Genomic DNA, 144,179 nt, shown 5'->3' on the forward strand with positions numbered 1-144,179 from the left:
TTTTCGTTGCACCCAATTTACCTGCAACCGGTTAATCCGGTCAACATTTGTGTGTTACATTTTTTTGGACACGTGTCACTACATGAATGGTCAAATAAAAATAATTTAAAAAAAACAAAATTTAAAAAAAAAAAAAACAAAATTAAAAAAAAAAAAACAAAATTTAAAAAAAAACAAAATTTAAAAAAAAAAAAAAAAACCCAGCCACCCTTAACGGCAGCCACCCCTTAACGGCAGCCACCATTAATGGCAGTGGGGGAGGATATAGGAAGGGAGGCCGGATTTGGGTCGGAAACGAAGGGGAAGGGGGCGAAAACGGCGGGGAGGGGGAAACGACAAAAACGAAGGGGAAGGGGAAGGGGAAGGGGATTCGGGTCGGAAAACGGCGGGGAGAGGGGAGTGACGGAGGAAATAGGGGTGGGGGAGGGGTTTTCGGGGGTGGGGAAAGGGAAAGGGGGAGTTTTGAGGGAAGGGGGAGGGTTGTGCGGCGGTTTCCGGGAGTGAGGGAGGGGTTTTCGGGGGTGGGGGAATGGTTTTCGGGGGTGGGGGAAGGGAAAGGGTGGGTTTCGAGGTAGGGGGAAGGCTGGGCGGCGGTTTCCGGCAACAGAGGAGGGGTTTTTCGAGGGTGGGGGTGATTTTCCGGCGTGGTGGGGGTGGGGGTGTGGTGGCAGCCGCTGGGCTTGGGTGGTTTGTGGGTTTTTTTTATATTTTTTTGTTTTTTGTTTTTTTTAATTAAAAAAAAATAATTAAGCCAATCATACTCTGACACGTGTCTAGGTAACTTGCTACATCAGGTTAGATGACCTGTTGGGTGCAACGAAAATTAATACCCCCCCAAAGTTCGGTGCAATAGATAATAAACGAAAGTTGGGATTATTTTCGGCGGACGAGGCAAGGTTCAGATTAATGGGAGCAATTTTTCCTATAAAAAATATGAAAGATATGCATATAGAATATATTTCGTATATAGTTGCCAAATTGAAAGTTAAATATCATAGGATATATAAAATAATATTAATGAAGATTTTGTACAAAAAAAAAATGGAAAGAAAAAAGTGGCGGGAAATTTTTTAATCAGAACATGACAAGTGCACTAGACGAAAAATGCAATTGGCCACCGGTTGAAAACCCCCCATTGCCACCGGTTTTGAACCGGTGGTCATTTGGGGGGTGGCAATAAATCAACAAATGGCCACCGGTTCAAAACCGGTGGCAATAGTGGTCATGGCCACCGGTTAACCGGTGGTAATACTAATTATGGCCACCGGTTAACCGGTGGCAATAAAAAAATGGCGCCTTTTTTTAGCTGCTGAAGGTAGACTATTGCCACCGGTTCGAACCGGTAAACCGGTGGCAATAAAAGGATCTTTTTTTTTTTTTTTTTTTTTTGGCCTGCAATTATTCCTGCAACTGATCCTGCTATAATATTCTGGCATATTATTCCTTAAAATTCTGCCATAATATAATTATTAATAATAATCATAACAAGAATTAAAAATATATATTTAGACTACTTTTATAATTAAAATCTAAATGCAATACAACAAATTAAATAAAGTGTGATATATAAATAAATACAAACAATACTAATAACTAGTCAATATTGTAGTTTAAAAGTTAATAATAAACAAAGTATAAATTCAAAATGATGCCACATTTACAAATTGAAGGTGATGAAAGATGCCAACATGTCTCGAACTTCATTAAGCTCCTTGCTAGTTAACGGATCCCCCTTTTTCACCTTGCAAAACTTGGAATATATATTAAATTATGTTAGAATAAATTAAAAACATTTGCATTTTCATCCAAAATAGCCAAAATAAGGCCTATTTGACTTCTACTTGCCCATTTTCTACATTTTTAAACAAATGACCAAGTTCTTTCTCATAACATGTCAATTATACATGGTTATAGGTGGCTAAGCCTTGAAATCAAAGGAAAAGGGCATTTTACTAAGTTTAAGGTCTCAATTTCATCCAAAATAGCCAAAGTAAGGCCTATTTGACTTCTACTTGCCCATTTTCTACATTTTTCAACAAATGACCAAGTTCTTTCTCATAACATGTCAATTATACATGGTTATAGGTGGCTAAGCCTTGAAATCAAAGGAAAAGGGCATTTTACTAAGTTTAAGGTCGCATTTTCATTCAAAATAGCCAAAATAAGGCCTATTTGACTTCTACTTGCCCATTTTCTACATTTTTAAACAAATGATTAAGTTCTTTCTCATAACATGTCAATTATACATAGTTATAGGTGGCTAGGCCTTGAAATCACAGAAAAAGGGCATTTGACTAAGTTTAAGGTCTCATTTTCATCCAAAATAGCCAAAATAAGGCCTATTTGACTTCTACTTGCCCATTTTCTACATTTTTAAACAAATGACCAAGTCATTTCTCATAACATGACAATTATACATATTTATAGGTGGCTAAGCATTGAAATCACAGAAAAAGGGCATTTGACTAAGTTTAAGGTCTCATTTTCATCCAAAATAGCCAAAATAAGGCCTATTTGACTTCTACTTGCCCATTTTCTACATTTTTAAACAAATGACCAAGTCATTTCTCATAACATGACAATTATACATAGTTATAGGTGGCTAAGCATTGAAATCAAAAGAAAAGGGCATTTTACTAAGTTTAAGGTCTCAATTTCATCCAAAATAGCCAAAATAAGGCCTATTTGACTTCTACTTGCCCATTTTCTACATTTTTAAACAAATGACCAAGTTCTTTCTCATAACATTTCAATTATACATGGTTATAGGTGTCTAAGCCTTGAAATCAAAGGGAAAGGGCATTTTACTAAGTTTAAGGTCTCATTTTCATCCAAAATAGCCAAAATAAGGCCTATTTGACTTCTACTTGCCCATTTTCTACATTTTTAAACAAATGACCAAGTTCTTTCTCATAACATGTCAATTATACTTAGTTATAAGTGGCTAAGCCTTGAAATCAAAGAAAAAGGGCATTTTACTAAGTTTAAGGTCTCATTTTCATCCAAAATAGCCAAAATAAGGCCTATTTGACTTCTACTTGCCCATTTTCTACATTTTTAAACAAATGACCAAGTCATTTCTCATAACATGATAATTATACATAGTTATAGGTGGCTAAGCATTGAAATCAAAAGAAAAGGGCATTTTACTAAGTTTAAGGTCTCAATTTCATCCAAAATAGCCAAAATAAGGCCTATTTGACTTCTACTTGCCCATTTTCTACATTTTTAAACAAATGACCAAGTTCTTTCTCATAACATTTCAATTATACATGGTTATAGGTGGCTAAGCCTTGAAATCAAAGGGAAAGGGCATTTTACTAAGTTTAAGGTCTCATTTTCATCCAAAATAGCCAAAATAAGGCCTATTTGACTTCTACTTGCCCATTTTCTACATTTTTAAACAAATGACCAAGTTCTTTCTCATAACATGTCAATTATACTTAGTTATAAGTGGCTAAGCCTTGAAATCAAAGAAAAAGGGCATTTTACTAAGTTTAAGGTCGTACCTCATCAAGATGTATGGAGTTTGAACAATGAGTCGCTATCTCAAGCATGAATCTCATCACGTATAATCCACAATCAACTCCATTATCTTGTTGTGGGCACTAGCATAGGAACAAATCAAATGAATCAAACGTCACATAAAACCCACAATTGTTTTAGCACTGTTTATTAAGATAATCACAATATGATGTGGCATTACCATAGGTGATTTCCATGTAGGACCCCGTGGAGCACGACCATGTATCTTCTTCATAATACTACAGGAAAGTAAAATCAAATTTGATTAGTTTGACTACTAAATGAGTTAGGTTAAGATACTCAACACTAGGTAGCTATATTTACTTTTGTAGTACAGACATCACGAGGTACTTCTTTGTTGATCGAGCTGAATCAAGGTGAAAGATTGTGTTATTAGCAGGACAAATCACCATGAGGAACCAATGATACCTACATAAATTCACAATACACAAACACATCAATAATTAGGGTACAACAAATAATTCAAATGTAGAAAGAATTGAATTACACATGGTTAAACGTACTCCTCATAACATGGGGCGAATATGAACTTGTCTCCCGCACGCATTGATTCCCGAATATCATGAACAAACTTTTATCAAATAGATAAATAGAAAGAAATATATATAGCTCCATAAAGTTTATAGTTCATACCAATATAGCAAGTATAATGGATGTAATGTCTCGAATTTCCCACTTGAATAGCTAATAAACTTGTGCTTCACTTCATAATATGAATCTACAAAAATAAAAAATAAAACAAAAAATAAAAGTTAGTAATTTTGTCAATAACTATAAAACCACCTAAAATTACACATTAAAACATACAACCAAATTCAACTAATTAATTAACAAGGTTACTAATAATCTCTACTTTATTCAAAATTTCCTAATTAAACCTAACAATCAATTCAAAATTTCCTAATAAAACCTAACAATCAATTTAACTAAGAAAATCTCCAACATCCAAACAAATAGACACCAAGCGTGGTCTAAGATGTGTATTTTCGGAAATTAGAGTTCATTTTAACATTTCTAATTCTCAATTATCGTGTGGAGGTCATACAGTTGTCAGTTATGCTAATATTTTAGTACAGAAATCACAGATTAGTTGAAATCTGCCATGTTCCTTCGCATCAACAAAACTACAAAACTACTAAGTGCAATTCTCTTTAAAGTACTTCAAAAAGAGATATAGTGAGAGGTCCAATTCTCTCCCAACTATTGTGTCTTCTTCTCCACTTTCAAATTTTTAATTGTTCTTGTTTGTTCATCTTAATCACTCTAAAAACAATAATACAAAACTAAGATATCAGATAACAACTACAGCCACAAATGCTTGAACACATAATTTCTCTGCCAATCACCAAAATATCAAGTAATTGCAGTTTTTTTTTTCAATTAACCTAATTCATGAACAAATAATCAATTTGTTGCATTCTAAAGATACACACAATTAATCAATTTCTTGCATTCTAAAGATGCATTCTCTCAACTTTTAACCCTAACAACAACAACAAAAACATCAGAAATTCAGAAATAATTACCGTCAAGTAATTGCAATTTTGAACGGTGGCTGTGGGATGGTGGTGCCGTGGCTGTGGGATGGTGGTGCGGTGGCTGTGGCGTCAGTGCGGACAGGTGGTGGACGGACCACGCACCTGGTCAGTGGTGGAGGGAGTTCCCCCGACAATTCGAAGCTAGCCTGTGGTGCGCGCTGCTTTGCTCACAGGTGGAGGAGGTTCGGAGGGAGTGCGGAGCTGGTGGAAGGTGGTGCGGCGTCGCTGGTGGAGTGTGTGGTGGTAGGGTTTGGATGGTGGTGCGGCGTCACTGGTGGCTCGTACTACTGGAGTTTTGCTTTGAAGAATAAAATAGTGAAGTATATGGGGGGAAAGAGAAGAAGAAGCTAATTAAAGGGCCGCGCGTACAACAATTGCCACCGATTCAAAACCGGTGGCCTTAAGCATTATTGCCACGGGTTCGGTTTGAACCGGTGGCAATAATAAATACCTTATTCCCGGCCATTTTTTAAACCACCGGTTTTCAAAAACCGGTGGCCTTTAAGCGGTGGCCATTTCAATTTTTCTACTAGTGGTGTCATGTCAGATTCGCTTTTAGTATTATGTAATTGATGGATGGAAAATTATAGTTTGAAATATTGTTTATGAACCACACTTTTATTTATGGCATGATAGAGAGCATGTTTAATTAAACTAAATGTTTAATTTGGTTTGGAATATTAAAAGAGAATTTTATTATGGTTCATATAATTTTTATTGATGCTTTAAGTTTGGGAAAGAAGCTATGTAAGTGTCTATGTACACGAGGAATAAAGTACAAGTTGGTGCCTTAGTGCACTTAAGGTGTTTTTAACACAGAGGGATAAGATTTGTGGCGCTTAATGCATTTAAGGTGTCATTGACACCGAGATAGATTAAAAAAGGGTTCAACATTAAATATTATGTGGTCACTAATTATTCAAGAATTAAATTAAAGTGCTTAATTGTTTGAATAATCATGATGTTTGATGTTGTTATGTTTTGAGAGTCATCACCAAGTTAATAATTTTTAAAGAACGTAAAGTGAAAGAGTGATGTATTCATTTTATATAGTATTTTACCTCCGTCCCTTGGTCATAATTAGTAGTGTTTTTGGCTCTTTAGAGCCACTTTTATTACTAATTGGTGTTTTCTAGTGTTTTCGTAGATTTGGTTGACTTTTGCAGGGATTTATGCTTTTGGAGTATTTTCCCGAGATATTTAGGAGCAATCACGAGCACTGGAGAAGCACGACCAGATTTTATAGCCCAGGGCCGGTTGGAGCCATCGAACCGGTGATTAAAGGCTCGGTAGAGGTGATACCGGGGCGTTTGGACCGAGTATTCAAGACCCAAAGAGGAAACCCAGATTGGCCCGAAGAATTGGAGCCCAATCGAAGTCCAAATATTGGCCCAAATGATCCGCCCGGCCAAAAAGGCTGGCGCCCGGAGGCGCGCCCGGCCGGGCGGGAGGAGCGCCCGGTGACGCGCCCGGCCGGGCGCGAGATAGCTATTAAAGATAAAAAGGCGCGCCCGATCGGGTAGCTCTTCCGGTGCAGGTGGCAGTGGAGGTGCGGGCTTCGGCTCGATGGACGAGGATGATGAGGACTAGCTATGCTGGGCTAGTTTCCGAGCCAATGAGGACATTGTCTGATTCTGGCTTGGGGGAGATTTTGGTTTGGTATTTTTCTTTTTCTCTTTTCTTTTATTTTTGGTGTGTTTTCTTAGGTTAGATTTTTCGCTTTCTAAGTTAGCTTTATTGCTTTATTTATATATAAAAATCCAAAAATACGTTCCAATGAATTATAAATTATGTTTCCCTGTGCCCCTTACTTTACAAAGTTGTTTTGATCCTTGGTAATTGATGATAGGCATTGTGGATTAGTTGATCATGATATGATGTTTGATTGCCTTGAAACCTTTACATGCGTCAATTTTGTCCAACTACTTGTGAATATAGTGCTTGACTAGTTGATTTGGTTAGGAAATGTGTGATAGTTCCATTTTTCCTGGTATGTCAATGAATTTGAGTATTGGTTTGCAACTACTAGTAATGTTTATATGATTCATTATTATGCACATTGTGGAGGACGAAGGCATTTGTTCTTTTAGGTAGCCTCCAGACATTGTAGATACATTTGTTCCCTTCTTGCTACCCATGTTGTTGCCTTGACTTTTTGTTGTTTATTAGCCATATTACAAGCCTATTTTGCCCCATTGGTTACTAGTCCCAAGCTTGGCTTGGGGGAGCTATTAGCGAGTGAGGTGAGGGAGTTTGTAGTGTGCTTATTATTTGCACAATTTGGGTGGGGTTTGAGAAGTTGTTTTGTTGTTGTTCATGTTTATCTTTGATGAGTTTAAGAGTTATATTTTCTTGAAAAAAATAAAGCATGATGTTATGAAAAAATAGAAGTTCAAAGAAATAAAAAAATGTGAAAAAATAAGTGAACTTCGAAAGAAAATAAAAATGTTCAAATGTTCTAGTTGGAGGTTGATCAAAGAAAAATAATTCTGAGCCTCAATGAAAAATATTCAAGTTTGGAAAATAAAGTTTGTTTATTCACTCTATTACTCCATTATTATATCTTATGAGTGAAATTGTAAGAGTAGGGTTTATTTATTATGATTGGAGTATATTTGGTTGATGTTAGAGTTGGTTATGTAGGAGATGTTGATCATTATTTATTCTTGATCATGGGTTTTATTAGGATATGGCTCCTTTAAGCATAGCTTTTCTCTCACGTATTTCCAATTTTATCCTACCCTTTACCCTAGCCTTACATTACAAGCTTTAAAGACCTTCCGACCTTTGTGCATAGAATTGTATGAATGTGAAAGTGTTGCTTATCAATGCAAGTTATGATTTGGCATATTTCGAGTCGACTAGTAGGATTGAGCGTTCATTGTTTTTATACACACGAGAGTGTGAGTTGGGAGGGCATTGTTCACATTAAAGGGGTGGTTGGAGAGCGATCGAGTACATCTTTTACTCGCCACATAAATGAGAGTCGAGTGTGTGAGCACTAGTCTTGAATTCTATATGCTCTTGTGGTTTGCTCTGTTTGACAATTGTTAGGAAAGAAAGGTAATTGGATGGATTTGATTGGTTGACTTTGAAGCATGTTTATTTGATTTACCCTGGATCGCTTGTGCTTGATTTTTACTTATTGGGGTGAAGCATATTTATTGATTCATTGATGAGATCTTTGCTTAGGGACAAGCAAAGGTTTGGCTTGGGGGAGTTTGATGTATTCATTTTATATAGTATTTTACCCCCGTCCCTTGGTCATAATTAGTAGTGTTTTTGGCTCTTTAGAGCCACTTTTATTACTAATTGGTGTTTTCTAGTGTTTTCGTAGATTTGGTTGACTTTTGCAGGGATTTATGCTTTTGGAGTATTTTCCCGAGATATTTAGGAGCAATCACGAGCACTGGAGAAGCACGACCAGATTTTATAGCCCAGGGCCGGTTGGAGCCATCGAACCGGTGATTAAGGGCTCGGTAGAGATGATACCGGGGCGTTTGGACCGAGTATTCAAGACCCAAAGAGGAAACCCAGATTGGCCCGAAGAATTGGAGCCCAATCGAAGTCCAAATATTGGCCCAAATGATCCGCCCGGCCAAAAAGGCTGGCGCCCGGAGGCGCGCCCGGCCGGGCGGGAGGAGCGCCCGGTGACGCGCCCGGCCGGGCGCGAGATAGCTATTAAAGATAAAAAGGCGCGCCCGATCGGGCGGTGCCTCGCCCGATCGGGCGCGTGTTTATTTAGGAGACAATTAGAGTCGTATTAATTTGTTTTAGTTTAGGATTTTTGTACGGAGTATAAATACTCCTTCGGAATACGATTTTAGGACGACTTCTTCTTCTCTTAATCCTTTCTCTTAGACTTTCTCTTTCTACTTAGTTTTCTCTCTCTAACCCTTTGTTATTATTTTCTTTAGTTAATTTCAGATTTATTTTGGTAACGATTTCTCTTCCCTTAATCTTAGTTATTTATTTTATTCCTTTGATCATGATTTATTTTATTGCTTTGTTTAGTTTATATCTAATTATGTGTGAGTAGTTTAATTTCTAGGGTTCATGGGGATCTAATAAATAATATGAAGGGGTAAATTTATTGTTGTTATTTATCAATGCTAGATTAATTTCCTATTGATTGATTTAATGCTCTGTGACTAGATTAGGCCTATCTTTTATGCATGAGTTTGACAATATTGATTCAAGAATCGAGAGATGAGAATTAATGTTTAGGTCTAGTTTCAATAGGCAAGTTAATTTATAAATGGTTAAGTCAAGATTCGAGAGATGAGGTTTAATACCGATAAATTAATTGTGTGATTGTAATAAGTAGCGAGAGCCCTTTACAATCTGATTAATTGATGCATTGATGATTGACTATTATTGATTGTTGGTATTGCATGATGATTTCTTATTGGATTGTTTTAATGTTTTACAATTGCGGCTTGTAAAAGTATAGCAATATTAAATTGATGAATCGAGCAGATGTTAATTTGATATTAAAGGCTATTTTCGATAAGAACTTAGATCTAGTAAATTGCGAGAGCCTGTTAGATCTATGTTGGTTAATAAATTGCGAGAGCCTGTTAATCATGTTATTTATGCAATGTCAATGATTGATTACCCTATTTTACCCCGGAATATTATTTATTGGTGAACCTATGCCCTAGATCCTTTTATATATTATTTTCTCCCTTTTTCTTACTCTTTTTAGTTTAGTTTCATATTCAACTTTTAATATTGGTTACTTAAATAATTTAGATTATAATATTTAATTAGGAGTAAAAAGACTTGTTTTCCCTGTGGAGATCGACCCTACTATCCTATCTACTTTAGTTAGTGAATTAGGTAATTATTTTTGATTAGGGGATACGACTTTACCCTGTCAAAGAGATTACGCACCAAAACTCTTGGAACGTATATACTTTGAGTATGAACATATAGGAGGAGTTATGAGGTTTTATATTTGACCATAACTTCTACTGGAGTACAGGACGTTGTACATTCCTTTTATTATTAGTATGCGCATGAATTCCACCACTTATAAGTGGTTATTGATGCTGGCACGGTTAGCTCCCGTGTCAGTAACCTCAATTTATTGGGGGAGGTTAGTGGGGAAACTCGTTCGATGCATAGTCAACATTAAATAAATTATGTAGTGGTCTAGTGAGAAGTTTTATTGAATGTTGTATGCTTGAAAAATAGGTGCAATAAGGTAAGTTGTGTGTTAATAGGAAATTATATGTTAGTGTGTTAATTACGCTTATGTACTCAGCTTTGTAGATTGTGTGTTTTGTGTGTTTGTTGGCCTTGTCTTTATCTTGGCCCTATGATGACCCATTTTTAATGGAGAGTAGTGGAAACAAGTAGAGAGAAGTTTTTCAAGTGATGAAGCATATTCATGAATGGACATGAGTGAAGAGCAAATCATGCTAGTTTTTATAAGTATATGATGTGGTTATCACTTTAATTATTTATGATATCATTATTATGCATGACTAACGCAAAAGGTTTTGAATTTGATTTGGTTTTAATAAGGGCCTATAATGTTCCAACTTGTAGCTAGGTTGATTTTATTTTACTTCGTTTGATTTTACTTTCGTTGATTGACTTTCCAAGCTGACTTTTGTTTTGAATGGTTTTGAAATAAGTCTTTCGCTGTGTGTCTTTTATAGTTGCCTTAGCCGTTTTCACGGTGGCGGTAATGTCTTATATATTCTTATTTAAAGTTTTAAATAGGGCAAAACAGGTATTTTAAAAGGAAGGAATTTCTAGGGTGTTACACCAACCCCACCGAATTCAGCCCATTCCCCGTTCCCTCCACCGGAATCGACATCCCTCCCCTTTCTCCTACCCTTTTTGGCCATCCCTAACCCTAAACCACCACCCTAAAACTACCATAAGTGAAACCCTAAAACTCGTTTAGGGTGGTTTCGGGCCGGTGGTTTAGGGTTAGGGGTATCAGTGTTTGGGTGGGGGAAGGCGAGGGGGGTCGTTTCCGGTGGGGGTAACGGGGAGGGGGGCTGATTTTGGTGGGGGGTTGGCTTCGTGGGTGGGGGAAAGGGGGTTGGCTTCATGGGTAGGGATAAGGGAGGGGGTGGGGATAAGGGAGGGGGTGGTGTCGCCGGCACCGGCCACCGACAGGGTCGAGGGGAAGAGGTGGCAGTTGAGGGGAGGGGGTGGCTGGGTTTTTTTTTTAAATATAAACTTAACGGATTTCGTTAAGTGGTAGTAATTTCTAACAAACTCTGATTTAAATGGTAGCAAATTATTATTATTATTATTATTATTATTTTAAATGGTAGGAAATGTGAATCGAGGTGTTTTTACTGTAGAAAATGTCAAAATTTCCTAAAAAAAACAAAGGAAAAAAGTTTTGGACAGAAAAAACGACATCAAAAACTGACATGTGTCATTATTGGTGTCTGTTTTAGTATTATGTTACTCCTCCGTGTTTTAATAAGTGTCATTAAATGGGCTTAAAGTATTGGGTCGAAATTCGGTTTGAAATTCGGTTTTCGGTTTTTTTAAACCCCAAACCGAATCCAATCCGTAATCCATATTTTTTAATTTTTCCAATCCGATCCAATCCGAATTCTTAAAAAATCCAAACCGAATTACTAATTCGGTTTGGTTTTTGATTCGGTTCGGTTTTAATCTGAATTACTTTCATCCCTACAATTCGGGGTAAAATCGAGTCGAGTCACTTCGGGTTTTGGGTCACTTCTGGTTGGGTCAAGTTCGGTCATTGAGTCACATTTGGGTCAATCCATTTTGAATTGCGTCGGGTTAGTTTGGATTCGGGTTAACTTTCGGGTCGTAGGGTCGGGTCATTCAGGTTGGGTCAAGATTTTAATGTGTAAGAATAATGCATGAACGGTACCGCTTGACTTTTGTCGTCAATATTCCTTGTACGCTTTTAATTTCTGTTTCCTCCGTGGAACTGTTTTACTTCGACGCTGCACTCCCCTCTCTCTCCATTGATTCGTCACTGGAATTTTCCATTTCATTGAAGCAGCTTCTGAGCTTCCCTCTCCCATTGAAACAGCTTCTGATTGGTAAGATTGCTTTCTTAATCATCTGATATCAATTTCAGAATCTAGGGTTTAAATCCACACTATCATTATCATTGATTAAATTAGCAGTGTATAGTCATTTTAGTGTTCTTCTAAGTTGGATTGTAGAACTGTTTGTCATAAATACTGAAGTTATTATCATAAATTAAACCACCGAATTCGTCGCTAGAATTTTGTTATGTGCTCTTATTATCAAGCAGGAATAAATTTATGTGAATTTGCGAATTTAATTTGATAATCAATTCTAAATTTGGCTGCTAAGTGTTGTTTATCTTTTATATTTTTTTTTATTATTATTTTTTTTAAGGAAAAATTGTTGTAATTTATTTGAAACGGATGAAGTATAAAGTTTTATTCTATAACAATAGTTATATGTTTCAAATGTACTACCTCAATTATATTTTATAGTAGAAAGGAAAAATGTCTAATTGTTGCAAATAATATGTAATGGAGGTAGTACATAGAATCTTCCAACTATAAACACAAATTAATATAAAAAGCTTTTTGATCATTACAGATTTGCTAAGAGAAAAAATTGTTGATGGCATTTGCATCAGCAGCAGCAGTAGGACCATTAGCTGCAGGAAATGGCCTAAAAATGGCGAATTCCACTACAACGCAAGCGTATCTTGAGAGCAAGCCTGTTCAAGAAGCAAAGGCCTTACTCACTGAACTCTGCCGTCAATTCTATCACCTTGGTTGGGTTGGTGGCACCGGTGGCAGCATCACACTCAAAGTTCATGATGATTCCATCCCTAAACCCCAACAAATCATCATTATGTCTCCTTCTGGTATATTCTCTTTCTTGCTTTGTCCGTTAAATTGATCAACCTGTGTAGTTTTGTGATGTGGGTACTCTTTGATTTTGATTTTTTTGTTGTGCAAGTGCTTGATTAATCAAGATTGTCCGGTTTATGGTTTTTTTTTGTTTGTTTGTTTGTTTGGTGGTGTATGTGTTTATTTGATTGGTTTTGGTGGTTTTTTTTTTTTTTTTTTTTTATATTTTTTTTTTTTATAATGTTTTTGATGTGGTTACCCATTACTTTAATGTTTAGTGTTGTGCAAGTGTTTGATTGTTAGATTGTATGGTTTATAGTCAGAAAAATATATTGTTTTCGTAGTCTAGAGTGTTTTATTGATCAAGTAGTGTGTGGCTCGGGCGATGCTCCGAGTGCTAGTTTGTACTTGTTGGTTTCGAGTTTAAGTCGACATTTTTTAGTTTCCAAACTCAATCATTACATAATGGAAACAAATAGTATAATAAAACACCAATTAACTTATCTATTTTAACTATTTTAACTATAATCTTGTTGGATAAAAAAAACACAATTAATAAATGGCTAAAATGGTAAGACTTGTAACTTAAGACTTGTTGGTCTTGAGTTCAAGTCTTGTTATAAGCATTCTTTAGATGCAAACCCAATACATGTTGTGAAGGTGACATGTCATGTTTATAGTGACATGTGACTTATATTGCTGACATGTCGAACTTAAAAAGGTGACGCGTGGAACACATTCTGTTTTAGGAACACTTTTTAATATATAAGTATAGATTTGTGTGGTTTTATGACGTGGGTATTCTTCTCTTTTTTAGGGTGTTTTTAGTTTTTTATTTTTATTTTTATTTTTTACTATGCATTTGATTGTAGTTTAATTGGAAAAGCTTCAAGCTTTGATTTCGCTGGAAATCGATTTTTGTTTCAACTGGTCAGTTGTGCTTGTTTTGCCTACTTATAAGTTATAACATCTTGATTGCCTTTCTATTTTATTATTGTTGAGAAGTCTTATTGAGCTTTTATGTTGCTTCCTATGTTTTTGTTTGTGAGTAGGAGTCCAGAAGGAAAGGATGCTTTCAGAGGATATGTATGTCCTTTCCTCAGACGGGTCCACTGTATCTGCACCAAGTCCAAAACCTTACCCTAACAAGCCACCTAAATGTTCTGATTGTGGTCCTCTTTTCATGAAGGTAATCTCTTCCTTGATTCATTGAGCTGGCAACTGGGTTTTATGGCCATCTGCAATCAAGGAGAGGAGTTGCAAGGCTCAGTTTTTCTAGTTTCTATGGGGTTTCCTGCTTGTCTAGTTTTGTGCAAAAGCCTGTTTGATTGCTTCCTCTATTTTTATTGTGTAGCTGCTTATGTACACTGCGTAAAATACAAAATACAATTGCTCTTTTGGAGCTTGTGATATTTGGGACTAGAGATCTTACATTAGTTATTCCGAAGGATGGCTATCTTTTCTTTTTTTGTTGTTATTCCAACAGCTCGGCTAGATAGTAATCAGGCTGATTCAACCAATTATGTCTGATGTTTTGAATTTTTACTTTTGAGTGGTCTGATATTCTGATCGGTTCAGTTAACACTTTATGGATGCCTAAAAGTTTCTATTGTCTAAGTTTTCAGTGGTACTGTTCTTTGTGTGTTGTTTCTGAAATATGACCGTCTCTTGTACTGTGATATTCTGTGTGAAAATGTTGCTTGGGATTTCCAGGATCATCAACTTAAAGTTTATGATATTAAGTCTCAATCTTTTGTGCAGGCATACCAGATGCGTAGTGCTGGAGCTGTCATACATAGCCATGGGATGGAAAGTTGTCTCGTAACAATGATGAATCCAACATCAAATGAGTTCCGAGTGAGTTATTTACTTATTGATCAATTGAAATTGCTGCCTACACTTTTATGTTTATTTATTGAATCTTTTTCTCTTGCTATCCTTCTCTTCAGTATTGTATGTGCTAAGTAAAGACTTCAACAATGGAAGTTTGATGGGCAATTATATTATTAATTTGTGTAGTTTGATAACTTAGTTCATCCAACTTTGCTAGTATTAATTTTGCCTTTGACTATGACTATGTAAATCAACCACACAAATACTTTTTCATAGAAATCAAAATTTCACAATCACCAAATATGCTATCAACATACCTAAATTATATAAAAATACATTGTTATATACTTCGTATATCATAAGATAAGTATTATGTTAGGTTTTTGATAAGTACAGTATAAGTATGTCCTTCAAACAATGTACATTACTTTATCCTAAATGATTGTTTATAGAATCAAATATAGACAACAATTTAGTAGTTTAATTAAGAAATCGGTATATTTAGCCATAAACAACTATTGATTAGCATGCTTGATTTAAAATAATCCTATAAGGTCGCATACAAGCTTGGATCGAGCCAACTGCAAGCAAATGAGCAAGGCCACATTGACACATCACTACAAGCTGCCCAAAGGTCGTATGTTACTATGATGCTTAGGGTGGCGGCCAAATGGATGAAAAATGAAAGAATACCTGGTCTAGGTTTTCCATTCTTAGTGGAGTTAGTTTATGAAAAAATCAAGGGAACTGGTTTTATCACGGTATTACCACATGAAGTAGATTGTAATAATACCACGTTGATATTCTTCTCATCGCACGATTGGATCTTGTGTGCTAGTCAACCATTAGAGGAACTAAGGAAAGGCACACTACAAAGGAATATTACTAGTTATATTAGGTTCATGATTACTGTGTGTTTAAATCCATATTATGCATAATATATTCACATCAAACTTAACAATGGTATCAAGAGTTATCTTACACATATTAATTTTTGGTAATTTTTAATATATGTTTCGAATTTATAAAATTGTCACTATATTAATTGGCATGATTTTATATGGTTTTAATCTTGAAGGATATTTGTAAGAAACAACCCTTGTATATGGAGCTTTTTGCAAGATATAATCTGTTTTTAACAGGTTTTTATTTTTTTATTTTTTTATTTTTATTTATTTTTTTAAAAGATGAATCCTTACTCTATTTTGTGGCGTTAGATCATGTCTTTTCCAGTGTTGACCCGCGGTTTCCCGCCACTGCCTTTTCTTCTAATTTCACTCATCTTCTTCTATTTGCACTCTTTTTTACCTCCTAAACAAACATTTTTTCATCTTCTTTATTTACTTCTACATCATGAAACCACCAAACTAAATACCTCCTTTTTTATCCTCTTCATTTTTCTAAAAATACAGCCATTTACAATCCCTCTTCAGCATTCTTCTCTTTCCATTCTAACCATCTTTTGCCCTATTTCAACCCTTTTAACCATAAAATATTCAAACAAACCCAAAAATTGTTCTGTAAAGGTTAACATTACAGTTTTAATGTATATATATTTTGCATAATTGATATGTATATTAATATACATGTGTAGTGTGCTTCCCCTAGCTGATTTGATCTGGTTACAAGACGTCTAGAACTTCACACGGAACTCTAATTAGCATACACGATTTAACTGCGTGATGAGATTGACAAAGCAAGAACTTTTCTCTTCCTCCTTATCTTCTGCCATACATATGTTACATTTTTGGGAAATGAATATGAACACAATATTTAGGTTCTAATTCATGTGGTAATTTAGTGTAGGGTGGAATCAATCCCCTTGATTCTTTCCTAAACTAACTTCATTTGAATGAAAGGAAAACCTAGACCAAGTTTCCTCCATTTGGCCGGTCACCCTAAGCATCATACGACCTCTAGGCCAGCTTGTGGACTTGTGATGATGTGCTAATGTGGCCTTGCTCCAATCTTGGCCCTCTTGCGTATAGTTGGTTCGATCCATGCTTTTGTGCAACCCTATATGATTAGTTTACATTAAGTTGCAAGCCCAATTACACTAAGCATGTTGATTGATAGCATTTTTCGGCATATCGATTACTCTGTATCCAATCCGATAATTTATCTTTTAGAATAATGCACATTGTTTAAAGGACGTACTTCCAACATATATATGTTGTGAATTTGGTCTAGTGGAGCAATCGTTTCCTCCGTTTGAGCTTCATATCTCCGCTTTCCCACTATGAGATAGCAAGGTGTTGTTAGCTCATTTTACAATACATACCAATTTATATTATATATTTTCTATGTTTGTGGGTAATGATTATATCTAGATAGCTGTAGCTGCTAATCTTCCTAGATTATTGTAATAAGCTGATTTAAGGAGGGGCACTTTGGGTATTCTAGAATCTTTCACCGGGTTTATGAGAGGAGGCACAAGCACAAGACCACAAGACAAGCACAGTAGCAGCAGCAATTGTAGCAGCAAGAATGCAAAAGCTTTAATGATCCACTAAGAAGTGTGGCATCTGATTTTTGTGTGGGAAAGCCATCTTGGCAGTACCTGACAAAGTCTTTAATTGTTAGGGTACTTTAGTGTTAGGGAGAGCTTGGTATATAAGAGGTAGCAATGCAATAGTAATATTCAGGTTGTTATTGGTGAAAGTAGTAAGTAGTGTAGTAGTGTAGACGTGTAGTAGTAGTGTAGTGAAGTAGTCCTCAAGGAAGTAGCTTTAGCCATCTTTCCATTGTAGCTGTTATTTGCAATTTTCAATCAAAATATCGAAGTTTTCCTCTATTTCTTATCTTACTGTTACCTTCAAACAATCCGAATTACTCAGTCTATAACAATTATATAAACATTTTATATTCCCTTCTGTTTGTACTCTTAGCTGTTAAAAATCATAGGGGAAAGAATGTTGTTGTAGCTCTTTAGTCTTTATCCCTGCCTTGTTGCATACCTAAAGTTCTGTTATGAAATCTGATCCAGGCTACTTGAATATTTTGTATGGTATCATAATTGTATAGGAGTGATTTATTCGGAAAATGTTCAGTAGAACATCTTATTATGATTGAATTTGTGGTAGTTCACTCAAGCTGTTTAAAGGGATGATTTGCTACAAAGACCCATGATCAGGGCAATATTTCCTACTGTCTTTATCATTAGACATTAGTACTTGCTTTCATTTCTGTGTGTTGAGCCTATTTTTATATTTGTTTTTATGCTTCTTTTAAGGTCTTTCTTGGTTTTTGATAGATCACTCACATGGAAATGATCAAAGGTATTCAAGGGCATGGCTATTATGACGAGCTTGTAGTTCCAATCATAGAAAATTCAGCTCATGAACGTGATCTCACAGACGCTCTTGCAGCAGCTGTAAGTCTATATTTTATGCTCCATTTAACCCATTTTATCTATTAGTCTTTGGACAGTGGCTTACAATAGCATTGCAATCCACAAATATTATAGCTAGCAAATAAAGTGGGACAAAGGGATTAACTTGTGTCTTTATCCTTATATCTACTTTACAGCTTCTAATGGTGATTAAGGGAGTGATCTGTAGTAATATTTTTCTGTAGCAAAATTGCAATTTCTCTTATGCTTTGAGCCTCTGTCAGTATAGGTTTCCACACGCCTTCTAATCCATTTAATTTTCTACAGATTGAAGCATATCCCAAAACTACTGCTGTCCTTGTTCGGAATCATGGCATATATGTGTGGGGAGACTCCTGGATAAGTGCAAAGACCCAGGTTAGTTTTATAGCCAACTTGCTAATTGATCGATTAGTCATTGTGTTCTAGCACTGTCTCATTTGTTCCAATATGAAATTGGTGTGGATTAACTTTTTTCTACCATGTAAAGATAACGGAAACCCCCCTTTGTAGCGGACTTCTTTGAATTGTATTCATCTGCTGCTATGATTGCGTCATTTTCCCATTTGAAGTTAAATGATATGGGATCTTGCTCATGCTGTGATGAATTCTTGAATTTTACCTTCAAATTTGCGCATACATGATGTACATTACAAAGCTTGTTGAATGGAAATAGTTTGTTTTCGTATTGCTATGTCAGCCTTTGTGCATATTATCATTTAGACTTTTAGGGAGGTGTGCTATTCAACTAGCTTGGTAGTAGCGGTAGTACTTAACAAACATAAAAATCTTCCTATGTGCTTGCAAGGCTTACTGTTCTAGATGCAAATGAATTGACTCAGCTATTCTCTAAATCTTTTGATCAACCAAAATATCCATGTTTGAAGTTAGGGTACCTGGATGTGATGTTTTCGACACTTAGAAATTAGTCGCAGGCTAAAGGAATCATCCCATATGTTTACCCAGTCTAATTGTTAGAATTATACCCATGATGGATCCTTAACTGTTTCTGAACATAGGTTAGGATTAACGTTTTTTTCATCTACTGCAGACATTTTTAAAGTTGTGTATTCTCTCTTCTTTCTCCATCTCTATTCGTGCCCTTCTCTCTTTTCTTTTCTTTTCTTTTCTTTCTGTTTGTTGATCTCCTTTTCTAGCACCACTCTTCTATTCTCCTTGTGTATCAGTATATCAACTTGAGTGGGGCACTTAAAAGTTTAGTAATTGAGACTTATTCTTTTTATTGGGGTAAAGGTAAGAAAGATATACCAAAGGATCCTTCATGTAAAAAATAAGATAGTTCATAGGATAACTGTGTCAAATTCCAAGGCAAGTTTGGTGTTTGAAACTCTTGGCTCCTCCTTTATCCTAAGAAGAAAAGCTTTGGTAGGGGCGCTGTGTGGTTATAGGTCAAAAGAACTCTCTGGCCAAGTTTCTTAAGCTTGCTTTCTCTTTGAGGAGAAATCAATGGCCAGAATTTAGGCAGCTTTTGTTAGAATGGTAAAGGGTGAGGTTGTGGCAGATCCTGGTGCTCCTTTGTTTTAATATTCAAGTAGATCATGTATGGGTCACCACCACCAAAAGTCAATATGTGTTTGAGATCTAGTTAATAGCCTCCTCTGATTTTTGTTGATTAGCAGCAGCAGCAGCAGCAGCGTAGATTTTAGGGAGTTCTATGCAAACATGTAAATCCATGCATTTGGAGGTGAATGAGTTTTGTGATGCCCTATATATAATGTTAAGTAATGCTCATGGTGTCATGTCTACAGTCTACAGCACTGATGAACTGATGATTGAGGAATTGGAATACACATCATACAATGATGCTTTGTGAGCTATAGGACAAGGATGGGATGTCTATGTCTATGTTCTTACCCTTGATTGTCTTGGGGAATGGCTATTCCAGTACTGTAATGGTTGATGAACCTTTTTTCTTATCAATGTGATCTGAATTTGTAGAAATAAGTTTGCATTGGGCTAGTAGAACTAGTAGTAGTATCCCTAGTCTTTGGTCTGATGTTAAGGTTACAAAGGAGTGGCATGATTTGAATATCGGTCATATGGCTATATTGGAACTTCAATTGTCTGTTTTGACCTATTATCTTCCATATTTGTTTTACATCTGCCATTAAGTAAAAGTTCTTAACAACTTGGGGCCTTGGGGGATAGTGTGGTTTTGGCCGTTGAGCTAGCTTATAGTTGCAAGGATCATGGAGTTAAATTTCAGTAAGCTGATCTTCTTGTGCTTGGTAATCAGACCCTCTTAAGGACGATTGCTTCTTCTACTGGATCTGGTAAATCATATACGGTTGATGATTCTTTCTCTGCAGAAGAAACACACACACCAAGGTTAGCTGGTGTTTTGTTGATAGTAGTATCTAGGCAGGTCAAGTAATGAGCTCTTGTTCTGGGCATAAGATTTTTGGTTTATGAGAATCATCTCTGATGAAGAAGGCATGTTATTGGTCACTTAGGTCCTTTATATATTAGATATATCATTGTTGATTCTGCAGGTAGTGCAAATTAATTTTAAATGCTGTTGTCCAGCATCCAGTGGTCAATTTGGCTGGCAGGAGGAAAGAGTAGTTGCCTCCTAACTTTAATAGTCCTAAGTGACTCCCACTAGGATGCTATTAATGGAAAGGGTAATATCCAATATCAAAAGCTTATGCTTGGAACTATTATTATGTTAAGTATAAAGAAGGGAACTAAACTTCGGGGAAAATTGCAGATTGGGGACTGAACTTTCATTAGTATTAGGGAACTTAAACCAGTGTTTAGGCATAACCGGTTATCAAGTTCAAAAAAAAAAAAAAAAAAAAAATTCTGATGTCATTTCATAGTACATATTTCAGAGATTTTGTTTCTGAAATTACAGCTTCAATTCCATTGTTAAGTTTCATTGTTTGCCAATTTATCACAATAATCTGTTTCTCACTCATCTAGTAGTCACTTGACCTACATTATCCCATAACAATTTACTCCAAAAGAACTAAAAAAACCATCAAATTTCCCTTTTTCTCTCTCTGTTAATTATGGAAGACAATATATCAATAAGAAGACAAGGATGAGTGGGTGCCGCTGCTTAAGTATACAGTGAGGACGCGGATAGCATCATTTTCAGTGCTTGAAGGGGTGGAAGTATGTTGAAAGGGAGAGATCTGCTTAAGGTTAGGAATGCAATTTGGGAGAAATAACCAAGTTACAAGATCGATTAACATTTTTTTTTTCAATTTGAAATTTTGAATTTTTGGGGAAGAGAGAACATAATCGGTGATTTTGAAGACATTATTATTGACTTTGAAGAGTAGAAAGATTTTTATTTTGGGAATCTTTTACACTTTTCCCTGGTACTTTTTCATTTTGGGTATTGAGGATGGTGATTATGAAATGTGGTGGAAAATCATCTCTCACTTAATGTGATTTTAAATAGTACTCTGATATAATGGGTTTATTGGGCATTTTGCTAGGAACTGTGGTCGGAAGTTTTCTTCTTTTTGGTCCTCCAATGGCAGACGGGTGGGTAGAAGTTTGTCAGAAGGTTGAAGAAATTTCTGTACAAAAATGGAATTTTCCCTTAAAGTCCTAAACTTGAATTAACTGGTTGTAGCAAGTTTCAATCGGAAAAGTAACCTCCGACCAACTTCCAATCCCCTATATGCTACTAGTGAAAGTCCAGTCCCTTGTTTGCAACTTTCTCCTTAGTCCCTCCTGTATACTTAACTCAAATATTATTTAGAGGAGGGAGCTGGAAAATTTATCTTTTACATTGATCTTGAGGATTGTGGTCTTGGGGAAGGTTTAGTAGGATTTAATTTATGTTTTTCTTTCAGGTTTTTTGTGCTGGTGACTTATTGTCCTCTGGTTGTAATCCTTCTCTTTGTATTCTAATAATTATTTCTTGCCAATGATGTAATTTTCTTGCAGTGATGACCATATTATTGCAGAGATTTACATATGTAGCCATGCAGAACAACCTTTGTTTTGAAAATTTATAAACTGCAAATCACCCTTGCATCAGTATATTTGGATTGTTTGTGATCTGAATATCTGATATATGTTAGCTGAGTGACTCTAGTCATTCAGCATGAAGTTAATGTCTGATCCAGTTCTGAGGTTTTCCAAACTTGCGGATGTTTGAAGCTGGACAGTTACTAGTCTAAGCTTTATCTTCATGTACTTTTGTCATGCTAAATATTTCATATCCCAATATAATCTAATCTAGTTGACCATGAGCACTAATAGATTCCACTTGCAGAGGTCAGATGTCTATTGCTGCGCTAAAAATGATCCATATTTTGGGTGTAGAATTTGAATTTCCATTGGTTGCAACTTACAACAATTAAAATAGACAAGAAATTTTGAAAATGTTTTTTCTTGCTAATGTTGAAGGCCATGTAATATTAATAACTATGTGCACATGACTTTGTTATTTTAAATAATAATAATAATAAACAAATCATTCTTTTGCACTTGGGAGGATAATTAATTCTTCATTACTTTCTATTTTGTACAGATGTTATTGATCCTTATCTGTTTCCTAAATTTTTTTAAATTGTGATTTTTTTAGGCTGAATGTTACCACTATCTATTTGATGCTGCGATCAAACTCAATCAAATGGGTCTGGACTGGTCTACTCCCACCCATGGTCCTATTAAGAGGATTCAAGCAGATTTCAGAAGTGGTGAAAGAGCTGTATCTGCTAAGGCTGGGACTTCTGGATTGAACCCTGGGGAGCCAAAACCAGTAAGTTACTTCATCTTTTCCATTCTTGAGAAAAATTGGTTCCATGGTCCATTGATTTATTATTTTTTGGATCTGATTGCATCAAGTTCTGTCTTGACTTGATTTTTATGATGGATATGCAATTGCTATTGCTCTCTAAGAGTCTGAGGTATAATATGTTCTAGGACTGCAGGTTACCAAATTCTTCTATACCCATGAATATCACATATTAGATTCCCTGGGATCATTCAAGATTTTCTGATGTACTGTCCTTAGGGTTACAATCTTGTAGTCTCCAAGTGATGAACCCCTTAACAATAGACTTAGATATGGCTAATAAGAAACAGGAAAGGCCAAAGTCTACCTTGAAATAGGTTTCCAACTTTCCACTGTTTGCATGTTACGGTTTTCAAACAGGTATATTAGAAGTTGAAATTTTCGATGTTTAGGGTGGTGATTACATGGGACCTTTTCCTTCTTCACGAGAGAATCGATATATACTTGTCGCCGTTGATTATGTATCCAAGTGGGTGAAGCCATTGCCACACCTACCAATAATGCCAAGGTGGTCTATAGGCTTTTCAAGAAAACCATCTTTCCTAGATTTGGAGTACCTAGAGTGATAGTTAGTGATGGAGGATCTCACTTTCACGAGCGGAAGTTGGACATCCTTCTCAAGAAGTGTGGTGTATACCATAGGACAAGTTTAGCCTACTATCCCCAAACTATTGGCCAAGTTGAAGTTTCGAACTGTGAGATCAAGGCCATTCTAAAGAAGGTGGTAGCAAAATCTAGGAAAGATGGGAGTGATAAGTTGGATGACACCGTTTTGGGCGTATAGAACCGCATTTAAGACCCCAATTGGTACTACTCCCTTTAGACCTGAAAGCATGTCACCTCCCGGTAGAATTAAAGTACAAGACATATTGGGTTATTAAAGAGCTTAATTTGGATGCTAAGTTAGCGGGAAAAAAGAGGCTCATACAACTTAATCAGTTAGATGAGTTTAGGTTTATGGCCTATGATAGTGCACGCATCTACAAGGAGAAGATCAAGAGATGGCATGACAAGATGATCCTTCCAAGAGAGTTCAAAGAGGGTGATAAGGTCTTGTTATTCAGACTAAAACTTTTCCCAACGTCAAGGTGGTCGGGTCCTTTTACAGTAAAAAAGGCTAATAAGTTCGGTTATGTGGAATTATACGATGATCATAGTTGGGTATTCAAGGTAAATGGTCAAAGACTCAAGCTATACCACGAGGGGGCTACGATTGGTGCTGTTGAATTACTTCACCTAATCGATTTTGTCCCATCTTGATAAACATATGGTAAGAAGGTCGTGCGGGACCTAGATAAACTAGCGAGAGGCAACCTGTATTTCTCGCTTTTTAGTTTAGTTTTATTCCTTTCTTTTTCTTGTGAGAGGAGAGTCGAGGGAATTTAATAAGTATCAGAGTTTTTATACAGAATTGGAGAAAAAAAGTTAGCTAAATTTGGAGTAAAGAAGAAAAAAATCGGACCCCTCTTTGCTGTAGCGCGCCTGACCGAGCGCGAGAAGGTCAAATTTTCAAGAGTTTTCACTTGACGAGCAAAGGCGCGCTCGATCGGGCGCGAGAGTTGACGAGTACGGACCACTTTGTTCGCTTGGGCGAAGCTTTGCCCGACTAGGCGCGAGAGTTGAAAATTTTTAAAGGGTTCGTTCGCTCGATCGGGAGAGCGGCAAATAATATTCACTTACCCCCAATCGGGCGAGCTCCCACCCGATCGGGCGCTATACCACCATCCCACCTTTACTCTTTTCTTCCTTCTTTCCTCCTTATTTCACTTTCCTCCATTCTTTCTCTCTCTAAAAACTCAAAATCCTCTACCTTCTCTCTAAGATCTTCCCTCCATTTCTCACCCAAATCTAATTTTTTTTTTTACAAATTCCTTCTCCTCTCTTCACCCTCTGCACTTCTATACCTATTTTTTTTTCACTTTTGAACAAATTTTTTTTCAAACCCATTCTCAACAATGGCATTAAAAAGGTTAAGAAATCAAGGAGGGCGTGGTTCCTGCTCAAGCCAAGCATATGACCCAAAATTATAACTCGATGAGTGGCCGAAAATCCGAATGTCAACACAAACCCAACGGAAATGGCTCATCAAGCTCTATGTGATTGTGCGCAAGGTAATTCCTTCTCGGTGGCTCCGCCGAGCCTCTCTTGAATCACTAAGATTATATGATCATGTTAAAAGGTTCATGAATGATATAGGAATGAGAAAATTTGTTGATATGCATTATCCTACTTATCGTGAACTAACATGTGAATTTTTGTTTTCTTTGAATGTTGTAAATAATAAAAATGGTCTTAATTTGCAATTTAGGTTGAATAATAGAAATATTAGTTTAACTTATATTGAATTTTGCAAATTGTTTGGATTGGAATCGGAACTCCCCATCGCTTGCATGAAAATTACAAAATGGAAGATATTTATCGTGTTTTAACTGGTTTACCGGCCCCAAACATCTAACATGCTAGTGCTCGACCTATTCACCATCTCGTCCCTAAAATCTGGCAAAGATTTGCGGGCGCTTGTTGTTTAGGTAGGTATAAACCACATAACGCTCAAACTAATGAACTAGCTGTAATAGGTTACTATGTGTTTGGGTTTGGTAAATTGAACATAGGTAGGTCAACCAAAAGGTCATAGGTGTACAACATGGGGTGGTGGTGGTGTTGCTCGCCCCTGGGCATGGGTAACTAAAAGTTCATAGGTGTACAACTCTTGCTCTGGGGATAAGCAAGCAGTCAACTCGGGGCTAGGAAGGGCAAAAACTCGTAATGGGTCATTTCCTACCTTAACACACCAATGAGGGATTTGTTGACAATCTAGTTCTATCCAATCCAAACACTCTTGCAAGTACCTAGTGGTCATGAAAATATCCCCCTATAGTTAGTGAAACCATCAGCCCTAGTCTCACTAAACCCAGCTTTTTTAACTGCTATCCTAGTAATAAGGCCTCCTAATCGAATAGGGGTCCTAGTGGTGGTACTAGCGGCGGCATGTCGACTCAAATGGTGTATAATATACCTACCTATGTTCAATTTACCAAACCCAAACACATAGTGACCTATTATAGCTAGTTCATTAGTTTGAGCGTTATGTGGTTCATACCTACTGTAGGCGTCGCTCGAAGTGCGTCTACGTTAAATCATGTGGTGAATATGCTTGACACTCATAGGAAGTGGGAATTGACACATACGATTAGGGACAAATAAAGTAGGGAGCCGCCAACAAGTTTTTAAGGAACTTGTAAACCGTTCACGGATTATAAAAAGGCAACCACGATAAGGGACAACGATAGGCAACAACGATTGACCCGTGAAGGTTACACCCCATTCATAATCCATGAGATTACTAACTCCATATGGTTCGGAACCACGAAAGGAGGATCGGGGATGATGGTACGAAGTGAGTCATGGAGTCACATTCGCCCGTATTGACCTCTACTCGATTCTTATATTGAAAAGCATTCCTGTGATCTCAAAGGCATACAAACAATAATTCAATTCGCTCCAAACTATTATTTAACTAAATTGGTTTAATATTAATGCACACATAATTCTAAAAATTTAGTGATCACTTCAATTAATAATAAGATTAAAAGGATCCTAAACCGGTTGTCCAAATTATCTTATTAGGCGTGATTTTCAATTACATATTCCCTTTAAACATGCAATATGGTGATCAATAAAATAAAATCAACATTAATATTTAAAACCAATTTTATCACAATTCCAACAACATAAAAATCGTTAGAAAAATAATAATAATAAAAAGAGCATGATCCTTACTTTGAATCTGTTTGCTTGCAACTACAAAATAATAAACGAGTTAGTAACTTCAAGGAAATAATAAAACAATAACTAAATTAAATTAAATAAAATAAGGTTGATTTTGGCGCCAAACCCTCAAACGATTCTACCTTTCACGCCTTGGCTTAAGGACAGAACCTCGAGTGAAATATGGACTCCTTTGAGTGCTTGAAGAAGGAATTTTGAAGCGAAAAGGGTAGGCTAGTGTTTAGGTTAATAGCATAGAAGAGAGAAAATAAAAATAATAAAATTCTGCTTGCCCCGTACATCAGAATTGAGGGGGTATTTATAGGGAAAATGTGCTGAGGGAGCACACGGAACCTTAAAATGATAAAAACCCTAAAAAAGCATCCCGTGACACGGTCAGACTGTACCGTCAGACGATACACTTTCCCGTGACACGGTACAGTTTTGGAGTGACGCGGGAAATTTTCAGAAAACGGAATGAAAAACGCGTTAAGGGTTTACGCGGAAAGGACACGGAACGTCCCGTGTCACGGCAGACTGTACCGTCTCCCGTGTCACGGGAAGTCCCACCGTCAGACGGGAAGAGTTCCCGTGACACGGTGGCTGTTTGCCGTGACGCGGGAACTTCCGGTCCATTTTTTCGTCTAAATTCATTTTTAACCCTAATTTCTTTCGGCTTTTTAAGTGCCAAAAATAAATAAATAAATAAAAAAGGCTTGGGCTTAAAATTAATTAATAAGTTTGGGCTGAAATTAAAACTATGCTTTTACCAAACATCAAGACTAATCCATGGACCTTTCAAAAGTATGAATTTAATAAAATACGATTTTTCAAGCACTCTCGGGATTAAATACTAAACCCGACCAATAGTGGCGGTGAAAGGTTATTTATCATCGGGTTTGGTTTTGGGGAGACATTTTTAGGTGTCTATAGAAGCCCCCACTTTGACTGAGTTTGTAGAAACGTCAGTTTCGAAAACGATAGTCAAAGTAGGCGATAGGGACGGAGAATGATTTAAGACGTTCTGCGATCCTAAATCACTCTGCATACGCCGATACCTGCAGAAAAATGTTAATTCCACAGATAAAAGAGTAAAGGAATAGAATACGTATCTGGCACCAGTGACAAACGAATTTGGCAGCTTCCTAAGCTTGAAGGAATCCGCCGAGTGACATTTGTTGAAACGCTTTCCATGCTTGAGGAAAGCCGACTGAAGAGTTTGGTAGTTTTCTAAGCCTGAAGAAAGCTACCGGATAATACTTTCCATACCTGAGGAAAGTCGATGAACGAATTTGGTGTCATTCTATGCTTGAAGAATTCCACCGATAATGCCTTCCATGCTTGAGGAAAGCCGACAAAAGAATTTTGTGGTTTTCTATACTTGAAGAAAAATCCACTGATGATGCTTTCCAAGGAAAGCCGACTTGGCGGTTTTCTATACTTGAAGAAAAATCCACCGATAACGCTTTCAGGAAAGCCGACTTGGCGGTTTTCTATACTTGAAGAAAAATCCACCGATAACGCTTTCCAAGCATGAGGAAAGCCGACGATTGCTGAAATTGGTAAGTGTATGGTGGTTCGATTATCCCCGAACGTGGGCCGCAGATGATTCACAATTTTGAGCCGATTATCCGACCATATTAAATGCTTAAAATGCCGAAAAATAGACTTTGACGCTTGCCAGGGGTAAAATGGTAATTTTAGTTCCCCTTAAATATCAGTTAAAATTTTCCGCGTAATTCTAGAGAAAAATAACCGCTCAATAATCTCGAAAAATCAGTCAAACTAGTCAAAAAAGGCCAAGAATATTCCCTGACCAAGTGCAGAATCGCCGCGCCACGTCAAGAACTTCCCGTCAGACGGGACAAGATCCCGTGTCACGGGACTCCCCTTTTCTTTTTTTTTATTTTTGCTGCTTTTTGAATCAGTCGCGCGTGAATGATTGCAACGGTTACTTTTCTTTTTTGTCTTTTTTTTTGTCTTTAAATTCGCATTTCTGCTTTCACCACTTCTCATCTCATTGCTCATCTCCTCTCTATTTCTCCATTTTCACTTCTTGCTTAAAAATTGTCGCGCCACGTTCAAGGTTAACCGCCGGCCGTCGAAGCTCACCGTGACACGGTAACGGCGACCGTGACACGGTTGCTCTGCAGATCTGATTTTTTCTTTTTTTTTTATTTTTTATTTTTGCTGCGGTTTGTTGCTGCTGTTCTTCGCTGCTGTTGTTTGCTGCTGCTGTTTCTGTCTCCGCCGGAGCTGCCGTCTAAGTCGTCGGAGCTCCGTCAGCTTTGAAGCTCGCCGTGACACGGGACTGCCTCGCCGTGTCACGGATTTAGCTGACCGTGTCACGGCGGTCCTGCTGGTGGCCGAAAGTTTTTTCGAACTTTGGAGTTCGAATTTTTTCACCAATTTGCTGTAATTTCTTGCTTTTTTCCTCATTTTCGACCCTCTACAAACATCCATGTAAGTTTCCTTTAATTATTGCTTTGAATTTGCTTCACATAAATAATTTCATGACAAACCCTAAAAAATCAATTTGGGGGTTTTTTATTTTGAAGTTTTATGTTGAAATTCTTGTCATGATTTTACTTGTATAAATATACATGTGTGTTTGTGAGAGATTTGAGACAAAAATTGCATGATTTGATGGAGAATTGAGCAAATCACCATTTTTGGGTGCTACTTTGTGAAATAATGTTCATGTTTTGCTCTTGAAATGGTGAAAAATGGTGGTGAATGATGTGTTGATTCATATTTTGCATATGTACCATATTGTCATGGAGAACATAGTATCATGTGGCTAGGAGAACTGTAGTATTAGTTTGTCATGGAGAAACTAAATACCATAATTTTGCTAATTTTTAGCCTGGAGGTAAAAATTTAGCATATAATTCAAAAATTAAATAACTTAGGAAATGATGCTAAGTATATTTATTTTTATTTTTATAAATACGCAACTTAAAATGTTTAGGAAATGATGCTAAACATTTAGATTTTTATAATAGCATGCCTAGACGACGAGATTGCGACCTTTCTACCCGCGGCCGGCGTCGGGCTTTTCGGGAGGACACTCCCACTGTCCCTGAGGGCATGGACGACGACGTCTTAGAGTCCGAGCCTCGGACTTCCATGAGTAGGGGTAGGTGGGTTCCACCTCCGTGGACCCCAGACCAGTTGGTTTTCTGCCGTGAAAACCACGTCTCTCACCGCGCACTCTCCGGCATAGTCGATGGCACACTTCGCCAGCATGGTTCCGGAGCCGGCGATTTGATCCCTCGACTTCACCAGGTCATTACGAGGGATCCTGCTACGAGTGCCTTATGGGAGTCGGCTGGCTTGGTAGATTTCTACGCGGCGGTTGTAGGGTTTTGCAGCCCCCGGGGTTGCGGCGCGACGGTCGTTCGTGCATTGTTGGAGTATTTTTGGGATACTACCAACACCTTTCACTTTGCTTGGGGGGAGATGACAGTGACCCCCCTAGACTTCAGCATGATCAGCGGGCTACGTTTCACCGACCGGGCTGTAGGCCAGATGTCCGATCTATCTTGGGGATCGGCTGAGGTAGCTGATTTGTTGGGTCCGATTGTTCAGCACATCAGGACCCGACCAGTGTCTCGAGGTGGTCCTAGGAGTGGACGATCGGAGCTGGCTTCAGTTCTAGCTCACGGCTTCGAGATGGAGGATACGACAGCTGAGCAGCGGGTGCGGATCTTCATCCTGATCTTGATCTCTATGACCCTCTCTCCCGACAGGAGTTCACGCGTGCTCCTTTGCTACCTCCCTTCTTTGGCAGTCTTGGGTACGCGGATCTTCTTTTGTCTCTTCGTCATGGCTGCCGGCAGCTGAATGACGAGTCCCCTATCACCGTTTATGGCCTGTGGAGAGTCGTAGAGGTGATGATCTTTTCCCTTTTTGCTTCATTTTAGCTTGTTCGACTCGTGTGCTAAATATTACTTTTGTTGCAGCTATGGTTCTACGAGTACTTCCCAGGCTTGGCTCCTCGCCGGCGTCGGGGATCGGTCCATGACTTCCCTGTCGGGTCCAGCTGGCGTGACCGAGGAGAGTCGCGGGTGGAGTCTGTTCCGGCACTTCGTGGGCTACTACGCCGAGACACCTCTTCCGTTGGCGTAAGGATTAGTTTTGTTGCGTTCTTTCCTTCTGATGTTGTTTCACGCCTAACTCCCTAACTTTTTATGGTTTCCAGGTTCCCATCGATGTCCAGTACCGTCCTTGGGCCGGGATGACTGATCTACCCGAGGCCCTGCGTCTTTCAGTGTACCGTACCATTTTGGTTGGTACCGGGCGCTTCGTCTGGTATTTGGGGGAGCGAGTCGTCCGTCAGCATAGCGGCGATCGCTTTGTGGTGCCTTCATCCCCGCCAGAGTCGATGCTGGACTCTCGCTTGATCAGAGAGTTGATCAACAGGGGAGAGCGCTACACTCTTCCATGGCAGGAGCTCGTTCACATGGAGAGCGACTATGCGCGGAATTTGCTTCCCTCTCTGGCTCCTCCACCCCGTCTTCCCGAGGTATGATTTCTTTTGAGAATCTTCTTTGCTAATCTCTGTTTTAAATAGTCGAATAACTTGATTATTCGATCATATTTTCAGACGACCATCCACCCTATGGGGAGGATTCAGATTCCTCCTCAGTCTGTCCGCTACCCCGGGCCGATCGGTATCACGGAGGACCATATTGATGACGCGCCGGAGGGTTATAGATACATTAATGGTTAATTAAGCACTATGAGTGCCAAGCATATTCATCCTCTGCTCTTCTCTAGGCACTTCACCATTCATCCTAGTAAGCCTCCACCAAGGCACCACCCAACGAATGGAAAATTTCCTCTTTGCAAAGAAATTTTTCCAATCTTCATACGACATGTTCGCAGAGTAATTCTTTTTCCTACGGACTAAGTCGTTAGGGCCATATTTTTCAATATCGTTGGGGGCTTCAAATAATTCCAAACGCTCCATCAACCAAATCTGCAAAAAAGAAAAGAAAAAAAAAGAAAATTAATCAAAATCGAAAAAAAAAAAAAAAAGTATGCAGATTCCCGTGACACGGCAGTTTTAACCGTGTCACGGCAGACACCCACTGTGACACGGTGACTGTTTTGTGTCACGGGGGCTATTCGGAGTGTGTTTTTACCTGCAGTAGTACCAGAGAGCCCTTCCTGATGGCTTTCCGGTCAGCTTTTGCCTCGCCAAGACCACGAAATGTTTCTCCAAGGCACGTCGGCATAGGAGATCTTCCGGATTCAACATGCTCAAGCACAGACGCTAGACAAGCATGTCTTACCCTACCGTTTGCAAATAGTAGCTTGCTTAACATGCAAAAAAATATATGCCCTTCTACGATATACATGATAAGACTCAGAGATAGGGCGATTAAAATATAAATTAGCAAGTTTTTCTAAGTCTACTTCATTACTACAAACAATTCTATTTAAATCTGGATCTGTTAGATTCAGATGGCGTTCAAAATCTTGGTAATAATATTCACGTAGGGTAGGCATGGCAATAAGATTTCTAGCAGGAAATCCAAAGATTGCACCAAATTCCTCCGGCAGAGGACAAATTTCATCATAATCAAATTTGAAACAGTGTGTTTCTGGACTCCAATAATCTAATGCTACCCTAAGAAAATCATGTTCAATAGCTACGTGAAATAATTCCAACTCTCTTTTTTCAGCATTGGTCAAAGAATAAGACCAGTCGCGCAATGTATTATCAACATTCTGAGACATGATTATTGAAATATGAAATTCTAAATTATTTTGTATTTCGTAATTATGCATACCGTGAATAATCTGGTCTTATTTTATATCAAAAGCGCTCGAAACTGCCAGAATTTATCTTTTCATACGCGTAAAACAAACCGCTGGCTAATACGCGTCCCGTGACACGGGAAATTCCATCGTGTCACGGGAACTTTTGCCGTGACACGGCAAGTCATGCCGTGACACGGTGTACAGTGCCGTGTCACGGCACTTTCCGCGCTTTCTTTTTTCATCTTTTCCCGTATCTATCCGGATTTTTTATAATTTTTTATCTTCACCGTTTATTTTTTAGTTTTTTATGAGAGTTTTATTTCTATTAAAATTCTCCCCTTTTTTTATTTTTATCTTTATTTTATTTATATTAAGATTTTATTTCTTTGTTTTGTTTTTTATTTTTATTTTTATTTTGGGGAAGGTAATTTAATTTATTCTATTTCTTTATCATTTTATTTTTGGGGAAGGTAATTTTTATTTTTTTCTTTATCATTTTATTTTTTTTTTATTTCTTTTCTTTTGGGGAAAGTAATTTTACTTTGCTTGCCTTTTTATTTCTTTTTCTTTTGGGGAAGGTCGGTACCCTCCATTACTCCACTTATGTTTTTTCGTCGCGTCGTTAATAAATACACAATCACACACAAGGAGTTTCAAGCACACACTAACACACAATAATAAATACATAAGCCGTAAATAATGTACAAAGAGTCGTAATACATAAATATGTCAAGTGTCATCATAGTATGTACAAACAAAAACCCTCGGTCAAAAGTCCCTAGAGCCAGAATCAATCTCATCTCCACCCTGTGCATGTGGTCCACCCTGTGCATATGGGAACGGCGAACCGAAGAGTCCCTCGACCATCCGAGTACGGGGAGTAGCGTCCCTACTAGTCCCCGTAGGCCCAGCAGTAGCCCAGCTCAAGGCAGGACCCGTCCAGCCAGAAACGGAGTAGACTGGCCCAAAGATGCTGGAATCGTCGGTGAAGGCATCGTCCCATATATCGGAACCGAGAACAAGCCCGACAGCGGTGGAGGAATCCCGGATAATGGAGCTGAAAATGAACCAGGATCCAAAGGAGACCCAAACTCGGGAACTGGAGGCTGTGAAAATGACTGACGCTGCCCCTGACTTTTGCCGGAAAACGCTGAGAAGACTGACCCTGCTGCCACTGAGCCTCCTGAAATGGCTGAGTAGTCTGAGGCTCTCGCTGAGAACGCCGGGAGATCGTCTAGTCCGAGCCTCTGGGCCTCGAGCGCGAACGAGACCTCTGTCGCTCCTGAAAGATACAAAATCAAAAGGTGTCAACAATGCAAAATAAAACAAATGGTAGAAATGAAAAAAAAAAAAGTGATACCTCAAGAACGTCGCTAGAGCTCCGACAACTCGCACCACGCCGAAGCTTGATGATGCAATACTTCAGCGCGTCCACCAGCTTCATGATTCCCATCATCTCCGGGCGGTTAGGCTGAGGATAAAACAAAGAAAAATCAGTAATAAGCAGCATTAAAAGGGTGGATAATGCGTCGAAGAAAACTCACCGCCTCAAAGACCTCGGGCAGAGACTCCTGCGCCTGTCTATAACCCTCCGGCGCGTCATCAATATGGTCCTCCGTGATACCGATCGGCCCGGGGTAGCGGACAGACTGAGGAGGAATCTGAATCCTCCCCATAGGGTGGATGGTCGTCTGAAAATATGATCGAATAATCAAGTTATTCGACTATTTAAAACAGAGATTAGCAAAGAAGATTCTCAAAAGAAATCATACCTCGGGAAGACGGGGTGGAGGAGCCAGAGAGGGAAGCAAATTCCGCGCATAGTCGCTCTCCATGTGAACGAGCTCCTGCCATGGAAGAGTGTAGCGCTCTCCCCTGTTGATCAACTCTCTGATCAAGCGAGAGTCCAGCATCGACTCTGGCGGGGATGAAGGCACCACAAAGCGATCGCCGCTATGCTGACGGACGACTCGCTCCCCCAAATACCAGACGAAGCGCCCGGTACCAACCAAAATGGTACGGTACACTGAAAGACGCAGGGCCTCGGGTAGATCAGTCATCCCGGCCCAAGGACGGTACTGGACATCGATGGGAACCTGGAAACCATAAAAAGTTAGGGAGTTAGGCGTGAAACAACATCAGAAGGAAAGAACGCAACAAAACTAATCCTTACGCCAACGGAAGAGGTGTCTCGGCGTAGTAGCCCACGAAGTGCCGGAACAGACTCCACCCGCGACTCTCCTCGGTCACGCCAGCTGGACCCGACAGGGAAGTCATGGACCGATCCCCGACGCCGGCGAGGAGCCAAGCCTGGGAAGTACTCGTAGAACCATAGCTGCAACAAAAGTAATATTTAGCACACGAGTCGAACAAGCTAAAATGAAGCAAAAAGGGAAAAGATCATCACCTCTACGACTCTCCACAGGCCATAAACGGTGATAGGGGACTCGTCATTCAGCTGCCGGCAGCCATGACGAAGAGACAAAAGAAGATCCGCGTACCCAAGACTGCCAAAGAAGGGAGGTAGCAAAGGAGCACGCGTGAACTCCTGTCGGGAGAGAGGGTCATAGAGATCAAGATCAGGATGAAGATCCGCACCCGCTGCTCAGCTGTCGTATCCTCCATCTCGAAGCCGTGAGCTAGAACTGAAGCCAGCTCCGATCGTCCACTCCTAGGACCACCTCGAGACACTGGTCGGGTCCTGATGTGCTGAACAATCGGACCCAACAAATCAGCTACCTCAGCCGATCCCCAAGATAGATCGGACATCTGGCCTACAGCCCGGTCGGTGAAACGTAGCCCGCTGATCATGCTGAAGTCTAGGGGGGTCACTGTCATCTCCCCCCAAGCAAAGTGAAAGGTGTTGGTAGTATCCCAAAAATACTCCAACAATGCACGAACGACCGTCGCGCCGCAACCCCGGGGGCTGCAAAACCCTACAACCGCCGCGTAGAAATCTACCAAGCCAGCCGACTCCCATAAGGCACTCGTAGCAGGATCCCTCGTAATGACCTGGTGAAGTCGAGGGATCAAATCGCCGGCTCCGGAACCATGCTGGCGAAGTGTGCCATCGACTATGCCGGAGAGTGCGCGGTGAGAGACGTGGTTTTCACGGCAGAAAACCAACTGGTCTGGGGTCCACGGAGGTGGAACCCACCTACCCCTACTCATGGAAGTCCGAGGCTCGGACTCTAAGACGTCGTCGTCCATGCCCTCAGGGACAGTGGGAGTGTCCTCCCGAAAAGCCCGACGCCGGCCGCGGGTAGAAAGGTCGCAATCTCGTCGTCTAGGCATGCTATTATAAAAATCTAAATGTTTAGCATCATTTCCTAAACATTTTAAGTTGCGTATTTATAAAAATAAAAATAAATATACTTAGCATCATTTCCTAAGTTATTTAATTTTTGAATTATATGCTAAATTTTTACCTCCAGGCTAAAAATTAGCAAAATTATGGTATTTAGTTTCTCCATGACAAACTAATACTACAGTTCTCCTAGCCACATGATACTATGTTCTCCATGACAATATGGTACATATGCAAAATATGAATCAACACATCATTCACCACCATTTTTCACCATTTCAAGAGCAAAACATGAACATTATTTCACAAAGTAGCACCCAAAAATGGTGATTTGCTCAATTCTCCATCAAATCATGCAATTTTTGTCTCAAATCTCTCACAAACACACATGTATATTTATACAAGTAAAATCATGACAAGAATTTCAACATAAAACTTCAAAATAAAAAACCCCCAAATTGATTTTTTAGGGTTTGTCATGAAATTATTTATGTGAAGCAAATTCAAAGCAATAATTAAAGGAAACTTACATGGATGTTTGTAGAGGGTCGAAAATGAGGAAAAAAGCAAGAAATTACAGCAAATTGGTGAAAAAATTCGAACTCCAAAGTTCGAAAAAACTTTCGGCCACCAGCAGGACCGCCGTGACACGGTCAGCTAAATCCGTGACACGGCGAGGCAGTCCCGTGTCACGGCGAGCTTCAAAGCTGACGGAGCTCCGACGACTTAGACGGCAGCTCCGGCGGAGACAGAAACAGCAGCAGCAAACAACAGCAGCGAAGAACAGCAGCAACAAACCGCAGCAAAAATAAAAAATAAAAAAAAAAGAAAAAATCAGATCTGCAGAGCAACCGTGTCACGGTCGCCGTTACCGTGTCACGGTGAGCTTCGACGGCCGGCGGTTAACCTTGAACGTGGCGCGACAATTTTTAAGCAAGAAGTGAAAATGGAGAAATAGAGAGGAGATGAGCAATGAGATGAGAAGTGGTGAAAGCAGAAATGCGAATTTAAAGACAAAAAAAAAGACAAAAAAGAAAAGTAACCGTTGCAATCATTCACGCGCGACTGATTCAAAAAGCAGCAAAAATAAAAAAAAAGAAAAGGGGAGTCCCGTGACACGGGATCTTGTCCCGTCTGACGGGAAGTTCTTGACGTGGCGCGGCGATTCTGCACTTGGTCAGGGAATATTCTTGGCCTTTTTTGACTAGTTTGACTGATTTTTCGAGATTATTGAGCGGTTATTTTTCTCTAGAATTACGCGGAAAATTTTAACTGATATTTAAGGGGAACTAAAATTACCATTTTACCCCTGGCAAGCGTCAAAGTCTATTTTTCGGCATTTTAAGCATTTAATATGGTCGGATAATCGGCTCAAAATTGTGAATCATCTGCGGCCCACGTTCGGGGATAATCGAACCACCATACACTTACCAATTTCAGCAATCGTCGGCTTTCCTCATGCTTGGAAAGCGTTATCGGTGGATTTTTCTTCAAGTATAGAAAACCGCCAAGTCGGCTTTCCTGAAAGCGTTATCGGTGGATTTTTCTTCAAGTATAGAAAACCGCCAAGTCGGCTTTCCTTGGAAAGCATCATCAGTGGATTTTTCTTCAAGTATAGAAAACCACAAAATTCTTTTGTCGGCTTTCCTCAAGCATGGAAGGCATTATCGGTGGAATTCTTCAAGCATAGAATGACACCAAATTCGTTCATCGACTTTCCTCAGGTATGGAAAGTATTATCCGGTAGCTTTCTTCAGGCTTAGAAAACTACCAAACTCTTCAGTCGGCTTTCCTCAAGCATGGAAAGCGTTTCAACAAATGTCACTCGGCGGATTCCTTCAAGCTTAGGAAGCTGCCAAATTCGTTTGTCACTGGTGCCAGATACGTATTCTATTCCTTTACTCTTTTATCTGTGGAATTAACATTTTTCTGCAGGTATCGGCGTATGCAGAGTGATTTAGGATCGCAGAACGTCTTAAATCATTCTCCGTCCCTATCGCCTACTTTGACTATCGTTTTCGAAACTGACGTTTCTACAAACTCAGTCAAAGTGGGGGCTTCTATAGACACCTAAAAATGTCTCCCCAAAACCAAACCCGATGATAAATAACCTTTCACCGCCACTATTGGTCGGGTTTAGTATTTAATCCCGAGAGTGCTTGAAAAATCGTATTTTATTAAATTCATACTTTTGAAAGGTCCATGGATTAGTCTTGATGTTTGGTAAAAGCATAGTTTTAATTTCAGCCCAAACTTATTAATTAATTTTAAGCCCAAGCCTTTTTTATTTATTTATTTATTTTTGGCACTTAAAAAGCCGAAAGAAATTAGGGTTAAAAATGAATTTAGACGAAAAAATGGACCGGAAGTTCCCGCGTCACGGCAAACAGCCACCGTGTCACGGGAACTCTTCCCGTCTGACGGTGGGACTTCCCGTGACACGGGAGACGGTACAGTCTGCCGTGACACGGGACGTTCCGTGTCCTTTCCGCGTAAACCCTTAACGCGTTTTTCATTCCGTTTTCTGAAAATTTCCCGCGTCACTCCAAAACTGTACCGTGTCACGGGAAAGTGTATCGTCTGACGGTACAGTCTGACCGTGTCACGGGATGCTTTTTTAGGGTTTTTATCATTTTAAGGTTCCGTGTGCTCCCTCAGCACATTTTCCCTATAAATACCCCCTCAATTCTGATGTTCGGGGCAAGCAGAATTTTTGACAGGGGGTGACGTGGCACGAGACATTTCTCTCGTCAGACGGGATAAATTCCCGTGTCACGGAAGTCCCTCTTTCCTTTTTTCTTCGTTCAGGCCCACCGTGTCACGGTGAACAGTACCGTGACACGGTTGGGTATCCCGTGTCGCGGCAATTCCCCTTTTTTTTTTTTTTTTTTTTTTTTTTTTCTTCGTGATGTAATGCTTAACCAACTCGCATATTTGACCAAAGAGGGAGGATTTTTTTTTAAGTGGCCGGGCCCCCTTGAGGGGTTGCCTACGTATCCTAAAAAGGAATCAGGCCAGACGTAGCTCTATTGGGTCATGAACCCATGCGACTAGGCGTAGAATTTTTTGAGTTGATCCAAGTTGGTTAAATTATGGAAGCCGTTACCGTCCATGTCTACCAATTGTGTCGCTTCGCCAGACAGGATGGCTTTAACAATGTACGGGCCTGACCAGTTCGGTCTGAATTTGCCTCTTGGATCTAACGCATTTTAACGAAGTGCCTTAAGCACTAGGTCACCCTCTTTGATATTTCTGGTGTTGACTTTTTTATTGAAATGTCGTGCCATACGCTGTTGGTAGGTTTGGACATGATGCAAAGCTGCCAAGCGTTTTTTATCAAGCAAGACCAGTTCGTCGTATCTCGCTCTAATCCAGTCGACTTCATCTAGTTGGCTTTCCAATGCGATTCGAAGAGAAGGTATATCGAGCTCGATTGGTTGTACAGCTTCAACGCCATTGACCAAAGAGAAAGGGGTAGCCCCTGTCGATGTACGAACAGAGGTTCGATAACCCCAAAGGGCGAAATGTAGCTTACTTGGCCGGTCCTTATAATTTCTGTCATCTTTTCGATGATAGTTTTCACGTTTTTGTTGGCCGATTCGACTGCTCCGTTTGTTTGTGGTCTGTAAGGTGATGATCGGTGATGTTTGATATGATATTTCTGTAATAATTCCGCGCATTCGGCTTGGAAATGTGTTCCATTATCACTGATCATCTCATGTGGTACCCCATAGCGGCATATGATATTTTTCTCAATGAATTGAGCTACGTGTTTTGCCGTCAGCTTGGCATATGAGGCAGCTTCGACCCATTTGGTGAAGTAGTCGATTGCTACGAGGATGAATTCATGCCCCCCTTGTCCTGGTGGTGTTATTTTTCCAATGATGTCAATGCCCCAAGTGGAGAAAGGCCATGGAGAAGTATACGTGTAGAGAAGCGAAGGTGGAACATGCTGTAAGTTTGCGTAGATTTGACACTTCATACATTTCTTGACGTACTCGTGACAATCTCTCTCCATAGTAGTCCAATAGTAACCTTGACGTTGAATCTTTTGGACTAACATCTTTGCATTCATGTGAGTTCCACATATACCAGCATGAAGGTTTTCCATGGTTTTATGTGCTTCTTTCTTGGCTGTACATAAGAGATTCCTTCCTGTTGCAGTTCTCTTGTGGAGTTCTCCCCTGATGAGCACATACTGTGAGGCCAGGAGCCTCAAAGCACGGCGTGCCCTTTTATCAGTATTAGGAGGATATTCTGCTCTTGTCACATAATTAAGGATGTCTGTATACCATGGCTCTTCATCTTCTTCCTGTGGTTCTTGTTCATCGTCAAGTGCGTGAACGTAAGCTGGTTCATATCTTCTCTCTATGGTCAGTGGCATTCTGATTGTGTCGGCTGGAATTCGCACCATGGATGCTAATTTAGCTAGTGCGTCGGCGAACTGGTTTTCTTCTCTTGGCAAATACGTATATTCCACTTCATCTAGTTGCTCCGTGAGAGTTTCTAGATGAGCTTGATACGTAGCGAGACTTTCACTTCTCACTTTCCATCTCTTGGAGATTTGGTTAATGATTAGTGAAGAATCACCATAGATTCTGAGTTTCTTAATTCCCAAGGCGACAGCTGTTTCTAACCCCAAAATGCATGCTTCATATTCTGCGGCATTGTTGGTCACATCAAAGTCGAGCTTCATGGAAATTGGGATGTGTTCTTCATTGGGTGATACGAGTAAGACTCCTACACCACATCCTTTTTGGTTTGACGCTCCATCGAAATAGAGCGTCCAACTATCGTCTTCGGTCATGAGTAAATCTTCGTCAGGGAAATCGTACTCATCTTCTTCTTTTTCAGCTTCTTCTAGCGGAAAGTCTGCTAAGAAGTCAGAAACTGCAGAACCTTTGATGGCTTTTTGTGGCACAAATCTCAAGTCAAACTGAGCCAGATTGACTATCCACCTTGATAATCTGCCGTTGAGTGTTGCTTTCTCGAACAAGTATTTGAGAGGATCCATTTTGGACACGACATGCACTGTATGAGTGAGCATGTAATGTCTTAGTTTTTGTGCGGCCCATACAAGTGCGAGACACAACTTCTCGAGTGGCGTGTATCGCGTCTCATATCCTTGGAGTTTCTTGCTCAAGTAATAGATTGCATTCTCCTTGCTTTCGATCTCTTGTGCTAGCATTGCCCCCATCGTTTCTCTTGTGACCGTAAGGTAGAGTCGAAGAGGAAAGTGAGGTATTGCTGGCGCTAGTACGGGTGGATTTGCCAAATACTCTTTGATTTTGTCGAAAGCCTTTTGGCAATCATCATCCCATGTGTCTGGGACATTCTTCTTAAGCTTCTTGAATATAGGTTCACATATCGCTGTGAGCTTTGATATGAACCTACTTATATACTGCAATCTTCCAATGAAGCCTCGAATCTCCTTCTCATTTTTGGGTGGTGGCATGGCCATGATTGCTTTTACTTTTGAAGGATCTATTTCAATCCCTCGAGAACTGATCATATATCCAAGTAATTTGCCTGACGTGACTCCGAATGCACATTTTGCTGGATTTAATCTCATGTTGTACTTACGGAGTCTTTCAAAAAACTTGCGAAGTGCGACGATATGGCGTGGGCGATATTTAGACTTGACAATCATATCATCGACATAGACCTCCACCTCTTTGTGCATCATGTCATGTAACAATGCTGTAGCTGCTCTTTGGTAGGTGGCACCCGCGTTTTTCAACCCGAATGGCATTACCGTATAGCAATATGTGCCCCATTGTGTGATGAATGTGGTTTTCTCCATGTCTTCTTCGGCCATCAATACCTGATTATGTCCGGCGTAACCATCCATGAATGACAGGAGTGCATGGTTTGCTGTATTATCAACCAGAATGTCAATGTGAGGTAGAGGGAACCCATCTTTTAGGCTTGCTTTATTGAGATCCCTGTAATCAACACACATTCTGATCCTTCCATCCTTCTTTGGAACTGGAACCACATTTGCTATCCATTTGGATACTCTGATGAAACCTGCGGCCAATTGCTTCCTGATTTCTTCCTTGATTTTGAGAGCCACATCTGGTTTCATTCGGCGCAACTTTTGTTTGGCAGGCTTCATACCTGGAATGAGTGGTATCGTATGCTGAGCTATATCCCTGTCAATTCCTGGCATATCTTGGTATGACCAAGCAAATACATCAACAAATTCACTAAGCAAGTTAATTAGCTCTTTGCGTTCATCTTGACTTAGTGTTAATCCAATTTTTACTTCTTTAATAGTCGTATCATTGGAAATGTTAACTGTTTCTGTATCTTCAATAACTGCTGTTTTATTTTCGTGTTCTTCCATTGCTTTTATTATTTCTTTGTCATTTTTATCATTAGCAAAACAATATTGATCAGGGCTAGGGGAATGGCACACATCGTAAGCAAAGGTACTCATTTCATTGAATTCATTGGCTAATACATCAAGAGAGGCAAGGTCGGCTGCGACCTCACCAGAATTATTAGGACTAGAAAGAGAGGACTCAACAAGAGACTCAGGGCTGAACTCTATAGCAGAAAGAGGGTCGGCCTCAGACTCTAAGGACTCGTCTACAGACTTAGACTCAGACTCGGACTCGGACCCAGACGATTCAGACTCATCAAACATAGGACCCTCGCCAGCGGTTATTTCCAACTTCTCTCCACTCGGCGTAGTGATCCTCAATGTCTTGCGCCATCCCCTTGAAATGTTGTCAGCTTGGACGATTAACTCGGAGGGGTCAAAATCCTTGTTCGCTATGACAGCTTGAACGAGCTCGGAGTTATTGTTGCAGACCGGCTTGGATTCATTTTTCTCCATTCCAAAAAGAAGGTTGATTCCCAGATCAGAGTTTAGGCTAGCTGACTTCTGCTCTCCACTGATGAAGTCACAATCGAGGAACACCTCGAATCCCGGTTCACGGATCCCATTATGGACAAATGGTTTAGGGAATTCATAGCATGGGAAGTCTTCCCCTTCTTTGATGTACTGGCCGTTGAGGGTGAACGGATATGGATCCATGGCCATTTCCGTCTTCGTGATTCGAGCGTTGTTGCGAGCCTTCATTTTCAATGCAGCTTGTTTCAGATCTTCCTTTGTTGGCTCGAATCCTAAGCCGAAAGTATCCTTCTTGAGCGCACCAGGATGGCCCCAAGATTTAGCCATTTTCTTCTTGAGCCCAAGGGTCATTCTAGGGAAGTGACCTTGCTTCTTCAGAATGGCGTTGATACTGGTATTTGAGTAGGGATCGAAGTCGAGATGGCACTTTTCCTCTTCTTCGATCACAAGAACATCATCTAGTGAAAACCCCCAAAGATCTTCATCTTCTTCGTCATGTTCAACATGGACGATAGGAGTATCAATAACTTGAATGCGCATGGGAGAAGCATCGATAGTAATTGGAACCCCTCCAACTATGGCTTTCACTTTCTGGTGGAGCGATGACGGAATCGCCTTTAGCTGATGAAGCCAAGGGCGTCCTAATAACAGATTGAAAGAGGCCTTAATGTCCACCACCTGAAACTTGGTGCGACGTTCAATGGCCCCAGTAGTTATATTCAATATGATAGTACCCACGGCTTGACGGCAAGTATTATCGTAAGCTCGAATCCCTTGAGTGGAGGGAGTCAATTTTTCATTCTTTATACCCAACTTCTTTGCAGTACAGAGTGGGCACACATTGATTGCAGAGCCATTATCAACCAGGCTCATAGGAACATTCATCTGCCTACACACCACTGTGAGGTGTAAGGCCTTATTATGTTGGTCCCCTTCCGGAGGTAGATCCTTATCAGAAAAGGAAATCAGATTGCTAGTAATCGGCAGCTCAGTAGTAAGAAAGTTGACCAATCCTTGAGGAGTCATGTCATCATCAACTCCTATTTTCACCAAAGCATTCATCACAGCCTTTCGATGCTCGTGGGAAGTGGCCAAAAGCTTCCATACATTCATTTCCACCTTGGTCTTTTGCAGTTGTTTGACCACATCGCTATTCACAGGGTCGATGGGATCAACTATCGGATGTGATTGTGGTGGAGGTGGAGGTGGGTTAGGTTGTTGCAACCGTCCACTTCTGGTGAGAACCTTGACCTCAAGGTCCCCCCAAACATCTTCACTGGTGCCGAGAGATGAAGAGGCTATGTCTTTGAGATAGACGTCTTCATCATCACTATCTCAGATCCCATTCACTTCTTCAGTGCTTGAGATAAATACAACTTCCGGCAGAGGTTCATTCACAGGTGACGGATCAAAGGAGACTTCATCTCCCATGATAGCCAAAGCATCAGAAAGAGGACCTGTTTGAATGTTAGGCTTCTTGCCCTCTGGAGGGACAGGAAGTTGGTTAGCATCAATCAGGTCTTGGATTGCATCTTTCAGCCTCCAACACTTCTCAGTGTTATGACCCTTGCCTTGATGATACTTGCAATAAGCATTGGGGTCATAGCTAGCGGTCCTATTCTCAGGTCGAGGTTCTGGAAATGGTTCGATTGGCATAATCAGTCCTTGACCATGAAGACGGTCATAAGCAGCATCATAAGTCATTCCCAAAGGCGTATAAACCCTCCTTTGCCTTTGGAATCTTTGAGGAGGAGCATTAAGGGCCAGCACATCATTGATGTTGATATTGTTGGTAGCATTATTGGGCTTAGAAGACGAAGAAGAAGGAGTGTCGTTCTTCTTGTTTTTCCAAGTACTATTGTTATTGTTGCTACCAACAGACTTCATCAGTTCATCTTCGATATTGATTCCAATATCATATACAGCTTCAAAGGTACTTAAAGGCAGAAACTTCAAGTGTTGCTTGTATTTATGAGTCAGATTGGCAATGAACAAGCGAACCATTTCTTTCTCCTTGGGAGGATCCACCAGGAGCGTAGCTGTTTCTCTCCACCTGCTTAAGTAAGTGGTGAAGCCTTCATTCTCTTTCTGTTTGAGAATGGAGAGTTCACGTTCAGAAGTCTTGGCCTGGATGTTACACTTGTACCGATTCATAAAGCTTTCAGCAACATCCTCCCAGGTCGCGACATGCTTGGATTCCAGAGAAAAGAGGAAACACCGTAGGGAAGAGTGTCACATCTACTCCCTTAAGAGCCATAGTTGCAGAAAAAGCCTTCAAATGGAAAAGCGGATTATCAGTAGGCTTGAACTTGGGAATATCAGCAGTGGAAAACTTCTCAGGAAGCTTCTCTCTTATGGACGAGGAGGTGACAGGCTGTTCCACATAAGTGAACTCTTCGGAAATTTTCCTCATCTGTTCCTTGATCTTGTCCATCGCGGCAGTAGTGACACTGTTTTGATTGTCTTGCTCTACAGTGCTGACTCTAGTGGTGAGTGTCTGCATCATGTCAGACAATCTTTCGATTGTCCTGTTGAGGTTCTCAATGTCTTCATTAGTGGCCATTGGTTGAAAGTAGACTGGAGACGGATCTTGTGGAGATGATTGAGGTGGTTTCCTTGTACGCCTCTTTAGTATAAGAGGTTATTGAGGTATGGACTCGAACCGTAACAATCTACCCTTGCTTCTTGCCCAAGCGCTGCGACACCGAAACAAACACACCTTTAATGACCAAACTTAACCTTAACCTATCCGGAAAAATATTTTATTAAAAATCTATAATTTTGAAAAAAATTATTAAAAATCTATAATTTTAAAAAAAACATGGGAGGATACCATCCGACTTACTCCGAAAAAAAAAACGACACAAAAGACAAGGTTTCCCTAAAATACGGTCAAAAAGTGGTGCATGACTAAAAAAAGTGTGTGGACATAATATGTGAGTGATTAGGTGAGGTTATAGACGCGTGTTTTGACCGTATAGCTAGACACGACTCAAAACTGGACACAGCATTCGCACAAAAATCGAGAAAAAAAGACTGACAGGACACTTTCCTGGGCACCGTGTCACGGTGCAGTTTACCGTCAGACGGTAGATTTTCCCGTGTCACGACACTGTTCACCGTGACACGGCAGAACATGCCGTGACACTGTGCGCAGTTCCAGGTCAATTTTGTGATTTTTTCAGATTTTAATCGATTTTAAGTCCGTACTAATTACTATGTGAGAATAAAAACCCTTGGTCATGGTTTAAACAAAAAGAGCAAACTCATGAGGGTTAGCACCAAACAACCACATAGCATTTAGGCACGATGAAGTAAAAAAAAGTTCGTAACCTAGGGTCAAGATCTATGTTCAACTATTGGTCAAGCTTTGGGTGTCAAAAGGGTACCATGGTTAAGAGTTTGGACGCGTTAGCAAGGCAGCCTCCCTTGAGGGTGTATGCCAACGGGCGGCTCCGCGAGTTCGTGATGAAATCGAACTCGACTCCATGGTTTGGGTGGATTTAATAACTCGGATGAACCCTTATTGTCATGAGCGTTTTTGGGTCGATAGAGCTTAAATCCCCCGGGGCTAAGACGCATGTAGAACACATACGTTTTTTCAGAAAAATCGAAGGAAGTCGACTGTGAGAAAAGAAAATAAGCCACCGGACTGATTTTAGGTCTGCCGTGACACGGCAGAAATTCCCGTGTCACGGTACAGTGCACCGTCAGACGTTACACTGTACCTTGACACGGCAGTCAGAAAATCTGACTGGTGCCCTATTTGCTTTTGCGCGCAACCAAGTTATCCAATTTTTCCTTCGGGACAGACCTGAATGCGATGTTAAAACGTCTATGCAGATGCAAAAATACCAAATTAATCACAGGAATATTTTTTCAAGAATCTTTCAAGTCTCATCCACTCATCTTAATTAAATACCGATCACTCAAATCGATAAATAATTAAGAATCCTCCCCAGTGGAGTCGCCAAATTGTAGGCGTCGCTCGAAGTGCGCCTACGTTAAAGCATGTGGTGAATATGCTTGACACTCATAGGAAGTGGGAATTGACACATACGATTAGGGACAAATAAAGTAGGGAGCCGCCAACAAGTTGTTAAAGAACTTGTAAACCGTTCACGGATCATAAAAAGGCAACCACGATAAGGAACAACGATTGACCCGTGAAGGTTACACCCCATTCATAATCCATGAGATTACTAACTCCATATGGTTCTGAACCACGAAAGGAGGATCGGGGATGATGGTACGAAGTGAGTCATGGAGTCACATTCGCCCGTATTGGCCTCTACTCGATTCTTATATTGAAAAGCATTCCTGTGATCTCAAAGGCATACAAACAATAATTCAATTCGCTCCAAACTATTATTTAACTAAATTGGTTTAATATTAATGCACACATAATTCTAAAAATTTAGTGATCACTTCAATTAATAATAAGATTAAAAGGATCCTAAACCGGTTGTCCAAATTATCTTATTAGGCGTGATTTTCAATTACATATTCCCTTTAAACATGCAATATGGTGATCAATAAAATAAAATCAACATTAATAATTAAAACCAATTTAATCACAATTCCAACAACATAAAAATCGTTAGAAAAATAATAATAATAATAACAAGAGCATGATCCTTTCTTTTAATCTGTTTGCTTGCAACTACAAAATAATAAACGAGTTAGTAACTTCAAGGAAATAATAAAACAATAACTAAATTAAATTAAATAAAATAAGGTTGATTTTGGGGCCAAACCCTCAAACGATTCTACCTTTCACGCCTTGGCTTAAGGACAGAAGCTCGAGTGAAATATGGACTCCTTTGAGTGCTTGAAGAAGGAATTTTGAAGTGAAAAGGGTAGACTAGTGTTTAGGTTAATAGCATAGAAGAGAGAAAATAAAAATAATAAAATTCTGCTTGCCCCGTACATCAGAAATGAGGGGGTATTTATAGGGAAAATGTGCTGAGGGAGCACACGGAACCCTAAAATGATAAAAACCCTAAAAAAGCATCCCGTGACACGGTCAGACTGTACCGTGACACAGTCAGACTGTACCGTCAGACGGTACACTTTCCCGTGACACGGTACAGTTTTGGAGTGACGCGGGAAATTTTCAGAAAACGGAATGAAAAATGCGTTAAGGGTTTACGCGGAAAGGACACGGAACGTCCCGTGTCACGGCAGACCTCCCGTGTCACGGGAAGTCCCACCGTTAGACGGGAAGAGTTCTCGTGACACGGTGGCTATCTGCCGTGACGCGGGAACTTCCAGTCCATTTTTCCGTCTAAATTCATTTTTAACCCTAATTTCTTTCGGCTTTTTAAGTGCCGATTGATAATTTCGGGCTTTTTTCTGACTTTTATTATTCGGGCTAAAATAAGAAAATAATTAAATAAAAATAAATAAAGAGTTTGGGCCAAAAATAAATAAATAAATAAAAAAGGCTTGGACTTAAAATTAATTAATAAGTTTGGGCTGAAATTAAAACTATGCTTTTACCAAACATCAAGACTAATCCATGGACCTTTCAAAAGTATGAATTTAATAAAATACGATTTTTCAAGCACTCTCGGGATTAAATACTAAACCCGACCAATAGTGGCGGTGAAAGGTTATTTATCATCGGGTTTGGTTTTGGGGAGACATTTTTAGGTGTCTACAACTACCTAAAAATAAGCGCCCGCAAATCTTTGCCAGATTTTAGGGATGGGATGGTGAATAGGTCGGGCACTAGCATGTTGGATGTTTGGGGCGGTAAACTAGTTTAAACACGATAAATATCTTTCATTTTGTCATTTTCATGCCAAGCGGTGGGGAATTCCGATTCCAATTCAAACAATTTTGCAAAATTCAATATAAGTTAAACTAATATTTCTATTATTCAACCTAAATTGAAAATTAGGACCATTTTTATTATTTACAACATTCAAAGATGACAAAAATTCACATTTTAGTTCACGATAATTAGGATAATGCATATCAACAAATTTTCTCATTCCTATATCATTCATGAACCTTTTAACATGATCATATAATCCTATTGATTTGAGAGAGGCTAGGTGTAGCCACCGAGAAGGAATTACCTCGCGCTCATTGAGCTTGATGAGCCGTTCCCGTTGGGTTTGTGATGTAATTCGGATTTTCGGCCACTCATCGAGTTGTAATTCTGGGTCATATGCTTGACTTGAGGTTGAACCGCGCCCTCCTTGAGTTCTTGACCTTTTTGATGCCATTGTTGAGAATGGGTTTGAAAAACAATTTGTTCAAAAGTGAACAAAGTTGGTATAGAAGTGTAGAGGGTGAAGAGATGAGAAGGAATATATAAAATTTTTGAGATTTGGGTGAGAAATGGAAGGAAAGATCTTAGACGGAAGGTAGAGGATTTTGAGTTTCTAGAGGTGGGACGGTAATATAGCGTCCGATCGGGCGATCTTAGTGAATATTATTTGCCGCTCTCGCGCCCGATCGGGCGAACGAAACCTTTAAAATTTTTCTGAAAGTAGTCTGTACTCGTCAACTCTCGCGCCCGATGAACGAGCGTGCCTTCGCTCGATCAGCCGAAAACACTTGAAAATTTAACCTTCTTCTCGCTCAACTCGCCGGGCGAATAATCTCTTTTCTTTGCTTCCTCTCGCGCCCGGTTGGGTGGAGCTTCGCCCGGTGGGGCGCGCTACAGCAAAGAGGGGTCTGATTTTTTTCTTTTTTACTCTAAATTTGGCTAACTCTTTCTCCAAACCTGACAAAAACTCATTAAATTCCCTCCACTCTCCTCTCACAAGAAAAAGAAAGGAATAAACCTAACTAAAAAGCAAGAAGATATAGGTTGCCTTCTGCAAAGCGCTAGTTTATCTATAGGTCCCCCACGACCTTCTTACCATATATTTATCGAGATGGGACAGAATCGATTAGGTGAATTAATTAAACTGCACCAATCGTAGTCCCCTCGTGGTATAGCTTGAGTCTTTGACCATTTACCTTGAATACCCTACTATGATCATCGTATAATTCCACAAAACCGAACTTATTTGCCCTTTTTACTGTAAAAGGACCCAACCACCTTGACGTCAACTTTCGTGGGAAAAGTTTAAGTCTAGATTTGAATAACAAAACCTTATCACCCTATTTGAGCTCTCTTGGAAGGATCATCTTGTCATGTCATCTCTTGGTCTTCACCTTGTAGACGCGTGCACTATTATAGACCATCAACCTAAACTCATCTAACTGATTAAGTTGTAGGAGCCTCTTTTCTCCCGCTAGCTTAGCATCCAAATTAAGTTATTTAATAGCCTAATATGCCTTGTACTTTAATTCTACTGGGAGGTGACATGCTTTCCCATACACAAGTCTAAAGGTAGTAGTACCAATTGGGGTCTTAAATGCGGTTCTATACGCCCAAATCGTGTCATCCAACTTATCACTCCTATCTTTCCTAGATTTTGCTACCACCTTCTCTAGAATGGCCTTGATGTGACGGTTCGAAACTTGTCCTATGGTATACACTATACTTCTTGAGAAGGGTGTTCAACTTAATTATCGCTCTATGTACTCCAAATCTAGGAAAGATGGTTTTCTTGAAAAGCCTATGGACCACCTTGGCATCATTAGTAGGTGTGGCAATGGCTTTAACCCACTTGGATACATAATCAACGGCGACAAGTATATATCGATTCTCTCGTGAAGAAGGAAAAGGTCCCATGTAATCAACACCCCAAACATCGAAAATTTCAACTTCCAATATACCTGTTTGGGGCATCTCATGCCGCCGCGAGATGTTGCCAGTCCAAGCCTGCATTCTTGAACATGGTAGGCCAGTAAAATCCTGACTCATTGATCTTAGCCACCATTTTGGTGGAACCATGATGTCCTTCATAAGGTGAGTTGTGGCATCTAGTAAGAACACAGTGAACTTTCCTTTCGGGAACACACCTACGAAATAATCCATGTGCACGCTCACGAAACAAAAAAGGATCATCTTAAAAATAATGTTTAACATCAGAAAGGAATTTCTTTTTAAGTTGGTAGGATAAGTGTCACGGTCCGAGAGTTTTGACACCGGATCGTGCGGCGCGCGCTTGTCTATTAGCGACAAGGACGCAAGCCTAAAGTGAGGGAGGTTCGTAAGCACTCAGCAACACGGACCAAGGTATCTTAAGAAAGCACTCGTCAACAACGGGTGCTAGGTCGGGGCTTGTGACGGCCGATACTTCGAAGCGGGCACAAGCGGAACCGACTAGATGAGGGCGTCTTTTGAGGGTCTCTTGGTTTGGAGGGGATGCTTTAAAACAAGGTAAGCACAATATCTATAAAGGCTTAAACAACACACAAGTCTTAAAGCAATAGCAAAGGGGTAGAGAGCGTAGATTGAATAACCATGCGCTCCCTAAAGAGCTTTATATTGCATTAGTAGAGAATTACAAGTGAACATTGAAATGACAGTAACACAATAATTCTCCCTAGAGCCTAGAAAATAAAAAGAAGGACTAAAGAGACATTACAAAGGGGAAATTACAAGGAAAATAAAGAAGAATACATAATAAAGAGGTTGGATTCTAACATCCTCCCCCACTTAAGCCGTCGACGACCTCGTCGACTCACAAACAAACTTACACACAAAAGAAAAAGAAATAGCAGCTTCATCCTTCGATTGTTGGGGAGGTTCTCGTCCTGGTTCTGATGTTGGCGCGGGAGCTGTTGTTGCGGCTATCGTCTTCTGCATCTGGATCATATGGTTTGAGGCGACTAACGTGGAAGACTGGGTGTATCCTCATCCACGTTGGCGGTTCAACTTTGTACGCACTCTTCCCAATCCGTTTGGTGATGCGGATGGGGCCTTCATATTTTCTGAGCAGTCGACGATCTCTTCCTCGAAGAAACTTGAGTTGCTCTGGCAGGACTTTCACCATCACCATGTCCCCCACACTAAATTCCAACGGCCTTCTGTTCTGGTCTGCCCACTTTTTCATTCTCTTCGATGCTCGCTCTAGGTAAGCACGGGCAACTTCCATGTTTTGCTGCCATTCTTGCTTGAACTCTCATGCTTCACGACTTCTCCCCTCTTCGGAGGTTGCTATTGTGTGAGGCACCAGTTCAAAAGGGCTTCTGTTGGATGTTGTGCTCTTCTGGGCGTTAAAACACAGTTGAGCAACATCGAGGAGTTTCACCCAATCCTTCTGATTGGCGCTGACAAAATGTCTCAAGTATTCCTCTAAGAGACCGTTGAATCTCTCAGTTTGCCCATCAGATTGAGGGTGGTGGCTCGAAGACATATTCAAGTCGGACCCCATTAACTTAAACAATTCCGTCCAGAATATGCTCGTGAATCTCGTGTCTCGGTCGCTGACGATGCTTTGCGGCAAACCCCCAATACTTCACAATGTGTTTGAAGAATAATGACGCCGTCTCCTCAGCACCGCAGGCCTTCTGCAAGGGAACAAAGGTGGCATATTTTGAGAATCTGTCGATCACCACCATCACAGCTCTACTTTGGGGAGACCACTGATAAAGTCCATCGAGATGCTTTCCCACGGACGTGACGGAACAGGGAGGGGATCTAGGAGGCCTCCAGGTTTCTGACGATCTACCTTGTCTTGTTGACAAACCAAGCAAGTTCGGGTGTAGTGCATAACGTCTTCCTTCATCCCGGGCCAATAATACCCCATGGAGAGTAAGCTTAACGTCCTTTGCCAACCTGGATGTCCCGCCCACAGAGTATCGTGGCATTCTTTCAACAACATCTTCCTTAACCCTCCTGCTTTAGGGATGAAAAGTTTTGTACCTTTGGTGAAGATGAGACCATCTTCCATCCAAAAACGTCTGGTCTTCCCTTCTTCAATCATCTTCGTTAAGGTAGTTGTCATCGGGTCATCTGGTAGATAAGCTCGAACTTGATCCCTAACTGTCGTGGCAATGCTGCTTGAAGTCATGGGGGCAAGCTTGTATGTTGCGGCAAGATCCGCACGCCTACTCAGGGCGTCGGCGACTCTGTTGCTTGCTCCCGGCCTGTAAGTGAACTCCACATTAAAATCGGCAAGGGCCTCCTGCCAACGAGCCTGCTTTCCCGTTAATTTTGGTTGGGTGAGGAAGTAGCTAGCCGCCGTGTTATCGGTGCGGACAATGAATTTCGAGCCTAACAAGTAGTGTCTCCACCCCTTCAAGCAGTGAACAATCGCTAAGAGCTCTTTTTCTTGTGCTGCATATCTCCTTTCTGCATCACTCAACTTCCGGCTCTCGTAAGCGATTGGGTGTCCTTCTTGGAGTAAGACCCCGCCCAAAGCATAATCAGATGCATCTGTCTCAACCTCAAACGGCTTGTTGATGTTGGGGAGCGCTAGGACCGGCTCCTTCATTACTGCTTCTCTGACCAATCCCACTTGTTGTCTTTCTTTAGCAACTCCGTCAAAGGGCTCGCTATCTCAGAGTATCCTTGAATGAAGCGTTGGTAGTAATTAGCTAACCCCAAGAACGACCTTAGCTCCGAGACGTTCCTTGGTGCTTGCCAATCACTAATGGCTTGGATTTTCTTCGGATCCATCCTTATGCGGCCACCTCCTACGAAATGACCCAGAAAGCTTACTTCCTTTTTCGCAAAGGCACATTTCTCTCGCTTCACGAACAGGTGATGTTGTCTCAATTTCTCAAACACTTTCTTCAAGTGTTCTAAGTGATCTTCAAGGGTGTTGCTGAAGATTACGATGTCGTCCAAGTAGACCACCACAAACTTGTTCAGATATTCGTGGAAAACTTGATTCATCAACGTACAGAATGTTGCAGGAGCATTTGTTAACCCGAATGACATGACCAACCACTCGAACGCCCCGTACCTGGTGACACAGGCCGTCTTTGGTTCATCTCCTTGTGCAATTCAAACCTGATGGTATCCAGACCTTAGGTCGAGCTTGGTGAAGTACACTGCATCTCCTAGCTGGTCGAACAAATCAGCCACCAAAGGAATTGGATAGTGGTTCCTCACCGTAAGCTTGTTTAAGGCCTGTAGTCGATGCACAATCTCAAACTCCCATCCTGCTTCTTCTGGAAAAGGACCGGCGCACCATAGGGAGCTCTAGAAGGACGGATAAATCCGGCTTCCAACAACCCATCTAATTGTTTTCGTAACTCTGCGAGCTCCGGAGGGGCCATCCGATAGGGACTTCTCGCGGGTGGTCTGGCATCGGGCACCAGCTCAATGCTGTGATCTATGGCCCTTCGAGGGGGAAGAGATTTCGGGAGCTCCTTGGGGAGGATGTTAGAATATTCCCCCAGTAACTCACTAATGACCTCGGGAATGTCCCCCTCCTCCTCTTCCTCCTTCATTGAGAGAGTAGCAAGGAACGTAGGCTCATTCCTCCTAATCCCCTTCTTGAGTTGCATTGCCGAGAGGAGGGGGCCTTTCAATTCTTTCCCTTCTTCTGCTTGGGTGTGTGTCCGCAAGAGGCATGGTTGGCGGCTAGTCACAAGTAAGGACCCTAGGTGGGGCATCGGGACAGCCTTACTGGAGTGTAGGAAGTCCATCCCGAGAACCAGCTCAAAATCATCCATTGTGGCCACAGTGAAATCCAGAGTCCCATTCCACTCCCCAATCTTCGTGTGCACGTTCCTTGCCACCCCACAAGTTGGCTGAGCTTCAGAGTTAACGGTCTTCATTCGACCTCCACTATGCACGACCTTCAGGCCTAATCTGCTTGCCTTCCGCTTGGTGACAAAGTTGTGGGTAGCTCCCGTATCAACCATTGCCCGGGCTTTCTTCCCATTTATCACGACATCAACGTACATCAAGCTGGTGGCTCGGCTCTTGTTCCCGGATGTCTCTTTTTCCATTGCACACATATAATACACTGCCCCTAACTTAGAGGGTTCTTCTTCGCTGACAACGTCCTCCTCTTTGTCATCTCCCTTAGTGGGTTCTGAGGACATCGAGGACAACTTCTTCTGGAGGTTGTCTATTTCCGCCTTGTGCTGGCACTCGAACCATTTATGCGGTCCGCGACAGAGTATGCAAGTGAGGGGTTTGTTCCATGATGATGATGAGCCGGCGGGCCCACCTCTGTTTGTGGATGCCGCGACTCCGCCCTTCCGTGAGTCCTCTCCCCCACTCCTATATCTGTTCCCAACACTGTTCGAGCTGGTTAGAGAGTTACCACTAGTGCTCTTCGGAGTACTTGAAGTTGACCCCATGTTCCCCTTCTTTTGGTTAGGCACCCTCTCTGATGAATAATCCATCAACCTTTCAGCTGCAGCTATAGCACCTGACAAGGTATCAATTTTCTGGCGCCATATCTCTCTTTGGGCCCAATCTTTTAGACCTCGCACAAAGTTGAATAGATGGTCTTTCTCCGACATGTCATGGATCTCCAACATGCAAGCCGAATATTCTTTTACATATTCACGAATGGAGGTTTTGTGTTGCAGAGTCGCAAGCTTGGTGCGAGCAATGAACTCAGTGTTTTCCGGGTAGAATTGAGCCATCAATTCTTTCTTTAGATCTTCCCACGTGTCTACCGACGTCCTCTTAGCTTGGATGTCGGCGTACTTTGTGCGCCACCAGAGTTTGGCGTCGTCCACTAAATACATCGTGGCAGTATCTACTTTTAGTCCGTCCTCCAACTGACAGATACGGAAGTACTGCCCCATGTCAAAGATGAAGTTATCCACTTCCTTCGAATCTCTCGTGCCATTGAAGGTTCGAGGTTTGGGAGGTTTTATTCTAGCACCTCCGGTTCCCCCGAGCCCTCTTTGAGCATGCATCAAGGTTGCACATTTATCTTGTGCCTCGTCAGCTACGCCTTGCACAAAGTTAAGCTGCTCCGTCAACCCATTGATTGCCGAAGTAAGCCTCTCTATTTGCTCGGCTTGTTTTATCACAATATCTTCGAGCTTGGGCAACCTTTCTCCCAATACAGCCCACTCTTCCGACTTGCCTTCAAGCCATGCAAGTCGTTCTTCCCATGAGTATTCTGGCGTCTCGTTGAGCGACATTTTCGAGCAACTTGGCTCTGATACCAACTGTCACGGTCCGAGAGTTTTGACACCGGATCGTGCGGCGCGCGCTTGTCTATTAGCGACAAGGACGCAAGCCTAAAGTGAGGGAGGTTCGTAAGCACTCAGCAACACGGACCAAGGTATCTTAAGAAAGCACTCGTCAACAACGGGTGCTAGGTCGGGGCTTGTGACGGCCGATACTTCGAAGCGGGCACAAGCGGAACCGACTAGATGAGGGCGTCTTTTGAGGGTCTCTTGGTTTGGAGGGGATGCTTTAAAACAAGGTAAGCACAATATCTATAAAGGCTTAAACAACACACAAGTCTTAAAGCAATAGCAAAGGGGTAGAGAGCGTAGATTGAATAACCATGCGCTCCCTAAAGAGCTTTATATTGCATTAGTAGAGAATTACAAGTGAACATTGAAATGACAGTAACACAATAATTCTCCCTAGAGCCTAGAAAATAAAAAGAAGGACTAAAGAGACATTACAAAGGGGAAATTACAAGGAAAATAAAGAAGAATACATAATAAAGAGGTTGGATTCTAACAATAAGTCAGGAGGTAGAGTACTGCCTACTAAATAATTTGCAAAATCGGCATACCAAGGATGTTGCTGTACGACAGCATATAAGTGGTCATCAAGGAAAGAATCATGTATATGAAGAGAATTCTTACCCTCATCATACCTGATTCGTGGCAAGTGGTCTGCCACACCTTTCTTATCTTTAATCTCCACATCAAAGAGCAAGAGAACCCAACGGAGGAGCCTAGACTTTGATTTTTCCTTGGCTATCAAATATTTCAAAGCTGCATGGTCAATAAAAACAATAACTTTAGAACCAACTAGATATGATCTAAATTTTTCTAAAGCAAAAATCACAGCAAGAAACTCCTTCTCCGTGGTGGCATAGTCAACTTGGGCTTCATCCAAAGTTTTGCTTGCATAGTAGATAGCATGCAAAACCTTGTTATTTCTCTATCCTATCACGACTCCTAATGCAAAGTCACTGGAATCACACATGATCTTGAAAGACACTCATCAGTAAAAATAAATGGGGCATCCTTGAGTAAAAGCTGAGTTAGTGGTTTAGCAATTTTAGAAAAATCTTTGATAAAGCGACGATAAAACCCTGCATGACCTAAGAAACTTCTAACCCCCTTAACAATAACTGGAGGAGGTAATTGCTCAATCACAGAAACTTTAGCTTTATCTACCTGTATACCCTACCCTTATCAGATACAATATGACCAAGAACTACTCCCTTAGTCACCATAAAGTGACACTTCCCAATTTAAAACCAAATTGCATTCTTCGTATTTTTTCAAAATTTTAGTGAGATTAATAAGATATGCATCAAATGAAGAACCATACACACTAAAATCATCCATAAAGACTTCCATAATAGACTACTCATCATGCAACGCTGAAAGGTGGCAGGGGCGTTACACAAACCAAATGGCATTCTACGATTAGCAAAAGTACCATAAGGGCATGTAAATGTAGTCTTTTCTTTATCTTTGGGGTGAATTGGAATTTGGAAAAATTCCGAATACCCATCCAAATAGTAAAAGAACTTATGATTAGCCAGAGGCCTTAGTTTCCGAAACTTTATGAACCAAACATTGACTATAAGAAACAAGTGTTGGGGGAGGGATGGAGTAATAGTGGTCATGTGTTGGTTTTCCAAGTTGAGGCCATACTCATGTGTTTTGAGAGATGTAAGGAATCATTGGTGTGGCAATTCCCTGATTTGTCAACTGTTAACGACAGCAACAATGGGGTGAACATGGCGTTAAAAGGGTATTGGAGGTGGTTTGTTGGTGATGTTGATGGTGATGGGATTCGACGGTGGAAGTAAAGGATGGAATCTTGCTGTGGCCATGTTTAGAAATTAGTAGTTGGGGTCGTCGGGTCGGTGTTTGAAATTGGTCACCTAGGCACAAGGCATTAGGGGTCATGTAGCTTTTGTGGCCTAGGCGATGCGATTTTGATGAGGCGCATTGGTTTTCCACAAATTTTTTTATTGTTTATTATATGCGCTTAGCTGGGAACTCTGACAATGCCTTGGTGCGCCTTGACCTTTTTTATACATTGGTTCAGGTTGGCGGTGGAAGTAATGTAGCAGTATTGTCTCTATTTGTTTATCATGAACTGTCCTTTGCGCTGTAGATATGGTGGCCAGTGACTGCAAATTAACTTGGTCACCCACCTTAACTCCCTGCACCCAGGGTCTATATTTTGTTCTATACTTTTTTGTTTTTTGACAACTTGCTTGTTCATAAGATATCCAGTGTCCACACTGAGGTAACAACTGACATGATCTTAGCATGTATAAATTTTGTATTACTTGTCTGATTGTCACTAAAAAGGCTTCGATCAAGGTTGGTAAAAGGGGTGGGAGGGTGTATTATATGTGCACAATATTGCTCATAAATGAGTAGGCACTTAAAATGCAAGTGTTAGTTTTGATATATCATCAAAAATCCTTTGTTGGAAGTTTATCAAAAACATGTGTTATTGCCCCTCAAAAAAAAAACGTGTTATTGATGTGTAAAAATGAGGAACAGAGGGAGTGCTTAAAGTCGTAGGTTTGTTTGTCAAATTACAAACTACTTTTATCTTAATTTCCTTGTTTAATATCATTGTGCAGCGCTGCATTGTTCTCGACATTGAAGGAACCACAACCCCAATATCTTTTGTTACCGACGTTCTTTTCCCGTATGCTCGTGATAATGTTGGAAGACATTTGAGCTCTACATATGATTCTCCAGAAACTCAAGATGATATTAAGCTACTGCGTAGTCAAGTAAGATCATGTTTTCTTTTTTGATCTTTGATGATACTGTTTCATTAGCTACATTAAAGGCCTCTTCCGATCTCCCGGCTCTTGGTAGTGAGGATCCATGTCTTGGCTTAGGGTTTGGTATGTATATCCCTGCATGTTTTACTTTTAGATATGCTTCTTCAGATTAATTTTTTGTCTGTTTTCTTATGCCTTCAGTGTAAACCAATCTACTAATGTTATAAAGAACAGATATGATTACGGTAGCTTATTTTTTTTCCCCAGAACCTGAATTTCAGTGATTCAGTGTGTCATATATGTCTGAGGAGTCTCGGGTAAGTTTTGGGTGTCCAAGAAAGTCCACAAACACCATGGCTCGCTAAATTACAATTATATCTGCTTCATAAATTAGGGTCTTACTAGTATATCAAATATGTCTTGGCACCTGGGGCTGTAATGATCTTGTGAACATCTGTACTCTGCAGCGTTGTTTAATTGGTCAGATGCTGCTTGCTAGCTCACAAAATTGTTTCTGAAATGAGCATTATTTTTGTAGGTTGAAGAAGATCTTAAAGCTGGCGTTGTTGGTGCTGTTCCAATCCCTTCTGATGATGAGGGTAAAGAGGAGGTTATTGCTGCTTTGGTTGCCAACGTTGGGGGTATGATCAAAGCTGACAGGAAAATTACTGCATTAAAGCAGCTGCAGGTAATTAGAAAATCACAAAGATGTATAAAGAACCTATCTTGACTAGGCTATTGTCTGAATCCTGAAAACTAATTTTCTCACAGGGTCACATATGGAGAACTGGATTCCAGAATAATGAACTTGAGGGTGTAGTCTTTGAGGATGTACCAGAAGCTCTTGAAAGGTGGCACTCTTCAGGCATAAAGGTTAGTTTTTACTATTTGTTCTTTTCAATTTCTCGCTTTATCTATTCTATGTCAATTTATTGTATAATTTGTTACAATGTGGATTGGTTATATACTTGTATGGTTTTTTCTACTTAGTTAAATGAAGTTCCTTGATGAGTATGCTAGGTCATCTTTCACTTTTTTGTTCTTTTAAGGAGAGTGAGTGGGGGTGGGGGGTTGGGGTCGAACCTTCTGTAAAAGGCTTGACAAGCTGGTGGCTGGAAATATATGTATCATACAATTGTTGGGTTGATACACTTGTTTGGTCTTGTATGTACATTGAATTCTAGCAATTCTAATGAACAATTAAATGCTTTTTTGGAAAATTGTTAGCTTTTTTTTCTCTTTCTTCTCTGCACTGATGATTTAATCTTTGGCAGTAATGTAGAATAGGGTAAGTAGAAAAGGAAAGGGAGTTGTAAGAGAGTAGGATAAGGGGAAAAATAAAAGAATAAATTAGGTGAAGGAAGAAATTAAACTCATGTGACTGAAGTCACTGAACTCATACATAATCTTTATATATGATGAGACTTGAAACTTTGTACCCTTGTACTACAAGGCCTCCAATAGATTGATTTGGTCCCGTGGGACTCCCGTCCTATTGAATAAGGAAAGAAAATAAAGGAAAAGTTTTACTCTACTATAAAATTGTATAAAATTTTAGGAAAATAGGATGAAGATGTCTTTATATCCTAGATAACCAAATGAGTACTCCCATGAAACTACTATGGCAATACTGAACAAGAGAACCTATATCAAGGAAAGGGGTAGAATTGTGCTATGTGAGAAGAGAGAGGTTCAGCAGTACACCACATCAATACATTATTCCATACTTCTATGAGGATTTTATTTCCTTGTTTATTGACTTTCTGACCCTAATATCAAGAGTTGAGTCATTGAGGCTTAGGGGCATCTTATTAAGAATAAAAAGGTTTGCAAGTGCTTCTTCAAACCAAAAATTTTCTTTGAATATTTAAAAAATAAGCAATACTAATGTTGTACTTCCTCCGATTTTATTTAATTGCAACGTTTCTATTTTCACACTTGCCAATGGACAACTTCAGCCATTAAAATCTGTAATTACCAATAAGTAAAAATTATAAAATTTTGATACTTAGAATGTATACATCAAAATTAGGGGCTGTTTTGATTGGGCAGAAATCATTTTCCAGGTAAATTGGTTTTCCCATTTTTCTTCCGCTTGGTTTATAAAAGGGTGAAAGTTTGTTTTTAATTAAAAATGAAAATTTATCCCCTAAGGCTAGAAAATATTTTCTGGTCTTAAAGAGGGAGTGCCACATTATCCTCCTAATCCATCCTCACCATCTCGACCTCCCTCCTCTTCCTCTATAATTTCTTTTCTTTTTTCTCTCTATTTTCTTCATTAGGAATCTAACAAAGGAAGATGAAGCTTGAAATTTAATTTCCATAAAATATAAAATCCAGTTGAATTTTCTTTTTCATTTGAATCAAACACGGCTTAATAAGGAAAGGCGAATGAGAAGGGCTTAGAAATAGTCTCCAGTGGATCCCTGAGTGTTAACCTATTAGACAATCTCAAGATTTTAAGTTAAGGGCTAAAGGCTAGGAGCCAAAGATGCTTTTCTTGGATATGCTAAGTAAGTCTGCATAGTATGAAGTCTGCATAGTATATCTGTGTAAATCCATATGTTTGCTGTCAAGGAGAGGGGAAAGAGCTTGTAAAATCAAACAGTCTTGGTGGTTCTACCACTCTGCACTACTTAAAACCTTGTGAATATTCGTTGGAACTTTTATGTTTGTAATTTTTTTCTTTCAGTTAATTGTGGGCTTTGGCTATATACTACGAAAACTTCAAATTTGTTAAATAACTACCAATGACAAGCAATAGCCATCCACAAGTAAAATTATAGTAGGGAACTTGCTGGTGGTATTTTATTGGTTGACTAAATGTTTGTGTTCTCATTGTTCTTTAGGTTTATATCTATTCCAGTGGCAGCAGGCTCGCGCAAAGGCTTATATTTGGAAACACCAAATATGGAGATCTTAGGAAATATCTATGTGGATTTTTTGATACCGCAGTTGGGTACGTGCTAATTTCTATGGAACACTTTAAACTCGTGATGCCAAGCTTACGATTGATTTGTAACTTAATTCTCAGTAAATCGTATGGCAGTAATAGGCCATAATGAAATTGCAGCATTTAGTGCTCCTTCAATGGATCAAGCTGCCTGCAATATTTGCTAAGTAACCATTTGAGGATAAACCATTTGGACCAAGCCTTCAGGCACTAAGCAAAAATGGTTTGAATTAATATGGCTTATAAATGACCTTCACCATAATCACTATATCTTAGTATGCTTCACTGCTTAGAGAATTATACACTACGCCAACTTTTTTTTATAAAAAAAAAAAAAAAAAAATACAAAAAAAAAAAAAAAACAAAAAAAATCACTCTTCCAATAATATCATGATGTGCTAACAAAAATATTAATAGTCCTTGACATTTTCAGTACTTATAATTTCCTTTACCCACGTTCGATGCAGCGTTGTTTATTAGCAAAATAGCATGTATTATCTGAGTGAGTAAGCATTTACAAATATTAAACCTTATTGCTTATTCAATTGTTTTGAAGAGAGTAGTGGATTGAGGAGGGGTCATTGTTAGATCCTGGAGATTTATAGTGGATTGGTCCAAGAATTCCATCACTGAATTGTGCTGTTCTTTATTTCACAGGAACAAGAGAGAGACGCGAAGTTATGTTGAGATCTTCAACTCAATGGGGGTTGATGATCCATCAGAGATCTTATTTGTAACAGATGTCTATCAGGAAGCCACAGCAGCAAAGGAAGCCGGTAACTGCTTGTAGTTTGTAGCTGTAAATTTTTTATTATGTTCTTATCTTCCTGGTTAGCTTTATATCTGATCTTTCCTCCGGTTCAATTCTATCATCTCAGGTCTTGAAGTTATAATTTCATTGCGGCCTGGAAATGGACCTCTTCCAGAGAATCATGGATTCAAGACAGTGAATTCATTTTCAGAAATATAATACTTCTGTAATTTAGCTTCTGTAATCTTTCTATGACTTGCAATATTATACTTCTAATCTTGAAAGTATCAATAAGATGTATATTTGAAATAATTGGAAAGGTAAATCAGAAATTGGTTTAAGCAGTTTTTTTTTTTTTTTGAATGAACCTCGAAAGTATTAAAGAATATGGAGTATTTGCTTTGCTTCTGAATTCAGAATAATAAGAGAAATCATTCGCCATAGTTTGTATTGTGTCTATTATTCACTTGGGTATACTGGTAAAGTCTAAGATGCCAAAATAATTTTTGGCTTGTCAAAGTACATCATGATTGCATTTGCATTGCTGCCTAATCATAGTTATATTTGCTTTCTCATTTGCATTGATTTCCACAGCAAATAATGGTCACAACCGTGGGTCCAAATAACATAAATCAACTCGGTGGAGGATGTACCTTCTGCAAGAGGGAAACTGTCCTTTTAATTCTTTCGTTTATTTTGTAATTTTTGAGTATAGTAAGAGGGAAATCTCAATGTCAAAATACATAATGATTGTATTGTTTCCTAATCATTTGGTTTGAAAATTTTGATGTCTTTATATCATCTTTTGCGGACATTGTGCTATGGTCCTTGTTTAATCATTTGTTTGATTTTTTTTTATTTTTTTTATTTTTTTTTTTTATTTTTTTTTTTTTTTTAAAAAAAGTACTAATTTATTTATTTTTCATATATAGTGGACTAGGATTTACCATTTCAATTTAAATTACTCCAATTCAATCTGAATCTAATTAGATCCTACTTCGAATTTAAACTTTTAGTTTGGATCTATTTGAAATCCTATTGAAAATTTAGGGTTTGTTCTCATATGTTTATCTCCATTTCAGCTCAGCTCAGTTCAGTTCAGCTCCTAATTTAGTTCAGTTCAGTTTAGCATATGAGAACACACCCTTACTCTTTCTTTTTTTCTTTTTTTTTATTTTTTTTTATTTTTTTTTATAGTAGTACAATGTATATTTTGTATTTGATAAGGTGATAATTATTAAATTACAAATTGACCCAATAATAACCCATCACGTCTTTGATAGATAAATAACATTGTTGTGAAAAATAGAGAGAACTAGATGAAGCCCGTGCGATGCACAGTTTGTTTCAATTTTTTAAAACATTTTTTTACAAATAAAATTTGTTACATATTTAGATAAAATTTCTAATATCAAAAGATAATATTTTATATTTAATTAGTTTAAACTTAAAAATCTCAATCGCCAATTTTGCGTGGCATTTGAATTATATAATTCTAAAAGAAAATAATAATCTCTTATTTGATTCGCTACAATTAAACTCGTGCGATGCACGATTTATTTAAACTTTTTAAATAACTTTTTTAACATTATATTTATGTGCTAAAATTTGTTATATATTTAGATAAAATTTCTGATACCAAATGATAATATTCAATTAATTTAAACCGGAAAATCTCATTCGCCAATTTTGCTTACGTGTCATTTAAAATATTTAAATCTAAAAGAAATTAATAATCTCGCATTTAATTGGCTACCACTAAAATTTATTGTTCTACATGGCGCGCTGAAAAAATTAAATCCTATGTGGCTCTCTAAAAACTCCATACATATATATATATATATATATATATATATATATATATGCGTACAATCACTAGGGTTTGCTTTGAGAGTACAAGAGTATGATAAACACCCACATATATTTTGAAAGAAATTGTTCAACACCAGCAATATAGGTGTTGTTCTTGTAAAAGGAAAAAAAAAATTAGACGTCGTTTGGTTCATCTAATTTTGTTTCAAAATATTTTATTTTATTTTATCTGAATTAATTCTGTTTTACATGAACTTATTGTTGTTGTCGAAACTCTAACAAAATTCCTTGAACATCCGATGTGGAACTTATATACATTTTACGTGCCTACACTTCTTTGAAACTATTATTTTATTTTTCTTATTTTATGTTAATTTTATAAACTTATTTTGTCAAAACTTATAGGAAGTATTTTTTTTTCTCTAAATCTATCTTGATTACTATTTTTTTTTCTTTTAACCTTTATAATTTCCATTTTGATATCATTTCTTCAAAGGAAACTATTGTGATTATTTACTTAAACACATATTAAAAAATAAAAAATAAAAAAATTCACGATTATTTCTTTAATACTACGTATATGAAGTATATGTTAAACTCAAGAAAATATTGGAGAAAACGGCTTGGCCTTCGTATTGATATTAAACATATATATACACAATACCTTAGGAAACCTAATTAGCCTAAAACTCCTAAAAGATAAACTTTCCAAAATATACAATATTAACATAAATAACAAACCAAACTCCAATACTCCCCCTCAAGTTGGAGCGTGTAAATCACGAATGCCCAACTTGCGTAATAGAAAACCAAACTGTTGTCGGCCAAGAGCCTTGGTGAGAATGCCTGCTAACTGATGACCTGTCGAAACATATGAGGTTGAAATATTTCCGTTGACCAACTCATCACGAACAAAATGACAATCGACCTCTATATGGTTCGTACGTTCATGAAACACTGGATTTTTAGCTATATGTAAAGCCGAATGATTATCACAAAACAACTGCATAGGCTTTGAATGCTGAATAACGAGAACAAACAACAACATTTTTAACCATTTTAACTCACGAGAAGTAAGAGCCATAGACCTGTATTCAGCTTCAGATGAGGATGTGGCCACAGTAGGCTATTTTTTAGTCTTCCAAGAAACAGGGGAACGACCTAGGAAAACAAAATAACCGGACAAAGAACGTCGACTTAACGGGCACGCCGCCCAATCACTATCACAAAACGCCGTCAAGCGTAAATCCCTCGTAGGTCGCAACAAAATACCTTGTCCCGGACTACCCTTAAGGTAGCGCAAGACACGAATAGCCGCATCCCAATGCGAGACCTACGGAACACTCAAAAACTGTGCCAAAACATGCACTGAGTAACTCAATTCCGGTCAAGTGACCGACAAGTAAACCAAACGACCAACCAAACGACGATACTGTCCCGGATGCTGAAACGGCTCACCGGAAGCATGTGAAAGACGATGATTCTGCTCCATCGGAGTATCAATGGGTTTACAACCCAACATTCCTGCCTCAGTCAAAATATCTAGAGCATACTTTCGTTAAGAAAGAAAGATGCCCTCTGGACTCCGAGCAACCTCAATGCCTAAGAAATATTTAAGCAAACCCAAATCCTTCATATAGAAGCATTTGCTCAAATAGGATTTAAATCGAACGATGGCATCATGAGAGGAGCCTGCAATTATCAAGTCATCAACATACATAAGAACATGCAAAGAAACACTGCCCTGTGCATAGCTAAATAGGGAGTAGTCAGCATAAGAGTTTTTAAATCCAAAACCTCGCAGCGCACTTGACAGTTTTGAGAACCACTGTCTCGGGGCTTGTTTCAAGCCATATAAAGATTTCCGCAGCCTGCAGTCGGAGTACCGTACCCTGGAGGAAACTGCATATATACTTCTTCATCCAAATCACCATGAAGAAAAGCATTATGAACATCCATCTGATGCAACTCCCAATTCAAAGACACAACAACCATTAACAAGACACGTACCGTAGTCATCTTTGCAACAGGTGCGAACGTCTCATTATAATCGACACCTTCAACCTGACGATTGCCTTGAGACGTTCCACCTTTGACTTGTCGGTGTATTTTATTTTATACACCCAACCGCTACCAATTGTTCTTTTTTCAGGAGGAAAATCCTCATTGGTCCATGTGCCATTACGTTCTAGAGCATCGATCTCATCTTGCATAACCTTACGCCAACCGACGTCTTTGACCGCCTCTTTGAACGAAGACGGTTCCTTTCCCTTAGTGATCGTCGCCAAAAAACACCTGTGTCTCATAGAAAAACGATTATATTCAACATGACAAGCTATAGGGAAAGGTTTACCTGAGGAATGTGATTGAGGAGGGTCGACATTTGATGTAGCAGGGTCTATATTTTCAGTGATGAGAGTATGAGTGACATAATTACGATGCCACAAAGGAGGTCGTTTTTCACGATGACCACGACCTAAATTGTCCGAAGAACTCCCCCTCAAATAATCCGACGAAATAAAAATACTTTCATCATTAATATCTTGCTCAACAATAGTAGTCGATCGCTCGTCACCACTTAAACCATCACGAGACGAAGAATTACCACCCGCCGTCACCACCGGCGCCGGCGTTCTGACTTGGTTGGCCGGCGACCGAAGACTGCCCAGCCGTACCAGGCTGGGGTGGATGCTGCCCACCACTGGCAGGCTGGGATGGTGTGCTGCTGCCCGCAGCTGCTGCTAGACTGCTGGGCAGCAGAGTCCGCAGCTAGGCTACGGTTTGAGGCGTCGTGCCGCAGCCTGGTTGCGGTTCTCTCTGCCTGGGGCTGCGGCTGAGCTTGCGGGACAGAGCAGTCCGCAACTGGGCTGCGGCGTGGAGTATTCTCCCGCGGCCTGGCTGCGGTGCTCACTGATGTGTCTATTTTATATAGTGTTTTACCCCCGTCCCTTGGTCATAATTAGTAGTGTTTTTGACTCTTTAGATCCACTTTTATTACTAATTGGTGTTTTCTAGTGTTTTTGTAGATTTGGTTGACTTTTGCAGGGATTTGCACTTTTGGAGCATTTTCCCGAGATATTTTGGAGCAATCACGAGCACTGGAGAAACACGGCCAGATTCTATAGCCCAGGGCCGGTTAGAGCCATTGAACCGGTGATTAAGGGCTCGGTATATCTGATACCGGGGCATTTGGATCGAGTATTTAAGACCCGAAGAGAAAACCCAGATTGGCCCGAAGAATTGGAGCCCAATCGTAGTCCAAATAGTGGCCCAAGAGAGCCGCCCGACAAAAAGGCTGGCGCCCGAAGGCGCGCCCGGCCGGGCAAGAGAAGAAAAGGTCGGCGCCCGAAGACGCGCCCGGCCGGGCGCGAGATTCATACCTGATAGAGAAAAGGCGCGCCCGATCGGGCACGTGTTATTATTAGGAGTTAATTTTTTACGTTTAAGTTTGTTTTATTAGTTTAGGATTCTTACAGAGTATAAATGCTTCTCCGTAAAACGAGTTTAGGACCTTTTCTTACTCTCTTAATTATTTTTCTTAGAATTTTCTCTCTCTACTTAGCTTTTAGATTAGTTTCTCTCTCTTATACCTTTGTTCTTAATCTATTCTTAATTCCAAATTTATTTGGTAATGATTTCTTTTCTCTTAATCTTAGTTGTTTATTTTATTCCTTTGATCATGTCTTGTTTCATTGCTTTGATTAGTTTAGTTTTTATTATGTGTGAGTAGTTCTATTTTTAGGGTTTATGGGGATCCATAAATAATATGAAGGGGTAATTTATTGTTGTTGATTGTCAATGCTAGATTAATTTCCTATTGATTGATTTAATGCTCTGTGACTAGATATGCGCAGATCTTTTATGCATGAGTTTAACAATATTGATTCGAGATTCGACAGATGAGAATTAATGTTTAGGTCTAGTTTCAATAGGCAGGTTAATTTATAAATGGTTAAGTCGAGATTCGAAAGATGAGATTTAATACCGATAAATTAATTGTGTGATTGTAATACGTAGCGAAAGCCCTTTATAATCCGATTAATGTATGCATTGACGAATGATTATTATATTCTACCCTGGAATATTATTTATTGGTGAACCTATGCCCTAGATCCTTTTATTCATTGTTTTCTCCCTATTCTTAATCTTCGTAGTTTAGTTTCATATTCAAATATATATATTGGTTACCTCATAATCTAGATTATATTAGTTAATTAGGAATAGAAAGACTCGTTTCTCTGTGGATTCGAACCTACTTCCCTATCTACATTAGTTAGAGGATTTATGAATTACTTTTGATTTGGGGATACGACTTTACCCTGTCAAAATTTGGCGCCGTTGCCGGGGAAACAGTTTTATTTTTGTTTCTGATTATTTTTGTAGTCTAGGTTATTTCTTTTTGTCTCAGAGAAGGTAAGTTCTTTGAGGCAAGTCTCATATTTGCTTTTAGTTTTTTTTGTTTATGCCCAGGTGTTCCAGATCAGGGTACATCCCATTCGATCCTGAGATCGAACGATCCTTCCATAGACAGAAAAATCTTTACAAGCAAATCCCGGCGGATTCTGGTGATAATAATAATCACTGAGATCCTCCAACTGGTTCTAGCGATTCAGAGGTATCATCAGATCCAGAATCAGAGATGACGACTCCAAAGAAGCTTAGTGATTACTCACAACCAAAGCTTACAGATTTCCCACATCTCACTCCCACTCCGGCTCTTGATGGGGTACAATTTGAGATTAAACCCCAATTTATAACGATGACAGAGAGGAAGCAATTTAGTGGAGCTAAGGGTGAAGACCTAAATCTTCACATTGCAGACTATTGTCAATATTGTAATACCATCAGGCAAGCCGGGGTCACACAAGATCAAATCAGGGAGATTCTCTTCCCTTTCTCTTTAACTGGAAAAGCTAATTGTGGTTTAATGGTTTAAATAGAACTGTACTTGGTATAACTAACTGGGAAACTCTCGTTTTGAATTTTTATAACAAGTATTATCCTGCAGAGAGAACAGCCGTACCACGGAGTGCAATTCAGAACTTTGCCCAAGAAGCCGATGAAACTTTATATGAGGCTTGGGAGAGGTTCAAGGACCTACAAAGAGAATGCCCCCATCATAATTTAGCGCAATGGCAGTTAATCCAAGCCTTTTACAATGGCATTGGAAATTCATCTAGAATAATTTTAGATTCCGCACCTAGTGGGAGGTTTATGAATCTTAATGTTGATGATGCAGGTTAATTAGGTTATTGAAGATATGGCGATACATAATTCCCAATATGGGAATCCTAGAGGATTTTCTAACAAAGGGAAGCATAGTGTTGACTCTGTATCCTTTTTGCAAGCTCAATTGACCTCTATCTGCCAGAAATTAGATAATCTTAGCACTGCTAATGTAGCTAATGTTTCTGATATGTCTATTTTATATAGTGTTTTACCCCCGTCCCGTGGTCATTATTAGTAGTGTTTTTGGCTCTTTCGGACCACTTTTATTACTAATTTGTGTGTTCTAGTGTTTTCGTAGTTTTAAATGTATTTTACAGGAAATTGCACTCTTGGAGCATTTTCCCGGGCCTTATTGGATCGACTACGGAAGCTAGAAGGACACGACCACTTTCGGAGCCCAAGATCGGTGAGAGCCGGTGACTAAGGGCTCGGTTATTTGGATCACGAGGCATTTGGACCATGTATTCGAGACCCGAGAGGAAATATGGATTGGGCCGAGAAATCTAGCCCAATCGAAGTCCAAGCCTCGAAGATGAAGACCGGACCCGATCGGGCAAGCATACGCCCGATCGGGCGGCTGCGTGTGTTAGTGCCATCAAGGAAAGGCGCGCCCGATCGTGTGATCATAGGCTCGATCGGGCGCGGCATATCAGAAGGAGCATAGTAAAAAAGGCGGGCCCGATCAGGCGCTCCTTCGCCCGATCGGGCGCGTGTTTTTCCTAGAGTCTGATTAAGTTTAGTTTAATTCGTGTTTTAGGAAAGGTTTATATACGTTTTTGTACGGAATAATTACTTACCTCTTTCTCTTAGATTTTCTCTCTCTACTTAGTATTTTTCTCTCTCTTAAATTCTCTTAAATTCTCTCTAAACTCTTGTTCTTAATTCCTTCATTAATTCCAGATTTATTTTGGTACAATTTCTTCCCTTTTTAATTTAAGCTATTTTAATTGTTTTCTTGATTATGTTCTTATTTATTTATTTGATTGGTTTAGTTATGATGATTAGTGAGTAGTTCAATTCTAGGGTTTATGGGGATCCATAATTAATATGAAGGGATAGTTTGTTATTATTGATTGTTGATATTGCATGATAATTTCCTATTGAATTGTTTTAATTCTTTGCAATTAGATTATGAATCGAGCAGATGTAATTTGATTGTGAATGTTTAGCAATATTGAATTGATGAATCGAGCAGATGTTGATTTAATATTAAAGGCTATTTTTAATAGGAACTTAGGTCTAATAAATTGCGAGAGCCTGTTAGATCTATGTTGGTTAATAAATTGCGAGAGCCTGTTAATCATGTTATTTGTGCATTGTTAATTATTAATTACTTCGTTCTATCCCGGAATATTAATTATTGGTGAACCTGTGACCCTAGGTTTCCTTATTATTGATTCTTTTCTCCCTAAACTCATTCTTCGTAGTATAGAATTCACACTTAAAATATTGGTTACTTAGATAATTTAGATTATATTAATTAATTAGAATTAAAAAGACCTGTTTCCCTGTGGAGTTCGACCCTACTTCCCTATCTACCTTAGTTAGTGATTTAGGTAATTATTTTTTATTAGGGGATACGACTTTACCTTGTCAAAATTTGGCGCCGTTGCCGGGGAAACGGTTTTATTTTTATTTTCTGATTATATTTTTGTAGTCTAGATTAAACCCCCTTTTGCCTCAGAGAACATTAGTTCTTTGAGGCAAATCTCATATTTGTCTCTAGTTATTTGTTTATGCCCAGGTGTTCTAGATCAGGTGACATCCCTTTTGATCTTGAGATCGAGCGTTCTTTTCATAGGCAAAGGAGACTCTATAGACAAATTCTGGCGGGTTCTGAGGAGGACAACGATCGAAGAGATCCTCCCCCTGATTCTAGTGATACTGATATTCCTTCAGATTCAGAATCAGAGATGACGACCCAGAAGAAACTCAGTGATTATTCGCAACCGAAGCTCACAGATTTCCCGCACCTTACTCCTACTCCGGCTCTAGATGGAGTTCAATTTGAGATCAAGCCCCAATTTATCACTATGATAGAGAGGAAGCAGTTCAGCAGAGCTAAGGGTGAAGATCCTAATCTTCACATCGCAGATTTCTACCAGTATTGTAACACCATTAGACAAGCCGGGGTTACGTAGGACCAAATCAGGGAGATTCTTTTTCCCTTTTCATTATGTGGCAAAGCAAAATTATGGTTTAATGGTTTGAATAGAATTGCACTTGGTATTACTGACTGGGAAACTCTTGCTTTGAATTTCTATAATAAATATTATCCTGCAGAGAGAACAACGGTGCTAAGAAGTGTTATTCAGAACTTCGCTCAAGAGGCCGACGAAACATTATATGAGGCTTGGGAGAGGTTCAAGGATATACAGAGAGAGTGCCCCCACCACAATCTAGCACAATGGAAATTGATCCAAGCATTTTATAATGGACTTGGAAATTCTTCTAGATCAGTACTAGATTCGGCAGCTAGTGGGAGGTTTATGAATTTAAATGTGGATGATGCAGGACAGGTTATCGAAGACATGGCAATACACAATTCCCAATATGGGAATCCGAGGGGGTTTGCAAATAAGGGAAAACATAATGTCGATTCCGTATCCTTTTTGGAAGCTCAATTAACATCTATTTGTCAAAAATTAGATAATCTTACTGCTGCTCCTAACTCTGTAGCTAATGTTTCTGCTGTTGCTAACTATGAAGCTTTTTGTGAAAATTGTGGAATTGTAGGTCATTGGGAGCAATATTGTAGGAGCTCTATGGAACAAGTTAATGCCTTCCAAACCTATAGGCAAAATAACCCCTATTCCAATTCCTACAATGCCGGTTATAAAAAACCATCCTTATCTTTCATACCGGAGTACCAATGTACAAAACCCTCCACCTCCACAACAACCACAACAGCAACCCCCACCACAGCGAAAATATTATCATCCTAATGCCGGCCAGAAAAGCCAAGCATCACCCTCATCATCTTCCGACCCTGCCATGACAGAAATTAGAGCGATGCTAGCTAATATGCAAAAGCATATGGAGAGTTGGGATGCGCAAATTGATTCTATTCTAGCCCATAATAAAATCATGGACAATCAAATTGCACAACTTTCATCTACCCTACAATCCCGTCAGCAGGGAGCTCTACCATCACAACCTATCCATCCTACAGATCATGCTAATGCAATCACTCTAAGGAGTGGTTCATATTATGATGGACCTCCTATGCCAAAGGAAGATGGACCAGTTCCTGATCTAGATTCCTCTATACCAAACGGTAATCTTGCTAGCCCTGCAGGGCTACAAATAGATACTAACCCTACTAATGTTTCTGTGCAGGGTAAATTGCAGGATAAGGGAGGAGATGTGCAGAGCCCAGTTATCAAGCTTCCATTCCCTAATAGACAACTGAAGAGTAAGCTTGATAAACAATTCGGTAAGTTTTTAGAGGTTGTAAAAAACCTGCAGGTAACAGTTCCTTTCACTGATTTAATCACTCAAGTACCTGCTTATGCTAAATTCATGAAAGACATTCTGACTAGGAAAAGGGCCTTTAATGAAGTAGAAACTGTAGCTTTCACAGAGGAGTGTAGCGCTTATTTGCAAAATAAATCCCCTCGTAAATTAAAGGATCCCGGTAGTTTTTCTATCCCTTGTCACATTGGGAATGTTTTTATTGATAAAGCTTTATGTGATTTGGGTGCTAGTGCCAGTGTCATGCCATCATCTATCTGCGCTAAATTAAATATGGGAGAATTAAAAATTACTAATATAACTTTGCAAATGGAAGATCGTTTGGTAAAATATCCCTTAGGTATTTTAGAGGATGTACCTGTCAGAGTTGGTAAATTTTTTATTCCGGTTGATTTTGTTGTTTTAGATATGGCAGAGGATACACAAATACCCATTATATTAGGTAGGCCTTTCCTCCACACTGCATGAGCTATTATTGATGTGAAAAATGGTAAACTAACCCTTTCTGTAGGTGACGATAATGTTACCTTTAATTTAGGGAAGGTTTTGAAAGGGCCTATGTTAGAGGAAAATTGTTGTTATATTGATACAATTGATATAATGGACGATATTTGTGTTGATAGCTTGCCACAGGTTCTTGCGAAGGATCCCTTAGAGGAAGTTCTCTGCGGGAATTTATCTAGCGACAATGGAAGCATTTGGGGTAATGAGGTACAGAGTATTGAAAAGGCTCTTTCCTTAGAAGAGTTAAGCCCCAAGGAGACAATGAAGGTAGTAAATTTAGTTCAGGAATCAAAACCTGCAGAGGTCAAGAAACCTGAGCTAAAACCTCTCCCTTCTCATTTAAAATATGTTTTTCTAGATGAGCAGGAACTACACCCCGTGATCATCAGTACTGCACTCACTGACCTACAATCTTCCCAACTTCTAGAGGTCCTCAAAACCCATAAGAAGGCTATAGGGTACAGTATTGATGATCTCAAGGGTATTAGCCCTGATTTTTGCATGCACAGGATTCATCTAGAGGAAAATTACAAGCCCTGCATTCAACCCCAACGAAGATTAAATCCAAACATGCAGGAAGTAGTCAAGAAAGAGGTGATGAAATTACTTGATGCAGGTATCATCTATCCTATTTCTGACTCCAAGTGGGTAAGTCCTATGCAGGTAGTACCGAAGAAGGGTGGGATGACTGTGATAACTAATGATAAAAATGAATTAATTCCCACTAGAACTGTAACAGGGTGGCGTATGTGCATAGACTATCGTAGATTAAATATCGCCACTAAAAAGGATCACTTCCCTTTTCCCTTTATTGATCAAATGCTTGAGAGGTTAGCTAATCACAAATTCTTTTGCTATTTGGACGGGTATTCGGGATTTTTCCAAATTCCGATTCACCCTAAAGATCAGGAAAAGACCACCTTTACATGCCCTTATGGCACTTTTGCATATCGTAGAATGCCCTTTGGTTTATGTAATGCACCTGCTACCTTCCAACGTTGCATGATGAGCATTTTTTCTGATTTCATAGAGTCTATTATGGAGGTCTTTATGGATGATTTTAGCGTATACGGTTCTTCATTTGATTCATGTCTAATTAATCTCGCTAAAATTTTGAAAAGATGTGAAGAGTGCAACTTAGTACTTAATTGGGAGAAATGTCACTTTATGGTGACAGAGGGAGTAGTCCTTGGCCATATTATATCTGATAAGGGCATACAAGTAGACAAAGCTAAAATATCAGTGATTGAGCAATTACCTCCCCCAGTCAATGTTAAGGGAGTTAGAAGCTTCTTGGGTCATGCGGGGTTTTATCGCCGCTTTATCAAAGATTTTTCTAAAATTGCTAAACCACTGACACAACTTTTGCTCAAGGATGCCCCATTTATTTTTACTGACGAGTGTCTTGAGGCTTTTAACAGGATTAAGCAGGCTTTGATATCGGCACCCATCATATGTGCTCCTGATTGGAACCTTCCTTTCGAGATCATGTGTGATGCAAGTGACTTTGCACTAGGAGCCGTGCTCGGACAGAGGAAGGACAAGGTTTTGCATGCTATTTATTATGCTAGCAAAACCTTAGATGAAGCCCAAGTCAACTATGCCACCACAGAAAAGGAGTTTCTTGCTGTTATTTATGCTTTAGAAAAATTTAGATCATATCTAGTTGGTTCTAAAGTTATTGTTTTTACTGATCATGCAGCATTGAAATACTTGATAGCCAAGGCTACTCCGGTGGGTTCTCTTGCTCCAAGATTTCAACATTGAAATAAAAGATAAAAAGGGAGCAGAGAACGTAGTGGCAGACCACTTGTCACGTATCAGGTATGATGAGGGTAAGGATTCTTTACCTATAAATGATTCTTTCCTTGATGACAACCTGTATGTAGTTGTAGAGCATCACCCTTGGTATGCCGATTTTGCTAATTATATAGTGGGTGGTACTCTACCTCCTGACTTGTCCTACTAACAGAAAAAGAAATTCCTTTATGATGTTAAACATTATTTTTGGGATGACTCTTTTTTGTTTCGTGAGTGTGCAGATGGATTATTTCGCAGGCGTGTTCCCGAATGGGAGGTTCACGGCGTCCTTACCAGTTGTCATACTTCACCCTATGGTGGACATCATGGCCCCACTAAAACGGTGGCTAAGATTAATGAGTCAGGCTTCTTTTGGCCTACTATGTTTAAAGATGCTAACACTTTTGTGCAGGCTTGTGACTCTTGCCAGAGGACTGGCAACATTTCGCGGAGGCATGAGATGCCCCAAACTGGGATTCTCGAAGTTGAAATATTTTATGTTTGGGGTATCGATTATATGGGGCCGTTCCCATCTTCCAATGGGAATTGTTACATACTTGTAGCCGTAGATTATGTGTCCAAGTGGGTAGAAGCCATAGCTTCACCAACAAATGATTCTAAGGTAGTCATTAAGCTCTTCAAGAAGATCATATTTCCCAGGTTTGGTTTTCCACGAGCTATTATTAGTGATGGGGGTACCCACTTCCATGAAAGACAATTGGATAACCTCCTCAAGAAGTATGGCGTATATCACAGAACAGGGCTTAGTTACCACCCTCAAACTAGTGGTCAAGTTGAGGTCTCTAATAGGGAAATCAAGGCGATCATAGAAAAGGTAGTAGCCAAGTCAAGGAAAGATTGGAGCATGAAGCTTGATGACACACTTTGGGCATACCGAACAGCATTTAAGACACCGATTGGTACTTCACCTTAGAGATTGGTTTATGGTAAGGCATGTCATCTTCCCGTAGAATTGGAGTACAAAGCTTTTTAGGCGATCAAAGAGCTTAATATGGATTCTAACACTAGTAGAAAAAACTTCATTTGTAACCCCCTATTTGTAACCAACAGTACTTTTTTAGTTACAACTAGTATATTTGTAACTAACAATTAAAAATCCGTTACAAATAATTAGTAAAAACTTGTATGACTCATGTAATCGTAACTGACTAAGAATTGTTGGTTACAAGTAATTGTTATTGTAACTAACAATTTAATTGACTGTTACGACTACTATACTTATATTTTCTGTAAATATATATTTGTAACTAACAACACATAGTCGGTTACAAATACTAATTTCATTTTATTTTAATATATTTTTTTCAATAAAGAAAAAGAAAAATCTAAGCCCCAAAATAAAAAATAAAAAACCCTCGACCTCCCCTATTACCCCCAACCTTAGTCTAAAATTCCCCCAAAAATAAAAATAAAACTCCCACAAAAATCCCCCCCAATTCACTCAGAAAATTTGGCTTGAGTACCGCCCCATCCACCTGAGCTTGAAGACCGCCGAAGTTCAGCCTCAAAGAGTTCCGTTGGATTAAAGGCTGAAGGAGTGCCGTCGGCTAGTTCGAGCGTTAGCCACCGTCAAGCAGCATCAACACTTATACATTAGGGTATGTTCGAGAATTAATTGGTTTTTTTTTTAAATGCAAATTGAATTGGGCTCATTTACTTCTTTGGATTGAAGGCTGCCGGAGTTCCTCTGGGTTGAAGGCTGCCAGAGTGCCGTCGGCTAGTTCGAGCGTTAGCCACCGTCTAGAGTGCGGTGAGTCTCGATACAAGAGCTTTTGCAAGATCTTATTTGTTTTTTACATTGAATTCAAATTTCTGTTTCAATTTTTTGTCTCAATTTTCTGTCATATTGCATTTAAATACCTATTTCAATTTTACATTGAATTTAAGTTGTTGTTTATATTGTATTTATCTATTGTATTTGAATTCAAGTTTCTGCTTATTTGTTTTTTACATTGAATTCAAGTTTCTGTTTATATTGTATTTATCTATTGTAGTTGAATTATATTTTGGGAGTCTCGATTATTGTAAAACCGTAAACTCTTGCTTGATTTCATTGATATCATAAGCAGCATATTTATAATACGAGGCAGAAGAATCCTAAGCCTATACGGAAACAAGTCCTGCTAGTTTAGGTAAATAAACATAAACAAGGAATCAAATATTATCATAGTAAATCTAAATATATTTACTAAATCTTATGATATTTCCTAAATATATCGTAATAATTACATTGTGGGTTAAGATCTTTAAGGTGTAGCTGTGTAATTTAATTTAATTTAATTTAATTTTATAGGGTTAATCTCTTGATTTTTGGGTTGTGTAATGTATTTGAATGCTTTGATTATCTTGGTTTTAAGTGTTATATGTGTTATCTCACTGTGAGGTGGATTTTGTCGGTCTTGTGTTTATGACATTTCAAATATAAAGTTCATCTGCCTTAATTAGTGTGTATTATATCATAGTGTATACTTTGTCGTTCAAATTCTAGTTATGAATCACGTCATATCTGGGTAGATACTTTGCTTTTTTTGGTGTTTAACATAACATGTTATTACATTTTAGAAATGAATCGTGAATGGATGTATGATGCAATCCGAACGTCACCTGCATACTTAGAAGGAGTTAATGAGTTTTGTAAGATTGTTGTGCAACATCAGTGGAGTGTTGTTGTTGAACAAAGACTTACTAGGGCAAGACCTATCTTCTGCCCTTGTTGTCGTTGCAAGAACGTGAAGAGGTGGGATGACATTAAGAAAATAGAGGAACATTTGATTATTCATGGGTTCATGTCAGACTACACAGTTTGGTACTAGCATGGTGAAAAACTTACTCCTATGGGCAATTCATCTTCTGTTAATAATGATACCGAACTTGATAGGGAGTCGGTTGGTAGTGATAATATTGATGGGTTTGATGAGGAAAACAATGTTGATGAAGATAACATCAATGATATGATGGAAGGGTTGGAGGATCGTGTGAATGAAAATTCTCGTACAATTGAGGTGGTGTCGAAGGCTGCAGAGACACCCCTATATCCTGGTTGTACAAAGTATTCCAAGCTTTCGGGGGTGTTAACATTATTCAACTTGAAAGCAAAGAGCGGTTGGACTGACACGAGTTTCACTTTGTTGTTAGAAACTCTTTCGGATATGTTTCCCGAGGGGAATGATATTCCTAAGTCCACCTATTATGCGAAGAAATTGATGTGTCCCATGGGTTTAGAGTACACCAAGATGCATGCATGTCCTAATGACTGTGTGCTTTTTCGAAAGGAGAATGAAAACTTAGATGCTTTTCCACAGTGCGGTGAGTCTCGATACAAGCGGGAGGGTTTAAACTTGGACCGTAAGAAATGGCCGCCAGCTAAGTTTGTATGGTATCTTCCAATAATTCCAAGGTTTAAACGTCTATTTTCAATCAAGCAAGATGCTAAAAACTTGGTGTGGCATGACAATGAGAGGAAGAAAGATGGGTTAATTAGACACCCGGCTGATTCATTGCAATGGAAACACATTGATGAGACATTTCCAGAGTTCGGTAATGAGCCTAGGAACTTGAGGCTTACGTTGAGTACAGACGGGATGAACCCTTATGGCACTTTAAGTAGCAAACATAGTACATGGCCGGTTCTTTTGTCGATATAAAACTTACCTCCTTGGTTGTGTCAGAAGCAAAAGTACATCATGCTGCCACTGTTAATATCAGGTCCTAAACAACCTGGTCATGACATAGATGTGTACTTAGAGCCGCTCATAGATGATTTGAAGCTGTTGTGGGATGAAGGTGTTGTGACATTCGATGCTCATACCGGGACGAATTTCAGACTTAGAGCCATGATTTTCTGTACCATAAATGATTTTCCAGCGTATGGAAATTTGTCGGGGTACAAAAACAAAGGACAAAAAGCATGCCCAGTATGTGAAGATGATATGCCTATTACATACCTGAATCATTGGGGTAAGAATGTGTATTTGCATACTAGAAGGTCACTTCGTCGAGACCATCCATATCGAAAGATGAAGAAACAATTCAATGGTTTTATTGAGAAAGGAGTGTGTCGTAAGCCGTTGACAGGGACCCAGATTTATGAAAAAATTAAACATATCAACACAGTCTACGGAAAGCTTCACACACCGAAAACAAAGAAGGATGTTCTATGGAAAAAAGTGTCTAAGTTATGGGAACTTCCTTACTGGAAGCACTTAAGAGTTAGACATTGTTTGGATGTGATGCATATTGAAAAAAATGTTTGTGATTCATTGATTGGGACATTGTTGAATATTAAGGGGAAGACCAAGGATGGTGCTACTGTGCGTAGAGACATGAAGGAAGCCAATATTCGACCAAAGTTATGGCTCGAGGATAATGAAAGAAGGAAGAAATCATTCTTGCCTCATGCATGCTACACGTTGTCTAGGGAAGAGAAGAGGATGTTTTGTGAATGTTTGAAAAGAATCAAGGTACCTACGGGGTATTCGTCGAATGTGAGCCGTTTTGTTTCGGTAACCGATAAGAAAGTATCTGGTATGAAATGTCATGATTGTCATGTCATGATGCAAGTATTCTTACCAATTTCTATTCGGGGGCTATTGCCGAAACATGTTAGGTATGTCGTTGTGAAGCTTTGTCACTTTTTCAGTGACATATGTAGTAAGGCAATTGATCCCAAAAAGCTTGATGAAATGGAAGCTGATGTTATTGAAACCTTATGCAAGTTCGAGATGTATTTTCCACCCTCGTTCTTTGATATAATGGTACACGTAGTTATCCACTTACCTCGAGAGATTAAAGAATGCGGTCCTGTGTTCATGCATTATATGTACCCTTATGAAAGGCACGTGGGAAGTTTGCAAGATAAAGTTTAAAATAGAGCAAGTCCTGAGGGTAGTATCATTCAAGCTATCCTTGCAGAGGAAGCTGGGAACTTTTGTGCTGTGTTCTTGGCTAGGGCTAAAGAAATTGGTGTTCCCGTTTCTCGACATGAGGGAAGGCTGCAAGGGAAGGGTAAAGTTGGTCGAAAATTGGTTAGGCCTCCCATTGACAGATTTCAAAAGGCCCATCGATATGTTTTGCAACAGCTCTCTGAAGTTCATCCATACATAGAAAAGCATCTACATGAATTGCAATGTCAAAATCCAAGAATAACTGCCTATTCATTGATGCAAGAGCATAATCGCCGGTTTGTTGAGTGGTTTCAAGTCCAAGTGAAGCTTCAATTGAGTCAAAATGAAAATGTACCAGAAATGATCAAGTGGCTAGCACGAGGTCCCCAACCACTTGTTTATACTTATGAGAGCTACGACATCAACGGATATTCTTTCTCTATTTGTCTTAAGGATGAAAAGAGTGTTCAACAGAATAGTGGCGTGGTTGTAGTTGCATCTTCAACAGAATACTCAAGCGCTAAAGATACAAGGCCAATCGATGCGACACAAGCATATTATGGGGTTATTCAAGAGATTTGGGAGCTAGACTATGTTGATTTCACCATTCCTCTTTTTCGATGCAAGTGGGCAGACAATCGTCGTGGACAAAAAAGGGATGTTCTGTTTGGTTATACTTTGGTATATTCAAGTCGTTATATAGAAGGGGAGGAGCCTTTTATCCTAGCAAAACAAGCTAAACAAATTTTTTACATCAACGACAATATGGATCCAATGTGGCGTGTTGTGGTTCAAGGAAAAAGACGAATTGTTGGTGTTGAAGATGTCGTAGATGAAGAAGAGTACGACAGATTGGATGACACCCCACCTTTATCCATGGGTGTCCAACCTCTTCAAGATGGAGAAGATATAGTTGATGATGAGGACTATGATCGTGACGAAGGGGTGGAGGTTGATTTAGTTACGACACCACTATAGGGTTTATGTTAGTGTTATTATGCTATGTTAGCTTAGCAATTTTGTAATATTAGCAATGAACTTGGTTCCTCTCTCTCTCTCTCTCTCTCTCTGAGATCAAATGAATCTGTATTTGAATGATATTTTGTTTTGACTTCTGCTAATTTAAAGATTATATAGATGGGACTTTGGAATTATGTGATCAATTTTAGGACCGATGCTTCTTTCTCTGGTCATTAGAATCTTGAAGAAAGCAGAAATGCCACTGCTTTGATGAGCTTGAATTTTGTAAATAACTTCCTGTGAATGCTCTGCTTGTAAATATATCCTTTTACTAAGGAAGCTTTATTATGTGTGATTCAGGTTCTGTGGGGTCTCAAATTCCTTGGTTAAGCGTGATGCTGAGGGAGCACCTGCAGCAATAACAGTGCCCTAAACTAAAGGTATTTGTTATAATACATGATAAATATTTTGTTTGCTAGCTTCTGTAATAATACATGATAAATATTTAGTCTGCTAGCTTCTGTAATATATGATAAATAATTAGTCTGCTAGCTTTCGCTTATATTTAGTTTTTGCACCTCTATTATTTATTTGGCAACTTTTGAGAGGCTTTTAATGGACTGAATTTTATTTATTTTAATTCTGTAATAAATAAATGGTGCATATTCTGTAATAAAGTGGGTGATATTATGTGAACTAGGGCATACATCAAACTTTCTGCCATGTCTTATTTAAAGAAGCCTAACTGAAAAATAAATCAGAATTGGTACCTCCACCTTCAACATCACTTAATTTGGCATACATACCTAGGCAGTAGAGAATTTATAATATACAAAATCAGAATTTATATACACATATACTGCAGTTCAAGATCTTGCTTACCATTTACAAAATGTTGTGTTTGCTGGTTTCAGATTTTATCAAGCAAGCTTCATAGCAGAGCAAGAATTGCCATGGAGGAAAGTTGAGATGACTACAACCAAGAACGTCAAGATATGGAAGAACTTCAACATGATGTTGTTACATCACAACCTAAGCCTAAGAAAAAAGGAAGAGGTCCATCAAAAGGAGTCCAAACAACAACTCCTATCTTCCTTGAATTTGATGAATTTGGTTTGCCTACGGGGAAATGGGAATCTGAATATGGAAAACAAATTGGGACTTGTTCCAAAAAAGTTGACATCAATGTTAAGGAATATTCAAAGATGGATAAAGTGGAGAAAAAAAACCTATGGGAGGAGACAAAGGTATAAATGCTTTAAATATGTAGAATTTATTGAGTCTATGTTAACCTAACCTTGTCGATTAATTTCTTCGGCACTTTGTTTTTTTTTTTTTAATAATTTTTTTGGAGCAGCGCAAGTTCCACATTGATGATCCGGAAGGAGTTAAGGAAAAGAACTTTCATGTAGCTGTCGGGAACAGATTTAGGCGGCACAAGTCTTGGTTAAACGCTCGCTTTATCACAAAAACCGAAGCTCCTACCGAAGATTCACCTAGTGCAAAAATGAAGCCATGGGAACTTTATGAGGGTTTCATCTCAGAGTTGCAGTGGAAAGATTTTGAGGCATATTACACATCAGAAGAATTCAAGGTATGTAATTATTAGTGTTATGCTTTAAGAATGAGATGACTATGAATATAATTCTAATATGGTTATTACTTAACAGCTTAAAAGTGAAAGGGGGAAGGAAAATGCAAAACAAAACAAATATCGACATCACTTAGGGCAAAGAAGCTATGGGAGGGCTCGAGAACACTGGAAAAAGTCAAATAGACTTCCCCCAGTCTCTGAATCATCAACCACGAGCAACACCACTGAATTAAGTACTACTACGTCATTAAATGAAAGGCTGACGCATCGTTCTCTTGAATGGGTCTTAGCACGTCAAATTAAGTTACCCGATGGATCATGGGGTATAGACCCAAAAGATGTAGACACTGTTGCAATTGCTAAATCAGTAGTAAGTTCTTTTCTCATTATGTATTTATATTATGCAAGCTCTTCATCTACAAGTTTATAATTGTTAACCTTGCATTAAACTTACTATAATTAATCATCATTTTTATCATGTAGTTAGAAAACATGAAAACGAAGTCCGTAGAGAGACAAGAAGGAACAAGTTCATGTGAAGAGCGAGGCATTGACGCCATAACCTTAGCATTAGGGAAAAAGGATAATCGGGGTCATGTCAAACGACTTGGCAGATGTGGGGTTGGTGTTGGCCTTACTCAAGCATTTGGGAAGAAAGATCGTAAGGGGAAAAGATCAAGCCATAATAGCTGTTCTTTTAGTGAATTGGAAGTAATGAAAGATTCTTTAACTCAGGAATTTGAAGCAAAATTTGAAGAAAGGTTGAGTCAACGGGTAGCTGAGGAGATTCAGACTTATGTGGCTAATTTGATTCCTCGCTCAAACTCAACATTGCCAATAATGCCAGCAATTACTGAACTTCAATCACCCTTAGCAAACAATCTTAATCAAATAAAAGCACCACGTGTGATACAGGTAAGTGAGAAATATTAAGATATTTGTATCTCATAATTTAAATATCAAATAATAAGATAATATGTCTTTAATATTCAACAATGTAGGTCCCGACTCCATGTTTTCTTACCTTGAATGATGAGTACAATGAGAATAAAGTGGTCGTGGCAGATGGAACAGCACAACCGTGTTTGGACGGGGTTACTCATAACCTTACCATGAATCCGAAGCACTATAGAGTTAGTGTGGACTATCCTTACCCCGACTATGCCTCTCTTGATCTACCGGTGAAGGCTCCAGATGGTGAAACTAAGTTGGGTAAAGCGACTGGCTATTTTGTGGAATGGCCCATCTATTTAGTGATTTTCAAAGATGAGGTATAATGTTTTCTACATTAAAAAATTTAATTATGAGTATGTTAAATGTTTTTTTTTAGCTTAATAATAATTTAACAAATATTAAATTTAAAAGGACATGGGACCACCGATAAAGAAGGCAAAATCAGTAGAAGTCAATGAGAAAGTTGATAGTTGTGGCGTTAAATCAGGGCAATCAACTACTAAAGGCTTTGATCTACTTGATGATAGCATTGTTGGTAGTTTGAGTGAGTGTTGTGAGATGTTGTATTGGTGCATGAGCTCTGATATTGACAAGTATGATACTATAACGGTATCATTGAAGGCTCCTTATTTCTATCAAGATGAGGATAAAAAAACTTTTGTTACAGCTACAGACGTATCAGAACTTCTTAGAGGAGCATGGGCTAATGTTTCATTGTTTCATGTCTACATTTTGTAAGATTTTCACACTCTAATCTGTATGTGTAATTGAAAGATATTTATATATCCCATCCTATATGTAAGTAACCAAATTTTGTTTTGCAGGTACCTAATTCATATGCATATTTCCATTTTAAATATAACCGAGATCACATTCCTTTGTCCTCAAAGGATTTCGGTAGCTGAAATCGAGCACGATTATCTCGAAGTTCATGGGTATGTTAAAAAGGCTTTTATGTCCGAACTTGAAAAGGAAGATAAGCATTGCAAATTTATGTTAGCACCGTATCTTCAAAGGTTTGTCCTACGACACATGCTTAATTATTTACTATTGTATATGTTTGTGAATTACAAGTTAATTAAAGTTTTATGGAATGTCATTTTTTATAGTAATCATTGGGTGCTTTCGGTAATAAACTTACAATTGGGCCTTGTGTTCGAGTTTGATCCTGCCACTTGTCCTAAAAAGACCCCAAGAAAATTGAGATTGGCTGATATACTAATGAAGTAAGTAAAGATAGAACATCATTTTCACAAAATAAATTCAAAGTTTATGAAAAATGTTGTTGTTATTTTTTTATTATAATTTTTTATTACAAGGCATACAAGGTGTATTTGTCTAAATTGAAGGGTAGTGTTTTGAAAAGTAGAAGGAAAAATTTGCTATTTAAGCAAATGGAGGTACATAAGTGATATCCTTTATGTTACACAAATTAATGCATGCAATGCATAAGTATTTTAATGGGTAATAAATTGTGGGCTTTGATGTTTTAATTCTAGTGTGCTCAACAAAAAGGAGGTACTGAGTGTGGATATAACGTCATGAGATACATGTATGAGGTTGTTGTTGGTCACAGTGAGTGCGAAGGTAATTTAGAGGAGGTAAGTGACGTGTGATTGTTTCTTTGAAATAATTAAAATAATCTTTTTGAATTTATTTAAATATATAATATTTGTTTGTATTTTACCAGGTATATTCTGCAAGGAAAATGGCTTATGATGAAAGGGAATTGAATGAAACTCGAGAACAGTGGGCAAATTTCTTTCGAAGAAAATATTTGTTGAATGAACCAATTTAGTTATTTTAATTTCATCGAATGCATAACTAATTTGATTGCATATGTAGGGATGGTGAACTAGTTTGTTGATTAGTGAATGAATTTATTGATTTGTTACATTAAATTTTTTATGTGGAATGATGACTTCATTTATTGGTGAATGGTAATGATGTTAGAGTAGTGTTGTGAGTACAGGTTTATGTACAGGTTTTTATTAATCAATATCAACTTGAAGTTGGGATGTTCGTAAAACAGGGGAGATGTTGTCCGTTTTTCTGTAGGAAAATGAGATTGTATATGAGTCTATGTACTCAAACCTGCAGGAACTATCTATGATATCTTCTCCATATATAAATTATTTGGACAAAAAAAAAAAAAAAAAAAACAATTATTCGTAACCAACAAAAAAATCGTTAGTTACAAATATCTTGAATTGTTATCATAAATTGAAGGTATAATTGTAACTGACAATAAATATGGTAGTTACGAATAAACATATAATCGTAATGGAAAATTAACATGATAGTTACAAATAATAGCTTAATTGTAACTAACATTTAAAAAGTTAGTTACAATAAACTGTAAAATTAGACTAAAAAATGGTGTATTTGTAACTAACATTTAGAGAGTCCGTTACAATTGCCTAACTTCTTGTAACTAACACTGTTGGTTACAAAAGCCTAACAGTATTTGTAACTCCTGTATATGTAACGGACAAAGTTGGTTACAAAAAGCCCGTTTTTGTCATTTACAAATGACGTTTTTTCTACTAGTGTAAGGACGCGGGTAAGAAGAGACTCCTTCAACTCAATGAGTTGGATGAGTTTAGATTGTCGGCATATGATAGTGCGCGGATCTACAAGGAGAAGACCAAGAAGTGGCATGACAAGAGGATCTTACCAAGAGAGTTTGCACCGGGCGATAAGGTTCTTCTCTTTAATTCTTGATTGAAGATTTTCCCAAGAAAGTTGAAGTCTAGATGGTCCGGTCCCTTCACTGTCACAAAGGTGAACAAATTTGGTTCGGTAGAGTTGGTGAATGACAAAGGTGAAGAATTCAAGGTGAATGGCCAAAGGTTGAAAGTGTATCATGAAGGTGCTACCATTAGAGATGTGGAGGAGACTCTCCTAACTCCAATTCCAACATGAGCTTCAAGGTGGTGAGAAGGTCGTGCGGGACCTAGATAAACCAGCGCTTTGCGGGAGGCAACCCGTATTTCATGCTTTCTAGGCTAGTTTTCCTTTTCCTTTTTTTTTTCTTTTATTATTATTATTTTTTTTTAGAGAGGCGAGGAGAGTGATATTTTACCAGTTTTAAGTGTTGTTGTACAGGTATGAATTTGACAAGCAGAAAGACTTAGAAAAAATTTGAAGAAGAAACGAAATCGGAGAATAAGGGCCTCTCGGGCCCGATCGGGCGAGGCTCGCCCGATCGGGCGCGCAAGCTACCCAGAATTCAGCAGCATTTTCGCCCGATCGTGCGCGAAAGCGAGCTAAAAATCGGTACTAATTTCGCCCGATCGGGCGCGCAAGCAAGGTTGCACTCAGGGACAATTTTCGCCCGATCGGGCGAAGCTTGCCCGATCGGGCGCTTTTTTTGGAAAATCGAGTAAAACAAAAAGATATGTCGGGCGAGCAAAGGGCGAAAATTTCGTTCGCGTTCGCGCCCGATCGGGCGGAGCTCGCCCGATCGGGCGCGCAACTTGAGTTTTGGAATTCCGCACTTTCGCCCGATCGAGCGCGCCTTCAGGCCGTCCCCCCTTTATTTTCTTTTCTCTTCTTTCTTTCCTCATTTTCTCCTTATTTCATCTTCTTCATTCACTTTCTCTCTCTAAAACCTCCATTTTCAAACCTTAAACTTACACTTCAATCCAAGATCTTCTCCAATTCTTCCATCCAAAATCAAAAATTCTTACATATTTCATCTCCCCTCATCCTCCTCTACAATCTATACTAATTTTCCCCAATTTTCTCTCAACTTTTCTCAAACCCTAAGAGAGAGATACCTCAAATTTTCCACTATTTTTCAAGAAAATGGCCTCCAAGCGTTCAAGGAATCAAAGGGGTGAGAGCTCAAGTGCACCACAACCAACAATCAACCCGGACCTTCAAATTCCGGGATGGGAGGAGGTTGTAATCACCTCGGAGGAGAAACGGGTTAGGATGGTTAACCTCATCGATCGTCAGGTAATTTCTACCCGTTTCATTCATCATCCTACATTAGTTAGGCTAGGTCTTGATAAATATGTAGAAAAATTGTTCAAGGGCATAGGCATGAGTGGTTTTTTTCAAATGTGCCATAATACTTATGATTATTTAACATTGGAATTTATTTCAAGTTTTAATGTTATTAAAATGAATGCACTAATCACTCATGTACAATTCCGGTTATTAAACAACGATGTGAGACTAACTCTAAAAGAATTTGGAAAGTTGTTTGATTTAAAATCGGATAAACCGATTGAGCCCTCTCAAGACCACACCGCCGTGGTCTATAAGAGGTTAACTGGGGAGGATTTAGTGAACCTCCAACATGCCAAAGGGACGTGGATTCAACATCCCGTCCCAAAGCTTTGGCAAAGATTTGTCGGCCTCACTATTTTTGGGAGGCATGAACCGGCAAATGTTCGGAGAGATGAATTGGAACTATTGGCTTCCTATATAATGCCTAATGCTGAAAAATTGAACATACCCCATAGGATAGCCAATCATTTCCAAAGGGAGGCCAATGCGGCCGAGGCAAGTAGGTCTAGAGCACCTATTTACTTTGGGGGGTTAGTGACCCATATTGCTAGGAAACACTTAGGTTGGAACCCCGATGGCCATAGGAAAGTTGTGGGATCGAACCTAATGGACCTACCCCATTTAGGGAGTTTGAACTAGGTACAACCGGTGGGGAGTGATACTTGGTGGATTGTCCACCGACAATCGGGTAGGAGGGACCAAGCCTTTACCTTACCCAACCCCGCCTTGACCAAATTTGAGAGGGGGAAGCCCTCTTATACTTTTGAGATAAATGGTCAAGGTGAGGTTCAACCACCTCACCCCTCACCACAACCCCACCAATCCCCCATTAACCACTCACCCCACTACCAACCACCCCCACCTTTCACCTACGGCATGCCCACTTCCTCGGTCGATTACAATGTCGACCCCAATGCCCCATATGACTTTTCGGCTTTTAGGAGCCAATTAGACCACATTGAGACGGGGCAAGGGAGGGTTAATGGTATGATGCAAAACCTAGACTCTAGGTTAAGCACCCTAGATGGGCGGGTTGGTCTTATAGAGAGGAACCTAGGGAGGGGCCTTTACCCCATGTATGATGATTATGCCCGTCGGGGGGCTATTCCTCCCGATTCACTTACTCCCGATTGGTTCCAATACCCCCAAGGAGGGTATTCTCACCCCGGTGCTTATGGTACTTATGTGGACTACTCTTCGGTCCACGGATATGGGGGTATGGGTGGGAATGTAGACCCTAACTACTATGCCGGTGGTTCGGGGTATGGTGGTGGTGGCTCTAGCCATGGAGGAGCCGGTTCTAGCCACGGCGGGGGTTATTCTAGGATGGATGAGGATGAGGAGTAGGCTACTCTCCCAAGTCAATGAGGGCATTGCTTGATTTGGCTTGGGGGGGTGTTCTTTCACTTGAAAAATTCTCTTCCTTATCTCTCTTTATTTGCTTTCTAGTATAGTTTTTATTTGCTTTCCTAGTGTAGTTTTTTATTGCTTTCTTATATATGAAAAATACAAAAAAATTGAAAAATAAAAAAATTCAAAAATACGTTCCAATGAATTGTGAATCATGCTTCCCTGTGCCCCATACTTGAGAAAATTTGTTTTGATTCTTGGTATTTGATGATGAATATTGTGGATTTGTTGGTCATGATTTGAAGTCTAATTGTTTGGATTCCTAAACTTGCGTCAATTTTGCCCAAATACTTGTGAATATAGTGCTTGAGTAGTTGATTTGGTTAGGAAATGTGTGATAGTTCCATAATTCCTGGTATGTCAATGAATTTGAGTATTGATTTGCAACTATGAGTAGTGTTTCATGACTTATTATTATGCACATGAGGAGGACGAAGGCGTTCATTCTTTTAGGTAGCCTTCAGAGTATTTAGATACATTTGTTCCCTTCTTGTCACCCATGTTGTTGCTTGTGCCCTTTTTTTGTTTATAGCCACATTACAAGCCTTAATTGCCCCATTGGTTACTAGTCCCAAGCTTGGCTTGGGGGAGCTATTAGTGAGTGAGGTGAGGGAGTTTGTAGTGTGCACACTATTTGCACAATTTGGGTGGGTTTTGAGAAGTAATTTGTTCTTGATCATATTTTTGTTTTATGAGTTTGAAAGTTGTATATATTTGAGAAAAATAAAAGTGTGATGAAAAAAAAAAAAGTTCAAAAAAAGAAAGTGAAATTCTAAGAAAAAAAAAAAGAGCAAAAAATGTTTGATGTTCAAATGTTCTAAGTGAAGGTTAATCAAAAGAAAAAAAAAAAAGTTGAGTTTCAATGTAAATATTTCAAGTTATGAGTTCAAGGTTTGTTTTTCACTCAAGTTCTACATTATCATATTTTTTATGAGTGAAATAGTGAGTGTTGGGATTGTTTTTATTGTTTGGAGTATATTTGGTGGATTGTTGTTGGAGTTGGTTATGTTGGAGATGTGTATGATCATTATTTTTTATCATGGGTTTATTAGGATTTGGCTCCCTTAATGCATAGCTTTTCTCTCACATAATCCCAAATTTATCCTACCTTTACCCTAGCCTTACATTACAAGCTTAAAAGACCTTCCGACCTTGTGCATAGAAGTTATGTAAATGTGAAAGTGTTGTTTTTCAATGCAAGTTATGACTTGGCATATTTTGAGTCGACTAGTAGGATGAGCGTTCAATGTTTTTTATACACACGAGAGTGTGAGTTGGGAGGGCATTGTTCACATTAAAGGGGTTGGGTGGAGAGCGATCGAATACATTCTTTACTCGCCACATAAATGAGAGTCGAGTGTGTGAGCACTAGTCTTGAATTCTATATGCTCTTGTGGTTTGCTCTACTTGACGATTGTTGGGGAGGAAAGGTGATTAGATGAATAAGATTGATTGATGTTGAAGCATGTTCATTTAATTTTACCTTGAATCGTTGGCTTTTGATTTGTTTATTGGGGTGAAGTATGTTTTATATGTTCATTGATGAGCTCTTTGCTTAGGGACAAGCAAAGGTTTGGCTTGGGGGAGTTTGATATGTCTATTTTATATAGTGTTTTACCCCCGTCCCGTGGTCATTATTAGTAGTGTTTTTGGCTCTTTCGGGCCACTTTTATTACTAATTTGTGTGTTCTAGTGTTTTCGTAGTTTTAGTTGTATTTTACAGGAAATTGCACTCTTGGAGCATTTTCCCGGGCCTTATTGGATCGACTACGGAAGCTAGAAGGACACGACCACTTTCGGAGCCCAAGATCGATGAGAGCCGGTGACTAAGGGCTCGGTTATTTGGATCACGAGGCATTTGGACCATGTATTCGAGACCCGAGAGGAAATATGGATTGGGCCGAGAAATCTAGCCCAATCGAAGTCCAAGCCTCGAAGATGAAGACCGAGCCCGATCGGGCGGCTGCGTGTGTTAGTGCCATCAAGGAAAGGCGCGCCCGATCGTGTGATCATAGGCTCGATCGGGCGCGGCATATCAGAAGGAGCATAGTAAAAAAGGCGGGCCCGATCAGGCGCTCCTTCGCCCGATCGGGCGCGTGTTTTTCCTAGAGTCTGATTAAGTTTAGTTTAATTCGTGTTTTAGGAAAGGTTTATATACGTTTTTGTACGGAATAATTACTTACCTCTTTCTCTTAGACTTTCTCTCTCTACTTAGTATTTTTCTCTCTCTTAAATTCTCTCTAAACTCTTGTTCTTAATTCCTGCATTAATTCCAGATTTATTTTGGTACAATTTCTTCCCTTTTTAATTTCAGCTATTTTAATTGTTTTCTTGATTATGTTCTTATTTATTTATTTGATTGGTTTAGTTATGATGATTAGTGAGTAGTTCAATTCTAGGGTTTATGGGGATCCATAATTAATATGAAGGGATAGTTTGTTATTATTGATTGTTGATATTGCATGATAATTTCCTATTGAATTGTTTTAATTCTTTGCAATTAGATTATGAATCGAGCAGATGTAATTTGATTGTGAATGTTTAGCAATATTGAATTGATGAATCGAGCAGATGTTGATTTAATATTAAAGGCTATTTTTAATAGGAACTTAGGTCTAATAAATTGCGAGAGCCTGTTAGATATATGTTGGTTAATAAATTGCGAGAGCCTGTTAATCATGTTATTTGTTCATTCTTAATTATTAATTACTTCGTTCTATCCCGGAATATTAATTATTGGTGAACCTGTGACCCTAGGTTTCCTTATTATTGATTCTTTTCTCCCTAAACTCATTCTTCGTAGTATAGAATTCACACTTAAAATATTGGTTACTTAGATAATTTAGATTATATTAATTAATTAGAATTAAAAAGACCTGTTTTCCTGTGGAGTTCGACCCTACTTCCCTATCTACCTTAGTTAGTGATTTAGGTAATTATTTTTTATTAGGGGATACGACTTTACCTTGTCAGTTTCTGCAATCAATAATAATGCCAATGAGGCTTTCTGTGAAAATTGTGGAATTATAGGTCATTGGGAACAAGATTGCAAAAGTTCCGTGGAGCAAGTTATTGCCTTTCAAGCTTATAGGCAGAATAACCCATACTCCAACACCTACAATCCTGGGTATCGGAATCATCCGTACCTTTCCTACCGGAGTACTAATGTTCAAAATCCACCACCACAAGAACCACAGGCGCCATAACAACAGCAGCAGAAATATTACCATCCCAATGCTGGCCAGAAAAACCAACCACAACAATCCTCCTCATCTTCCGACCTTACTTTGGTAGAAATTAGAGCAATGTTGGTTAATAAGCAGAAGCACGTGGAGAGTAGAGATGCACAAATTGATTCAATTCTAGCACACAATAAGATTGTAGATAATCAAATTGCGCAACTTTCCGCTACTCTACAAGCCCGCCAACAAGGAGCTCTTCCAGCACAGCCGACCAACCCTACGGATCAAGACTTTGCAATTACTCTAAGGAGTGGTTCAAACTATGAAGGGCCCCCTATGCCAGAGCTGATGAACCTGTTTTATTAAATAATGTTAATCTTGATTCCGTTAAACCAGACAATGTAGCTAATAGCCCTGCATGGCTAAAGCATAGTACTAATATATCTAATTCTACATTGCAGGGTACGACTCCAGAGAAGGTGGCCACTCCAGATAGGAGCAATAATGCTCCAAAGCCAATTATCAAACTTCCATTCCCCAATCGTCAACTGAAAACAAATTTGGATAAGCAGTTTGGTAAGTTCCTGGAGATGGTAAAAGATTTGTAGGTAACAGTTCCCTTCACTGAATTAATCACATGAATTCCTGCATATGCAAAATTTATGAAAGAAATATTGACAAGAAAAAGGTCTATTAGTGAGGTAGAGACAGTAGCTTTCACTGCAGAGTGTAGTGTCGTACTTCAAAATAAATCTCCACCTAAATTAAAAGATCCGGGTAGTTTTTCTATCCCTTGTCATATTGGCAATCTAATGATTGATAATGCATTGTGTGATTTGGGTGCTAGCGTTAGTGTTATGCCATTATCTGTGTGTTCCAAGTTGAATATGGGTAAATTAAAGGCTACTTATATTACTCTACAAATGGCCGACCGTTCTTTCAAATACCCCTTAGGTAATTTAGAGGATGTCCCCGTTAGAGTAGGTAAATTTTATATACCCATTGATTTTGTTGTTCTTGATATGGCTGAGGATATGCAAACCCCAATTATTTTGGGTAGACCATTCCTCAACACTACATGAGCAATCATAGATGTGAGAAGTGGCAAGTTAACACTATCAGTAGGGGACGATAAAATTATTTTTAATCTTAATAATACCCCTAAAAGCCCCATGACAGAGGAGAAGTGCTTTAGTGTTAATGTTTTTCAAAGTTATTCTAACAAGCCCCAAGCTCTTGCAAAAGATCCCTTGGAGGCGGTATCTTGTGTTGCATCCCTTTCATATGAGATAGACAAATGGCAGAAGGAAGTTGATGCAATAGAAAGATCCCTCTACACTGTTGGTCTTGGTTTTGAGGACGAAAAGGTGGAATCAATCAAGCAAGTTGTGCAATTTGAGCCTACGGTAAGTGTTCCGCCAGATCGAGTTGCAAATGTTAAATGCAATGACAATTTGAAGCAACCCTCGATCAAAGAAGAATCATTAGTGTGTAGCATTGAAGAGCCCCTAATCCAATTCAAGGAGGATCCACCAGATAAGGTGAATTGGCGTCCCACAGGGTATGTCAGGAAGCCGCGTCGTAGCCTAAACAACGCTCGACCGGGTGAGAAACCACCCGACCAAGCGTTAGGCCAAGGATCCTAGTTCCTGTACTTGGTAAGAAGGTCGTGCGGGAACTAGATAAACCAGCGCTTTGCGGGAGGCAACCCGTAATTTTAATGCTTTTTAGACTAGTTTTTCTTTCTTTTTCTTATGAGAGGAGAGATCAGGGAATTTAATGAGTTTTATGAGTTTTTGTCCAGTTTTGGAGGAAAAGAGTTAGCCAAAAATTGAAGAAGAGAAGAAAGTAAATAAAATCGTCAATTAGCCTCGGGCCCGATCGGGCGAAGCTCGCCCGACCGGGCGCGAGAGCTGGGTTAAAAAATCAGGTCTTATCACCCGACCGGGCGATGGTCGCTCAACCGAGCGCGAAAATCGTCGTATACGGACATATTCGTCCGCCTGATCGGGCAAACCTCGCCCGACCGGGCGCGAGAAGAGACCAAAATTGCATCATCAGATCGCCCGATCGGGCGAAGGGCGCCCGACCGGGCGCGAGAGTATACGAAATCGGGTAGTCTAGATCGCCCGATCGGGCGAGTTCTGCCCGACCGGGAGCGAGAGCACAACAGAATCTAATAATCAGATCGCCCGCCCGACCGGGCGCGACATACCCGGCCTACTTCTTCTTCTTCTTTCTTCGTTTTTCTCATTTCTATCTCCTTCCTCCATAACTTTCTCTCTCTAAAACTCAAATTCTCTCTACCTTCTCTCTAAGATTCTCTCTTCATTTCTCACCTAAATCCAAAACTTTTTACATATTATTAATCCACTCTTCATCCTCTACATTTCTATATCAAAATTTTCGAATTTCATTCAAATTAATTTTCATACCCATTTTTACCATAGCTTCAAAGAGGGCTCGATCTATCTTCGGTAGGAGTTCTAGCTCGAGGGAGGAGTATGACCCGGATTTACAACTCCCATACTGGCCGACGATCCGTATTGCTAGCCAAGAGCAAAAGGAGCGGCTAGAACACCTAGTCGGGCGCGAGGTAATTCCTTCACGGTGGTTACACCGCCCTACTTTAGAATCGTATGGTTTGTATGATTTTGTGAAACGATTTTTAAATGACATAGGCATGAGAAAATTCGTTGATATGCACTATCCTACATACCGTGAATTAACTTGTGAATTCTTGTCTTCTTTAAAAGTTGTAAATAGTATAAATGGACCGAATTTAATTTTTAAGTTAAACAATAGGAATATTAGTTTAACTTATGTGGAATTTTGTAAATTGTTTGAATTAAATTCTGAATTACATCACCAATGGCATGCTGAATATAAAATGGGTGACATTTATTATGCTCTGACTGGTTTTCCTACTCCCGACCCCCAACATGCTAGTACCAAACCTATTCATCACCCTATCCCAAAAATATGGCAAAGATTTGCGGGTTTGTGTTTTTTAGGTAGGAACGAGCCCCATAACGCCCAAACTAACAAACTAGCTGTTATAGGTCACTATGTATATGGGTTTGGGAAATTGAACATAGTGTAGACACCCATTTGTGTGTCCCCAAAACCAAACCCAGTGATGAGTACCCTTCACGTCGAATCATAATCGAATGAAACGAAAGTGTGGAAAGGTCTAGTGTTGCGGAAAGTTTTTATTTCTTTTCTCTTCTCTCTGTTTTTGAAAACTTTATTTTAAGAAAACAGCCAATCCAGTTTGGTTGGTCCATGATATGGGTCCAATAGTGGTGTAGTTGGATGGGGCTTGCAAAGACCTTTCCAACGATATATTATAAGCCCAATTCCGATGAATATTGAGGACGTTATGGCCAATTTACCAAACTGGGCCCGGTTTGAGCTTTATGTACGGCCCAATGATCTAGGGGAGGGCCTAATATGATTTATCATTCCTAATGCAATTAGGAATGGTTTTAGTCTTCTAGAATCTTCTAGAAGGTCCTTTTCATTCCTAATTCAATTAGCATTGATAAGTTGACTTTGTTGACTTTTCAGAGTTTTAATCGAAATCAAATAACATTTTCGAAGAAATTATATTATTTTATCCTCCAGTACGGTAAACTTATCGGATTTTCGAAAACGCGTTAAAATCAAGACTGGCGTCTGACCCCAGGCCTTGGCGCCTGGAACTAGGCTTGGCGCCAGACGCTAGCCGTTGGCGCCTGACGCTAGCCGTTGGTGCCTGGCGCCAGTTAGCCAGGGTTGGCGCCAGCTCTGTTTCCTGAGCGTCAGACTCTGTTTTGTTAATTTATCTTTTTTGGCTGATTTTCTCTATAAATATCGTATCAAAAACTCCGTTTTCATTTACCATTCATCATCAATTCTCATCTACAATCATCTACATCTATCATTCACCAATTCTCTTCATTCACAAGTTTTAATTAGCATTCTTTAAAACATTCATCTTTCTTTCTTACTTTGTTTTCATACAGAATTCCGCATTCACAAGATCTAGAAACACCTAGCCATATTCGAAGTTGTCTTCGCCCTAGACGTGAAAGGTTTAATTTCTGAGGGTTTGGTCCCAAATCTTTATTTCAATTATTTAATTTAATTGTTTGATTATTATTTTCCTTGAAGTTACTAACGTGTGTATTTTGTTATTAGAAAGAGGTACGAGGCATTAAAGTAAGTGCTTTAATTGGTTTTATTGATGTTATGATGTAGAAATCATGTCTATATTGTTATGATATTCCTAGTATCATGTCTAGGGTAATTTTAATATTAAATATGATTCCTGCGATGCTTCCTATGTTCTTCCTAATATTTATGATTGTTAGTATCATGTTAGGGTCAAAGATTTGATTTTTATTGCTTAGTGACATGCTAGGGTTTGTTATTAATCTTGTTAGTATCATGCCTAGGATCTTGCTATTTTTATTATGCTTTAATATTAACATGAATATGATTATGATTATAATGATTATAATGATTATGAATATTATGATTATTATTATTTTTATGATGATTATATTATTATTATCATGATTATTATTATCTTGCTTGATGCTTATTATTTATGGCTTGATCACACCTTTTATTGCATGTTTAAAGGGAATTTGTACTTGTAATCACGCTTAATAAGATAATTAATAATCTTGTTATGTTTAATATGATTATAATTCAAGTGATCGCCAATAATAGTTTATTTGTGCATTATATTCAACCAACATAGATTAAACAGGTTTAGGGTTAATCCTAATGATTGCATGTTAATTAGAAAGCGCACATGAATACGAGCAGAATAAAGTAGAGGTCTATTATTAGGGCAGGTTCAATCTCTTTTAGGTTGGATTTGTACCATCATCCCCGAACCCTTATTTGGTTCTAGACCTTATGGAGTTGACGATCTCTTGGATCGTTAAGGGGTGTAACCTTCATCCTATGAACGGTTTACAAGTTCCTTAAAAACTTGTTGGCGACTCTTTTGCTCTATCTTCTTCCCTTTTGGACGCCACCGTACTTTAGTGTATGAACACAGTGGGGTTCAAGCTAGTGGGATTTTAAAGGCTTGAAATTATTCCCTACAGTTTTTGGCGACTCCACTGGGGAGGATTTCTATTTTAATTCCTGAATTTGTTTCGGCAATGATTTAGAATGAGTGGATGAGACTCAAAAAGTTCTAAGTATTTCATGTGCGTAATTTTGATTAACATTATTGTCATATGCATAAAAAAGATCCCATTGGAAAGACCATCCGTAATGAGTTAAAAACATAGGATTTTACACGTAGGAAATTTGAGAAATATCTTTCACAACTAGGACTGAAATAACACCGCGCGAAACTGGAAAATTTTATCGAGCACAGAAAGCTGCTGAGGCATGTGGGAAGTAGCGTCAGGGGCCAGAGCTTGGCGCCATCATTTTAGTCGTAGCGCCAGACGCCAGTATTGGCGCCAGGCGCTACAGTTAAAAGCTGGCGCCAGTCTCTGTTTGCTGGCGCCAATTTCCCCCAATACCGAGCCAGAAATATGCGTTCTAATTTCGACCGGTTTTTCGTATTGTTTGCTCGATCCTACTTCCTGATTGAATTTTTTCTCACTTTTCTGAAACCCATATGTGTTCTACATATTGACATAACCCTCTGGGAATTCATGCTCCATCTACCCGATTGAACGCTCCGTGCAACAAAGGGTACATCCGAGAGGTTGAATTCACCAAACCATGGAAGCGAGTTTTTCCAAAACTCGCGGTGTCCCATCCACTCGCGCCAACCCTTCACGGTTAGGCTTCCGCGCGGTGCATCCGGACAATTAACCATGGACCCTCTTTGACTAAACTATATCCCGAACTTTAGAGAACTAGAGCCATGGTTAGGTTGCGAACACATTGCATCATATTGTGCCTACTTGACTAATTGTGCATTATTTGTTGTGCGTATATGTTCTATGCTTCTCTTAACCGTTTGTTGATCTGTGTTGAGAATAAATAAATTAATGACTTAAAGAACTTTGCATAATTAATTAATTAATTAATTAATTAATTTGAGTCAATAAAGTCTTTTTTTTTATCGGAATTTACCTAGTACGACTTTAGGCTAACCCCAGTTGACTAATAATACCGAAAACAGTCCCAGACCGAAGCTCCACTATTGGCGCCAAAGTATGAGCTGTAGCGCCACACCGTGGTGTGTAGCCCCAGACGACAGCTAATTTGTCTGGCGCCAACCTCCACAGTGTGACGCCAGTCCTGTCACTTGGCCGACAGTTCGGATTATTTGTCGAGTCGTCACCTAAAGTCTAATTAATCAGTCCTCTGTTTAATTCGGTTAATTTTTCTGACAATAATGCTTAATTGAATCAATGATCGAGCTTCGGCACTAAGTCCCATGGTCTTACACAAGAGTCCAAGCATGTCACTTACACTCAATGCACACACCAATACACATGCTTTGAATATGATTAAGAGAGTCTTGTGTGCGCGTTTTTTTCCGTCATATTTTTTAGGGGGGTAAGTCGGATATTAATCTTCCAAATATAAATAATAATACTTAGTTCCCTTAAAATATGTACGTTATTTTTGCCAAAAATATGCACCCCTTTTTTCTTTTTCTTAAAATAAACCATAAAGTCAAGTTGATTCGAGTCAAGTAATTAAAACGCAAAATGGTTTAATTTACAGCGTGTGGTCAAGAAAAGAAGGACGATTAATCAAAGATAACCTCTTCGTACAAGTCCAACTTTTCGACAAACCTATAGCCCGCAAGAGGAAAGCAAGGGTTATAATGGCAACTCAAGAAGAAGTCAATGATCTTAAGAACCAACTGGCTACTATGACCGAGACACTGAAGCTTCTCGCACTTAGGATCGATGATCCCGTGAAACAACAACAAATGGACCTCATGCAAGAGAGCCTAAGCAAGTTGTCCAGCGACTACAAGTTTCAAGAACTCACATCCCAAGGGGTCTCAGTGGATAAAGATCTTCTTCCGCAGAAGTTCAACGCCAACGACATCCCAAAATTCAGAGCAATTGACAATCCATACTTCCACTTAAGAGCATTTGAAACAATAATGAGTATCAAGGGTATTGATAAGAAGGTCTTCCCTTCTCTTTTCTCACTATCTCTCGAGACCGTTTGCCAACAATGGTTCTTTTCTCTCGAGAAAGAAAAGACCTCTACCTGGGAGTCTATAGCAAACGCTTTCGTTGATAGGTACAAATGCAACATTCAAGTCGAGACGGACCATAGAGAACTTGAAATCCTCAAACAGAAGGAGAATGAAGGCTTCACTTCTTTCTTTAACAAGTGGAGAGAAACCTCAGCTAAAATGATCGAGGTACCTAGTGAAAAAGAGTCTGTGAGACTGTTTATCAAGAATCTCCAAGAAAAATATTCCAAACATCTTAATATCAAAATAACCTCCATACCTTTAAGGTTGTTTATGATATTGGGATCAATATCGAAGATGACTTGGCTAAGTCAAAAGCTGCCAACAATAACTCCAACAGTGGCTAGAAAGGAAAGAAGAACGACAATCCTTCTTCTTCCAAAACCGCCCACTCAAATAACGTTAGCACCTTTAATCTAGGAGAAGTCCTCGCCATGAACAACCAAGGACAAAGGAAACCATTTAGGAGGAACTTCACTCCTATTGGCATGAGTTATGACACCGCATTTGATCGATTAAATACAAAAGGTCTTATAACTCCCATTGGACCATTTGGGGATCCACCAGTTGAGAAGAGGTCAGTTAACTGGAACCCCAACGCACACTGCAAGTATCACCAATGTAGGGGCCATTCTACTGAAAGTTGTTGGAAGCTTAAGGAAGCTATCCAAGACCTAATCGACAATAACAAACTGTCGTTGCCCCCTGCCAGTAAGAAGCCAAGCATTGACAATGCACCTCTAGCTCATACTTTGGCTATCTCTGATGAAGAAAACGAGGTTGACCCCTCATCTCTCATTAAACTTGTTGAAGAAATCAATGCCACAGAAAAAGAAGAGGATACCTTCTTCGATGTTAAAGATAGCCTTCCAGAACCGGCAAATAAGGAAGACATACAATTGCTCACACTGTCTATGAAGGAGGCATCGCAACTACTATGTGAGGCTCTCAAAGTTATGAACGAACTTAACAAGAAATATGATGAGCTTCCATGTCCAAAGGAAGAACCTAAAAGAGAATTCACACCAGTGAGAACGACTTATGAGGCAAAGTATTTTCCCTTACAAGTCACCGAAAAACCCAAGAAGAGCAATAGAATTTACACTCCAATTGGGATCCCATATGCGCAAATGTTCGAAATGCTCTCCGAGAGTGGCGAGGTCAAACCTCTCGAGCCGAGACCATTTGATTCATTAAAAAGGACAGATAGATATTACTGTCAGTACCATCAATCAGGGGGGCACACCATAGAAAACTGTTTCAAATTCAAGGATTTGGTACAGAAAATGATTAATGAAAAGAAATTAGTCCAAGTTCAACAAGAAGAGGATATAACTGTTAATGGAGTGTGGGACAGTGATGAAGAAGATGTCTACCTAAAGGACATAGTAGGACCTTCACCTTCTGTATCATACACCACAGACGACATTTGGGCTGAAGAAGATTCATCAATAGACGTCCTCACAAGATCCAGGAGGATGCAACCTCCCGTTTTAACACAACCTATGCCTACCGTACAACAAGTTCCCATACCTATCATCGAAGACAACGACATTGTTAAACAATTTAAGAAGACAAAAGTTGAGATGAATGTGTGGAAGCTCCTGGCAACATCTCGAGAACATAGGTTGGCTGTAATGAATGCCTTGGATAAAATCGGGATAGATTCTGACACTACTCCTGAGGGACTAGCTAAATTCCTCACAAGTGACCTTCCTAGTCCGATTAATCTAATCACCTTCTCTGACAAAGATTTACCCCCAAAAGGTGACAAACACTACAAGGCATTAAACCTCACGGTAGTCTGCAAAAGGATGAATGTTCCCATGACTCTTGTAGACAATGAATCAGCTATCAATATCTGTCCACTTAGAACTGCGAGGATGCTCAGCATAAGGGATGAAGATTTAACTCTGTCCACATAAGGAATAAGAGCCTACGATAATACTCGCCGTCAAGCTCTTGGCAAAATAACCCTAAATGTGACGGCAGGAGCAATAGAACATGCAACTACTTTTCAAGTAGTAGACATCAAAGCCTCATTCAACTTGTTGTTTGGACGCCCTTGGCTTCATGATCTAAAGGCCGTCCCTTCATCTCTCCACCAACAAGTGAAAGCCATAGTTGGAGGAATTCCAATCACCATTGATGCTTCGCCGATGAGAATCAAATCCATAGAGAATCCAATCATCAATGTGGAGCACAACGAAGATGATGAAGACCTATGGGGCTTTAACGAAGAAGTCTCCTTAATCCAGGAGGATGAAAGGACATCTCTTTGCCATGACCCCCATTCCAACATGATCGTCAACACCATGCTGAAGAAACAAGGACACTTCCCTGGGATGACCCTAGGAAAGAAGAAGGGGATAGCAAAATCGCTGGAGTCACCTGGCCTCCCTAAGCTAGATACTTTCGGACTTGGTTTCGAACCGACTCCGAAAGATCTCAAGCGAGCCCAGGACAAGTTGAAAGCACGTAGGGACGCTCGCATTCAAAAGAAAGCAATTCCGATGGATCAGTACCCTCTTACACTTAATGGTCAGTTCATAAAAGAAGGAGAGGACTATCCATGCCATGAATTTCCCGAGCCATTTGTTGTAAATGGCATACGACAACCAGGATTCGAGATTTTCTTGGATTGCTACTTCACTGATGAAATCCCAACTCCCGTCCATAAGGAGAAAGCACCCCCATGCTTTGACTTTAACGTCATGGGATTACTGTTTGGGCGAGAAAAGAATGAGCCAACTTATGAAGAAGATAACTCCTCGCTCATTCAAACAGTCCTACAAAGCGAAAACTTCGACCCCTCGAAGCTAATTACTCCAGCCGAGGGATCACTACAAGGGTGGCGCAAGACTATCAAAGTGACTACTCCAAGTGGAAGGAAGATATCAATCACGACAGGGCAAGGGCCCGATGTTCGAAGAGTCGTCTGAGTCAGAGTCCGAGTCAGAGTCTTTCCCTTTAGAGTCTTCTAAGTCTTTAGCAATAACACCTCCCCTTCCTATTTCTTCTCCTAGGATAGTTAGTGATCCAGTCCCTGAGGACATATCACTCTTTGATGTAATGATCTCAGAGTATAATAATATTTCTCATTCTCCTTACTTCTTGTGTTCTTCCCTAACCCAAGATAACGAGCATTGCTTAGCTAACGATGAAAAAGACAAAGAAATTATTAAAGCAATGGAAACACTCGAAAAGAAAACACCGGTAATCGAAGAAACTGAAACAGTTGACATCTCGAATGATTCAACTCATAAAAGAGAAGTTAAAATCGGACTAACATTGAATAAACAAGAAAGAACCGATTTAATTAACTTATTTAAAGAATTTATCGATGTATTTTCTTGGTCATATGAAGATATGCCAGGAATTAACAGAGAAATAGCTCAACACACTATACCACTAATCCCAGGAATGAAACCTGTAAAACAAAAGTTGCGTCGAATGAAACCCGACGTAGCACTTAAAATAAAAGAAGAAGTTCAAAAACAAATAACTACAGGTTTCATCAAGGTATCCAAATACCCCGAATGGGTCGCCAACGTCGTCCCAGTTCCAAAGAAAGACGGAAGGGTAAGGATGTGTGTCGACTATCGAGATCTAAATAAGGTGAGTCTAAAGGACGACTTCCCTTTGCCACACATCGATATTCTGGTAGACAACACGACAAATCACACGCTTCTCTCATTGATGGATGGATACGCAGGGTACAATCAGATTCTCATGGCAGAAGAAGACATGGAGAAAACAACCTTTATCACACCATGGGGCACTTACTGCTACACGGTAATGCCATTTGGGTTGAAAAACGCGGGTGTTACTTACCAACGTGCAACAACTGCCTTACTCCATGACATGATGCATAAAGAAGTCGAAGTATATGTCGACAACATGATTGTGAAATCAAAGGACCGTCCAGGCCATCAAGTAGCCTTAAGGAAATTTTTCGAAAGGCTAAGAAAATATAATATGAGGTTGAATCCATCAAAATGTGCTTTTGGAGTCACCTCGGGCAAGCTCTTGGGATACGTCATAAGTTCTAGAGGAATAGAGGTAGATCCAACCAAGATTAAAGCAATCATGTCGATGCCACTGCCCAAGACTGAGAAATAGATTCGAGGATTTATTGGCCGGTTGCAATACATAAGTAGGTTCATATCAAAACTGACAACAATATGTGAACCAATCTTCAAGAAGCTCAAGAAGAATGTACCAGTAATATGGGATGACGAGTGTCAAAAAGCCTTTGACAAGATCAAAGCCTATCTCGCAAATCCTCCCGTATTAGCGCTAGCACTTCCCGGAATACCTCTTAGGTTATACTTGACGGTTACCAAAGAGACAATGGGAGCCATGCTAGCACAAGAGGTAGAAGGCAAAGAAAACTCAATATATTACCTAAGTAAAAAGATGCTCGAATACGAAACACGTTATACACCGCTCGAGAAATTGTGCCTCGCCTTGGTATGGGCCACAACTAAGTTGAGACATTACATGTTGGTACATACCGTTTTCGTAGTCTCCCGATTGGATCCACTTAAGTATCTGTTCGAGAAATCAACACTCAATGGACGTATTTCAAGATGGATAGTCAATCTAGCCCATTTTAATGTACGGTTTATGCCACAAAAAGCTATTAAAGGATCCGTGGTGTCAGACTTTCTGGCAGACTTTCCAATAGAAGACTCGACACCAATACAGGACAATGAATTTCCAGATGAAGATTTAATGGTTACTGAAGATGATACTTGGACCTTGTATTTCGACGGAGCCTCAAACCAAAAGGGATGTGGCGTCGGAGTGCTACTAGTATCACCTAAAGAAGAACATGTTCCAATCTCAATAAAGCTTGATTTCGACGTTACCAACAACGTTGTTGAGTATGAAGCATGCGTGGTAGGCCTTGAAACAGCCCTGGCATTTGGAGTAAAGAAGTTAAGGATATTCGGAGACTCTTCTTTGATCATCAATCAGATATCTAAAAGGTGGAAAGTAAGGAGCGAAAGCCTAGCCCCTTACCAAACCTATCTGGAAACTCTTACCGATCAGTTAGAGAAGGTAGAATACACATATCTACCTAGAGAAGAAAACCAATTTGCTGATGCCTTGGAGAGATTAGCCTCAATGGTTAGGATTCCCACGGAAATCGAGCAAATGCCTCTAACTATCGAAAAAAGGCATAAACCAGCGTATATCCAAGCTATAGAAGACGACGACTTAGTCCAAGACGAAGAAGAAGAACAAGAAGAAGAATCATGGTACACAGACATACTCAACTATGTCACCAATGGAGAATACCCCCTTCATGCTGACAAAAGAGCAAAGCGAGCACTGAGACTTTTGGCTTCTCAATATGTACTCATAGACAACGAGCTACATAAAAGGGTACCTAAAAGTCGAGCTCTCCTATGTGTAGGAAAGGTGGATGCACAAAGAATAATGAGAATAGTTCACGAAGGAATCTGTGGAACTCATGTAAATGGCAAAATGTTAGTCCAGAAAATAATGCGAGAAGGATATTATTGGACTACAATGAATAAGGATTGCCATCAATACATAAAAAGATGCCTTAAGTGTCAAATTTACGCCAATTTACAACATGTCCCTCCATCTTTGCTCTACACCTACACATCGCCATGGCCATTCTCTACATGGGGAATTGACATAATTGGCAAAATCACTCCCCCTAGGACAGGAGGCCACGAATTTATTCTAGTAGCAATTGATTACTTTACAATGTGGGTCGAAGCGCAATCATACGCTAAACTCACTGCAAAACATGTAGCACTCTTTATCGAGAGAAATATTATTTGTCGATATGGAGTCCCACACGAAATGATAAGTGATAATGGAACTCACTTTCAAGCCGAATGTGAAGAATTGCTACAAAAATATGGCATCCAACATCATCATTCGTCCCCTTATAGACCTCAAGCAAACGGAGTAGTCGAGGCAGCTAATAAGAATCTAAAGACTATCATCGAGAAAATGACAGAAAATTATAAGGATTGGCCTGACAAGCTCCACTTCGCATTGTGGGGTTATCGCACGTCAATCCGTACATCAACGGGAAATACGCCATTTTCCTTGGTATATGGAATGGATGCCGTACAACCTGTCGAACTAGAAATATCGTCTCTACGCATTGCGTTAGAGAGTAAACTCGATGAAGTTGAATGGACTAGGGCAAGATATGAAGAATTGATTCTACTCGACGAAAAACGACTAGAAGCTCTACATCACACTCAATGTTATCAAACTCGTATGGCTAGACATTTTAATAAGAAGGTCAAGACAAGAAATATCAAAGTAGGGGATTTGGTATTAAAAGCACTAAGGAAAAATGTTTTAGATCCAAGGGGAAAATTTAGACCTAATTGGTCTGGTCCCTACATTGTCAAAACAATCCTGTCGGGAGGTGCAGCAAAACTAACTGATATGGATGGCAATGAATTCTCAAACATGACCAATCTTGACCAAATTAAGAAATACTACCCATAATTACTTGAGTAGGATACTCAAGATAGGTACATTCGGCTTGATTCCTTAGGAAAGAATACGTAGGCAACCCTTTACGGGTGCGGCCACTTTATTTATCGACATCTCCGCATTCCAGAATCAATTAAAAATTCAACAGAAAATCGGCAAATTATTGGCGTCACAGAACAGAGCCTGGCGCCAGCCAGAGGTCATCAGCGCCAGCCGATGGAATTGGCGCCTGGCGCCAGACCTCAATAGCTGGCGCCAAACCCCAATTACTGGCGCCAATTCGGAAATAAAATCTGGGCAAATTTCGGTGCTTTTTCGGAAAATTTTCGACTTCCGTACTCGAAGAACTTCTGGAAAATTAATTTTTTTTTCGATTTTCATTGCTTTAATAAAATAAATTTAAAGTAACAAATTAATTGAAAGCTGAAATTTCATTAATGAAATAAAATTACATTATTGATGGAATTTAAATAAGGCTGAAATAAATTAACTTTAAATAAAAACAACAAGCTAAGTCTAATAAATCTAAAGCTAAGCAATGCTTTTAATCTTTCTTTTCCTTTTTAGCTCTCTTCCAATTCTTTTCTGCTTCCTCCTCTTCATCCATTAATTTAGCTAGTAGGCATCCTTTGGAGGACCTACATTCAATTTTGGAATAGATTGTCTCCCCTTCAGCTAGCACTCCATGCTTCTTTTCCACCCAAGCCTTTTTGTCTGTGGTGTTAGCTTTCCTTTTTCCTTTGTCTCTAGTATTATTTTTCTTCCTAGGCATTGTAGGTGTTTTGAATTCAATTCTTGCACCTAAGCGTTCTTTGGCAGGTGTCACCCTGTCACCTAGACGATTCTTCACATCGGTTCTACCCTGATCAATCGAAGATTTCTTCAGCAACCACTTCTTTACATCATTAGGTAAAGAAGGGGGAACCTTTTGGGTAATCACTTCCCATAAAGGTCTAGCGCTCCAGTAAGCGTCGAATCTATCTACTTCTTGAGATACAAGGTACTCATAGGGAGGACGAAGATCCCCGGAAGGAATATTTTGAAGTAAGCCGTATTGTCTCTTTACCCTGCAGGGATAATAATATGTTACGCGAGACAAGCTTGGAAGACGACAGAAAGGTTGCTTGTTAACACCAATCATCCTTTCTATTTTCCACCATGGGATGACCCACTTGATAGCAAAATCACGTGATTCAAATACTTTTCTCCACCCATGGCGCCCAATCTTAGGGATGCGCTTCTTTCTTCTCACGAAGCAATTGGGAGTATATTTTTCAATGTCATCCGGAGGGCTAATTAATCCTAGCCTCTCCATTAGCCACATCTGTAAAAAAATTGCAATGCAAATAAAATTATTATTACAATACAAAAATATATTTTTTTTTTCTGTAATTAAAAATGTTATTTTTCTACCTGTAATAAAATTGGAGAACCGCGAAAAGGCGCTTTTGGGTCCCTTTTCAATTCATCGAGACTAATCATGGTCTCTCCAACTATTAATGGCATTGGATTCCTCCCTGATTCAATTTGTTCTAGTACAGTGGTGATAATTGATTGACCCTCATTATTTTTACCACTACTAAGAAAATATTGATTGAGCATGCAAAATAAAAACGCCCTTCTTCTATATATATGAAAGGATTCAGAAAGAGGTTTATCAAAATAATAGCGTGCGAATTCTTTCAAATTAACTATATTGCCATCTACTATTTTTGATAAATCCCTTTCCTTTAAATTAAAGAAGCGCTCGAAGTCCTTATAGTAGTATGCATCTACTCTAGGGATTACTACCAGGTCTATTGCATGGAAGCCTAAGATAGCACCAAATTCCTCTGGCAAAGGGCTAATCTTATCATACCCTATTCTGAAACAATGCGTATCAATATTCCAAAATTCTAAAGCGGTATGTATAAAGTCTAGGTCTAGATCTACCCCTTTGATGCCATAAATTCCCCCCAAGTGAAATAAATCTAATTCCTTTCTGTCTCTAGCATTAAGAGATCGACACCATTCATGAGTGTATTGGGTGAAAGTTTTAGTGGCTAAAGACATGATTATTATTTTTTCTAAAGAAAAGAATAAATTTTTTTCGCTGGAATTATGAGAAGAATCGGCTGAGCAGGGGACTATTTATGCACAAATTGCGAAGAGTTTTAATCGGACCGAAACACGGAGTCAGCATCAATTGGCGTCAAACCCCCGAGATTGGCGCCAACCTCCAGAGCTTGGCGCCACACGCTAAGTGTAGCGCCTGGCGCCACGCGCCATAGTGTGGCGCCAGCTGGCGCCAATTCACCATGACAGTCGCGCGTGCTCAGTTTGCGTTTTTTATATTAAACTCGAGTCGATTAATGACTTTATGGCTCCGTTTACTGTTCCTAAACATCTTTTCTATCTTTTTTCTTAATTAATTAAATATAGAAATTATTTTTAATTTATATTATTCTTTTTGGACTTTATTCTAAATTCCAAACACCTGACATTCTATTTAATTTTTTCCTTTTTATTCTTTCTTTTTGGGGGAGAGAGTCGGATAACATCCTCCATCAATAATAAAAATGACGGAATTTTTGCGCAAAATTGTTGTCACACTTCTTTTGCACACACTAACATACACATAATCATAAATTTATGATAACATAAAAATACAAAATGTGTCTCTAAATGGTGAGTCAAAGGCAAAGTTCTATAAAAAAGTCAAAATAAAATATACACAGGAACGAACTACGGCGCCGGAGGACGTAGGCCCATCATGTCATAAAATTGCGCCGTACGAGGAGTCACCTCTCCACCGGCTCCAGCTGCAGCACCAGCTCCAGTCTCCGTGGGAGGAGGGAGACTCAAGATAGGACCACTCCAGCCAGGATCAACCTGAGGCTGAGACCGCGGAGGCTGCTGCGATGACGAGCCAACCTCGTACATCCCACCACCTCTGAGAGCCGAGGTAGCCTCTCCTACCGGTGCAGCACGAGCACCCTCAGAAGAAGATCCCGAGCCCTCAGCAACGTCGGCTCGAGCAGCCTCAGAGCGACCGCCTCTACCCCCTGACGAAGTACGACGACGTCTCAAGCTAGACCTCGCCGGATCTCTCCGCCCCTCAGGTCTCGTGCGGATGTGAGAAGCGATAGGCTGGCCCTGCAAAAAGAATTAAATTAGAAACAAGGTAAAATTGAAGCAGTAATGCAGAAATATGAGTGAAAAAAGGTTACCTCTCGGACAACGTCATCCCGACGACAGGTGGCCGCGTTCCTCATCCGGGCGAGCTGGCTCCGGAAGGCATCTACGCATCGTGCCATAGCCGAAACCACCTCGCGTGAAAACTGTCAGAAAAATAAGTCAGTGAAAATGCATGATAAATGAACACAAAAATCCTGAATAAAAACTAGGCTTACACTAGTCTGGTGGCGAGGAATCGACCGCTCTACGAAGCACTCGCCCTCGAGAGCCGGAGAAATCATCTCCTCGATCGGCCCGTATATCCCCTGGTAGTGAATGGACATACGGGGCGGCACGAACTCAGCAGGACCATCCTGATAAAACAGAAAAAATCAGTAAAGTATTACTTGGGGGCTACTCAGCGAAAAATAAAAAAGCTAAGAATCTTACCCTCACATCCTCAGCCGGTACAGGGGCTGGAGCTAATAAAGGTAGTAGCTCCTCAGCGTAACACCGCCCGAGGATCACATGGGACCGCCAAAGGGTACCAGCTCCCTCAGCCATGCTCGACAACCGTGCCTCGTCGAACATGTGATGTGGCGGGGAAGCAGGAACGACGAAGACGTCAGAAGAGTGCTGTCTAGCGACTCTCTCTCCTAAGTACGCGACCGCTCCATAGGTCCCCAGAAAGTAGCGACGCTCAGCAGAGTAATGTGCGGCTAATCCAGGGACTGTCCAACCGCCCCACGGTCGGTATACCACCTCAGGTCCCTATAAAAAGCATCAATCAGGCAAGAATATATCTAAAGCACCGCAGAAGAGCAAGATAAACATTAAAAGTCATACCGAGATGATCCAGCTCCGGACACGTGCAGTAGACATGTCCACGTGGTGGCCGCCCCAAGAGGCGCTCACCGGAAATCCCCTCGGCGATGGTCTCGCCGGCGCAACAGAAGGAAAGTACTCGTAGAACCATATCTACAAAGAGTTAGAAGTGTGAATAAATGCTAACTAATATGTAGGGCTAAACTTTATAGGGAATAATGTTTACCTCTACGACCTTCCAAAAAGCAGGCAAAGCAACGTTCGTCCTAAAGGACCGATGACGACACGAATCCCTCTAGCACTGAACTGAGTCGTCTCGACCTCAGCTCGGGCCCGAATAGCAATCGGCCCCAACAACTCCTCGACCTCTGAAGAAAAGACGTCGATCCCACCGTCGAACGGCAGTGGCACAGAAGTGAACTCCAGTCCTGTGATGAGACTGAAGTCTGTAGGGGTGACCATCATCTCGCCCCAAGGAAAATGAAAGGTGTTGGTGGTGTCCCAGAAGAACTCCAACAAAGCGCGCACTACGTGATGACCCCCGCTGGAGGCGACCATAGCCTCGGAGGTCTCAAACAGAGTAACTAGCCCGCAAGACTCCTGATATGTCTATTTTATATAGTATTTTACCCCCGTCCCTTGGTCATAATTAGTAGTGTTTTTGGCCCTTTAGGGCCACTTTTATTACTAATATGTGTTTTCTAGTGTTTTCGTAGTTTTGGTTAAGTTTTGCAGGGAATTGCACCTTTAGAGCGTTTTCCCGGGATTTTTATGAAGCGACTACGAGCATTGGAGGAACACGACCACTTTTGGAGCCGGTAAATAAGGGCTCGGTTATTTGGATCACGAGGCAATTGGACCATGTATTCGAGACCCGAGAGGAAATATGGATTGGGCCGAGAAATCTAGCCCAATCGAAGTCCAAGCCTCGAAGAAGAAGACCGGACCCGATCGGGCAAGCATATGCCCGATCGGGCGAGATGCATGCTGGTGCGTGGCCCAAGGCGCGCCCGATCGTGCGAGGCTTAGCACGATCGGGCGGGGCTATGAGAAGACCTGAGCGAGCAAAAAGGCGCGCCCGATCGGGCGGCCTCTAGCCCGATCGGGCGCGTGTTTCTGGAGAACCATTTTTTACGAGCAATTAGTTTCTAATTAGGAGTTGTTTTAGTTTTGTTTTAAATACGTTTTGTGCGGAATAATTAGGGGTCTCTTCTCTTAGACCACTTCTTCTTCTCTTAATCTTTTCTCTTAGACTTTCTCTCTCTACTTAGTTTTCTCTCTCTTAATCTCTCTCTAAACTTTTGTTCTTAATTCTTTCGTTAATTCCAGATTTATTTTGGTAACGATTTCTCTTCCCTTAATCTTAGTTAATTATTTTATTCCTTTGATCATGATTTATTTTATTATTTTGATTAGTTTAGTTTTTAATATGTGTGAGTAGTTCAATTTCTAGGGTTTATGGGGATCTAATAAATAATATGAAGGGGTAAATTATTGTTGTTGATTATCAATGCTAGATTAATTTCCTATTGATTGATTTAATGCTCTGTGACTAGATTAGGCCTATCTTTTATGCATGAGTTTGACAATATTGATTCAAGAATCGAGAGATGAGAATTAATGTTTAGGTCTAGTTTCAATAGGCAAATTAATTTATAAATGGTTAAGTCAAGATTCGAGAGATGAGATTTAATACCGATAAATTAATTGTGTGATTGTAATAAGTAGCGAGAGCCCTTTACAATCTGGTTAATTGATGCATTGATGATTGACTATTATTGATTGTTGGTTTTGCATGATAATTTCTTATTGGATTGTTTTTAATGTTTTACAATTGCGGCTTGTAAAAGTATAGCAATATTAAATTGATGAATCGAGCAGATGTTAATTTGATATTAAAGGCTATTTTCAATGAGAACTTAGATCTAGTAAATTGCGAGAGCCTGTTAGATCTATGTTGATTAATAAATTGCGAGAGCCTGTTAATCATGTTATCTATGCCATGTCAATGATTGATTACCCTATTTTACCCCAGAGTATTATTTATTGGTAAACCTATGCCCTAGATCCTTTATATATTATTTTCTCCCTTGTCCTACTCTTTTTAGTTTAGTCTTATTCAACTTTAATATTGGTTACTTAAATAATTTAGATTATAATATTTAATTAGGAGTAAAAAAGACTTGTTTCCCTGTGGAGATCGACCCTACTTCCCTATCTACTGTAGTTAGTGATTTAGGTATTATTTTTGATTAGGGGATACGACTTTACCCTGTCAACTCCCATAGGAGTCTCGTTTTAAGGTCCCTGGCGATGTGCATCCTGTACAAGTCGCCTAGACCGTGACAGCCAGAGCCGTGATGTCGTGTCCTCCCGGGCTCGGTACCCCGTCTCACCCTCTCAGAAATGTGGTGGACATGGGCGAAGAACAGAGTCTGCTCGTCCCACTCCGGAAGCCGACCAAGCGAAGTGGACGGCGTGGCGTCGTCCTCCACGGGCTCATGCTCCCGTCTAGTGTTTCGGGACCGTGAACCCGAGCCTCGTTGTCTAGCCATGCTACATTGTGCAGAATCATCATAAATTAAGGTTCTATAGTATCTAAGGTTCGCCTAGCCGCATGATACTATGTTCGCAAAAGCAGAGTACGTAGTACTAAAACAGAGTAAATTCAAATGGAGCATGACAGCATTTTTTCAAGCAATCAAACAATTTCTTGCAACACTATAGTGATTATTGTGACAAATTGAACAAGAATTGCTAGCAAAAATGTCAAGATCAAGCCACATTGTTCTTCACGACCTTAAGAGGTCCAACAATGGTAGATTGCTCATTTCTTCACCAAATTGAGTCAAACAAGTCTCAAATTACTCCCAAGGCAATATATAAACATAATCAAGCAATTTCATGGCATAAAACTTGACAAACAAAGCAAATTGAGCATCATAGAATTCGAATTTTCATGAAATTCGTGAATATTCATGCCAAGAATTCATAAAAACTGATGTGAGTTTGAGGAAAACTTACATAGATCAGGAAAATAGATGAGAAGAGCTTTGATTTGAAACAAATTTGAGCCAATTTGGTTGAAAAACGAGCAACCAATGAGCAATTGAAGCTTTCGGTTTCCTCGAGCAGTTTTCATGACGAACAGAGCAAAGAAATGAAGCGAAAACGGGCATTTAAAGAGAATCCCGTGCTGGCGCCAGTCCCTAGGCATTGGCGTCACAAGTTGGGCTTGGCGCCTGGCGCCAACATCAGCGCCTGGCGCTAATACCAAATAGCTGGCGCTGATGGTTTTTCAGCAACGCCAAAGCACTCAGCCACCTGTTGAGGTTGTGCTAGCCTTCTACAACATGTTTTGGGTTCCTTGGTACGCCAGTTAGCCCCTCTAAGCAATTTGACATGATTTAAGTAATCGGCTTGATTACATAAAGTGATCGACCTGATAAGAGATCGTCTCACTTAGCTTAAAGCGCCTAAGCATTGGCTCATTAGCAAAGGGCACCGACATATAGGTTCAAGAGCAAAAGGCACCGACATACAGGTTCAAAGCAACGGAAGCGCCGACGTACAGGCATAGCGGAAGCAAAGTTCAGGCGAACTTTTAAAGATCGACAGGCGTGGATCTTCGGTAATTTCCTTTGGAAAATTATCGCATCAAATGAGGATGACTTCAAGAGAAGATATCTTCGACAGCATTCCCTAGCTTGCGGAGAGTTGTCACAAACAACTGGAGGTAATTTCGGGCGAAGTTGTCTTCGATCATATTCCCTTAGGCATGGAAGATGATCATAATGCGGATGGAGATTGTTTCAAGAGAAATAATCTTCGATGATGTTCCCTAGGATGTGGGATATTATCAATGCGGATGAGGATTGTTTCAAGAGAAATAATCTTCGATGGTTATCCCTTGGACGTGGAGTACTATCATTGCAGGGAGGATTGTTTCAGGCGAAGCAATCTTCCAAAATGGAAGCAGTTACAGGCGTAGCGGTTTTCGAGCGGGATGGCATTCTCTAGCTTGTAGGAGGTCATCAAAACAATCGGTTACTTTCAGAGACGTGTGCTCGATGGTGCAAGATACGCGTTTCTTAACTCTTTTATCTGTTTAACTAACGCTAGTTTTTTAGGTATCGGCGTTTCAAGGATGGTTTAGGATCGCAGAACGTTCTGAATCATTCTCCGTCCCTATCGCTACTTTGACTTTTGTTTTCGAAACTCGCGTTTCTCCAAACTCAGTCAAAGTGGGGGCTTCTGTAGACACCCATTTGTGTCTCCCCAAAAACAAACCCAGTGATGAGTACCTTTCACGTCGAATCATAATCGAATGAAACGAAAGTGTGGAAAGGTCTAGTGTTGCGGAAAGTTTTTATTTCTTTTCTCTTCTCTCTGTTTTTGAAAACTTTATTTTAAGAAAACAGCCAATCCAGTTTGGTTGGTCCATGATATTGATCCAATAGTGGTGTAGTTGGATGGGGCTTGCAAAGACCTTTCCAACGATATATTATAAGCCCAATTCCGATGAATATTGAGGAAGTTATGGCCAATTTACCAAACTGGGCCCGGTTTGAGCTTTATGTACGGCCCAATGATCTAGGGGAGGGCCTAATATGATTTATCATTCCTAATGCAATTAGGAATGGTTTTAGTCTTCTAGAATCTTCTAGAAGGTCCTTTTCATTCCTAATTCAATTAGCATTGATAAGTTGACTTTGTTGACTTTTCAGAGTTTTAATCGAAATCATATAGCATTTTCAAAGAAATTATATTATTTTATCCTCCAGTACGGTAAACTTATCGGATTTTCGAAAACGCGTTAAAATCAAGACTGGCGTCTGACCCCAGGCCTTGGCGCCTGGAACTAGGCTTGGCGCCAGACGCTAGCCATTGGCGCCTGACGCTAGCCGTTGGTGCCTGGCGCCAGCTAGCCAGGGTTGGCGCCAGCTCTGTTTCCTGAGCGTCAGACTCTGTTTTGTTAATTTATCTTTTTTGGCTGATTTTCTCTATAAATATCGTATCAAAAACTCCGTTTTCATTCACCATTCATCATCAATTCTCATCTACAATCATCTACATCTATCATTCACCAATTCTCTTCATTCACAAGTTTTAATTAGCATTCTTTAAAACATTCATCTTTCTTTCTTACTTTGTTTTCATACAGAATTCCGCATTCACAAGATCTAGAAACACCTAGCCATATTCGAAGTTGCCTTCGCCCTAGACGTGAAAGGTTTAATTTCTGAGGGTTTGGTCCCAAATCTTTATTTCAATTATTTAATTTAATTGTTTGATTATTATTTTCCTTGAAGTTACTAACGTGTGTATTTTGTTATTAGAAAGAGGTACGAGGCATCAAAGTAAGTGCTTTAATTGGTTTTATTGATGTTATGATGTAGAAATCATGTCTATATTGTTATGATATTCCTAGTATCATGTCTAGGGTAATTTTAATATTAAATAGGATTCCTGCGATGCTTCCTATGTTCTTCCTAATATTTATGATTGTTAGTATCATGTTAGGGTTAAAGATTTGATTTTTATTGCTTAGTGACATGCTAGGGTTTGTTATTAATCTTGTTAGTATCATGCCTAGGATCTTGCTATTTTTATTATGCTTTAATATTAACATGAATATGATTATGATTATAATGATTATAATGATTATGAATATTATGATTATTATTATTTTTATGATGATTATATTATTATTATCATGATTATTATTATCTTGCTTGATGCTTATTATTTATGGCTTGATCACACCTTTTATTGCATGTTTAAAGGGAATTTGTACTTGTAATCACGCTTAATAAGATAATTAATAATCTTGTTATGTTTAATATGATTATAATTCAAGTGATCGCCAATAATAGTTTATTTGTGCATTATATTCAACCAACATAGATTAAACAGGTTTAGGGTTAATCCTAATGATTGCATGTTAATTAGAAAGCGCACATGAATACGAGCAGAATAAAGTAGAGGTCTATTATTAGGGCAGGTTCAATCTCTTTTAGGTTGGATTTGTACCATCATCCCCGAACCCTTATTTGGTTCTAGACCTTATGGAGTTGACGATCTCTTGGATCGTTAAGGGGTGTAACCTTCATCCTATGAACGGTTTACAAGTTCCTTAAAAACTTGTTGGCGACTCTTTTGCTCTATCTTCTTCCCTTTTGGACGCCACCGTACTTTAGTGTATGAACACAGTGGGGTTCAAGCTAGTGGGATTTTAAAGGCTTGAAATTATTCCCTACAGTTTTTGGCGACTCCACTGGGGAGGATTTCTATTTTAATTCCTGAATTTGTTTCGGCAATGATTTAGAATGAGTGGATGAGACTCAAAAAGTTCTAAGTATTTCATGTGCGTAATTTTGATTAACATTATTGTCATATGCATAAAAAAGATCCCATTGGAAAGACCATCCGTAATGAGTTAAAAACATAGGATTTTACACGTAGGAAATTTGAGAAATATCTTTCACAACTAGGACTGAAATAACACCGCGCGAAACTGGAAAATTTTATCGAGCACAGAAAGCTGCTGAGGCATGTGGGAAGTAGCGTCAGGGGCCAGAGCTTGGCGCCATCATTTTAGTCGTAGCGCCAGACGCCAGTATTGGCGCCAGGCGCTACAGTTAAAAGCTGGCGCCAGTCTCTGTTTGCTGGCGCCAATTTCCCCCAATACCGAGCTAGAAATGTGCGTTCTAATTTCGACCGGTTTTTCGTATTGTTTGCTCGATCCTACTTCCTGATTGAATTTTTTCTCACTTTTCTGAAACCCATATGTGTTCTACATATTGACATAACCCTCTGGGAATTCATGCTCCATCTACCCGATTGAACGCTCCGTGCAACAAAGGGTACATCCGAGATGTTGAATTCACCAAACCATGGAAGCGAGTTTTTCCAAAACTCGCGGTGTCCCATCCACTCGCGCCAACCCTTCACGGTTAGGCTTCCGCGCGGTGCATCCGGACAATTAACCATGGACCCTCTTTGACTAAACTATATCCCGAACTTTAGAGAACTAGAGCCATGGTTAGGTTGCGAACGCATTGCATCATATTGTGCCTACTTAACTAATTGTGCATTATTTGTTTACCTGATTTACCGGTTGCGGGTCATTTGGGTGCAATAGAAATTAATACCCCCCAAAGTTGGGTGCAATAGATAATAAACGAAAGTTGGGATTATTTTCGGCGGACGAGGCAAAGTTCAGATTAATGGGAGCAATTTTTCCTATTTCAAACACACGTGCCAACATTAACTTCCAAAATTTTGGCAATAATTCAAATTATTTTCTCTCTCGTCATTCTGAAATTTCTTTCTCTCTCTTCCTCCTTCCTTAACTGCGATTTTCTCTCTCCTCAACCGGCGATTTTCGAGCTTTTTCTCTGTTTTCTTTCAGTTAATAAGTTGTTATTTGCTATTTCAGGGTTGTTTACTTAATTTTTTGAGATCTTTGTTAGTTTTAGTTGTTTTTATTCTTCTATTTTTAGATTTTTTAATTTTGATTTTTTTTTTAGTGTTTGATTCTGCAATTGTGAAGAAGAAGAGTGCAAAGTAGTCGTTAGATGCTGAAGAAGGTGTGTTTTCTTAAATTTTCAAAAAATTTCATCACACCTTTTATTGCATGTTATTTTTAGAGTTTGCACTTGATTTTTTGCTTAATTTTTATGCAGATTATGATTAATAAAATTGAAATTTGAAATTAATGTGTTTAATTTTGCTTTATTTTATTGTTCATTGTATTTAATTGGTTAAAAATTTAGGCTCTGAGTGGTTCTTTCAAGATATTATGCTTTATTTCATCTGAATCAATTCTATTTTACTTTAACTTATTTGAAATTATTTTTTAATTTGTCTGATTTATATTGATTTTATGAACTTATTTTGTCAAAATCTTTTTCTTTTTTTTTTTTTCTTAAACATATCTTACTACATTTTTTAATTTTCCTTTTAACTTTGTACTTTTTGTTTTGATATCATTTCTTCAAAGGACACTATTGTGATTATTCACATAAACACATATATGGAAAAAAAAAATCATGATTATTTCTTTAATATATGAAGTATCTAGTTACATATTTTATTGTTAATGTAAAAGCCAAACTATTGTAGTTATTCATATACAAAGAAGATGCTATGTAAATGATAGTTTGGGTGAATTAAAACAATATCATAAATGAATCTAGTTGTAAAATACTTTTCAATGCAAAATCATATAACAATTAAAAAAAAATATTATACTCATTATAGAAGTTAATTGACTATATAATACTCTATACTAAAGTAGAATCTATTTGGATGGAATTTTCCCTCCCAACTTTATACTCGTAATAGTATTATTATCTAAGGGTATCTTCTCTTACGTTGAAATTCAGTTCAGCTCGGTTCAGTTCAGTTCAGTTCAGTTCAGCTCATTTCAGTTCAGCTCAGCTCAGCTCCTAATTTCCTTCTCTAATAAAATATTCAGTTTAGTTCAGTTCAGTTTAGTTCAGCTCAATTCAGTTCAGTTCAGTTCAGTTCAGTTCAGCTGAGTTCAGTCAATGAGAAAAGGCCCTAATTAGGGCCTGTTCTCTTACGTTGAAATTCAGTTCAGTTCAGTTCAGTTCAGCTCCTAATTTCCTTCTCTTATAAAATATTCATTTCAGTTCAGTTCAGCTGAGTTCGGCTGAGTTCAGTTCAGTTCAGTTCAGCTGAGTTCAGTCAATGAGAACAGACCCTTATTGCTATGCATATTTTTCTACACACTTCCATTTACACATAGATTTATATATTTCAAATACATTACCGTATTTATTTTAAAAATCGAGCATAACTCGGGCATTATCTAGTATGTATTACAAAGCTCTAGCTAAAATTGTGATAGAATTTAAAGTCTACGACAATCTTAATCCTAATAATAATTTCTAAATTATAGTTTCTAAGAATGAAAATGAGGTGACAAGTTCTCATTCTTAGAAAAAATCTTAATTCAAATTTGATAGATTATATTAGATTAGAGTATAAACCATACGACTTGTATAAAGAAATGAGTCAAAATATGAAAATGATTCATCAGAATTTAAAAATGTGACATATTATTTCAAAATAGATTGAGATATACTTGGTACTTTGTACTATTGTTATGTATCATTGTCTTTCATTCTCAATTATAATGATGAAAGTCATATCTTGGTGTCCACAACACGATGTGTTTGGCACTCATTAAGTTTTGGTCTCTTAGTAGTCAAAAAAGGACTGCTTAACTAAGAAGACTAAAAGAGTTTAAAGCTATTCTATAATGAAATCAACGACCATTCGACCAACCACCTTCTTTATTATTAAACAAGAAATTTATACTACTCTTGCTTACTAGAAAGATTGAATGATAAGAAAATGACTACTACTACTAGTCTACTATGTTGTAGAACTATTTTCCTGTTTCATTTACTTCCTTTCAATTTACCAACTTTGTCTATTGCTAGATGCTTTTCCCTTTTCCTACCTGTTACAGCTAATACGGCTAGCAAAAGTTTTGCAAATTGTAACCACTACGTACAAATGCTATAATTTTATATGAAGAACATTGTTTGTAGAGAGATGAATCGGGTTGAGGATTGGATTGAAAATCAAGGAGCTATTCAAGGAAAAAAAAAAATAAAAAATCACCATTACACTTCAAAATTTTCAACTTATTTTCATTTATTTCAAGTGTAATGAGTTCTGATAAGTTCAATTAAAATCAAATAAATTCAGTTTAGGAAAAGTAAGGGCTTGTTCTGATTTACATAACTGAGCTAAAGTGAACTGAACTGATTAGAGCTGAAATGAACTGAATTGAACAGATTGAAACTAAACTGAACTGAACTGATTGGAGCTGAACTGTATTGAACTAAAATTAAGATGAAGAGAACAAACCCTTAGTTCTGATAAGGGTTATCTAAGTACAAATTACAACAACAAAAAAACAACAAACTTTAATAAAATTTAATAAGTACAGGTAAGATCAAGTAAGATAAATTAAGTATTGGTAAATGAAAATCAAGTGAATTAGGGCTTGTTCTCTTACGTTGAAATTCAGTTCAGTTCAGTTCAGTTCAGCTCAGTTCAGTTCAGTTCAGCTCCTAATTTCCTTCTCTTATAAAATGTTCAGTTCAGTTCAGCTCAGTTCAGTTCAGTTCAGCTCAATTCAGTTCAATTCAGTTAAGCTGAGTTCAGTCAATGAGAACAGGCCCTTAAACATACATACCCTTAGTTGATTGTGTTAGAGGGGTGGCTTTAGCACAACTAATTCCTAAATACTCCGTAGATTTTTCATTTTTTTTAGGTGTGGCCCTCGTGTGCACCATTAAAAATTGCTATATATTTTTTTCGCTATAATAAAAGTGTCCATATCGTATGCAAAGAAAATTTATAATTGAAAAACATGAAGAAAAAAAATACAAAAAATATGCAGCAACTTTTTGGTGCAGCAGGCTACACCATATAAAAGGGGTTATCCAAGTTTTTTTTTTTGTTTTTTTTTTTTTGTTTTTTTTGTAAGGGATTACCCGAATTATTCAGTCATGGGTTACTTGAGAGTTTCGGACAAGGTTACTCGAAGGGTTCACTCGGTCAAGGGTTACTCGGTTAGGGCTTACTCGATTTACTCGGTTAGGGAATATTACTCGATTTGGAGTTACTCGAGTTACTCGATTAGGGATTATTCAGGGGGTTACTTGGTCATGTGTTACTTGAGTTACTTGGTCAGGGGTTACTCGAGTTACTCGGTCAGGGGTTATCTAAAGAGTTCGGTCAGGTATTACTCGAGTAATTTGGTCGGGGGTTATTTAAGGAGTTCAGTCGGGGGTAACTCGATCACAGGTTACTTGAGGGTTCAGTCAGGGGTTACCTAATCGATTAACTTGAGCAATCCCGCCAACTCGAGTAACCCCTGATCAAGTAACTCGAGTAACCCCTGACCAAGAAAATTAAGTAATTAACCTCGGCAACTCGAGTAACCTCTGACCGGGAAACTCAAGTAACCCCTTACCGATAAACTCGAGTAACCCCGATAACTCGAGTAATTGCTAACCGAGAAACTCGAGTAATCTCTGCGCATGGTACAGCAGGCCACATCCAAATATTGTGAAAAGTATTATCTTTAAGAATTTTCTATATTACTTATATATCTTTCACATATTTTCTAAACATTCCGTACATTAATACGAACTACATAATATGTAAAGACCAAATGGAACCCGTTTTTTTTTCATAATACTTTTCAACACCCTTTTAGAAATATATATTGAACTATCGTATTCTTGACTTGAAATCTTGAATGTTATTCACGTTCACCCAAACATTACATGATTCATAAACAATTCTAATTATTTTAGAATTTGTATTTTATTTTTTTGGAAAATTTGTTAGAAAAAACCTATTATACCATTCTTTTTGTAAAAAAAAAACCTTTTAAAAATTTTTGGCCAAAAGAAACTTGTTTCAAAAATTTTTTGTTGAAGACAACCAAAATCTCTAATTAACCTAATTAGCCCCTGATTACCCCTAATTATAATTAAATCTTATTTAATTAATTAAAAATCATAAATAAATTGATAAATTAAAAAAATAATAAAAAAATAAGCATACACCACCCCCAAACCCCATCACCTGTTGCCACCCCTTGGTAGCAACTGCCCCACCCCGCCGGCCACCCCCACCCCTCCCCCTCCCCCCGCGCCGGCAAAGTCCCTCCCCCCTACCCCTCCTATTCCTTTGAACCACCACTGCGACCACCCACCCATCACTAAACCCTAACCCCAAAAACTCCCACCCCCCTCTCTACCACCACCACAAAACGGCCACCAATCCATTTCCCACACCCCTGGAACGACAAGGGGAGGTCGTTTATGGGTGTGGAAAAAGGAGGGGGTTGTTTATGGTTGTGGAAATGAGGGGTGGAAATTTCGGGTTTTGGTTTAGTAAGGGATGGGTGGTCGCGGCGGGTGAAAGGGAGGGGGTTGGGTCTCTGGTCGTCACGGTGGGTGAAAGAGAGAGGGTTGGGTCTCCTGTCGGCGTAGTGGAGGAGGTTGGCTGGGTAGGCCAGCCTTAGGAGAGGAGGCTTGGTTGGTGTCGGAGTTGGGTGGTGGTTCAAGGAAAGAAGAGGGTAACGCAGTGGGGCGCAGGGCGGGGGTTTGCCAGTGCAGGGGTAGGGATTCTTTTCGCCGGCAGGGGTGAGGGTGGGGGTGGTTGCTACCAGGGGAGAAGGAAGGGGGAGGGTGGCAGGTGGTGATGGTGTTAGGGGGTGGTTTAAGTTTTTTTTTAATTTATCAATTTATTTGTTATTTCTAAATAATTAAATAAGATTTAATAGTTAATTAGGGGTAATCAGGGGCTAATTAGGTTAATTAGAGGTTTTCGTTGTCTTCAACAAAAAAATTTTAGAAACAGGTTTCTTTTGGGCAAAAAAATTTTAAAAGATTTTTTCTGACAAAAAGAGGGTTATAATAGGTTTTTTCTAACAAATTTTCCTATTTTTTTTTTATTTGTTTAAATTGAGAAGTATAGATCAAGGGCCTGTTCTGTTCCGTTGAAATTCAATTCAGTTCAGTTCAGTTCAGTTCAGCTCAGCTCAGTTCAGTTCAGTTCAGTTCAGCTCAGCTCAGCTCTTAATTTATGTCTAATGATATTGCTAATGATATAAAGCCAAATTTCATTCTTTTAAGCTCTTATTACAACGACAACATCAACAAAAACAATAACAATAATAATAATAATAATAATAATAATAATAATAATAATAATAATAATACTAATAATAATAATCAATAAATAATAATAATAATCATCAATAAATAATAATAATAATAAATAGTATATGTGTTTAAAATGTTTAGAGGTTTCAAGTTTTTAATATATTTTCCATACATTTTATAATATATTTTCCATACATTTTATAATTATAATTATATAGTATATTTTTCGTAAATATTTTAATATGTACATTTGTATATACACATATGTATAGTAATAAATAATCAATAAATAATCAAAGATCACTAATCCGTAGTTAAAAATCACTAATTAATAAGTTCAGTTCAGTTCAGTTCAGCTGAGTTCAGTCAATCGGAACAGGCCCCAAGTCTAGAAATAAGATTTGGATATATGCTAAAAGTGTACGTAGATTTCAAATGGTAGGGAAGAATTTGACGGTAGCAAGATGAGATTTTTCCTCACACCCTTTTTTGTCACATGGGGCCGCCTCTAACACTTAGCTTGACTCACAGTCTCACATACTTAAAATTATTTGGTACAAAACTGAGTATCATATCAAATCACATACACATTGTATACTACAACCTGTACTTTGTCTAACATTGCGGCTGTTCCATTAGACTTGGATGTTTATAAATTTTACTCCATTACTTTAAATTTTATTATTTATATATAGTTTTATTTAATAGCATTTGTATGCTAAAAGTCTTGCTTAAGTTATAGTTAGGATTGAGGCTATGTTCGATTTACCTAATATGATATAAATATTAAAGATTATTAAATTGCATTTATTACATATATTGAAATTTTTTGAGATCTAAATAAGAATAGCGAAGTATGCAAAGAAACATGAGAAAATACAAGTTGATCTTCAGAATAAATAAAAAAAAAATATTTATCTAATGGCATTTCTGTAAACAAGTCAACAATTTTCAGTAAATACGGATCCTATAAATGTTGATTTATTTACAAAAATGTCATGTTAAGTGGGATATTTTGTTGATTTATTTACAAAAATATCACTAAATAAACGATTTTTTGTTTATCACAGTGATTAACTAAGGGCCTGTTCACATTAACTTAATTTCAATTCAGTTCAGTTCAGCTCTAATCAGTTCAGTTCAGTTCAGCTCCAATCAGTTCATTTCAGTTCCTAATTTCCCTCTCTCATAAAATATTCATTTCAGCTCAGTTCAATTCAGTTCAGTTATCTCAGTTCAGTAAATGAGAACAGATCCTAAGGCTTCCTCAAAAAATAAAATGAGTATAAAAATAAAAGATGAGTATGAAAACTCCATATGAAGTTGTTAGGGGTTTATGTTCCAATTGAAGACATACAAAATGAAACTTGTAAAATGCATGTACATGCATATAATTACAAAAAAATACTGTAAAATAAAAATTAAAAAAAAAAAAAAAATCTAACAGCAAAGAATAGTATGTAAGAGAGAGAGATGAGTCAGAATGGGACCCAGTTATCATCCTATGAGTCTAGAAGAAAGGATTATGTGTGAAATTAAGTCCCCACAAAAATGAAAAATGGCAATACAATAGTAAGATTGTATGTACAACTACTCCAAATTCATACAATCATACTCCTTAGTAAGTAAGTGAGTTAAGTTTAGGCCCTGTTCTTTTGAGCTTCTGGGCAGAGCAGAGCAGAGCAAAACAGATTTTAACAGAGTATAGCAGATTGAAGCAGAGCAGAGCAGATTGAAGCAGCTGTTTTTAAGTACTATTTTTAAGCAGAGCAGAGCAAAGCAGATCAACGTGGCCTTAGTTTGCTGTTTCATTCTTTTTTAATTGCTTTGCTCACTCACTCACTCACTCAACTCACTCTATCTACACAGTCTTAGTGCTGCTCTGCCAATCAATTGGACCGTTTTTAACCCTTTTTTTACCACTACAAAACACTACTTCTTGCCCCCACCCTCTTTTTAATTTCTGTTCCCTTCGTTTTATATTTTTTTTTTTCACTTATAATCTTGTAATGAAGTGTAATTGGTCAAAGTAGAAAGAACAATATGAACACGATAAAAAAAATAAAAATAAAAATAAAAAATAAAAAAATAAAAAACAGAGAAAAGAAATGATTTAAAAAAAATATACATGTGGATATAGTTTTGGTATCACTACTAAATTAATCTGGTAAAAGGGCAAATTAAATTCCTGTAATTGCACTTGAGAAATCAGGATGACATTAAATTGGTAAGTTCTATTTTTGGACTTACGTCACTTTCACAATTGCTCACATGACTCAGAATAAGATACCTTTTCGTGGAATACTACTAATCCCAGTTGTTCATTATTAAACCCATGGTTCTCGGTTTCTCCTATATGCCTAGATGGCCTAGGCTAGGTCACTTAGCTAATTACTATGGTAAGGGCATTATCGTCTTTTCATATGATTGTTAATCACCTAACCATTAAAAATTATGTGACTTTTTAAAATTACCGGTAATACGTAAGTCCGTAATATAATTAAAAACATAGATAGTCTCTTGCCAAATGATCTCACCAATGTAAATGTACATTAGATTTTAACGATGGTAACCATTGTGTAGCAAAAGAACACAATAATAAAATCAAAATATACTTGTATTTTATCGGACTGAAGCCTAAATTCAAAGCGATAACTTAGTTGAAACTGGGATGATATTGTACTTATCGCATGTCTCATACTAGTATGTCATCCCCGGCCCTAACAAGAAGCACAACAGATTTTCAACTATACTATGTCAATACCATGCATTGGATCATGGCCGCATGGTTACTAAGATTTGTCATTTTGTGTTGTTTTGGCCACTTTATATTGGTTGTGAAATCATCAAGTGTTAATAGTAAAATTCTCTTGTACTACAACATTTACGTTAGATAAATATACAACTACTTAAATATTTTTTGGATTCTATTAGATATGCATTATATCATGTTTGACTACTAGTGTTGTACAATGTCATATTAGGTTGTAGTAGTTAATATATTGTTAGTAAACATATTGATTGCCTTCTTATTAATGGTATAACACAAGTAATCAATTGACCAAAAAAACTACTAGTCTACCAAAATCAACCATATACTAGTACACGATATAGTTGGAATATTATTTTTCTTGTACAAAGAAATTAGAGAATATTGACCGATAAATTTAAGTTATACGAGTAGTAGTACAATGATTCGGGACCCTACAATAATTTTTCGACCAACACCACTACCAAAACAAACAAAAAGAAAGGGAAAGAAAAAAGGTGATGATTTATCTAAAGTTGGGATTCACCAAATGGAGAATGATTTACATTGTCTAAGAATAATACCAAGTAAAAACTTACCACCTTCATAACACATTGACAATTCGACACAGTAAGATTCCAACTGTTTATTACTCCCTCCGTCCCAAATTACTCGCAACGGTTTGACTTTTTGCACTATTCATACATCTCCCTTTGACCATCTATTTTAACTAGTATATGAAAGTCAATGTAATCATGTAAGATGTTGTTGGGTCTATTTTAATGTATAATTTCTTAATATAAACTTTTTATAACTTATATAAATATATAATAAAAGATATCAACGGTCAAACATGTGCATCGATAAGCGTGTCCAGTCAAAATGTTGCAAGTAAACTGGGATAGAGGGAGTAAATTTTATAGTCGAATTTCAAACTTCATTCCCTACATTCTTTTACCATATTACCCTCAACACAAATTCAAAAATTCTACCTAGTAATACTCTAATAACAGAATAGAACTACTAATTAAACTATGATCACAAATTTTATGAAATTCAACAATTAGATACATTCACATTGTACAATTTGAATCAAAATTTACAATACAAGTATTAAAATTACTACTATTATTATTGAAGTAATTCACACTAAAAAAACTCGATTTAAACTCGGCTCAGCTCGGCTCATTAATAGACGTTATAATATAACATTACTTATATTCATATTTGATATGACAAACTAATTAAAACCCACATTTCACCTCAAATAACACCCACCAACACCATACATTTGAATTGAGTATCAAAGTTATACAAATTGCTACACATATTAAATCATCATCATCATTCATTTTCTCTGTTACCCCAAATTCAATCATCCCTCATTTTTTTTCTTTTTTTTTTTTTTTTTATTTTTAATAATTATTAAAAATCAAAATTATTATTACTATTTATATAAAATAAAATAAAATCAAGGGTCAGAAACCCGAGGAGAAGAAAGAGGGAAAAGAGGGAGTAACTGAGGCTGTGAATCTCGAGGGGTAGAAATGGGAGAAGGGTGTAAATAATACCCTTTTTCGGCCATCGCTTTTTCTTCTTCCTCAGCCGTCGCCGACGAACTCCGACCGCCGCCGCCGTCGCTAACTCCGCCGCCTCCGATGTCGTCGACCAATGGTGTAACAGGGCTCAAAGTTAGCGACGGAAAATCGAGCAAACTCGGCGACAAAATCTCCTGCTTATACCTCGGCGAAAACGACGAGTTTTGATTTGAAAAATTCCCAGACGCTGCGTTTAATGGGCTGATTAAGTTCTTGATACTGTTTCTTCTTTCGTAGAGTTTGAACCCCTGTTTCTTAGGGGCGGTTTTAATGGGTGGTATTACATAGTTTTTAGAGTGGTTTTCATGGGTGGAAAGCGGTTTTGGGTTGGATGGTTTATTAGATGGGTGGTTTTCAGAGGATCCAGTTAGCATTTGGACAACTTGTTTGAAGGAGGAAGTATCAGCGGTTACGAATGTTGTTGGGTAAGGGCTATTCGGGTCGGATCTGGTAATGGGTAATGGAGAAGAAGGTGGATTGTTGATGTTGGTGCTGCAACTAGTGGGTGAGTTTAAAGGGGATGAGTAATTTTCTCTCTCCTTGAATTTTGAAGTGATTTCCATGGTTTTTTTTGGGGGGGGGGGGGGGGGGAGGAGAGAGAAAATGAGGAGGTGAGTTGGGTGGGTAATAAGAGATGGATGAGTGAAGAAGAAGAAGACTAGAAGAGGAGAAAGGGGGTTTGTTTGAATTGATGGAATAATGGAATGATGGGAGGTTGGAAGAGAGGATGTCCTTTTTAGGCTTTTTGGTTGGTTTTGGTTTTTCTCTTTTTCTTTTACCAAATTTTCTTTCAGTACGTAGGATTATTATAAAGTCTGTGACTTTGCTATTCTAACCTCTTTTTAAGTCCTACTTTCTCCGTCTCTAATTAATTCAAACATTATGATGTGTAGAGACGAGAACAATATAAGTTATTATATTTTTTAAATACTGTAAAAAAAATGTGTGTTGTAACTGTCACATTTTGGTATCCAGTAGTTTAATTGTTAGATTACTTGACTTTGATATGAATCGAAATTGAATTGAATACTACGGAATAGAATATAGTTTAACTGTGTTAATGTGATTAGTAGAAGATACAAATAATACGGAGTATCAAAGTGTAGCAATTAATTAGAAACAAATAATTAAAAAAATCCTTATTAATAGAGTTTTTCAAATCAAATGACTTAACTTTGATATGAATCCAAGTTGATTTGACTAAGATTTGATTTGAAAAGTAATTTGTCTAATGTTGATTATTCCGTATTTGATTACACTAAAAAATACAAATAATTAGCAATAATGTAATTGAAAGTGATCTAGTTGAAACCAACTAGAATAATTCATAACCGAAATATTTGACATCAACTAACCCTAATACTATACAACTCGATCGACCTTAATATGATGGTTTAATCTCCTATTCATCACCTCCACTAAACTTGAGTAAAAAAAAATGATGGAGGCTTGAAATCTTCATTGTTATAGTAGTAATAATTAAATAAAAGAAGAAAAATTATGCGAGTAACTTTTTTTTTCTTGCCACACTAGCTTAATTTGCATTATCTGCATCGTCTTTAACCATTTATACCCTTTGTCTAGGTACTTATTCTCAGTTTATCCTAATATTTTTTTATTTACATTGATCGAATTTTCAGCGCATTATCTACTTTTCATTCATTCCGTTTCAATTTAACTGCCACATACACTTTGGCAATAGTTTTTAAAAAATCTAATAACTTTAACAGTTTATTATAATTGTATTATTGCATTGAAAATTATACAATAAGCAAATAAGTATAACATTGAAAAAAAAAAAAATTAAGATAGCTACTGAAATCCTAAAGAAGTCATCTGTATCAATTTACTTAATTGGCACATGAAGATTGAGTACATATGTAGTGTAGACACCTAAATATGTTTCTCCAAAACCAAACCTGATGATGAACAACATTTCACTGTCATTATTCGTCGGGTTGAGTATATAATCTTTGAAGTGCTTAAATTCATTTTCAATCTAATAAATTCCATAAACCAACCTAATTCTTAACCCATTTCCTCAAAATTGACACCCTTTTACTAAAACGGCCATATCTTAAAATCTACAAAAGATTTTGATCTGATTCTAATTGGGTTGAAAAGTAGACTTGAAGATCTTTCCAACTATATATTATATACCTTATTCCGACTTACAGATCAAAAGTTATCATAGTTTTTTTTTAAAAAAAACGTAAAAACGGGAAATTACAGCGCAACGACAAATTTTTCCGTGACATGGAAATTTCTAGGGTTTGTATCTTTGTGGCACCTCGTTCCAGGGTATCGTACCTCACACCTCACATTTTCTCTTTAAATACAAGGTTGATTTCTCAGTTTCAGGGCAACAAATAATTCTCTTTCTCTTATACTTTAGCCTAAACATAGTCTTCCCTATTCTCTCACAATACATGCATCCCATAAGCACTTTATGGTGTTCGTACTCTACCCCCAGCTCTACGCTTAAACCAAGGCGTGAAAGGTAGAATTATTTGAGGGTTTGGCCCCAAATCATCAACTTTACTTTCATTTGAATTAATTTCAATTTAATTATTTATTTTCCTTGAAGTTACTAACGCATTTATTATTTTATAGTTGCAAGCAAACACAATCAAAGTAAGGAATCATATCATGTTCCTTTTGTTCATATTATATTTCTAACGATTTTTAGTGTGTTTGTCACTTATTAATTGTTGTTATTACGGTTAAATTGCTTCCAATGTTTATGTTTATGTTGCTTTTTATTATATTTATGGTCACCATATTGCATGTTTAAGGGGAATATGTAATTGAATGTCGCGCTTAATAAGATAATTTGGACGGTCTGTTTAGATTCCTTTTTAATCTTGAGGTGTTAATCAAGTGATCATAATATTTTAGAATTATATGTTGCATTAACATTCAATCAATTTAGCTTAATAATAGTTTGGAGCAAATTGAATTTTTGTTTGTATGCCTTTGAGATTGCAAGAAATCCTTTTCACGATAAGAATCGGGTAGAGGCCAATATGGACAAATGACTTACTTCGTACCATCATATCCGACCCTCCTTTTGTGGTTCTGAACCATATAAGGTTAGTAATCTCATGGATTATGAATTGGGTATAACCTTCATGGGTCCATCATTGTTACCTATTGTACTGTTATGTTGTCCCTTAATCGTGGTTGCCTTAGCTTATAATGATACGTGAACGGTTTACAAGCTCTTTAAAAAAATTTTGATTGGCGACTCCCGGCCCTACTTTCCTTGTCCCTAATCGTATAATGTCAATTCTCACTTCCTATGCTTGCCAAGTATATTCACCACATGCTTAGGTAGGCGTGCTTCGAAAGACGCCTATAGTATGTATAGGGTATAGTATTTTACAATGCAACTCAAACTTCAAACCTAGTGTGGATGGTAATTTTGATACATTATCGTCCCTTTTTCATTGGATTTTCTCGTTCAACATATTGACATTTTTTTTTTCAAATCTTAACAAAATTTAATTCTAAGGGTTTGATCTCTATCTCTCCAAAACTCAAGCTATCATACTCCAATTTATATGTAAAATTCTTAAGAAAGTTTCATTCAAATGCCTAATTAAGCATAATAGAATGAAGTTCATCTCACACATGCGTTTTGCACCATAATTTTCATTACAACTCAAGGCAAGGCAAGACAATATTGGAAATTACATAATTGATTTTTTTTTTTTTTTTTTTTTTTTTTTTTTTTTTTTTTAATGACAATAGCATATATGGGGATGTACCTTCACTACAACGGAAATTGACGCGAGTCTTTTTTGGGTAGTGCATAATCATATATGAAGTCATTAGCATTACATGGCCTCCATTTATTTGAGCGTACTAAACAAATCATAATGATATGACATTTTAGTTCTATATTATTGAAAATTAAGAACCAACTAAATTTGAATTTCTTTAAAGAAGGATCAAATTCCCTTACTAGTGCTTGATTTCTTTTGAGTGAAAACAAATCCTAGCTAAAGTTCATGACAAATAAGCCAATTGAAATAGGAGGCAAATCATAAAGGTTTCCTTAAAATAAGGTTTTAAAATATATAGGTTGAATCATGCAAGAGAATGATTTTGTCTTATGTCATTAACCTTACTTTTTTTTTTTTTTTTTGAAACCATGTCATTAACCTTACTTTAATAAACCATTATAGACTTTAATTTATAGATTTCTATAAATACAACTTAAAATAATATATCAAAAACACAAATAAAAAATAAATTATTTAACCAAAGATATATTCTATGAAGAATCCTTGTTACAATGCCAAAAAAAAAAAAAAAAATAAATAAAATAAAATAAAATAAAAAGTGAAAAACCTAATAAAATTACAACTAACAAACCTCATTAAACTTCCACTACCTTATTCCAAATTCAAATTGGCTCATTCATTCTTAAACATGTTTCAAAATGAATTGAAAAAGAGAAAGAACCAAATTCTTTTTCCATAATGTTAGAGGAAAGCAAAAGGACCAAAATATCCAAAGCATTAGAGTAATGACTTTTTTAATCACACATAATTTTGAAAAGGAAAAATAAAGTAAGATGAAAAAATGGGTGCGCCACATTTTAGCATAAGAAAAGGTTTTCATATCTTCATGATGTCTTTCTTAAAGGTGTCCACTCATGACTCATATGAAAAATATTGTCGTTAACAAGGAGTAATCAACATAATTTTATTTTAATATTGCAAAATTTTCTCTAATATAATATAATCCACAAAAAGATTTATAAGCAAGCACTTGTAAAACCTAGTATAAAAAATCTCATGATTTTACAACGTATAATTCCCTATTAGTTTTGGAATTTCAATTTTTAATTTTATTTATTTATTTATTTATTTTTTTTTTTTTTTTTTGGTGCATTTGGAATTTCAATCTTTAATTACATATAAAATACTTTTTAAGCCTAAACTTTATTTAAGGTGTTTTCTTTTTACAATTTAATTTGAACTTATTATTATAATTATGAGTTGAACTTAGGTAACTTTGAAATTCACCTCTTTTAAAGTATTCTTACTTCTTAGAGAAAGCCACTTTGTATTAGCTTTACAAACAGCATTAGAAAGTTGGTTGGCTACTCATATCCATTGTTTGCTGAAGGTTTGCATGACCAATATTTTTGCTTATTTAAATTTCTTCTCTAACCTACCCTTGTTTTGTCTTAATTTTGCATTAGTATTATGTTTATTATATTATACATAGTATGTTTTAAATTAGATAATGCATGTATATGGTTTACATGCATCAAATTAATATTTGGTTACATAGGTCATTCATTAACATAAGTACCAATAAAGTTTTAACTTAGTGATGACAAAGACTAAGAGCCTGTGTACAAATAATCACATGCATGTTCAAATCGCTCTCTCCCATTTGTAATTTTTAATGTCTTTCAACGCTATTTGTACCCAAAAAAAACTTAAGTCATCATACAATCATGCATGATTATATTGCTTATTTATGGTTGAAGAAAAAATAAATCTAAAACACTTAACATACAGATTTATTCAATTGATTGCCCACTTTTACGTTCTATAATGCACAACTTTATCTATTATTGTAGTATCCTAAAATATATCATGAAGCAGCTAGTAAAAAATAATAATATTTTGATATTTTAAATATACATAGAGAATCACTTAACAATATCGTCCATATTAACAATTGAGATTTTCACAATGATAATTAAAAAGCAATCAAAGTTAGCAAGTATATTATTCTTGGTTTATCGCAACAGTAAAATATTGCATCTTAGAAAGGAAAAAAAACCATATATACTAGTATTATGACTTGTGATCGAGTGAGGAACAAAAAAAGTATCCTTATTCCATGATTCATTTTAATTTTGTGCTTAAAAAAACACTCATACTAGTATTGTGAGAGCAACAAATTAAAAGAACAAATTCATTATCATTTTATGGACGGCTTGATATTGACTTTAGGCTTACATAAAAAGAATTTGTTGTGCCACATTTTTGGGATGCTCCCTATTGTGCGCTTGTAAATGGTGACCAAATTAGATGATCAATGAATTTCTTATTAATTATAAATGTTATGTGCATGAAATTAAATAATTAGGGAATCTAATCGATTTTTATAAGTTTATTCTGCTGACTTTAGCATAAGCTTGTTAATAGTATAGTACTATAGTACTACACTAGTACATCAATTTTAAATGTATACGCCCACTTTTGCTACCAAAAAATTACTCTATTTTAAGCCCACCACCATTAATCAAGCTAAATTTGGGCACATGTTATGATTGAGCTAGTTTTATATAGGTGCATTTCTTGTCTTTTTTGAGCCAATTCACACTTGGGCTAGACGGCTTGTATTATGTAGCTAGTGATCGAGGTGTCTTGAAGTTAATTAATTATTCGAATCAAGTAAATTTACATCATTGTTCTTTGTGAACTGTGATTAGTGACTATATAAAATTTTTGTGATTTTCAATGTAATAATGTACTCTTTGTTTCATGTCACTCTTATTTTTTTTTTTTTTTTTCAATTTTATTTTACTTTATGTGTACATTAATGACATTTCTCCAAAGGACATATATTTGGTTTAGAGATCAGTCAGATCACTCTATTCGACTAGTAAAAGACTAAGGGCCTGTTCTGATTGACTGAATTGACCTGAAGTGAACTGAACTTAGCTTAACTTATTAGAGCTGAACTGAACTGAATTGAATATTTTATAAAAAGAAGAAAATTAAGAGCTGAACTAAACTGAACTGAACTTAATAGAGCTGAGCTGAACTGTACTGAACTTATTAGAGCTGAACTGAACTGAAAATAATCGTATCAGAACATGCCCTAAATCAAACATATGTGGTGGAATTGATGGAGAACTCATCTAGTAATTTTAAAGGCCATAAATTCAAGACTTACCAATTATACATATATTAATTAAGAAAATTTATTATCTTCATCTTCAACTTTCAAGCGTTGCCTTGCATAGTTGACTTGACTAGTATGTTAATAAAGGTTACAAACTTACAATTATATGGTGAAATCTTAGACAACACATCTCACATAGCTAAAGTCACAAGAGATATGTTCGCGTGCTCAAATGCAAAAGCCGCCCATGAATGTAAGATATAATTGATATAGAAAAGAAAATTGGGTGAAAGTGAAATGAGTCATATGAGTGAGAGGTTGAAATTTGTAAATATTGTGAGGGTAAGGGAGTGGGAAAAGGTTGTAATTTGTAAATAATGTGAGGGTAACAGGGTAAGGGAGTGGGAGAAGTATTAGCGCATGATGAGCCTCATGAGACTAATCGAGCGGCGGATTGGCTTGCTAATTTCGGGGTCGAGACGTCCCAGCCTATCACTTTTTTCTCGGCGGTCCCGAAGGATCTGGAGGCTGTTTTATTGGAGGACTTGGGAGGAGCCACTCGTCCTCGAATGGTGCCTGCGAGGAGCTAGCCTTCGTAGCTAGAGCTGAAGTACTTCATGTGCTTTAGCTTAGTTTTTTGTTCTGCTTTGTTTATGTTCTGTTTTTTTTTTTTTTCCTGTTTTTCCTTTGTTTTTGTTTTCTGTTTGTTTTGTTCCTTGGGCTTGGCCCTCTTTCTCACCCAAAAAAAAAAAAAAAAAAAAAAAAAAAAATTCCCTACTTTATAAAAAGTAGAAAATAACTCTTAGGAATAGTGTGCTACCAAATATACCCTTAAATCCCTACTTTATAAAAAGTGGAAAATAACTCTTAAGAATAGTGTGCTACCAAATATACCCTTAAAAATATGTATAAAATTGTGTACAAAAATGTATATTTACTTTTTTACCCTCATTAATATGTTTACTCTCATTAATATGTTTACTCTCATTAATATATTTAATTAGGTTTTTTTTTTCATTAAACATACCATCAATTAATACAAAGTTTTTTTTGACAAAAACTTGTAATGCCTTTTTTTTAAATAAAAAAATTATAATATTTTTTTTTTTTTTTGAGGGGAAAAAAATTATAATGTTTTGTACTTCATATGTTATTATTGTTATTTAAAAAGGAAAAAAAAAATTGTATGTACGAAGACTTTGTTTATTACCACGAGATGATTTATTTTTACACCTTCGTGGTTGCTCTTCTTATTTACAATTTTGTTGTCCTTTAATTATTACAAATATTGTTATTGTTTATTAGCTTTTTAATTGTACATTATTTGATGGTACGCACGTAAACAACGTGGAATTTAAATGACATTCATATTAAATAATGATATTTGAGGAGATGTTATCAAGAGGTATAAATAACTTTAAAATCCTAAAATCGAAGGAAATCGATGATAGAAAAAAAAATGTATTAAATATGGAGAGAATTTAAGAGGAAAAATATAACTAAGTGGTTATTGCTTTATTATTAGATATAGATATAGATATAGATGTATTAAATATGGAGAGAATTTAAGAGGAAAAATATAACTAAGTGGTTATTGCTTTATTATTAGATATAGATATAGATATAGATATTAGATGGTCGTAGAACATTGAACTTACATTATTAAGTTTTTAGCTACAACGAACATTTCACATATTATTACTCCGTATGACCAAGCTCACAAAAAATTCGTTTGAAGAAAAATACGTTAAGTATTATTGAATCATGCAACTCAATTAAGAGTTCTAAACTAGATTAAGATATGAAGGGATGCAAATCAATTAAATATTATTTAATAATAATTTTGAAATAACACTGTCAAACTTTTGAGGGTTTTAAAAATAATTATTGTTATGGGGTAATTTTGTACAATGGTTGACCGATAACGATAGTCAACGATCGATACTACAAGACCGGGTCAAGATAGTTACGAGTGCTCCCTAGAATCAAGGAGAGACAGAGGGGCAATAAGAATAATTCTTCAAGGTTGTTAATACGTATCTACACTCTAAGCAAGTCCAAGTTCATTGGAGACCAAGTAAAAGCAATAATCGCTACTCCCACTATTTGAGGATGTGGTTGAGGAAATCATGCAACAACCACCCAAAGTATCTCACAACCACGGTGCTGTTACATTGAAGCTCTATAAATAGGAAAACCCTCTTCCCATGAAGAAGACACATCCTACGTACATAACCTCCTCCTAAACATACTACTCCTTTATTCCCATGCAATTTCTCCAACCTCCATCCACATGGACCTTCCACTAAAAGTGTCATTGCTCAACTACTATATTTTAATCCCAATACCATTCTCCTAAAAGACCACTACTGCAATGTATTTCCACAATACTACTTAGCCTATTACGCCATATACACCCTGCCATACTACGTACAAAGTCCATACTCCCTGTTTACTTGTAATTAGCTCCGTATATTTCTATAATTATCGTATACATTGTAATTGTAATGTTTGGCTTCATGCCCATATTATAGTGGATTGGTGGCCTCATTGCCACCCGCGGTTTTTACCCACCTTCATTGGGGTTTTCCGCGTCACCATATCATGTCTCCTCCCTCTCCCTTTATTTTTCTGTTATTTACATTCCGCATTCCATGCTCATTATTTTAATTTAGTTGATCCGTAGCCCGTATCCCACATCAAATCCTACTTGACGAAATTTAGCATAAACAATTATCATTTAAGATTTTGGTGGCTTTTTTATATTTCTACAAAACCACTATATAGGCACATAACCAAATAGTACGTATTGAAACTACCAGATCTACCACCCAAACCAAAGGTGTAACTACTTGCTAATACAACTTCTATGCAAGAGCTAACTTTTTCGCGCGCATCGCGCGCGTAGGATACCCTAGTAAAATAAAAAATGGTAAAGTTGTAAATGTTAACATATGTTGTATAACGCACCACTAAATAAGTAAATTTTTAGTATCATTAAATGTCATAATAATTTAAATATTTATCTAATGATACAGATAAATATTTAAATGGTATATCAAATATTATACCATTGTGAGATATAATGGACTAATAAGACAATGTATATTAATATTATAATAGTGTTATATACATACTTCGTACATGGTAGTAGACAAAAACAAATCCAAGTTTATACTACCTTCTTTCTACAATAACCAATACATTAAATATTTAACTGAGAGTGAGGGATAGCTCAAGTGGTTAGAGTTCCCTCCTGGTTCAGAGAGATCTTGGGATCAATTCTCATCACCCGCCCTTGTGACTCTCTAAGCACCAAAAAACAAATATATATATTTAAATTGAAATACATATTAATCCACTAATTTGGCCATCAATAGTAATGACGTATAGTTCAATGTCACTCCGTAAGTATACAAATGATGATATTATGAAACTATAAATAACTAGTTCGCATTTAACAACATATAACATTAGTTATCAATAAAAGTGTCGGCTCACTTGGTAAGTTTAAGTGTTTTTTTTTTTTTTTAACCTTAGATCCTAGAGGTTTGGAGTTTGAATGCTACCAAGTGAGGGTGCTTGGGGAGTTGGGGGTAGGGATTTCCTTACCCTTTCCTCTACTCCAAAGTGCAAGACTGCAAATAATGAGCTAAAATAACTATGAGGGTTGAAATCTGATCAAGACCTTCCATATCAATAAAAAAAAATACTACCTCCATTTCATAAAATCTGCAACAATTTCCCAAAACGGGAACTACACATTATGTGCAACAAAAAAAAACTTTCCTAATATAGTAATTTTTTTGTATGAATTTACCAACATAGCTTTACTTAACTTCAATAAACCACCTATTAACTTATTAACCTAAATTAATTTATTCATAATTAAACCCTAACCCATATTCTCTCTCCTCCCTCATAGCTCACACCCACCAGACCACCACCAACATCACCAACTTTTCTCTCTCTTCCCCCTCAACCACTAGCAACACACTTTTCTCTCTCATCCATCTCAAGAGTCTCAACCACCATCAACACACTCCACCACCACCACCACTAAGATCCAGCGCCACCTCTTACTCGTGACAGTCGCCGCCCCTTACTCGTGACACCCGCCGCCTCTTACTCATGACAGTCACAGGCACTTTCTCCTCCCCTGATCAAAGTTGCCGGCTTCTTGCTTCCCTTATCAAAGTCGTTGGTCCTCCTTAAAATTCAGATCTAAACGAAAATTGTGATGGGGTTTCGGACTTGCTTCCCTTATCAAAGTTGCTGGTCCTCCTTCAAATTCAGATCTAAGCGAAAATGGTGATGGGGTTTCGGATCAGGGTAGTTAGGTGGGGTGGGGTTTTTGGTGGCTGTGACTTAGGTGGGGTGGGTTTTTTGGTGGTTGCGAGTTAGGTGGGGTGGGGTTTTTGGTGGTTATGGTGCGTGAGAACGTGGTGGGTTTTTGGTGGTTTTGGATCTTGTGGTGTGAGTGAGAAGGTGGTTACACGGTGGGTTTTTGGTGGTTGTGAGTTTGGTAGGGCGGGTTTTGGGCATGGTTCGGATCTTGTGGTGGTGAGAGGGTGGTCGAATGTGTCGAAGGTGGTCCTGCGATGGTCGTGTTGCTGGAGTATGTGGGTGTTGGCGGTGCTAGGGTGGTCTTGCGGTGGTTGAAGGTGATGTTACTGGTGGAAAATGTGGGTGTTGGCGGTGCTAGGGTGGGCAGTTAGGTGGGTGGCTTGGTGGGGGCAGAGGTTTTGGTTGTTGGTGGGTGGCTTAATCAAATTATCCCACTTTTTTATTAACCCTTAATAACCCACCCTTACTTTTGTTAATCTACATTTATCAAATTCTGTCTTGGGAAACGTGAATCCTAGTTTGTTGCAGATTTTATGAAACGGAGGTAATACAATATATAAATAACACGAGTTGTATTGGACCTGTTGTTTTATTACTTTAATAAGAAATAGTAAAATTTAGGATATGAATAATGCAAAAGTCAAAATGTGTCAATTATTCTAAAATACAGGGAGTAAAAATCTTGATATAAAATTATTCAATATTTCAATGTACACTATTCAAAGATTTTATCGTAAAACTGGTCATGATGTTAACCCATAAATGGTACCTTTTTTGTCTTTATTACTTGACCCATTTTGACTTTACATTATTCAACACTCCTTATTTGACCATCTTTTGACCCTGTTTGGTAGTAGCATTTGAGGCAGCAGTTAGCGTTTTGACCAATCAAAACAATACTAAAAAAATTTAAGGATGTTTGGCAAGGTAGTGATTCTAGTTGCGGTTAGCGATAAAAGTTGTGTTTAGGTAGCTTTTCTCACATGTTAATAATAGTTGTGTTTAGAAATAGCCGGTAACATTTGTCAAATTTTAATTACTTTTAAAACAATATTTATATGAATTTTTATATATTTTTGGTATTGCAACCGCTACTTTTGCCAAACACTGATACTATCAACCGTTACTTTGACTAATAACCTCTACCCCCTACTAACTGACCGCTACTCGCTACCTTAACAGCTACTCGTTACTCGACCGCTAAAAGCTACCCGCTACTGCTACCTTTGTCAAACAGAATTGTAAGGAAAAACATATTCATCATGAATTCTTGTTAGAATCGTCTGACAAAATACTATCAGGGGATGTTTGACAAGTGGGAATTGAGGGTGGAATTGAGAATTTTAATCCCAATTGAAAAAATAAACCTTGTTTGTTTGGTGGGAATGAGAATAAAAAAGGGTTTGGGAATGAGATTATTTAGGGGTGAATTCCCACCATTTTATTACCTACAGAGGGTAGGTAATAAATGGATGGGAATGGGAATAGGGAAAAAATGACATTTTTGCCATTAATGAAAAGAATGAAATAATAATCTTAATAAGGGTATTTTGGTAAAATTGTTATTTATTCTCAATATATTCCCACCCACCATCCAAATAAGGTATTGACATATTTTCATGTATTCCCATCAATTAATTCCCAATCCCATTCCCATTCCCACCTTTTAATTCCCAAACTCTTATTCCCACGATCCAAACGCTTCGTCAAAGTATTTTGTATTGGCCTAAAACCGTTAATGGTATTAATGGTTAACCCAAAATATTACAAATTTGCCCTTTAATTTGCAAAAGGATGTCCTTTGCCTTTTTCTCTTTAATCAATGGCAACGTAGCGACGGACGAATTACTGCGGTGGCTCGGCGGCAATATCATCATCTCTCACTCAGCATCTCACATTTTTGTGACGAATTGGTTCGATTTCTAGCTTGAATTCTTTGTTATTTGATTAAATTTTGCTGAGATTGCTGATGGATTTTTGTCACTTAGGCACTGAATTTCGAAATCGAATTTTGAGTATTTCAAATTAGTCTATAATTTGCCAAACATAATTGGGATTGAATTTGGAATTTTTCATTGGAATTGGTTTATATATTTATAAGGTTGTTCATATGCCTTTCAATTTTTACTTGAATTATTACTCATTATTATTTGAATCGAAAGGTTTTTTTTTTTTTTTTTTATTATTATTTTTTTTTTTATTTTATAAATTGTCATTTGATTGTATTGCTTTAGGAATTGTAGTTTGAACATAGAGCTATGGTTTGCAAAACATAACTAGGAGAGACTCATCTTTAATAGAAAGGCCAATTTGGGTTGTGGAAGAATTGTGAGGTTTTATTAGATAGTTTGATTTTATATTTTTATCGATGCTGAGATGAATGTTTAAGAATATCATTCAAAATGGATTAATGGTAGATTTTTTTTAGATGTTTTACATGTTTTGGCCCGGTTTAGTTCGACTAATTCCGAGAAAAATAAGTTTAAATTAGGATTAGTAAGTTTAGAAGTTGAGATAAGCTTTGGTAAGATTTTTGTAAGGGTTACTCAAGTTCAATGGATAGCTAAAATAAATTCTTATAAGGTCAAATAAGTTTAGAGATGTTCAAATAAGTTTAGATGGTTTGTATAAGTGAAATGGGGCGTATATGTTATTGACTTATTGTAATTTGAAGACAGATACCATTTTTGTGTATTGCATAGTATGTAACTATGTGTAGTTGAAAATTGTGAACAACATATGGTTAGTACTTCTAATTTCAGATTCAAATGTTTTGTGGTACAACAATAACGATACCAAAGCCTTATTCTTTAAAGGATGGGGTCGACTGCTGAGAAACTAGAAACCAATGTTTTTGTGGTAAAATAGGAAGTTTGTCTCTACACTTGGTACTCGATTTCTCATAGATGCCAACTGCTAGCTATGCCTTCAATTGTTGGCTTTGATGGGTTTAGAATTGATATGGATTTCATTATTCATTTCCTTCCCTTTTATTGTATTTTGGAGTGCAACTATATGTAAGTGTCTATTTGTTTGCGTTGATATTTTAATACTGATATGTAGACAATGGTTAATTCTTATAATTGCTTATGTTTTCTCATGCAGAATTAAAAGCTTTACAAGATTCTCATGATCGGCAAGATGTCAATAGCTAATCCTGTTAAGAAAACAGTGTCTTCTGTGATCCTTGATTTGGATGGCACACTTCTTAATACAGGTGTGCTTTCCATAGGTGTTTAGTGTCTGTTTGTCATTTGAAGGTTTGCTAGTTTGATCTTTTTTATGAATTTGTATGAACATCTTGAGTGAGATTAATATGCTGTTGTGCTCATGCAACTAATAGTATGTGATTAACATGGTAGTTCTTTAAGAGGAAAAAATATAACTGATAGCTTTATGATCATGCAAAAATGTCATATTCGGATATAGAAGGGGAAAATTAAGTTTCATAATATATTTAAGAAGTATAAATTATGTTATGCTTTTGAAGCTTGATGCTGAAGCATACATTTGTTTACTACCATAGACCAATGGAATATTATGTGCTCTTTGTGGATTTGCTTTTGTAACAATGTAGGGAAACAAGGGTGATTGCTGATGCATTATAGGGTGGTGAGGATAACCCTTTTTATAGTTGCTTTCTCGCTGCTGCTATTGTAGTGTTTAGGAGATTGTTGGGCTGTTGGCTAAAGCTCACATTGAAGCAATTTGGAGAAGATTTGCATTAAACTAGATACAAGGGGACTCTTGGCTACATCTCCATGAAGATTGTGGATGTCTCCCCCACGGGTGGTATTGTAGTTAAAGATTCATGGAAGAGTCTTTCTTCTATGTTTTTTCTAACAATTTGCAAGTTGCAAGACTTGAATTAAAGCCTTTTTATCTTGAGTGTGCTTAGGTTCTTCAAATAATGGTGACCACAAAAAAGGAGGACAAATATATGAAACCATTATAGAGATTTGCATTGTTGGGCTATTAGTTTATTTGTTTTTATTGTTTTGTCTTAGGGAGTATCACGAGGAGAGAGAATAGAAAAGAAAGATTGGAGAGCTGAATGGGAGATACTTTGCATTGCTATTGGTGGGAATGTGGGATTGTTTTGGTAGTTCATCAGTTAAATTACGTGGAATAAGAGAAATACTATTCAGTATCAGTTGCATTTGGAAAATCAGCTTAAGCCTTTTTCTGTAATGAAGACACCTTATGCCTGGGCTGTAGGACCTCTATTGTATTAATATCCATCATGCCTTTTGAAAACTGCTAGGTGCTTAATGATAATTTATTAATTTTATGGCAGATCAATTAGTAACTGATGTCCTGAAGAGTTTTTTGGTTAAGTATGGAAAGCAGTGGGATGGGAGAGAGGCTCATAGGATAGTTGGAAAGACCCCTCCAGAAGCATCTTCTGCTGTTGTTGAAGCTTATGAACTACCTTGCACTGCAGAGGAATTCGCAAAAGCATTCACCCCAATGTTCTCTGATCAGTAATGAAACTTTTACTTGGTTCTCTTCTTCAATATATAGGGATCAATATTCAAGATTTTGATGTCTCCAATTTTCCATACTAAGTGTTTTCTTGTTCTTTGTGTGTTATATCATTGCAAGTATTAAGTTATATCTAAAGCATGTACATATCTTATTTGGTTAGCTTCTTGGTATTTATTCATGAGCTGTTAAGTTTAATATTTTGTGTTTTCTCCCGTACAAATGATTATTGATTTCATGTCAATGATTGAGTTTTATTTTTATTTTTATTTATTTTTTATTTTGTATATATAATTTTTGGCTCCACTTTGTCATTTTTCATATTGATGTTCATGATCTAAGTTTCGTTTATGTTCTTGTTGAATGGTTTCCCCTCTTCTGTCTGAATGTTTGTTTTTTTTTTTCAACCACCCTGATGACGGTTGGCATATTAGACAATTTTGATTTAGGATGAGGCCAATCATAGTAAAATTTGTTCAATTCAGAGCTGAAACCTGTTCTATTTCAACCTTCAAATTCTTTAGAAATTGGGATTTTGATTGTTTACTCAGTTATTTGGTTCCTTTTTACATGGAGCAGAGTGTGTGCACTTGCCACTTGAATACATTTGAAAAAGCAAAGTAGTTTATATTTTGGGTAGATTAAGCAATAAGCATATCCTTCTGAAACTCTGCAATCCGTAAATAAGTTTGCATCTGTGACTTTGTGAGTGCTTGAACATGTTATTGCAATTTGACTGTAGTTTGAGCAACATCAAACCTCTTCCAGGCGCCAACCGGTTAATTAATCATTTGCATGGTCATGGAATACCGATGGCCTTGGCTTCAAACTCTCCCAGACCTTTCATAGAGAAGAAACTTTCTTATAATCAGGGTACGTAAAACTTAGAGCTTTTCTCTTTCTTTGAACTTTGATATTTTTACTTCTCCATTCATCACCATTTTCTTACTCATATTTCATTTGGTAGGCTGGAAAGAATTATTTTCTGCAGTAATTGGTGGAGATGAAGTAAAGTCTGGGAAGCCATCTCCTGATTTGTGAGTAAGAATTGTATAAATAGATTATTTATTTCATATAGTATATTTCTCTTCTTTTTTCCCTTTGCATCATAAATGAAGGGAGTAAGTCTATTGCATTCATGTTAGAATTGTTGTGGTTTTGGTAAAAGAAGAGGAACTACACAGTATCTTATGTTTAATCTAGTTAAGAAATGCATTTGTCTAATGTGCTTACTGCATATTTTCATGTGAAAAGGTTCCTCGAAGCAGCCAATAGGCTCAACGTCCAACCTTCCAGTTGCCTTGTCATTGAAGATTCTTTGTAAGTATCCTATGAGTCCTTCAAAAGTATCTAGTAAAGATTATTTGAGATGCTCAACTTATTATGTAGCAAATAGCTCTTCAAAAGTCAGAAATTACTTTTGGACGTGAGAGACAAAAAGGTTGAGGTAGTGTTATGATTATCAGGGAACGTCTGAATGAAGATATAGAGTTGTAGAGTATAATGATTGAATGATTTGTGTTTAATTTCTAATATAATTTAGTTTGTTGTGACTTTTGGATGTTTAAGAGTGGCTGTCTATTGCATTCTTTGCAAATTGATTTACAGTTTAGTTTTGTAGATATAAGGCCCTGTTCACTTCACTTTAAAAAAATAATATTAAGTAAAAATAATTTCAGTTCAGTAAAAATAAGTTCAGTTCAGTTAAAATAATTTCAGTTTAATAAAAATAAGTTCAATTCAGTAAAAATAATTTAAGTTCAGCAAATATAA

At 38.2% G+C, this 144,179-nt stretch overlaps 4 protein-coding genes, 2 non-coding genes and 1 pseudogene across 9 annotated transcripts in view; 3 read left to right on the top strand and 4 right to left on the bottom strand.

Annotated features, from left to right (window-relative positions):
• Positions 1 to 1,482: 1,482 nt before the first annotated feature.
• On the bottom strand, positions 1,483 to 5,386 carry LOC145627192 (ubiquitin-like-specific protease 1C). 3 transcript variants are annotated; one of them, XM_081679585.1, is made up of 7 exons: positions 5,073 to 5,386; positions 4,180 to 4,264; positions 4,050 to 4,075; positions 3,850 to 3,954; positions 3,707 to 3,764; positions 3,510 to 3,608; positions 1,483 to 1,750 (listed from the first exon to the last, which is right to left on the bottom strand). In XM_081679585.1, exons 4-7 carry the CDS (start codon positions 3,936 to 3,938, stop codon positions 1,658 to 1,660), a joined length of 339 nt encoding a protein of 112 aa, XP_081535711.1. In that variant the 5' UTR covers positions 3,939 to 3,954; positions 4,050 to 4,075; positions 4,180 to 4,264; positions 5,073 to 5,386; the 3' UTR covers positions 1,483 to 1,657. The 3 variants fall into 3 exon arrangements, with proteins under 3 accessions (XP_081535711.1, XP_081535710.1, XP_081535709.1); XM_081679584.1 differs by lacking the exons at positions 4,180 to 4,264; positions 5,073 to 5,386 and having other exon boundaries at positions 1,483 to 1,741; positions 4,050 to 4,177; XM_081679583.1 differs by lacking the exons at positions 4,180 to 4,264; positions 5,073 to 5,386 and having other exon boundaries at positions 4,050 to 4,177.
• Positions 5,387 to 11,978: 6,592 nt separating this feature from the next.
• Positions 11,979 to 62,555, top strand: LOC145629264 (putative bifunctional methylthioribulose-1-phosphate dehydratase/enolase-phosphatase E1 1). The gene is made up of 13 exons (XM_081681810.1): positions 11,979 to 12,136; positions 12,672 to 12,945; positions 13,984 to 14,120; positions 14,693 to 14,788; positions 18,018 to 18,137; positions 18,423 to 18,512; positions 22,705 to 22,881; positions 58,259 to 58,414; positions 58,947 to 59,096; positions 59,180 to 59,281; positions 61,258 to 61,367; positions 62,019 to 62,137; positions 62,240 to 62,555. Exons 2-13 carry the CDS (start codon positions 12,696 to 12,698, stop codon positions 62,329 to 62,331), a joined length of 1,599 nt encoding a protein of 532 aa, XP_081537936.1. The 5' UTR covers positions 11,979 to 12,136; positions 12,672 to 12,695; the 3' UTR covers positions 62,332 to 62,555.
• Positions 62,556 to 68,943: 6,388 nt separating this feature from the next.
• Positions 68,944 to 69,050, bottom strand: LOC145629682 (small nucleolar RNA R71). Its single transcript, XR_014111839.1, has one exon. It is a non-coding gene; the product is annotated as a small nucleolar RNA R71 (small nucleolar RNA).
• Positions 69,051 to 71,447: 2,397 nt separating this feature from the next.
• Positions 71,448 to 71,554, bottom strand: LOC145629800 (small nucleolar RNA R71). The gene has a single exon (XR_014111940.1). It is a non-coding gene; the product is annotated as a small nucleolar RNA R71 (small nucleolar RNA).
• Positions 71,555 to 77,786: 6,232 nt separating this feature from the next.
• LOC145628082 (uncharacterized) lies at positions 77,787 to 81,763 on the top strand. Its single transcript, XM_081680408.1, has 4 exons — positions 77,787 to 78,567; positions 78,658 to 79,786; positions 79,901 to 80,786; positions 81,710 to 81,763. The coding sequence occupies exons 1-4, from the start codon at positions 77,787 to 77,789 to the stop codon at positions 81,761 to 81,763; spliced, it is 2,850 nt and encodes a 949-aa protein (XP_081536534.1).
• Positions 81,764 to 125,331: 43,568 nt separating this feature from the next.
• LOC145627193 (VQ motif-containing protein 4 pseudogene) lies at positions 125,332 to 127,297 on the bottom strand (annotated as a pseudogene).
• Positions 127,298 to 139,684: 12,387 nt separating this feature from the next.
• LOC145627194 (bifunctional riboflavin kinase/FMN phosphatase-like) overlaps positions 139,685 to 144,179 on the top strand; it is a 6,933-nt gene continuing 2,438 nt past the window's right edge. The window contains exons 1-6 of one of the 2 annotated variants that reach the window (XM_081679587.1): positions 139,685 to 139,834; positions 141,027 to 141,138; positions 142,219 to 142,405; positions 143,149 to 143,279; positions 143,374 to 143,443; positions 143,661 to 143,726. In XM_081679587.1, coding sequence (XP_081535713.1) covers positions 141,051 to 141,138; positions 142,219 to 142,405; positions 143,149 to 143,279; positions 143,374 to 143,443; positions 143,661 to 143,726 — 542 coding nt within the window. In that variant the 5' untranslated portion in view covers positions 139,685 to 139,834; positions 141,027 to 141,050. The remainder of the gene's footprint in view (positions 139,835 to 141,026; positions 141,139 to 142,218; positions 142,406 to 143,148; positions 143,280 to 143,373; positions 143,444 to 143,660; positions 143,727 to 144,179) is intronic. The other variant, XM_081679588.1, reaches the window with a different exon arrangement.

The sequence above is a fragment of the Chenopodium album genome, chromosome 4, assembly GCF_948465745.1.
Source record: "Chenopodium album chromosome 4, dcCheAlbu1.1, whole genome shotgun sequence".
NCBI classification, from domain to species: domain Eukaryota; kingdom Viridiplantae; phylum Streptophyta; class Magnoliopsida; order Caryophyllales; family Amaranthaceae; genus Chenopodium; species Chenopodium album.

What these genes read in the sequence shown, in the direction of transcription:
- LOC145627192 (XM_081679583.1), bottom strand. Translation starts at nt 4,093, where the DNA reads ATGCGTGCGGGAGACAAGTTCATATTCGCCCCATGTTATGAGGA. An exon ending in GTGATGTCTGTACTACAAAA is followed by an intron (nt 3,765 to 3,849) that starts GTAAATATAGCT and finishes ACTTTCCTGTAG; the next exon opens with TATTATGAAGAAGATACATG. An exon ending in CTACATGGAAATCACCTATG is followed by an intron (nt 3,609 to 3,706) that starts GTAATGCCACAT and finishes TTCCTATGCTAG; the next exon opens with TGCCCACAACAAGATAATGG.
- LOC145628082 (XM_081680408.1), top strand. Translation starts at nt 77,787, where the DNA reads ATGGGCAATTCATCTTCTGTTAATAATGATACCGAACTTGATAGGGAG. An exon ending in CACTTTAAGTAGCAAACATA is followed by an intron (nt 78,568 to 78,657) that starts GTACATGGCCGG and finishes TGTTAATATCAG; the next exon opens with GTCCTAAACAACCTGGTCAT. An exon ending in ATCGTGACGAAGGGGTGGAG is followed by an intron (nt 80,787 to 81,709) that starts GTTGATTTAGTT and finishes TGCTGGTTTCAG; the next exon opens with ATTTTATCAAGCAAGCTTCA.
- LOC145629264 (XM_081681810.1), top strand. Translation starts at nt 12,696, where the DNA reads ATGGCATTTGCATCAGCAGCAGCAGTAGGACCATTAGCTGCAGGAAAT. An exon ending in CTGCATTAAAGCAGCTGCAG is followed by an intron (nt 59,097 to 59,179) that starts GTAATTAGAAAA and finishes ATTTTCTCACAG; the next exon opens with GGTCACATATGGAGAACTGG. An exon ending in CACAGCAGCAAAGGAAGCCG is followed by an intron (nt 62,138 to 62,239) that starts GTAACTGCTTGT and finishes CTATCATCTCAG; the next exon opens with GTCTTGAAGTTATAATTTCA.